We start from the raw sequence: 103,933 nt of genomic DNA on the forward strand, positions 1-103,933 counted from the left end.
TATTCTGGTGTTCCTCAGTGGCCCGACTCTTGGGTACATGAGCATCTACATGGCGTACCTTCACCACCAGGTTCTGCACCCGAGCAGCGATATCTTGCCACAGTGCAGCAGCCCAGATGGGTTTACTTCTGCGTTGCCAGTTGCTCTGCTTCCATTGCTGCAACCACCCCCATAGGGCATTTGCCACCATCCATGAGTCAGTATAGAGATAAAGTACTGGCCATTTTTCTCGTTCAGCAATGTCCAAGGCCAGCTGGATGGCTTTCACCTCTGCAAATTGACTCGATTCACCCTCTCCCTCAGCAGTTTCTGCAACTTGTCGCAGGGGACTCCACACAGCTGCCTTCCATCTCCGATGCTTTCCCACAATACGGCAGGACCCATCAGTAAACAAGGCATATTGCTTTTCACTCTCTGACAGTTCATTATATGGTGGGGCCTCTTATATCGTCGTCTAACCCTAGACCAGATTCGAACCTGATACTGCTGAATTTTTGAGATTAAACGAAATAGGATGTTCCTACGACGGGATGGCCGTGGGTAAAACACACTCCGTATGTTTGCCAACATGCTGATCCCCAGCACAATCAGCAGGCAGGTTTCAGGGGTACTCAAAGGCCATCTAAAACCTTCAGAACTCTCAACTGCTGTTGCAAATAGGCTGGTGGGGGAACGGGGGGTGAAAGAGAATGCTTCCTTCGTAAGTTTACCCCCCGAGGAGAAAAAAAAAGATATGCAATTGCTAAAATATTTCATTATATACCTCCCAATGTATAGTGGTGATGGCCACGCTGGAAGCACAAACCAGACCAGTTTCATGATCAATGAGTCTATTGTATTACAAGTCATTACCATGAAGTACAGTGAAACAAGAACCTTAGCCCAGGCCCCCCAGCCGATAAACACTAAAACAGCAAATAGTGGCTGTAAGTAAGGTACAACATGCTGAAACTCTGAGATCAAGCGCAACAAGTCTGAGAGCCAAATAATCACCATTGTGACGAGTAGTAACAATGAATGCTTATCACAAATATGATTAAACACACTCTGGTCAGATCTGTCGTTATCTCAACCTTTCGAGCCCCACGTTGGGCGCCAAAAAGAACTGTCGTGGTTTGAGCCCAGCCGGTAACTCAGAACCACACAGCCGCTCGCTCAGTCCCCACCCCCCCCTTCCTCCCCCCGCTCCCGGAGGGATGGGGAGGAGAATGGGAAGAATGTAACTCCCACGGGTTGAGATAAGAGCAGTCCCGCAACTAAGGTATAATACAAAACCACTACTGCTACCACCAATGATAATAACGATTAGTGAAATAACAAGGGGAGAGGATACAATTGCTCACCACCCGCCGACCGATACCCAGCCCGACCCGAGCAGTGATCTGGGCCTTCCGGGTAACTCCCCCCGGTTTATATACTGGGCATGACGTGCTGTGGTATGGAATACCCCTTTGGCTAGTTTGGGTCAGGTGTCCTGTCTCTGCTTCCTCCCGGCTTCCCCTCCTCCCTGGCAAAGCATGAGACTGAGAAAGTCCTTGGTTGGAATAAACATTACTTAGCAACAACTAAAAACATCGGTGTTATTAGCGTTGTTCCCAGGCTGAAAGTTAAAAAACACAGCACTGCACCAGCTACTAAGAAGGAGAAAAATGACTGCTATAGCTGAACCCAGGACACCATCTTAAAGGTCTCTTCAGCCCAATTATCTCAGTCTGTAGGCTTGGGAGTGGAGACCAACCTGATGTGTGAAATGCCTCTTTCTCAAAGTGTTTCTAGCTGCATCTTTCCCTTGGACAGTGGCTGCTAAGCCAGGTGCTGCCCACCTCCAACTTACTACACCCTCACCCTACTTATAAAGGTTAGCATCTCCTTGGAGCCTTGGCTCTGCATAGCTCAGCTTTGCCAGCCCTGCAGTGATACCTCCTCTTTACTTTCATTCTTATTCTGGGTCTCATTTCACTCCACAAAAACATTTTCCTTTTTCTTATCCTGCACTGAGGTGGAACAATATGAAACAAACTGAGGCATAATTCACAAGGAATTAATATCCATTATTGTCTTTATCTGTTCAAACACGTGAAGAATAACTTTTCAATTAAATGTCATTAAAAATATCAGTATGTAAGAGTAAAATATATACAAGCTGTGCACATGTATTTGATTTATATACATATGTAGTAAAATCTTTGGTGCAGTCTAAACATAGACTTGAACACACTTAAAATAGAGTGGTAGGGTGGAAAAAAAAGGCTCAGACAAGCCAGTGGAAAGTATCACATTTCTTTGACTAAAGTGGGAAAGAACAATAAATTTTACATAAATAGCTGGCACCTATGAAGATACTACTCCAGGATTTTACTCAGAACCACACAGAGAAGTGAATCCTACAGGATAAACAGGAGACAAAGACAATTCAAGAACTTGCTTCTTCAAGGCATCACAAGTCATTGAGGCAGTGCTCTGAGCTGCCAGAGCAAGAGGAACCTCTCCAACCACTGGGGGAAAAAAGACAGCAAGAGCAAAAAGTGTGTGTTCAGGATCATGCAACAGCCCCAACAACCCAGACTCAAAGCAGCTTTGAGAACAAGCAGTTTCTGTTTTACAATGCTATTTGATGGCAGTACTAATACTTAATAAAAGTCCGTCTAATATTCCAACCCACCAAAGGTTTTCAGCTTTCTTTCCACCCACACTTGAGTGGGCACTAAGACCTCAGGGTGTTTTGTTGCTGTTGTTATTTTTACTCGATGCAGTTACCTTCAGTATTTGAGAAATGGAGATCACAAGGGAGGTGCAACAATTGCCATGAGTCAGCAGCTATCAATTCCTGCCATCTGACAAAGGGATGCCTCTCCACCTATATATATAATTCTGACAGGGAGGAGGAGAATGGCACCAGGATTTGCAGTCTGGCTCCTGTCAACCTCTCCTGTGCCATACAAAGCTTCTGCTGAATCTGAAAGCCCGGAGCAGCCTTGCTGTGTCTCCCTGAACTCAGGTGGTGGGCATCTACATCAGGAGCCTTCCCAAGTTCTGCTCCTTCTCGGCAACCAGACCTCACCCTAGCCACACAGAAAATGTCCTGTGGGACAGAAGGAACAACAGGCTGCAGCAGAAGAGAGGGAACTGTAGGGACAGACTGTTGGGGGAACAATTCAGGGAGGGACTTATACTTTGGTTTTATGTGAATCGCAAATGAAACCAAGATCTTTAATGGAAGGAATTTGAGGAAGAAAGCTGTACTTTATGTAGGGTGGTGTTTGTTTAGAGCTGGAAAGGAAGCTCAGCCTCTTATTACCCATCTAAAAATAATGACATTTTTATTTCAAAGTTTCATTCCTGGTGACTATAAATCCAGCTTCCTATGCACCAAGAGAGAAAAGCTTCAGGAAATCACAGTAGGAATATGGGTTGCCACTTGAATAAAATTCAGTCTGTTCTCAAATACGGAATTGGTTGGTTTTTGGTTTGTTGGTTTGGGTTTTTTTCCAGATAACAGACAAAATTATTAGAATGCATGTTTCCTAATTATTTATCAAGTAGTTATAAATATTAGCATTGAAAGACAATAATAAAAATATGAAGTCCTGATATATATTAAAATCCAGGTACTACAACATGTCACAAATGCATTCTGAGCAATAAATGCTTCCAAAAAACTCATATCTTATTAAACAACTGGACTAATATAGCAATTCTATGTAGAATATACACCTAGTAAAAAAATCACTTTTAAGAATTTTAGAAAAAATTAAGCACTGCCTACAGAATTGGTCCTTATGCTCCACAGCTGAGAAGGCTGAGAAGGGGTGTGGGAATTATCCGGTATTAGATTGAGTTTTAATACTGATTTTTAAATGAATGTTTCTAAGTCGTTTAGACCTGTGGGCTACGGGCTTCACTTCAAGCCCATTTATGTACCCGCATTGAATTCCACTCCTAATGATCTATCTTATTTAAAGTTAATGTGAAGTAAGAGGGCTCATGCCCCTGTGGTCAGATTTCCAAGTCACATCATTGCCTAAAGATGCAAACAGGCATTTACTGACATTGCTAAATGCAATTGAACCAATTGGGCCTCATAGGACTAAGTTTCATATCTGTAAAGTTATTCAAATATTTAATTGCTGTTTATTGGTGATTTCAGTGCAGTCAGGCACTTAGCTGTCTTTCTTTAAGCATAGACTGATAGCACTGAACCAGGTTTGTTGCTTTTGAAAATATTATTAGATATCTGCACTTTAAGCCCTTATGTAATTTTATAAATCTCTCCCTTCAAGGGTTAGAGGGTTAAGGGATTAAGGTCTCTCTCTTGCATTTCTGGACACATTTAATCATAAATACTGGACATTTGATTTTATGACTAGATAAACTAAAACTAAAACACCCCTAAAAATATCCAGCTAACCATGAGACAGAATAAACTGCCTCTGCCAGCTTTGTTTGGACAGGGACAAGTCTGGGACACTGGTACTGATTGTTAGCTGTCTTTTTGCCAGCACTTATCACTGGCATCTTTTTGGGGAGCAGCACCCCATTATGACGGGCTTTCAGTGAAGTTTGGCTGAAGTTAAGGGTATTCAGAACTCCTCCGACAAAAAGTGCTTGGCCACAATTGCCGGCACTCAGCTTCTGATCCAGTGTCATATCCCCCTCCCTCAATCGGCAGTACCAAATCCAACCTATCACACTTATTTTGCTAGGAGGCATCAGCCTGCCTGCTGCTGAATTGCCAACACAACCCACACACGCTAAACCATATATATATATAAACTCTTTTCAGTAGGAGTGTGTAGTGGGTGTGCACAGCTTTAAGGTGAAATAAAGGCCAGACCTGTGAATACCAAGGCAGTTACAAATCAGGCGATGCCAATGTGAAGTTTGGGCTAGTGATCTGCTTTCATCAGGAGAAAGATCAGGTATTTGACATGTTATAAGGAAAGTTTGCAATAAGGTTAGAGATCCTGACCAAGGATCATCTAATGATTCGTCTTAGTATAATGCAAAATACAAGAAATTAAAGATAACCCCCCCTTCACTTTCCTTAGGTTTTCTAAAGAACCTAAAAATCCATTCAAGACGCAACATCTTACAGCAATGCTTCTGTATTCCCATAGATATTTAATTCCGTGGGTAAATGCAAGAAGTGTGCACTTCAGTAACATTCTCTGGATGTATCTGAGTTGGTCCGTCTTAGCTTTTAGGTATTCCTGCAAGGAGCTCCTGAGAATTCACTCAGCATACTAGGCCTTTGCACTTAGATAACTGAGATCTTACTCTAGCAATCATTACGTTTACAACACAAAGATACAACACAAAGATAGAATATGTGTTTAAAGCTCAAAGCCTGCAGCATGTATAAGCTTATCACACTCAGGACACAGTTTTGGAGAGAGAAATGTTTTATTAACAGCTCAGACAAAATCAGACCTGTGGCTCCCCAACTCTTGGTACATAGAAATAGAAAACTCAGGCTGACTCACTGAACATACTTCCTTGAAAATAAGAGTCACTAGGTCTGAAATGCTGTTGTCTGAAGAGCTACTTTACTGAAAGGCCTTCTCCTATATTTTTCTTTTTATGTGATAGTGCCATTATTTTGGCATTCCTTTAGAAAAAATGTGGCTTCATTTTTTCCAGAACATAGATGAATTTGCATTGTCACACCAAAGGGAGTTGGTAATCTCACCATAAAGGAAGAGAATAAGCAACAGACCTCTTTCCTGGTTGAACAGAGGAATGAAGTTATATTTAAAGTGCAAGGAGGAAGAAATGGAATTTATTGTTCAGCTTCATGCAGAGAGGTGGCTGACTCACAGGCCTGTACGGCTGATGGCATTTTCAAGCAACAGCAGGAGATAAATGAATAAGGAGAAAAAAAAGTCAATTTATGTTGACTAAAGAGAAAGCGAGAGAACAGCCATGACTTCCCACATACTTCTGCAAGGCTACTTTCTTCTGTTTCTATTGTATAGGCAGAAAGCAGAAGCTGTACAAGCAGGGCCTGTAGCTAAATCATATCTCCACAACTTTCATAGATTTTTCTCACATGGCATGAAAAAAAGCAGGATTGTAGAAACCCATGAGATCAGATTATTTCTCCATATTGAAGAAGAATATTTTTCACTTCCACAAGAAGTACTTTTGGATGCTAATAAAAAATGATTAGCAGTTGAATAAAACTTTTTGTGGAAAATAAGTCCTTGCTTATCTCTATACATACATATATATACATGTATAATAAAAAAACATATATACAGAAATCACAATCAGAAACCCACTGCTAACAAAATGCACTTCATGCTTGAGACTCACTTTCTAAAGTCTGTGCTGTAAACCATAACTTGGATAAGTAAGCTATGGATAAAACCAGGAGATTTGCTTTTCTGAAGTTTTTTAGCCCTTTTCTCTGCTGAACACTCAGGCTCATGAAATGTTGTCAAGTAGTTGTTTGTCAACTAATGGAAATAGGATAAATATAGATATTTGCAGAAGTGTTTGCCTTGGCCATGCCCCTTGGCCTTTTACAAGCTCTTTGTGCAGGAGAAGTGAAAGAGGAAAGACTAAAGAGTGCTGAAGATGAAACAGGGATGAGGGAACTGTGAACCAGCACCCAGAATCCACTGGCACTGCACCCCTTCGTTACACCATGCTAAAACAAAGAGCAAATAGGTGACATTCATAGCACCCTGTGGCAGCTGTGTCTGCAGGAGTGGCGGTGCTCAGCAGCCCTGGCACCAAAAAGGCAGCAGCAATCAGTTGTACGGATAAAGCCATCTCATGCCTCTGACAGAAGCCTTTTCTAATGAATGAACTTCCTTCTTTTCCTTCTCTGTATTATTTTTTCTCAATCCTTTCTGCTTTCCGTCTGAATGAGAACCCATCTTAGCCAGGCAGATGGCCTTAACCCTGCTACATTTAGCTTACCACAGCCAGCTAAAAAACAGTCTCAAACAATCAGATCTAGTTCTTAAAAAAAAAGTTTCCCATGAATTGTAAAGAGGAAAATAAAAGCAAAAAGGCAAATGTTTTTCCTGGCCTGAAGAACACAGTTTGGATCATGTGCTCCAAAAGCTACCCAGATACAGAAGCTATATTTTCCTGCCTTTGCTATTCCTTCCTCCTTCCTCTTCCTACCAGAGTGCTTTGTTTTGCTTTACAAGGAAATATGATTCAATTTTAACTGTGAAAAACAAAAGCCACTGTCTGAAATCAACACCTTTTTTTAGTTTTTCCAAAGAAGAGGCATTAATTATGACTTAAAAGGCTACCAAATGAAAGGCCTTTTCCGTTAAAAATGTGGTATAAGAAAAAAAAATTATAAAGTGGAACTATTTAGAAATATGGTGTGCTGAGGTTTCTAATAAGATTTAACCAAATTATATCTACTTCTTTGAAAATCTTAGCCTTAATTTTGAAGCTTTTTCTGTTTTCTTTCTCCCTTCTCTCTGTTCAGCTTCCTTTAAAAAAGAAATAAATTAATTAATCTCATTTAAATAAAAATGAAATGTAATTTTGCTTTATACATACCTAGTAAAAACCAAGGGCCTTGCAACATCAACGAAGTTGTACAAAATCAAATCCAGATTTTTGTGTAAATCAAGGAAGTAGTACAGTCATTTTCCGTAAGAGTTTGTGTCTCATCTTTAAACTGATTTTCATTTTTCAAGCACAGGCTGCATATGCCTATGGGCAACTCCCACAAGGCACTGGATTACTTGGGCATTGGAAAAACACCCTGTGTGACTTTAGGCCGGGACACATCCTTAGGCTTGCAGGTTGCCTAAACAAGCAAGGTGTGGCTAGGTTAATGCTTGACTCGATGATCTTAAAAGTCCTTTCCAGCCTAAATGATTCTATGAAGCCATCATGCCACCCTGAGTCATGCAAAATCCCACACTTACACAATGTAAAGGGTGCCTCAGTAACATGCCTCAGGTGGTGAATAACCTGTTCCCTCCAGAATTAGGGGTTACACACAGATGACACCGTATCACCTGGGCCAGGTAGAAGCCAGGGCGCGAGTGGAGGGTTACCTTGAGACAATGACTTACTTCATGGATTGGAGATGAACTGGTGCTTTGTCATCCAGCTATTTGTATTAGGGTTTCTACATTTCAGAAGAGTCCATTGAGAAATAAAAATACTTTAAACTATTTAAGTCATTCACGCTGCTGTTCCCAACCTTGTGAATGGAGGCAGGTTTGGCTTATGCTCTCAAATAAAACTGAGAGACGTAGGAGCTTATGTGTTTTGACTTTCACTAAGAATCAGGCACACAATTCATTTGAATAAAAGGTTGATTTTTTCCACCTTAAATACAGATTAGGATTTGCATGATAAAACACAGAATTACACTTCTATTCTTAGTAAACTAAAACGCATTCTCATCATGTGTTAGACTACTGATGACACACATGGTCAAGTTTGCCCAATGTTTTTGCATCATTAGACACTATTTTTGGGATACTTGAAGCCCAAACAAGAGCAGGGAGATGCTGTTTGGCTCCCCTGCACTTTTTTGGGTGCCTCACAGAGGAAGCAGCTACTAATGAGTGTGAGGGGAAGCAGAGAGGGGAAGCAGCCAGGGAAGCAGGTAGGAGGTGCTGCTGTATGTATGGATGAAGGTCAGGGCAAAGGCCAGAGCATCCAGAGGGACCGAAGTGGATGAGCAAAGGGGAGCCAAGGATGGGCCAGACAGCTGCCAAGAGGCTGCCCCTTTTGCCATCTCCTACTCTTTCAGTATCTGACTTCGAGATAATTTTACAGCTGGAGCGTTATACAAAACCATACATTTGTTTCTTACTCTTTCATGTTTTCACCTGTAATGAGGTGAAAATAACAAACAGCAGTTACCATCCCAAAAAATCTTCCAAAGTGACTATAAGATGACGCTGTGAATGTTCTGGTTTTTTACTCTTTCTATGCATTTAGTTTAAAAGTTAGAAGTGGTGTGTCTTTCTTTTTCTAACTGCCAATTTTGTAAACCCTGCAGTAATGTAAAGTAAAGCTGGGAGCTGGGAGCTTTCCACCCAATTAATCATTCCCGGCAATGAAGGCTCTCAGATGTGTTCTTAGCCACACACTGGCAATCCCACTCTTTTTAAACTGCAGTAATATCTGTGCCGATGACCCATCTTTAATACATTGCCTTAGATATAATGCTTTGACATTTGCTAAATAATTGTTTTTACTGAGCGCAAAAAGAAACAGAAACCCACTCGGAGCAAGCGCTGTGACTGAAGAGCTAGCAGTGCCAGTGTGCACTAAAAGGCTGTTCTATCACACAGATTAGCGAACAAGGCCCTGAATTCATGCAGGATGTATCTTACTCGTGTGCAGAGGGACAGCACCAGGACCACAGGTCATTTAAATCCCATTTAAATACTCTTTCAAAGGCACTAGTAGGACTTTTACACTCCATCACCCTTTTCGTGGGGATTAACTCGGTGTCATTTTTATAATGTTTTCAAGGGAAAATTGTACTTTAACTTGAGGAAGCGGCACCATCTTGTGGGTGAAAACGGAAGTCTTTTTTTTCTTTAGTACATTTTTTAGTAAATTTAGTTGTTTTTTACCGTTCTCATTCCTCTCCTTTCCCCTCCCCCCCTTTTTGGTTCTCATAATTCTACAGAGTAGCCTTTTGAGTCTAAAAAATAATCATTTTTTGAAGACTTTAGAGCAGAGCTGCACTCTATTATGCAAAAAGTGCACAATATTTTGATCATTTACCACACTACAGAGATTTCTGAGACATCAGCTAATATCTGTGAATGATTTTTGAAAAACCCTTTAGAGCTCAGCCCCAGAAAATAAATACCTAAAACAAAGACAAGGTAAAATATGTTTATCAAGAAAATAATGGCTACATTTGCAGTGGCAATGTCTGACTCCCAGAATTTAGTCAAAAGTATTCAAGCCCACATATAGAAAATTTCAATTTGCTTTAAAGCAGAGAGCCATGATTTCACCCTGAGAATTATCAGGATGCAGCCTCATTTTTCTCAGTCTTTCTTTTTTTTAAATACCTCAATTTCTTCTACGTCTAAAGGACAAGTCAGACTTGTCAGCAACCTACTGTGGAGATAGAAGAGAGAAGACCAAGAATATTGTTGATGATAGAATATCACCAGTTTGTTTAATATGCAAACAACTGCAGGGTAAGAGTAAAATGTGTAGTGCTCAAGCTTGTTTATTTCAAGGCATACCCATAATTACTGTCAGTCATCTCAGTGAGATTCACTTCTCTTTAGCTATCACCAGTACAAATGTCTATACCTGAACTGGTCACCAAAGCTCCTTTTCAAATCACTAAGGAGTAATAGTTCCTTTTAAGGTGCAGTTCATCTCACCGTATACCAGATATCTGAAATAGAAGAGCTGACTCATACCCTTAAACTGCTTATTTCTCTTCTTTGGTTATAAAGGGAAAATGATGTGATTAGCATAGATGTAGATAGCTCCTGGAGCGATCTCCACGCAGTCAAACAAATCCCACCTCTTGTGCCTCATTGAAATGACATTATCAAGATTTTTTTAAGGCCTGTGGATGATGTTTAATTCAGCACTCCAAGTGACTATCTTAAATACGGACTTCACGAACAAGCTCTAATAATCAAAACTGAATTAAGAGCCATTGAAATAGCTTAATATAGGGCTGCACACACTGTGTCAGGAGGTTGGCATGATCCTTTGTGGTGAACCTATGAGAGGAACTATACATTATAGCACTGGTTGCTTTATATTCAGAGGCGCTTTCAGTTCTTTTTGCCTTTGGTAAGTGTACACACAAAGTGGCATTAACAAAAGTTAATGTGCAAAGTAACAATAACTGCTCTTTTTAATCACTGAAATACAAGCTAACCCTAAGATATTTGTTGTTAATTACAACTATTTTCCTAAATCAGTGCCAGAGCATGAGCTGGGCTGTAAAGCAAAACCTAGTACAAGAGTATCCTTCCAAACCAAGATACTCATGCAAAGGATATGGTCCTGCACTGGCACTACCCCTTGTGAACAAAGCTCAGAGGCCATTTCCCCATTGCTGAACAGAAGGGTGAAGTTCATAGCACCTGGGTACAGCTCCTTCCTACAACCCCACTGAAGGACTAGCTGCTCCCAGAAGTGTGGAGAGAAAATGGGAAGGCTAGTCAGTTTTGCTGCCCAACAGTTCCCCTACACCTGCAAGGTGTGGAGATCATCTCTGGTGAGAGGAAGAGGTGGGACAGGTCTTGTCCATCCTCCTGGTGTGACACAGGGCAGCAGTTCAGAGCCTTCTGCTGCCCAAAGCTCACACGGGAAAACAGACAATGTCCAAGTGCTTCCACCTTCACACTCCTAGGACTGGGACTGCTCTCTGCCCCTCACCCTTGGCACCACCAGCTCTGTTTCTCTGCCAGGATCAAGGTACAAGCCTGGTTGGACACACCTGACATCCGCATGTTTCTGGACACCGCTCTCAGTTTCCAGTTCTTGAAGGTTAAGCTGCTAGGGGATTATTCATCTGGGCTTTATGCTGCACCTTACCCTCAAGGAGATGAAGGTTTCCATTTTGGAACTGCTGACTCAGGAAATACTTACAGGGATTCCAGAGGGAAATATCCTCTCTAAGACCTACTTACCATGATTTATTCTTCTCTTGAGAAGGGATATTCCGGGGCAATACATGGATGTACATTGTAAAATAATGGCAGCATTTAATTATGAAGAAGCATAAGAATATAAAGACATACATGAAGCTGTAAACGCAAATCATAAGGAAAAGCTTCCCCAAAGTCTTACTTAGCAAGACCATAATTAGCTACCTAATTTTTAGAGATTAAGCAAAACAGATTAAAAGTGCACCATACAGCACACCAGCCTGGTTACTCACCCAAAGACATCAGAACCTTGTGCAATAAACTGAGAACAAATATAAGAAAAAATGAAAAATTACAGAAACACAGTATAGACATAATTTGGGTAAGATACGCTGTCTACAAGTTAAGTGTCCAATGTTTAAGGAAAGGGCACAATTCCTAGCCCAGTACAAAGCCCTTGGCAAATTTAGGAGTTTGCCTATGCTCCGTGGCTCCACTTTTGCAGGAAGCATTTGCACAGATCAAAATCATTATGGAAATAGCACCTTAGGCATGGCAAGAATCTGATTGACCCTTTGGCCAGTTCTTGGACTGAGTGTCTTTTGATGTTAGAAGCAGTCTGGCTCATTTGAATGCTCACCTCTCCACCCACCTTTTCATCTCCTACTGTGTTTCTCCAGTTCAAAGTGCCACTGAGAGCAGAAGCTGCTCCTGCAGCACCTCAGGACCAATGGCGAGCGTGATGCAGCTGGAACCTGTCCCCAGATGTCTTCTCCTGCCATTGGCAGCCCATCATCACAGAAGAAAGAGCAAATCATAATTTCAATGGAAAATCCTCTAAACTTTAAACTTTGCTTCATCAGTTTGAACAAAATTTCTAGTGACACTGAGAGAACCCAGAGCCTGTTTTGTAATTGCAGAAAGCTTGGTCACCATCATTTGTCATACCTATTGCCATGTTAATTTTTATGTTCTCTGCACTTCCTTGATCTGCCTGTATTAGAATGGGCAACACCTTAATGTAGTATCTCTTTTTCAGCATTTGTGATGGGGCAAACTGAGGGATCATCAGAAACACTAGAAATAAATTTATTATTATGAAACAGAAGACATCAAAAGATCTATCCAGATTTATCATTATCAAGATTTATCAATCAAAAAAGATTTATTTAACATCATATAATAAGACCCAAGCAAAGCAGGAGAACTTGCAATTTCTTCATTCAATAACCATATATTGAAAACCTCTTAATACTTAGTATCAGTTCTCTATACCTTCGCTGTGTGCCATTAAGCTCAAGAGGGGCAGAAGTCTTTTCAGCAACACATCAAAAAGGGCTTTGATAGAGAAGTTTAGAATTTTAGTTCTTAAAACAGGCAGTGACTGCAAAGAGATTACGCAAGGGTTGAGCACTGAGCTACGGCTGACTGTCATCCCAGGACTGTTCCCACACCTTTCATTAGTAAAAATCTCATCTACCTCACTGCAGATAAGACTACACACTGGAGAACCAGTCAGGTTCACACTGCATTTACATTCTCATACCTCTATTGAACTCAACTTGCACCCACTACAGATCTCCCTGATTCATTGTAAATGTTTACCATAGGAGGAAGTATACATTTACATGCCAGCTGCTTATAAAATCCCAGAAGCAAATCGGCACTTTGAGAGCAGGAGGTTTTTCATGTGATTTTGGTTTCAAATAATCTTGCATGACCAGCAGTGACTTCAAATTCCATGTGATGAAGCAGAGCTCTTCAAAGCTTTCTAAGAATAAGCTCTACCTTCTTGGAAGTCCTGCCTGTCCTCAGGCCCTGGGCTATAAAACCTCATCCAGACAGCACAGCCACATCAAAACTTCAATTATAGCCTTAGCTGGTGCAAAACTTCCAGTATAGTAACTATTTCAAAAGCCAAAGACAAACAATGCTCTTCAAGATTGTTGAAAGCAAGTAGTTCTTCTCTGGTGAGAGTTTTCCCTTACTAGAGCGGCCAGGACGCATCCCTGTTTGAATAGCAGTGCAGGACAAGAAAAATCAGTGATGATATATGTATTAATACATAGAGATATATATATATAAACATGCATATACACACATGCGCAAATGTTCCCATCTCTGCAATACATAGCAATTTTAATGAAACCAACTGTAAATGAACGTGCTGCTTTCCAGATTGTGGGCTGTCATGAGATGTGATGTGTTACACACTTGTAAAGTGCCTGTTTTGCTGCGGGGAGAGAGGTTATCCCCCACTGCGAAAGCACTGCTGATCTTAAAAGAATATATTACGGCTGATTAGCTTTATGGACTGCATTGGTTAACAGACAATTTTGTCTCCAAATATTTTAAATCTCTGACTGCTGGCTCAGAAGCATGTGCTGAAACACAGTTCACTTGTGTGGACTGTTTACTTGGCTTTGTTTGTTTGTTGTTTAAAACTTTTGGCATAAGTTTAGTTATTCAGTTCCATCAAGAGAAAAACAAGTACAGCAAAGCACAAATGTTGAACTTTTATTAGTAACTGTACTTTTGAGGGAGAAGGGAAAATTAGACCAGCTGATCACTAACAGTAAGCGTTTGCTTTAAATTAACAAAGAAGGAATAACTCAAAGAGGTGGAGATGCTGATCAAAATTATTGCTACCAGACAGGAAGTGTCAATAGTCATACTCCACAACAGCGGCAGGGCCTCGTTGCATTTCTCTTTTGGCACTCCTCTCTTCTAGTAAGCACAGTGCCAAGATGCACCGAGTCTGTGCCTACACATATAGCTTGCAATCACCTTGAGATGCCCTTCCCCAGGAAGCTAATACCAGTGCCATATCTTAAGTGATCTAGAGGTTGTGATAGCCGAAGAGTGAAAACAAGAAATGGCTTGCGCAGCATCATGTGCATGACCAGCCTTCGGCAGAGGAATTATGCTGTAGTGTGTTCTTTATGCTTGCGTAGCTGTGCAGGCTTTCAGAACTGCACTGAGAACTGCCCACCACCATGGAGTGTCTGTGTCCAAAGGTTCACCATGAGCCCAGCCCAGTGACTTGGGGCAGCTTTACAGAAGTGTGATCATGCACTGGCACTTATGAGAGCTGGGATTCAATCAGAACAGCAATCTCATGCACTCCCAGCCTGCTGGTGTCATCTTCTCTGCTGTTCCAGAAAGCTGTCCAACATCTTCATATCTCCTTTTATCAGCATTCTTCCTTTGCATCATTACAACAGGATCTGTGATCTCTCTAGCTTACTTCTTGCTGTGTATGTGCAGCATCCTGAGTTGACTGGCCTTCACATTTGCCAATTATTTTTAATATAGGAAAAATTAATTTCCCTTATGCATATCCTGGATTTCTGTGACTATTGGTGCTTGCATTTTTTAATCATTTTTAGCACATTAACATTTTTCACTTATAGATTATCCAGACGTTATAAGGGCAAAGTCTGCAGTTGCATGAGTATGAACTCAAAATGAAGCCAAACGGATAGCTAAGAAATAGAGCAAATATTGATGAATCCAAAAACTAAGTTTAGAGGAAATAATTTTTCTAAATTTTGTACATTAAAAATACACACCAGGAAGTATTGGGATAGTTTTTCACATTTTATTGACATACTTGTTTCAAAAGCTGCTTGCAAGAACAGTCTCCAGCTCTAATGGGATATTGAAAGAAAACTCTACAATTTTTTTATTTATGTGGCTGTTGCTTTATCCCTGTGGGCAAACACCATTTAGACAACTGCTGCTGGCTGGTGGATCCTGTGCCATTAGATATCCCGTTCTTCTGATGGGATGCTGGAGGTGTTCTAGCCCAGCAGTTCCCAGCTTTATTGCTTTTCATAGCTACACAAATTCTCTACAAGCTGCCCTCCAAGATACTGCAGCTTAGTGCCCCCACACCCAGAGAAAGGATCTATCCTTCAGCATTTATAGAAGTGTATTATTTAATAGGATTGCATTTAAATTTCTACAAAGGTTGTCAATCCAATGCTTATGACTCAGAATGGAAAATTCCTCCCAGAGAGACTTTATTTAACCACTGACTTCTAGATACAGAGAGTGAGCAGCACACTGTAAAGAGAGGATATAAACTTTATTTGCTTTAAACTAACCAGCAACCAGTTCTGGCTTCAGCAGTTTTGTTACTCTTTATTAAACGCAGTACAGATTGTCTACTATTAGAAAGTGCTAAACAGAATGAAAAAGCTTTTTGACAAGACCCATTACACATACTTTATCAGGTATTTTCTACTCAGAACAATTTCACCGCTGCAGACTAAACAGACTTAAATTAGGATCTGACAGATTTGTTTAGAAGCTACTGTTCTCCAAGAGACCCCAAATCATTTATTAGTTTCACACAACTTAAGACAGAAAGATTCTGAATGCCTTCCATAGCAGTGACTGCTTTTATTATTACTTTTTAGAAGATAAAACACTTAACAGACAAATATGAACAGAAAAACTAAAGGGATCTTCTGAGTCCTGTCCTTTGGTGTTAAAAGCAACACTTACAGAATCGCTTTGATAAATGTCTTGAGCTCTAGCTTAAAAGCAGTTCAATTATTTGCCCCCAACTAATCCTGATGGAGACACACTACAGACTATCCTCATAATTAGGAATCTGTAAGTTTCTATCTAAATGTATTCATTATTAATTTCTAAACATTTTTCTTGAACCAATGCTGCCCTTTCCTTAAAAAAAGATTTCTTCTTTGATGTTTTCCTCATAAAGTCTCGCATCATCTGATAAAGAAGGATCAGTCATCGTGAATTGTTTAGAAATTACATGTATGAAGAGAAATTCTATCTATCCAATGGAAACTGCATCTATTCAATGATCAGGAAGGACACTATTTAAAGTTGTATTTTTCTCAAGTCTTCTGTCATTTTGTTTTGCCGTGATACGTCATCTCCTCTTTCCTGTTCTCCCACACATACTATCTTTCCCCTGAACCTGTTCCAATCTAAATTAATCTTCTAGAAAACAGGCAGAATTATACACATTCTTTCCGACACTGTGCATTAGGGCCTTGCACAAAGGCACTGATACCTCCCTGGAATCTCTCCCCTGAAGCTCCTGGGACATGCATCTACCTTTCCAAGGCCACATGGACTGGGCAGCTCCCAACCATCCTCAGGCCTCCCCCACCATCGTTCTCAACCGAGTCATTTAAGCATGGTGCTTTTTAGTGCTGAATTTCGTCTCATTCCTATGACTCACCCTCAAAGCCACTGTGCTCTTTCTGTCTAATATTCTGATCCTCCTCATATTCAAAGACAATAAATAATGGATAAAGACAGCTCATATTGCAAAATTAAGCAGGCTGCAGGTTATGGATTGTATCTTATTTGAAATAAACCACACATGGTTATAGAGACTTTGGCAAACATTCTGTATATTGAAGAACAATATTAAAAATTGAGTGGGTTATTATTTCATCAAAAACATTTTCTCCATGTAAATATGAACCAATCTTTGTCTTCTCTTTTGAAAGTTTAGAGTTCAGGCATTTGTTCCAGTCCATCTGCTTTATACCATTCCTTAGGCAAGCAGCTGACACTGGATTATTTCAGTGTGAGGGAAGTCTCCACATGGCACAGGCCCATGTAATACTCTCTTTCAACCTTGACCTTGCATGCAAAGAGCCAGAGAAAGAGGTATAGATACAGCGCAGCAGTTGAACACACCTAAACCTGCTTTGAAGATTGGAACTATGATTCAGTTATACTTGGTTAGAGATCTGGGGTTTTGGAGCACCACAAAGCTTGTAAGACTACCCATATTTCCACAGAGTTATGCTATGGTTATAATGATAAGCAAACGAGGACGTTATTTCTTATGGTTTATGTTGTCAATCTAGTTGACATTCATAAGCAGGAAAACATAACTAAAGGCCATCTCTTCTTCCACTAAGAACATGTCTTATGTTTTCTTCTTCTGAACTGATCACTATAGCTAGTAGAAATAAAACACCTATCCAAAATAATTGTATCATTATGGGAACAGTCCTATATTGCCTATATATACTGAAATATCACATCTCAGCCTGCTGCAATGTGTAGGTAGCATTATAATAGTATAAAATTTGTACTGAGCCTTATTCAATCTGATTTGAATAAATTACTTTCTACCACAGTTAAAAATGGCTTAGTTTTTAGGAAGTTTAGTGAAAAATTAACCCCCCCCCCTCAAGCAAACACTCTGCAGGCTATGCTTATGGAAAATTATTCTCATGGTAATCAGCAGTACATGCTGACAAACTTGTTCTTTCCTGGTTGCCTAGCTGTCTACCAACCTCCTCTGGCTCCCCGCCATGACCTCTGTGAGAGCTGCTATAGCAAGTATTTTCCCAGAAAGCCTTAATAACTGTGCTGTAGGTTTCTAGTTTTTGAACAGCAATTCATTGTACTGTAATTATTGTGAGAGTATTTTATATGAAGACATTTGGTTTCATCTTTTAAATAGATACAAGAAAAATCAAGGCCAAGAAATCTAACTGGACAAAGGAGGTCAGCACTGGATATTATGCTATTGCAGCAAACACTGCACTAAGTCTAGAGTTCAAATAAAATCAGTTCTGGCTCTTTTAAAATCCACAGAAATATCCTATCGGCTGAAAAATGGTAGGTCTGAAGCTGAAATATTTAACACATGTAATGATAGGCTTGAAGACCATGACTTCTACAAAAAAAAGTTACACATCTTCCAAAATGTATTTGTCACAAAGAAGTACAGAAAAAAAATTGATTAAAGGAGCTTCTCTACTTCAGGTTGTAGCACACAGAATCAATATTTATTCAAGGATGGTTAGTTTTAGGAGGCGGACTTCTGTGAATATTCTCCAAGATTAACATCACCTCCCTCTGGATCAGCCGCTGGGTTCTCGTATGTTTACAAGGCTCGCAGGCACCAAATCTGTACAGGGCTTCAGGCACTGCTGTACTACACATACATCAGTATTTCAGTTAGAAAAAGAAAAAATTCGCCAGATTAGTTCTCACAGGACAACTTCTCCTTCTGGTTGAGTTAGTGAGCATGAGCGAAGTAGATAAAGTACTGATATAATTTGTATGTGCCATATTAACATGCCATGGGAAGAGTCCTTAATTGAAAGTAATACTAGGGTAGCCAGGAAAGTACCAATTAAAATAACTTGGCTGCCTGTGCTAAATTCCAGATATTCCTAAGGTCTTACAGAAATCTGATTATCTTTACTTAGTAGGATGCAATGAAAACCAAAGATTTACTTTTAGACTTACTTATTGCTGAGGTAAAACAACTGGAGAGAACGCAGATTTGCTTGTTGATGCATCATATGTATAAGCCACAGTCAATTGACTGCACATATGGTTTTGAAAAAAAGATGGTTTTCATCCATCTTCCCAAGCCAGTTTGCAGCATGTTCAATTTAATGTTGCTTATATTTGTTAAAACTCCTACAGCATACATTTGCTAAGCTTCTAGATTTGTTAAGGATACTCTCTTTTTCCTATAAAAACATTATAGTTCACTGCACCAGTGGCTCTAGTTGGCCTGAAGCTATTATAAGTGAACTCCCTGCACACAAAATTCAGGCTGATCAAGATATGCACCTTCTCAATCTTGCTTTATGAGGCGGAGCCATACGCTACCAAGAACACTGATGCATAAAGACTGCTCTTTTTTTTTGTTCCCTGCTAAACATCGGAATCAACTAGCAATCCACAGAGAAGCAAGGAGATTAAACAAGTACTAAGGCACCAGGGGCAGTTTGATGCAACAGAGAAGCCCCAGGTCTGGACCCATCTGCCAGATGAAAGCTGACCTTCAATGACATCTTTGGCCTCCTGGAGGGCAGCAGGGGCAGCAGAACAAGACTGGCAGGACACCGCCAGCCCTGACACACCACAGGGCTGCAGTAAGGATCAGTAGCGTGAGCCCCAGCACAACCCCAACAAGAACCAAAGTGTGGTTCATGCCTGTTCCTTAGGGTTGTTACATACCGGATACAGAATTAAAAGAAAAAAAAGAAAAGAAAGAAAACCTACATGAAAGTTATTAAGTCATCCATCAGGATCCAAATTGCAATTGTTGCTGAGTTGCATTACATATTTGCCAGCTGTCCATTGACCTACTGGGAGTAAACTACTGATCTCAAGCCAGCTCTTGGAGGGCAAGTATATAGTTCATACTTGGTGCTTACAGTAAAAAGGGTGGATTTTGAATGCATGTGCTTCCCTCCACTCAGTGAGGACGAGGCTTCCTGGTCAGAGCCATGCTGATCAGGGTGGAAGATCAGTCACACTGCAAACAAGAACTGACGTCTTAAAGCCAGAGCAAGATTTCTGTCGTTAAGGAAATGTGCTTTAACAACGGATTTGCAGATTGCAGCAAGGAAAGAACATGTTTTTCTTTTTTTTTTTTTTTTAACTGGTGAAGTTCTTGAGCTTTATGGTGGCTGATTAATTGCTGAAGGGAGATTTCATTACATTAAATTCAAAAACTTGTCAGGAAACTTAGAAGGAATAAACATTCCTTTTAAAATCTGTGGATAAATCAAAATTAACTTATTTACACTACTCATGGTTATTGCTGGGTGTAAAACTCAGAAGTCACATCTCTGCTGAGGTATAAACTAAGCAAAGAGAATAAAGAGAGTGTTTCAACAAAGCCTGTGCTATGCAATATTGAAGATGAGCTTCGATGCAAGGCTAGACACTAGCTGGGCTGGGGAAAGCAAAATGTTTCCCTCTGATTTGCAGAGCAGCTACAGAACTGTTCCACAGTTACTGCAGGCAATGATCAATAAATATCAAGAGAAGAGAGAAGATGCCTCAAACTCCAGTATGTTGTTTGGTCCATCTTCTCCACAGTCCTGTAAAGGAGAATGATACATCCGACGCTTCAGGCCACAAAGGAATTGTAGATGAGTTCTGGATAAGAGCTAGATCTCCCTGCAACTGATTTCAAAGTTAAAACAGAATTGCTCATATCTTATCCCAGCATATTGAAAGTACAATTCTACACCCAAAGCAAAACCAGTGTTATCCTTGGCTGAGCAAAATAGAAGGGCACAAATTACTTTCCTTCAAGTAAACAGTCAGAGGTTGAAAATGAGGGCTAGAAAAGATACGGCAAACAGAAAGACATGTATAACAGGCACTACAGGGAGAGAAAAAGTTCTAGCTGGCACCCGAGATGGCATTCGTGCAAGAAATGAAAGACCTTATTGTCCCATGGCATTGATTCCCAGCCTCCAGCGTGCTCACTGTCGCGGCGAGGACAATCTGCTGCGCGGCTGGCCCACAAAAGGAGAGGATTCTTCCTACTGACACTACACTTCCACATCCATATGGAATCAACAGAGGTGTTCCTAACTAAAATAAAACTTAATTGTCAACTTCTGTTGCTAATTTAAGTCCTTCTGTATTCGAAATCTGCAGGATATAAATTCAATATAGAGAAGAAAGAAAAACCCACCACCACCAGAGGCTCCAGATCCTCTTTCTTCCAGACTATTACCTGCCAGAAACAGATAATGTAAAATCTCTGTGAGAAAGGAAAGGCAGTGACTGAATCTGAAATGAGCCGTAACTTAACAGATGACTCAGTTACCTTCAGAGCAGGCTGGGAATCCTGAATGCTTAAAGGTTCAGTGCACAGAGAGTAGAAGTGAATGAACCTCTTACCAGTGAAATAACTAATATGTGACTTGCCATAGATTCAGTAACAATGCAAACCCAGTCCTCTTCAATGACATCTCCGTTGAGGAAAACAACGGGATTTACTTAAAAAAAGAGAACTTGTCTCCACAGCTCAAAACCCGCTTCCAACCACCAAGACAGTTCCTTTTTTTCGGTTACCACAAGAGGTTTTGAAGTAAGGGGACTGGTGTTTTCCACAGGCGCAACCAAAAAGGGTGTTGAGGGAAACAAGACTTTCCTGCCTTTCGTCCCTTTTTGGGCTGCCCTGCTGACATTCCCCTCCCGTGTGGTGACAGTAATCATATGCTCTCACTCCTCATCTCCCGAAGCCATGCTTGTGTGGTTGCTGCAGCGAGGTTCGCACTTGTCCCAGGCTGCTCCACGTGTCACTGACAATAATATGGGATGGAAGAGAGATGGTAGGAAATTTTGTGCTATGGAGAGCCGTGTTCTCCTTTAAGCCTGCTTGTTCTTTAGTGTAATCAACCATCTCTTCATCTTACAGAAAATAAGAAAACCAAACTGTGACCTAAATTCAGCACTGGGACAAAATCAAGATGTGGGAAATACAATGACACTACTAAAAAAAAAAAAAAAAAAATCCTTGGAGAACTTCTTGCATTTAGATAATTCAGACTTTGAAAAAAACCTTTAAAATATGATTCACTATATGATTCAATACTAAAAAAATGATTTTCAATAGGAAGTTTTCCTCACCTTCTTACTCAATTTTCAATGGCAGAATGTTACGTCTGAAATCGTATGAACATTTAAACTCTGAAACTCAAAGTGTGAAAGTATGAAAAATCACTCTAAAGGTCCACATTTAAAGACAAAATTCAGAGACGCATATTTTCTATAAAAGATTAAGTCTGACAAGGATAATAAAACCTGTTTATTAAATAAGTATTTATAATATAAATCTTTCAAATCGTTACACTTGCTTATATTGATACACTTGCTATGTCACTTCCAATGTATTTCAGTACCTTGGTGCTACGAGCTGGTATCTTGAAATGGAAAAATACAGAAGAGCAGCCTCCCATAAAGCTTAGACATGAGCGGTGGATAACACAGCTTGAACCCTAAGGACTACAGTGAGAAATTCTGAGGAAAGCCTCAGATAAACAATGACAGCAATTTCCCTATGAGAGATCAGAAAGAACACTGCAATTTCTTCAAAATATACACAGATAATTCCAGCTGGTGGCTTTCCTTGAGAGCTTTGCTTGAAATTGGATGTTTTATGCAGGAATAGCAGCTCTTTGCTGATACTACTGTAAATGTAAATATCAAAGGCAAAAATCTGTTTTTCAGTGGATCGCTTGGACTTATCACCAGATACTGATAGTTCCATTTACCTTCAGGACTCACTGCTTTGCTATGGTACAAAAACAGAAAGAGCTTTTGCATAATTAATGAAATAGAGAGTCTGAAAATAGTCCTTTTTTCTTCCCTTTCCTGCCTACCCCTATTAAAAAAAAGCAAATAAATCCTAACAATAGAGCCTGAAGGTTAAAGGGCCCTTACAAAGAACTACCAGCCAGCTGGTCTGACAAGAACAGTATGAAGCAAAACGTATCACCCGTTATACCCAGAACTCTCTTTGAATGGCAAGATCTACACAAGAAGGAACAAACAGTAAAAGCTAACAGAAATGAGAAAGAAAAAACAAAAAATCAAGGAACACAAGTGCTCAGAGAGGCGAGGACAGTACCAGCATGTACCCACCAAAGGTGTACTGTACTTTTAGCTATTTACATGATTATCACCACAGAGGTATGTAGATATCCTTGAAACAGCTTTGGCTATAAAATAATTGTTTGTTTTGTGTAATAAAAAAAAAACAACTAAGAAATAAAACTCCCACAAAACACAAATATCTTGCAAAGTGCTTACATGTATTTTATCTTTTTACACACATTTTCAGTAAGCAAAATACTGCCAATATTCTTTAGCTAAAATATTTCCTCTTCCACTAAAATATGCATGCACTTGCACAAGAAAGGAATGAAAACTGGAGAACCTAGGATCGCTGAAATGTATTTTGGAAGCATTGGTTCCTACTGTTCTTCCTTTACAGCAAAGGCCCAAGCCACTTCTACGAGATCTGCAGGTTGAGAAGTCCTGTATATGCATGTATTTAAAATTCTTTTTATGCTGGAAGCTCAGGATTTTCCACCATATTCTCCCTTCTTTACACTTCTGGACACAGTTACAGTCTGTTAAGTACAGGGAAAAGGGCCTATAAGCAGAGCAGAAGGGGTTGCCATCTGTTCTTCTTCTGGGAGATATGTAGAGAAGTCGGTACAGCTTTGTACAACTTGTGTTCACAGGTTTTCCTCCTGTGCCTCTCTAGTTCCTTTCTTCCTATGCTTCTTCAGTCCTATCCTACAATATAAAGTAAATCACCATGAGGGGACTGCTAGAGCACCTTCCAGATGGACAATGAATTTGTTGGGGATGTGAAGCCAACAAATTCTTCACCTAGAAGCACTGAGAAAACTAGCAAGGTGCTCACTTTGACATCTGTTTTTCACCTTTGCATGTGAAAGCATGAGCATCTTTTGTGCTGCTGAGAGCCAGGCTGAGCATAAGGCAGCTGTGCTCCAGATCTTCAGGCTTTGAAAAGTCTTCAACCTCCACCCCAGCTGGCTGCTGTCACGTGTAGAGAAGCAGGGGGAAGAGAAATCTAGCTGACAAAGGCTGCTGATTGTGTACGTTTCTCCTCAGCAGCTGATGCCCGGAGGGCCTGAAGTGCTACCACTGTTTGTGGGCATTTCACCTCAGACAGTGGCAGCCCGTGGTGGGAGGGCTGACACCGCGGCCCTGGCTCCCTGTGTGTGTGGCCAGCCAGGCTGCCCCTCGCTGCTAGGGCTGTGCTAGCCGCCTGCCAGACGCAAGCCCCTAGGTCATCTGTCCGGCACACCGTGACGGAACGTTCCCCTCTCTGTCACACGTGGTGATTAGATTCCCGAGTTACAAATCGAACCAGGTTTCACTACAAATACAAGGGCGTCCAACACGTCCTCGCTCCCTCGCCGGAACCCCGCGGGAGGCCTGGCCACCCCGCGCACCCGCTTGGTACTGGGGTTCAGTCCGGGCGATGCTGCCGTTTACCGGATTTCGGGGTCTCTTCCCGCTCCGGGTGACACCCCTCACGGACGCGGCCTCCCCCCGGCCCTCAGTGGCACCCCTGCCGCGCTCCCCCTCACGCCCTGCCCCAGCGGCTCCCACGGCCTCCGGACCGCAGCCCGCCGGGCCCAGGGCAGGGCGCGGAGCAGTGGGGATAGCAGCGACTACTCATTCTTCTTCTCCTATCTTCCTCCTTCTTCCTCCTCCACCCCCTCCGCCCGCCTCCACCGCCCGCCGCCAGCCTGCCCTGGCAGGTACCGCGGGGAGGGCGCGGGCGGGCGGGCGACAGCGGAAGGCGGCTCTCCCCCCCCCCCCCCCCGCCGCGTGGTCGCGGCAGCCGCGCGCTCGCCGGCCTCCCCTCTGGCAGCCGCGCGCTGTGGTCTCGTCCGCCCCCGCTGCCATGTTGGATTGTGCGGCGGCCGGGGCCGGGCCGGAGTTGGAAGTTTAGCGCCGCTCGGAGGGGCGGGCGCGATCGGCCGCCGGCGCGGAGCGGCACCGGCGCGGCTGACCCCCTCCCCGGAGTCCCCCCGCGGGCCGCCGGCAGTGCGGCCGAGGCCCCGCCGTCCCTCTCCATCTCCCTCTTTCCCCGGCCCCGAGAGGGAGGCTCCGCGATGCGGCTGCTGTGAGGCCGCGGCGGCAGCGGAGGAGGAGGGGGCCGCGGGCGCCAACGGTCGCAGGGCGGCGAGAGCAGCGCCGGGCCGGCCCCGGCCATGAGCGGCAACCCGCAGCAGCAGCCCCCGCAGCCGCGGCGGGTCACTAATGTGGGCTCCCTGCTGCTCACCCCGCAGGAGAACGAGAGCCTCTTCAGCTTCCTCGGCAAGAAATGCGTGGTGAGTCCCGGCCCGCGGGGAGCGCAGCGGAGAGCTGGGGATGGGGCGGCCCGTAGTGCTCCCGGCCCAAGGACTCCCAGCGCGAGGGCCCGGGGCGGGCGGGGGGCGTGTGAGGACGGGAAGTTGGGGGCTGCGGAAGTTTGAGCCGGCCCGGCCGCTCCTCTGCTCCGTCCCGCCGCCCGCGAGCGGGGCGGCCTCCGCAGGCCTCGCTGCCCGCCCGCCTCGCCCGCAGCTCGCCGGGCGGTGGGAGTGGAGCGGGATGCTGGGGGCAATGAATGGCGGGGGCCGTGGCCAGCAGCGCGGGTGGAGGGCCCTTTCAGCCGGCGCCGGGCCCGGCCTCGCCCCCTGTGCTGTGGCGGTCCTGGCTGGAGCCGTGCGCACCGGGGCGGCCCCGGGACCGCTGGTGTGAGCTCCGTCCTTCCGCGCTGCCCCGTCCATCGGCATCGAGCTCCCGGGGGGCGGCCGGTGGAGCTCTCCCCCGCCCGGTGGCTGACCCGGGCTCTGCAGGGGGAACCGGTCAGCGAGGGGCAGCCGTGGGGCTCGGTGGCAGAAGTTCAGTTGCTTGACGAGGCTGGGACGAGCCCCAGGTGCACCTGCGGTATAACAAAGCAGTGCTGACGAAGTTGTAGGGAGGCTCCTGTCAGGGCTAGGCCTGCCTTGGATTTAGCTTGTACTTTTCCTGGCCTAAACGAGAGGTTCACATACTCGAATGCAACTCAAATACTGCACCTTTCCCTGTTCATATGCATATATGTAACAGGCGACAAAATGATTAAAAGAAAAAGCCTTGTAGCAAATGTGTTACCCAGCAAGTTCTTCGTTTGCAGAATGCCTTCTTGCATGTTAGTATAGAACTGTATTAAAACTGTACTTCTCTGTATTAAAGAACTACATGAAGGCTTCAAAAGTTAATTGCTTTCTTTAGAAAAGAAGCAGCTTTTAGAAAAACTGTGATTTTGAAAAAATGATAAAGAAAATGCTTCTTAAATAAAAATAAAAATTACTGTTTGGAAGCCATTGAAAATTATGTTACCTGGGTGTCTTCTCATACTTTGTGTCCAGCACCTAGCATACAATGTTAGGCACTGTGCATTTTACTGTAATGCTATGAACAGTATTTAATGAAATTGTGATTTAAAGCAGGATATCCGTGCAGTCATAGTGGTTCTACACAACTCTTTGGACTTTGAAATGGTGTTGTTGATCAAACTGACTGTCACAAGGAAAATATAAGATGTAGTAACTGAACAGGAAGTAGGTGGTATTTACACTGGGATGGGTTAACTAAGATGCTGTCACAGTAACTTAAGTTAAATGGGTCAGAAGGTATGACTGAAAAGCCTGTGTTTTGAAATGTAATCATTTGTAAAAAACCACCTTCAAGTAATTCATCTACTTTCAAGCACACATTTGATATTTTTAGCTCATTTTCCAAAAAAACCCGAAAAGCTTTTCTCTAAATTTAAAAAATATTCCATGAATTTGTATAAGTTCATTTCCAGTTTGTTTTTCTACAACTTAGATTTTCTTGTCAAGTGACCACGGTTGTCGGGTTTGTTACGCTCGGCTGTAACACTCACCTACTCAAGTTCTCAACTTTTCTGCATAAATAGCACGTTGAAAGCAGACTTCGGAGGTAAATATCTTCACAGTATCTGGGTGTCATGCAATCTGTGACAGGTTGATAGCTTCATAGACATGACTTGCTTCGTATTTTTCTTGAAACTACACATTCTTGTGGTTTACACTGAAAGTTGTGCGATTTACCAGTTGAGGTTCTAATTGTGGCCCATTCTCTTCTCCTTTCCTCTCAGCTCTATATGCTCTCTAGGTTAAGCATGAGCTTATCTTAGTGTATTGAGGGTCTCGACTAAATCTTAAGGACTTCAGTTTGAAGCTCTAGGGGTATTTAACCAGACTTTTTTGCCTTATTGTGACATGAGCCAGAAATGGTGACAGTTCAGAAACTAATCCTGAACAGATTGAATATCTCTGTCCCTTGGAGGGCAATGTCTGTCTGAGAAGTGGAATGGGCACCTGGAGATGGGAACAGGTTTGGCTGTCTAATGTGAATTTACAATGTCAGCTTGTCAGAGCCCAGTAGTACTTTACCATCTAGCCTGACTCAGTGTTGGCATGCTATGCTGATAAATGCCTTTTTGCTGTAATGTACGTGATATTTGATCTCTTAATATCTGTTTGAATTATTCATTAGTGAAACTTCGGACTGTAAATGCTACTTTTTAAGAAAGGAAAATCTTGCTAGTTTCGTAGGATGCGCGAGCTTGGTTTCCCATCAGGTGAGTTGTCTGTGCTACCTGGCTGTTACAGGTGGAGTTTCTGCCCAAGTGGGGCATGGATGTGCTGCTGGATGTGATGTGCATCTGCCGTGTCAAAATTATTTTAGGTTATATTTGATTTGGCCTGTTGTTTAGATCACTAGTGAAATGAATGCCAGAAGAACAGTTGAGACATTAAACTATGATCCTGCATACTCCTTTTGTAGTAATAATTTATAGCACTCTTACGGAAGGCATAGTGCTGGTATCAGTCCTAACAGGCTTGGTTGAGAAAGCATGTGGCATTCTGGACCTAATTTATTTCAGCAATCTTTGTCTCTGTTTTTGACTGATAACAAGGCAGCTACTTTGAAATAACGTTGAGAATTCAACTACTCAATTTTCGTTCTATGGAAAAGCAAAGGAATTTATCAAGTAGCTTAATTTTGATTGAGTACTCGCAACCTGTGAACTCCGATACTGACATAATTTCAATGGCATCTTAAGTAATGATGACTGGTAAACACAAAAATTACCTGGGAGGCGGGAAGTGGTGAAGAGCCATTGTGTTTTGCGTGTTGCTGGGACTCTTACCATTTTCTGGACTACTACTGATACTTTGGGAATCTCACTGACTAGTAGACAAATGTACATTCAGAACATACTGAAGGTTACTAGTTCTTTTTTTCACTCTGCCTTTTTTTTTTTTTCCCACTTGCTGAGCCGTGAAATGCTTATCTGAATCTATAAGCAATTAAAATACCTTTGTCCATGACAGATCAGGTTTTCAAAACCAAGCCATTGGCTAATAGTCCAAGCTGCTCCTACAATTAATTTGGTTGAAATGTGAATGCAGATGTAGAACTGCTTGCAGCAGGTGTCCAACATAAGGTGGATTTTCATTGTTGCTTAGGCATGTAACTTAATTTTCATCCAGATCCATAACATTTGTTATCTAGGTCAGGTGTAAAGCTCATGATCTGTAGAGATTTTTCAATAACTATTTTTTATTGTAATGTAGAAATAAAAGTCTGTGTAAACTTCTGCTAAGGTGAACTATGAGGTTACTTCCGTGCATATTAGTGAAATGTTTTTGTGGTCATGCCAAACTTGAAAGGTTTTGCTAGAGTCTGCTTGGTTATAAATGGGTCACTTTAATTTTGTCTGAAAGAATGAGTTTTGTAAGGAAAAGCTAATACTAGGTGTCTCAATATTTTTTACTAAAGAAGGTACTTTTATAATTTGCATGATTACTATTGGTCAGTAATGTCACTGTTGAAAAACTAGTTTATTCTGTAGAAATAATTTTATATGTGTGAGAGGCCTGAGGAAAGAAAACATGAGAAGTGTGTACTTGATAACATTAGAGATAGGTAATGGAGTATGGATGTTTTATACTGCTAGGAAGTGGGACTCAACACTTGGATAAGGTTTAATGAATAAGGCTAGGAATAGGTTGTTATTTGTAAGATCTTGTCATGGTTTATGTGGTAAACAGGAACTAGTAAAGAATGCAAAAAGAGAAGCAAGGCAGCAGTAAACTAAGAAAACTGTTTTGGCTGCTTTTAGAGTGCATGTGACCAGAATAAGCTATGTCAATGACAAAGGACAGATTAGAGTAATAGTTGGGATAAAACAAAATAAAACCCCGAATGGCAGTTATAGCTCTTAATTGATAAGAATTAAAGGTTTTATCAAGAAAGGACTTGTAAGATTACTTGTGTGCATGAAAACAGCATGGACTAAGATTTGAAGGTGGACTACAGGTCTGAGTAATGGTCAGCTTCATGTGGCTGAAAAGTGTCAGTACTCTTCAGTTTGAGTTTGTGCTGCAGGCTGTATTTCCCAGAAAGGTTGAGATTGTAGTTTGAAAAAGAGTTATCCCTTGAACAGCTAGGGAGAACTGACTCATCAGTTCAGTGGTGGTTATCTCATCTTTACATGTATTTTTAAATGACAATCAAATGGAGAAGTGTAAAGGATAGGTCTTGTGGAACAGAACAATATGGAGAGTTAGGCCTAGATTTCTTCTGAGGATCGTCCTGTTCTATCAAAAGACATAGAACGTCTTCAGATGCCTCACTAGTACCCACTGGAGTCACTTCCCTAAACAACATCAGCAATAATCTTCCCTTGTAGAGGGAATTATATTGAGTTTTGACAGTTCTTTGAACTAGACCTGTGCCAACAAAACAGGAATGGGTCAGGTCAGACTCTTCAGAGCAAGTGGCTTTAGCCATCGTCCTCAAATTGTCTCCATGTATCTACAGTAGGGTTACTTATAAAGCATTTCTCTTGATTGTTTTCCTCACAGTTTGCTATTAAGATAAGGCAATTACAGCACAAGCTAAAATATGCTGTAAACAGATTATTTACCCATGGATGAGAAATGTTTTGAGACCTTATGTGAGTGCTCTGCAAAGCATTGCATCTCGTAGCTGTTAGTGTTTGAGACAAAGCACCAATTCATAAAGTGTGGGATTTGGTTCAGGAGTAAGAGACTGAAGTTTAGGTATTAAAATCTCATCACTGTCAGTAGATATCACTGGCTGTTATCAAAATGTATTCAGCTTACTTGAAGATTAACACAATTGTTAGTTGAATTTCTGTCTTTGCTTCAGTGACTGTAGTGGTTACATCTCTCCTGACTGTGCTTGTAGCTCATGTGCTAGGCACATGCATTTGTGTCTTGACATGCAAGGTGAGTCCTACTATACAAATTTCAGTCACTGTATATCTCTCTTATGAAGTGTTGTGTGTTGCTAAGGAGATCGTGATCTAGTAATACAGGTCTGGAACAAGAGCCTCAATCTATTGAGGCTTCAGCACTCGTGCATTCTTTTCTGAGCTGCTTTGTAGATTTTTTTTTTTTTTTTTCCCCTCTGTTTTGGAGTTAGTCAAGTGCCAAAATTCTCTTAGCATCTCTGTGTTTCATCAGCTGGTCAAGTATACCACTTGTGCTCTTGATAAGGTGCTCTGGAATCCTACAGTGTACGGACATAACAGGATGAAAACAATTTGTAGTCACAAGCTGTTGTGTTGTAACTTACTGGCTCTTCACAGCTAAGAATCAGGTGGAGGAATTTAGAAGAGTGCAGTTTTAATGTAGGATTCAGATGAACAGTCATGTTTTGACTACAAGATTTCGACATTGCCATTGACTACAAGATGTCCAGATACCACTTGTCTAGGAGATCACCTAAGGAAGAGGTAGCTTCTTGTTAGAAGATAAAGATTGAGTTTACTATTTCAAGCAAATATGTAAATGGAAAGACATTAGTTTGTTCTTCCTTCAATGGAGAATTGCTGTGATTTCTCTGCACTATCTGATCATAAATATTGATTTGAATCTGTTACCACTAGAATGTTTCCTCCGTGAATATTTATTCTGGGGTTCTCAAGGGTTTAGTATAAGCCTAATTTGAAGCAAGTAGGGTGTTTAAGATCCATTTTATGCCATGCAGTTTCAGGGTAAAAAGGTGATAATGGAGAATGCTGGAACTTTAGATCTCAAATCTCTTCTTTTGGAGGAGTACTGGTATTTCTGCCTGAAAAAAATCTGACCTGACTTTTCTGTAAAACTGCTTATGACCCTTATTGCTCTACTGTTAGTCTCTATAGTAGTACCAGAATTAAGAACTTTTTACTGTTGTCATTGGTGAGCAGTGGCTGTGGGTGCTAGCAATGGCAGCAACTGCCACTGGCAGCTCCTACCTCAGTGCTTCAGTGGGTAGAGCGAAGCACTGAAGTGATCTATATATGATGAGTAAGTGTCATCTAGAAACTTTGCAGTAGTTCATTAACCAGCATGACAAAAGTCTTTATTCTTTCATTGACCTTTTGCAGGCGGAGGTGTCTGCGGTGGAGATGGGGTTTAGTTAGCTTTTAAGTGCTCAGTTTCTCTGAGAAAGTGCTGTTCACTTAAAGCCATGTGGTAAGATTTATGGTGTCCTCTCTTCCAGTGAACACTTCATAGGCTGATCTCTTGAGGAATCTTTGTAGTACAGAAATAAGTATAGTGCAGGAGACTTATGGTTTCATGACCTAATACCTAGATAATAAAATATAGGAAATAGCAAAAGTGTGTCATGGGCACTAGACAGAGTTGCTTATTGTTAGGTTAGGGTACGATTTCCTCAAGAAAGGTTGGTGTTACGCATTACTTGGGCACAGAGATATTTTTTTATTGTCCAGTTTGTTTTCCTTGTAACAGTAAATCATACAAAGTCGGTTTAGTGGAACCAGAAGTGTATCTTCATGGTGGTTTTAAACAGAGTGCTCTACCAGGATGTGACTCGGGTGCAGTATAAGATAGTTTTGTTTCTCAGGGTACTTGCTTGAGTACGCTGCCACACTTAACTTCTGTGGCTTCCAGACATGTTGTTTATGCCTGGATAACCAATAAAATGGGCACAGTAGGTGTGCAGTTACCTTTAGGGTCAGTTGCAGTTAAATTCGAAGATCCTGACGTGTGCTGTAATCTTCATGTGACAGGAGCGGTGTACTAGAAGGGCCAAATGGAAAAAGAAGAGATGTAATGGAAGCAATCATAGGGACACTTTCTTAGACGGCTGCTCAGTTGCTTAGTTCTTCAGATTCAGCAGTGTATTTTAAGTCACCTGTGAGTTGGACAATTTTCCTGACACCTCTTGGTGTTTATGTAGCAAATGACGTGACACATTAGGCATCTCAAATTAAAATGTCTGTGTTGAGAATATGATTCTGGAAGAAGTTCATTACATGGATTACTCTGTTCCTGTGGACTTAATGTTCTGAGGACAAGATCATTGCTGGCAAGGAAACTGTTGCTGCAGAGCACTGCAACATATTGGCAGATCTGCAGATTGCAGCTCACCTTAGGCACTTGTTTTCATACACGTATCCACACCTTGGTGAGACAGTTTTCCCTGTACTGTTTATTTGGCTATCCTTAAAATCCTCACTCTAAGACAGCTTTTTTTTTTCTTTTAAGTTTTCTGAGAAACAGTGTTAATGCATTTTCCAGTTCTCCAGTGTGTCTAGCTTAAAGCTGAAGGATCACATTAAGGTTTGCTCATCAGAGTTGTGTTTCCATTTTTGTAAGATCGTTTCACACACCATTTTCCACTTCAGAACTTTGTGTCATTCAGAATTCCTCTGCATTTATCTAATTTCTATTCAAAGTGAATGCGTTGTTTTGCCTTTATCTACCCTTGTTAATTAGCCCTATGCATCATCAGAGTCTTGTATGGGAATATATCTGTGCTCACCAAGTGTATTTTGTATGTGGGGATACTGTGTCTGCAATTTGAGAAGCACTGACCTAATGGAAGAAAATGTGGCTTTCTCCTCTTTGAAAGGCTAAGAAAACTGTATTTCATTATTTGAACTCTTAAAGGTAACTCTTGCCTTTAAGGTTGTAAGCCCTTTTAAAAAATGTGTTTACTTCAAGCGTTATATGTGATGTGTTTCCCAAAAGTTAGACAGCACTTGGTGGGATTATTTACAAGAAAGGTTTGGTTAAAATATGGATTTCTAAATAACATTATCTGATTATTAAATAACAAGGCCTAGTACTTTTCTTGCTGTCTAAGCTGAAGAACAAGAAGAATATTTGAATATGGGAATTTGGCACTGAATTAGAAATTCTTTCTCACCTCTCAAGGTGATAGCCAAGAGATTTATTTATCTGTATGTGATTTGTGGCTAAGGAAAGAAATTAGTATTAATTTGTTGTGTATTTGTTGTAATATCTTTTATGTTAGGGATAAAAGTAAGAGATAATTTACAACCTTCTTCTGTTATAAAACATACTATGTAGTAATTTACTGACTTAATTTTAGTTTCTGTGTAGAAAATAAAGCTTTAAGATTTTTATACAGCAGATTACTGTTGGTAATGATGTAAAGTTGGTAATGATATTCTAGGAATCAATTTAACCACTGCCCTCAGAGTTTTGTGCCTCAGCTTTCATCAGGGTCTCCTTGTTCTCTTCTTATCACACATGCTTTTTTATTTTTTTGTTTTTTAAAAAAAAAAAAAAAAGTTTTCTGTCCTTCTGTGCCAGCAAAAGTGTTTCCTGCCCTTATTTCCTCTTTTCCCCTTGTACCTCAAGGGCTTATAGGTTCTTCCTTTCTCCCTTCAGCCCCTGCATCCGTAATCTGCACAAAGATCGCCAGGTAGAAGTGTTCCTCCTCCTCACCATTATCCCCTCTGCTTCCTTACTCCCCTACTTCTTAGTTCTACAAGTGCTTTGTTCTTGCTGATGAACTTTGTGTCTCATGGGACATGTAGTCCTATCTGTATCCAGTGCTGGGCTAGACATGATTTGTATTCTTCTAATGCAACAGAGCATTGCACAAGGAGAGGTGAGAGTCTCTATGCTAGCCAGCTGTTTGCTGCTGGATACATAGAGTGCACTTGAGCCTGAGATACAGCCTTTAGACATTTCTCTCGTATTGCATCCTCTCTGGCCTAAAGTCATTGTTAATGTTTCTATAAAAAAGAACTCTTGGTGGATAAGAGAGGGGGAAGCAAAAACCAGAGTTTAATATTCCTCGGGCTTCTCGCCGCCCTCTTCTCCTCCCTCCAGTGCTGCTTCTCATGGGAGGACCAGACTCTCCAGTTTGTAAGCTGCTATATTAAGAAACTGTATACTGGAAGATACGGCTTCAGCGACTCTACAGGCTCAAATTTGAAACCGCAGAATTGCTTAGTCCTGCTTTGAGTGAACTGTAAGTTATTTCCTGCTCCTTTAACCATGTGACAGCTCTTTCTGAGCACAGCTAAGATGTGGTCATTCTTTGTAAGTAGACATTTTTTTTCCTCTACTCCCCCTCAGTCAGCCAAAGCAAATAGAAACATCACTTGGCTTATAACACTAAATAACACACAAAAGCATCCAAATAAGCTCCTCTCTGTAAAACTGTGCTTGATTTTTGTGGTTAACTGAAAAGAGGAAGAAAACTATGAACATCCTGTAGTGGTATGTGTTCTGTGCAATACCACAGGCAAAAGCTTCCCCTTGTGTTTGCAGAGAAGGAAGCAGTAGTGTCTAATGAATAAAATGCAGAGCTGGTTTTTCTTTATTTGCCTTTAGTCTGAGTATCTCAGGTATGAAATACATTTTATAACTGGGCACACAATTATGCATTTATGCATTTTGCATTTGTTTTTAGTAACCTGGCAATTAACAGTTTTTAAAAACTACTGGATTTGGGCTTTAATTCTGTGTGCAGTTTTATTTCAACCAGTATTTTTTAGCCATACAATAGGTGTTGTCATTTTGACCTTTCTTGAACAGTGTTGGCCTCTTTAAGTGTTACACTGCACTGTTAGCACTGTTTTCAGTTTTTGTAGCTGGAACTATAAGACTATACAAGGTTTTAAAGTGCCGTTGCAAGAGAAAATGCTGGTTGCACTTGATCTCTAGAACTTACTAGTGATTCAACAAACCACTTAATTAAAAAAAAAAAAAAAATTTAGTTTTGTCTTTGAGAGATTTGTCCATATCATATTCAGGTGCCAATATTTATATACTTGAGAGACTGCTATTACATCTGTATCTGTGTTCAGAGCATGCCCTTCCCTCCCTTAGTCCACATGTCTACAAGATGCAACACACCTATTTGCATTGTGTTTTTGTTTGATATGATGAAGGGAGGTGGATTTAGTGCTAAATGTTTCTCTAAGAGATGTAGATCTTCCTCCATGTCATGTTTTTCAGTTCATCTTTTTATGTCATTTAGGAGTTCTCTCTCGCTTTCAGTGCTTTGGTTCTTCATTGAGACGTTTCCTTAACAGTCTTTTTGAACATCTCTGGCTTTTGCTGCCTGTAAACAACAAATCCTGTCTATTCCTCTGCCCTCTGTTAGTATTGTTTAGATGAGGGTTGCTCATCGAACAAGTGTTCCTGGTGCTGCTCCAGGCTTCACCCTGTGTAACCAATGGGTCCATCGCTTGCACTGGCCATACGTGTCTGGACTGTACCTTTCTGTCCCTGATAACCAGAACTGACAGGCTCAAAACATGAGGTACACACCCAGAGTATATTGAAGTTTAGTGGCAGAAGGATGTATCTTGTTCTTTCTCTCTCCTCTGATCTGTGCTAATGTGTTGATGCTAACAAACTTAAGTAGGGCAGTAGCATGAACTCAGGCACTGTTCTGTGACTGTCCATGGTGTTTAATTTGTTGGCACACTTCCTGGCTAGCTCATACTTGCCCAACTTAATGAGCGTGGTTTTGGGAATAGAGTGGTGTAAACACAGTTCCTAATAGATGAAATGGGTAGGGCCATCCTTGCCCAATTTGTGTTGTATTGGGAGGAGAGAGAGTGTTCCTCTGTGCAGATGTGCATTCTGCTGCACCACTTGCTATACCACTTGCCATCAGATCCAGACAGTGCCCCTGGACCTAGTTACTGATATTAGCACAGCCAGTGAAAGTTGCCAGAAGACAAAAGGAATTGTGCTGGGGATGGGGAGGCAGAAGTGAACTACCTGTTCTAGCATTGTCAGTGGTACCTCACAGGATAAGGGTCAGCTCTGCTCCTGTTCTCATAACTGTTCTCTTTGACATCAAGCCGGAATCAAACCTGGGTTTCCTGCCAGCAACAAAATTCAATCTTGTTTCTCTGCTCCTAGAAATTGCTTTTGGAAACCTGAGAAAATGCAGGTGACTAGAAGCTTCCAGCAGATGAAAGTGTGCTTGTGCATATAACAACCTACTGCAGTGGACAGATTATCAGGTGCATCTGATACTGATGTTGTGATCACAAGCTCAAAAGGTTCCTGATCCTCTTCTCTGATTTCAAGAGGAAAAAAAAAATTTTGCTTTCTGGTAAGGAAACTTGTGGCTGTGCTTCTACAGACTGCATTACATACAGCAGGGGTGACCTTAAGGGCTGCTGCATTTCACTTACTGTACTTCTTCATTACAGAGCACTGGCCTACCAAGAAAATGAGTTCCTATCTAGAGCTTTCTTTTCTGATGAGTAATTTGTTAGTAATATAAGGAAAGTTTTGTGTGTCTTCAGAGATTCCAGGGATGTGGTGAGGTCTCTTGGAATCTTCCCTGCAGCTGCATTTTGGAGTGGTTTAGCAGTTTTCTGTCAGTTCAGATGCAACAATTGGTTTCCCACGTCAGCTCGAGACAATTCTAGGGTGTGAAGTGGGATAATTAATGATAGTTTAACCACCACATACTCCCTCTGTTCTGGTGTCTCGCCTCAATCATTGGTTCTGTCTGGGATGTAAACATGTGAGCTCAGACACCTTTTCAGTTCTTCTGCATCCACTAGATCTGTTAGTGTTTAGATGCCTCGGTTCTGTAGACACTTCCCTGAAGTTTTTGTTTTAGTGATTTTATTTCCCCCCTCTAATGTCCTGTGATCTCCTCTCCTGCCTCAAGCCATATTTTTTTCCAATATCAGCTTTCATAAGTCAGCACTGGCAGGAGCTGGACCCCTGGTGATGCTTGGCGCTGTACAAACACTTCTCCCACAGCAGGTAGTCTTTGCTTCAGAGCAGAGGCGAGATAGCAATCCATCATGGATTTAGAAGTTGAGTGCTTTTAGCCTTAATTTCAGGATGGTAACTTGAATGCCAATTCTGGCTGCAGTAATTGCTCTAGCAATGAAATGACGCAGTGCCAATATCCGTATCGCTGGAAACAACTTCTTCTCCAAGGTCACCACATACAGGCAGTGTCACTATGATGCAAGTCTGAATTGCCAAAGGGCATTACATAGCTGGCTTATTCCAAATAAACTAGCCATAAATAAGGATATCTGCCATGCACCATCAAGGCTGGTCTTTGACTTCAGATGCTTTGGGCACTTCGTTGAAGAGCAGCATGGAGCCCTGGTTTGTCAGATTATCCTGGTCCTGAAGTGAGCTCACTGATGTCACTTTTTTGACTGGGATTTTTCACAGAACTGTAGAGTTTGTTGTAGAACTGAAGCTTTTATGTGAGGATTAGCAGACTCAGAGATCTTAGTTCCACATCAGCTAATATAAAACTCTCAAGTTCTGAATCATGTTGCACATCACATGGTGGGTGGCAGAGGCCTTCTTCTGAAGGATGTACATTTGAATACAAATATTCTACAGGACACTTTCATTGGTGAAGCTGGCTAGCCTTTCAATCTATTCTGTAGATCTGCTTCACCTTCTGTAAATAGTCCGTGTGTCCAGGAGTGGGTTCTGGACTACCAAGAAATCAAGATTACTTCCTCCCTCACCTCCTCCCTAGGCTTGCTCAAGGTCTTGCTGTGTTACTGGCACACCCAACCTGCACACACCCCCATTTTCCTGTAGGAAGATCATCCCAGTATTGAAGTTTCTGACAAACAATCGCTAGATCTTTTGAGGACCCAGTTATACAGACTTCAATCTGATGTTCATAAAATCTACCTTGCTAACCTCTATCAACCTGTTAATGCATTGCAATTAAGTAGGTCCCACTCCTGTGATTAGTTCTTCCAGGAGACTGGAAGAGATACATATTTCTATACTCGTATAAAGTCTTTTGAGAAGGGTGTTATTTTTCTTGCACTGTGTCTTAATCGGGTAATCAGCCTGTTTTCTCTAAAATGTACACTCCTGGGACTCACATTATCTTTCATATACTCTCAACATCAAGAGCTTTCTGTTTCTGTGCTAACAGACTGAGGCTGTGTAGGTGCTCAGAGCAATTGGTGTAGTTAGCTGATCACAAAGGAAGAAAGTATCCATACAAAACATGGAACCCCAGTGCTTACAGGGGGTACCTTCTTTTAGTCATTGGGGTTTAAGTTACATCAATGCCCTTATGGAGGAATATCTCATTACCAAAGGTGTTACACTTCTGAAAAAATCAGTATATGTCATTAATAACCTTTCGTTTTTCCCTTCTGTTTAATGGTTACAGCCAGTATTAATGAACATTTTAATTCTGTTAGTGTAGTGTAACAATGTATCTGCTGTCTTTGTGCTGTTATAAAAGCACTGTAACTTATCATTGCATAAGTGGAGGTTTTCAGCTAAGTGACAAACACTTGACCTGACAGTAAGGCTGTTGCCAGGTCTACCAAGCCGCAAGAGCCAGTGGCAGTGTCTTAGCCTCACTGTCAGCTCCAGAACAGATTGAGACTTGGAGAAAAGTAGTTCAGGAGCTGAAGCATGTAATGCTTCAAATCTCACTATTGATTAGGGTAATGATACTGGCTGATTGGATTGCCAGTGCAATTGAAATTGATTTGGTTTAGTATTTAATTTTCACTGGGATCAAAAGCAAAGCTTTCTTAGGATCTTTTTCATTAAACGTATTATTTTGGTTCAACTTGCTGTATTTAATTCAGACAATTCTCACCAAAAAGAGTGAAGGTGAGTTTCAGACCCAGTGTTTCTTTGAAACAAGTGTTTTCTGTCCTAAGAGTTTTTAAAATATCTAAACTACTACGTTCATGTTAAAATTATATTGGTGTGGCTCTGGGAATTCTAAACTCCTGTACTGATCTAATAAGTATTGTTTTTTCTTAATTGTAAGCTTTGTTTCTAACCCAAGATCTAGTGCTACTTCAGTACTATTGTAAGTAGGGTGAAGTATTTTTTATATTATCTGTAAATACAGGCTGGTATGCACTTTTAACTTTTCATGTAGCAGATTTGTTACTGCTGTTGCACAATGTTCACAAGTTATGAATAGGAACACAGCAGTACCAGAGAGATAATTATCTTTGGTGGGGATGCTTTTGTTCTGCCCCATCCAAACATATGAATACTTAAGAGTAAAAGATTGCATACAATATCACTGCTCTCTTCCTCAGTTCTGCATGTGGTTCCTCATTAGAACTGCTGGGTGAAGTTGTACTACCAGCTCCGCACTGAAGGAAAAAATAACTGTTGTGGGATTTAAACTGGAAACTGGTGACTGGACATGGATACCAAGTGTTGAGTGTAGAGGAAAAATACATGGTGCTGCCTTCTTCCAAGAATTTTTTTGTTGTATAAACAAACACTTTAAATGAGTAGTTTTTTTACAGTTTTTGCTGTTTTGGTTGTGCCCAGGAGAGCAGGCAACGTTGTGATAAGTAACATTCTGTCTCTTTATGGAGCTACAGAGGAAGAATTTCGGCTTCAAGGAAGGAGCTTTCCCATCAACCCTTTGTAAAAGAACCTTGATGTATGGGGTGACAGTTGCCCTTATTGAAGGGCTGGGTCGGAACTAAGATACAGTGCTAGGGTGATTTTCTTGATCCTCATGTGCTGAGACTTTATGGGGTTTTGTTGCTTAGGGATCAGGGTTATCATGGAAGAGACCACTGAGAAGTGCCAGGTAGGTGGGAAATCACTTTTGATTCATAAAAAATAATTTTCCTTCTGCCATTAAGTTTTGAATCATGTGCCTTGTGCTCTTGATTCTTCCATCTTAAGAATCAAGTATTGAACGTGTGATGATGACTTACAAAAGCATTGGTAAGTTTGCTAAAAAGAGTTTATAGTTGTGTTTGTCTGGAAATAGGTGAATTGGCCATGTCTGACCACCATTCTGTGACACTGCTTCCAAGCTTTTAAAGTTTGTTTACACATGGGTGAATTTAAGTGGCTTTTGGCTTCCACAGTGCATTGGTAAATGCAGTGCTTTGGATCTACAAAGGAGCCTGTACTGACAGTAACAGTTGTAGCTGTTAGCTGTAATGTCAATTTACTCAAGGAACATCCCTCGTGGTAAAAGAATATATCTCCGCTTCCTTATCTATAAAACAGTCAACAGTTACCAGGCTATCAGGTATTATTTAATGTTCATGCATTGGGGAGTGATACAGAAATTAGGCTGTCTTAACCTTTGCTATTAGCAGAGAAGTTAGTATAGACACCCCTTATCCCCCTCCTCCCAAAATAATAGATTTCTATTTGTGGCAGCATAATTTTGTCTTTATTTTTGATTTATCAGTAGTTCTCAAAGCAAATTACAGAGGTAGAGATCTGCATCTCCATATTATAGATGAGGAAGCTGAGGCATGGGAGAGAAATAAATGCCATCCAACAGGCTGTTGCCGGAACTAAATGAAAAATAGCAGTCTCCCAAACATTCAGCTGATGCTTTCACTATTGAGTACATCTGCCCTGAAAGAGCTTTTAGTTTTGTATCCCTGGAATAAACTTTGAATATTGCCAGGGATCATATAACTACTACATCGTCATGCTATTTTTTTCCTGTAGTATATCTGTTTTTTAAGACTTATAACTGGGAATAACTTCATTCATAGCAGACTCAGCTGTTGACATTAAAAACAAATGAATAAAATCTTCCTCACAGTTATGTTTCCTTGTATCTGACTTGAATTATCATAACTGTTCTGGTCAAACATGAACTGCTGAAGGAGGAATTAAAACATTGAGTTGTGGCACAGTGAAAGTGTGAGGTGGGGGAGTTTACATCTCTAAGTACCTTTACATAAGTGGATTGAGTCTACTTTACAGGACAAGGACACAAGTTGTATACACAATTGCGAGACCAGTTGCTGGCTATTATTCAAATAGGGTTTACTTTTAATAGCCTTTTCTCCAATTTTTTGATATTTTGAAGGGGGTTCTTTGTTTTGTGTTGGCATGAAGTTAATGTTTTCTGTTAAAAGAGGTTTTTCTTTTAAAACAATTTAAGCTGTTTTATTTCAGTGTTCTCTAAGTATCTGAAGTCAAAATTCCATATTATTTTTTGTCCTCAAGTATAAAGATCATAAGAAAAATTCACCTAAACCTCACCTTTGCAAAGTTAATACTCTTTTTTTTTTTTTTTTTTTTTTTTTTTAATCTGGACCTGGGAATACGAGTAGATGCTAAATAGCATTTTCAAGGGCTCATTAATGAGTGTTCCAGAGCTGGGGTAATTCAGGAATTCCTGAGGCTTATGCTTCACATCCTTTCTGTAATCAATTTAACTGTTGTTCTGAAGATTTTTACTTGTGAATGTGATACATACACCATTAAGTGTGGCTATAAAGAAGTACTGTGAGTTTCTCTCTTTTAAAAAAAAGAAACAAAACAACCAAACCCACAAAACAAAACTGTTTTGTTTTTTACGGATCATAAGGGTCTGAATTCTAAAATATTTTCTCAAGGCACTCTCATATGTTTGAAGTGGGTGTGAGGATCTGCTTCTAAAAACCTGCCTTAAATATGGAACTGGTATGTGGCATCTGGAAAAACATTATTGCATACGAAGGCTGAAGAAAGAGGACTCTAGTGCATGAAGGCAATGGATTGCTAGTAGAAGGGAAGAGTGTGTTGAGTCAAAGGAGCTGGTTTCCATTATAGCTGAATAGGCAGTGGAACAGGACAAGACAGCTCAAGCTCCAATTTTATCCCATGGGTTGCATGAAATGCCTGATTCTTGCCTTGAATCTGTATGGCTTTAAACACTAATCTACAATTTCTGTGTATGACTGAAGTAGAGTTTTAAGAACTGGTTAATCTACATATCTGTACTGTGCTTTGTTTGTGTAAGGGTCATCCTAGTCTTTGGGCTCTTGCTTAATTTAAAATGGCTCAAAATCAAAACGTAGACTTTAACATTTCATCTGAAAATTCCCTGAGCTTTGGAAATGAAGAGTCTTTGATGCCTTGATTCGTAGTGCCTGGGGAGGCTGGGATGGGGCTGGAACTGCTAGACAAAATGTCTTTCTTCTGTAGTGAGAATTTTGCTCCACGGCAGTAGGACAGTGACAAATTTGTGGACAGCCTGTGCACAGCACACTTTCTGTTGTTCTGAAAGTAGCCAAATGTGTAACTTTAACAACAGAACACAAATAACCAACTGTGTTTTGTCATGTGTCTGCTGCTTTCTGGCCAGCCAAGATTTCAGCAGCCTTCAGCAGTGAGATGCAGCTGAGTAAGCTCCTAATGATGCTGTGCAGGTAAACAGGAAGTGACAGTGTTCAGCCTGTTCATCAGTGGAAACCCCAGGTCATGTATGTCATGTGGTAAATTATCTGCTAAAACGGGATGGCTTAGAATATTGTCATCTGGAGCATGCTTATGGTTATGGTTATGTCATATCTCTGCAAGGCTGAAGTCTTGCATGTGTTGTCTGAACTGAGGTCAGAGGATTAAAAATATCTTTATTCTGTGTCTGACAAAAGCATGTCTCAATTAATCACATGCTGTTTGATTTGGTTTTATATGCTATGCTGTTTACCCGTGTCTTAATTGTTGGTCTTCTGTGATCCACAGTTGAGCAACAAGTGTTTGAAAACAGTTGGCCAGCTCTAGCTGAACTGGGTAGTTCTGGGAGGTACTGGAAGTTTAAATGAGCTGGGGTCCGAAGACATTCACGAGAATGTGAGCTGTCTAACTGGCTGACAGGATTAGGAGTGAAGGATTACTTTGCTAGATAACTGCAGACTTAAGTCTGGACAAGCACTTTTATAGTTTAGATTTGTTAAACTGCAGTCCCTTGTTTCATCCCTTCTTTTGTTGTAACATCAATTAATGATCACTGGTGCCTTCTCCACACTGTATCAGTACAGGATCCTCAGTGAGGATATTGCAGCCGACTTATGTGCTGATCAGAACAAGGCAGGGAATCTGTTCTTGAGTATTGATATTTAGGGGGGGGGTTAATTTTTGGTCTCTTGATCCCTTAAATGTTTTGGGCTGTGTGTTGTGTGGAGCTGTCTTTTAACTTAGATTAAGATCCTTATGTTTCAGAAATGATAGGAAATACCTGAAGTAGCTTTTTGCTATTTTAGAAAGATCTTCCTCTCTTCTTTCTCCCTTCAAATAAGAAAAAGGCAGCATCTCTTACGCAGTGCCTTTATTTTTAGAAGAGCTTAACTTTGCTTATAGGTGGAAACAAATATTAATTTCTTGGCGTCTATACACAGTGCATTTTTTTAAATCAGTGGACAATTGTGGGGAATTAAGATATGAAAAGCAAGCTTTAAGCTTAAAATTGCACACTGTTGGTGATTGTAGCAAATAATTTCATAAGTAGTAGAATTGATGAGGCCTCAGTGTCTTTAGTTGAGTAATTTTCAACTTGCACCAAATAAAACTTTTCTCATGTGATTGAGTATTTACAAAAGGCTCTCCTATGTCAGTTCTGTCAACTAATGTGAGATCTTACTTTAGTTTTCCTGTCTGTGGAGCAATCAGTCTGTCTTCTGAAAATAACGTCCTGTAAATGGCATTAAAATTAGAAGATTATTTCCAGCTGCTTAACTTGTTGATATCTGCCAGCAAACTTCTGAAGTTCTGTATTCTTTCTTTCGATGGGAAATTAGTTTAAAATCCTGTCTGTAGCGTCTGAAGATAACTCTTTGTTACAATACACAATTGTCTTTAAATATAAGATTATTAGTAACTTGTTAAGTGTATCTTTAACAGCTCTTAATGCTTTAAAATTTGAAGTAACCACAGTTTACTCAAGTTGCAAATAAAGAGGCATCCACATCCCCAGTGGATGAACACTGTCACGTCAGACTCATTTGTGAAGATTCTGGAGGCAGCCTGGTAAGAAGACATAAATCATAAGCCAGTCTGAGAGTTGCAAAATCTAACTTAATAAAATCTAATTTCATAGTCAGTATTGTGGAGGCCTTGAAATATTTTTATGTACAGAAAACTCTGCGTGTACTATCAAAACAGTATCATCACACTTTTTTTGGTACAAGATGCAGTAACCATAAATAGCCTTATCTGCTGTTTTTAAGGGGGAAAAGGCTAAAAAGACAGTTGGATGCATCTGTTTTATGAGTTTTGGGACCATAATCCTTGTGGTCTGCTATTTTTAACTATCTCCATCCCTTCCCATCTAAAGCTGCAAAAGTAAGTAATTACAAGTTGGTGCTTGTGAATACTCATTGAGACCTTTAAAATTTGGTGAAAGCGTTGATTTGTGTTAGTATTTCTTGCTGTTATGTCTGAATTGCACCTAAACCATCACTAGACACCCAAACTTAAGAAGGTTGTTTTACTTACTGTCCAGGGCTAATGAATATTGGAGGATTCTTAACCTACTTGGCCTAAAGTTTTCTAAATTTCTGTGAGAGTGCTAGGAGATATTTTTGTCTACTTTAGCAAATGCCTCTGCTACTTAGAATGTGGAAATTGTTAGGGAAACATGCTTGCATGTTGTTTATGTGGCCTCATTAGTTAGGGGTGATCTGAATAGCGTCAGGCTTGTTCGGTTCTTTAAGAGCACTGCGGAGGAGATTGCAGTGCATGCCTTCTGTAGGATTGTGTGGTGATGAGAACATTCACCCTGGAAGTGGGTTATCAGCCCTTCCTAGCAGGAAGGGAGCACACTGTTCCCACATGGCAGGAGACATCCTCAATGCCAAGAAAATAACTACATTTTCTCTTGAAACAGGAGCACTGTGCAGAAGGAACATTAAACTGCCAGAAAAGAGCTTGGTTGTGTAGGCCACTGAAGGCCTTCCCTTCAGAAGGAGAGGAGGTTCAGGGCCTGGTCTCTGCAACAGGTTTTGTTTCTGTATTAAGAGTGATGAGAGAAAATGCAGAGCTGTGTTGAGCACTGCAGAAACGTTTTGGGAAGCTCCATATATATATGAAATGGAGGATAATTGCAGAACAACAGGAAGGTATTATTACTGTCTAACTCCAATTTTCTTTGCTTTGAATAACATGAATTTATTAAAATATTGACATTTAAATGTGTAATTGCTTACACAAGCTTTTATTTGAGATACGCTAAGATTTCAAGCAATATTTCTGCTTGATTCATGAGAGCTACTATTTTGGGGGGTGTTTTTTTTTTCTGCAGGGTACTTGTAATCTAGAGAGAGAAATGTCAGCCACTGGTTTCTGTCTAATTGCCTAATTTTCTGTGGATTAGTTGTTATGTCTTACAGAGTTAGCTACCCTGCATTCTCACTTCTGCTTCTTGTCTTTCTCATTCAGGAGTCTTAATGAGTTTCCGTATCTTCTTCCATGACTCAGATAATGCTAGGTGATTAAAGATTGCTTTGGTACCGAAGCTTTCTGTTCTTCTTACGGTGAAGATTAGAGTTACACCTCACTGTTTCCCACAGTGAAGTGGTACTTGATGTTAGCATATCTCTGTTCCTGAACCCTGATGTCCAAGGAAGACTATTAATCACCGCTGTTTTAATGTCAATGAATAGCAATAGCCCTTGATTCTTGGAACACCACCCTAGAGGCAAACTGTGGGCTATCTTCCTGGGCTTGTATCAAAGAAGTGAGTAACCCAGGAGCACCCAGCATCACCTGGTCAGGCTTCAGCATGTTGGCTTAGCCACAATAAGGATTTCCGCTATAGTATGTCTTAAAAAATGTCTGCCACAGGTACCTTCTCACCAGCTGTAGTACTGAACAGGACATTTTTCCCAGATTCCTACTTTAGGGAAAAGATAATACAAATATTGATTTCTACTTTACAGGGTTTGAATTACACTTGACTATTCACGATAGCTTTTTTTTCACAGAAAAAGTAGCTAATTGTGTTGACTGTGACTTTCAATCCAAAAGTCTTCAGACTGACTTTGTGAAGAAGCTACTGGCATTGTATCAGCATGGGTTTTTTTCCAAGAGGTTACTCTGCTTGGAAACAATTGCTGCTACTTATATTCTTACAGGCAAGATTCTCCCCCTCACCACCACCCGCTCCACCCCAGTTTTATTTGAAAGGTGCTTCAGGGGTCTGGGAAGGATAACTAAGAAAAGCAAGCCTGTCATGTGATTAAATTACATATGCAGGGTTCTGCACCTTTATTGGAAAAAGGGTGACTCTCAAAATTGAAGAATGATTGAAAATCACTGCTAGTGTATCTTCAGTAGTACTGTGAACATGTAACACATAACAATACTGAACCATTAGAAGAATACATTAAACTTAGTTGCATTTTTACAAGCATTAAAAAAGGAGTGATTAGACACTGGAACAGGTTCCCCAGCGGTAATTTGCAGCCTTTAAACTTAACTGGACAGGACCTTGAGCAACTTGAAGTCTAGGCTTTTAATTACCCTTGCTGTGAGCAGGAGGTTGGACTGGAGGACTTAGAGATCACATCCAGCCTAAGTCCTTTCATGAGTCTCTTTATCTTTGCCCCACAAGCAGTTGTCAGCTGCACATGAACATTATGAGACCATCCCAATGGGTCTTGAATTGCTTTCTTGTCTAGTGTGTACTGAGATGGCTGAACATCCTTTTCCAGCCTTAATCTTGCTGCTGCTCTTTGTTGTGACTTTTTGCCCACTATATTTTAATGTCGTTACTTTCCTATAATTATTCAGCTTTTCGCAATCCATGTCAACCATAAGCAGTCTAGTGTGGTAGCTCTTACTTGTAATGAGATATACCACTTTGTATTGGCTTGCTTTTCTGTTTTTGAGAAACACTGAATTACAGCAAGTCAGTATCGTGACAGGCTACTGCAGCAAATGTTCACATCAGAAGCTGATTCAAGTACGCAGCTACCTGCTGCCCAGTTGGAAACTATCAGTGGCTGCTGTGATCACATTCTCCAAATGTGCAATGACTATTTGCGGCTGCCTTTGCAGGCAGAAGGCGTTTTCATGAGCCTTTTGTTGATACCACATATCCTGCAGTATGTGTGCCTAAGGATGAGACCAGCTGACAGCACCAGACTTACGGCTTCATAGCTCATCAGTTTGAGGGGTGTGACAAGTCCGTGGAATCAGTGGTGGCATGTCCTTCAGCTGGAAGTTGACTGTGCCAAAAGATAAAAACAACAGAGGGCTGTTGATTCTCATGTCCATGGCCCATCACTTTTTGGTGGTCTGTCTTATTTCTTTCCCCTATGCGCCTTTTCAAGTACACAGATCCTGAAAAAGGACAAGATCCTTGCTAAATCTGTTAAGCAACGCAATAGTGCCAACTTAAAAATTCTCCTCTTGAAATACAGCAATAACTTTAGGTGTTAAGTACCAAGTCAACTTACTATATCTCAGAAAAAATGCACTAATTATGTTGAATATTTAATGGCAGTCCTGTTTAATTCCATCTGTAAAATCTGTGGTGTGACCTCTTGTGAAGAAATATTTACATATAGTTTAAAGAACCTATACTTCCAAATGCAATGTTCTCTTCAAGAATGCTGTGAGAAACTGAGCTGGATGTAACAGCTGGCTTCAAAAAAGACAGAGTGAGTGTTCATTCAGAAAATGCAGAATACTCGAATTGATACTTGTATAAATGTTCTCAGATGCTGCAAGTCTGCAATGAAAGTTGATTTTTTTTTTTAATGGAATTTATGTGGCTAGGATTCATGATGAGTAGCAGTAGATGAAGTTTATGGCTCGTATATTTCCTCAAGTTTTAAATTTTGATGATAAGTTTGTAAGTTTCCAAAGAGTAAATATTTTTGTCACCTGTCTTCCAGAGGCTGAATAGCATAAAGCATGGCACCACTGCTCTGCATGATGAAAATGAACAGTGGCTGAAGTAAAAGGAGATAGATTTTATTATCCTTTCCTCCACAAAAATACATCTTGTATTTTTTTCCTGCATTGTCTTTTTAATTAAAAAAAAAAAAACAAACAAAACAATCATGTAACAGTGGAATTTGTAATTATATGTTCTAACAGTCTGTCAACACTAGGAATTCACGCAATGCTAATGAGTAAGTTAAAATGTAATTGAACTCTAAGCTTGGTAGGCCTCACAGCACCTTCTTCAGGTTCAGTGGAATTGTTCTCTAACTTGTAAATTAAGCTCTACTCGTAGGGTATCCAAGTGTACATTAAATCTGTTACGATTATGCAGAAAGATGACACACTCTTTTTGTGTAATACTCTTCTGTCTACTCACAGGGAAGGTGGTAGCTCAAGGTTTTATAAGCAATCATCCTCAAGTTACGACAGTTACTGGTTTATCCAGATAATCCAGTTGGTGCTTTTGCAGGTAGATATGGCAGGAAGTAACACATGGAGAGCTCCTTCTTGACACAAATAACTGTCTTCTGTGCCTTCAATTTAAGTTGCATAATTCTTGCCAAGACCACCCATTTCTGTGGGTATTCGTGTTTGAGGGAGGTTAGTTGGGAGCTGAACTTGTTCTGGAGGGTTGAGAAGGCTTCTTGCATGGTCAGTGGGATAGTTGCTGTCGTTCACTTTGTGAATGCCTTTGTTAGTGATGCCTTTGTTAGAACTGTAGAATGGCCTACCTGTGCTCATTTGTGTTGTCTCGTGACTACAAGATTATTGTTTTAACAGTGAGATGATGCTGGAAAAACGAGAGAAAAAGCTCTTAGCAGAAGTTTTGAAGAAAATTTGGCCAGTTGTGCCCCAGATCATCTTTCCCTGTTGCAACATAAGGGGAAAAACAGCATTTCTTATACCTGCAACTTAGTGTCAGTTAACGGCTTCATTGTGGCAGTATGGCTAATTCAGGGGTCTCTTCTTACTCATTTGACAAGTCCAGTTATGATTAAGTTACTCCTATTACTCTTTAGGTTACAGGGAGAGAAGTTTTACTCTACACTCAGTTGTAGAGCATTTGAGGAGGCAACTTCAAAGCCTTCTTTTCATCAATCAGTCATGCTTTAGCTTTTTCTGTAGGTTATCAGAAAAATTAGTAGTCTGACAACTTCTGATGAGGTGGTTGCAACAAGGAACAGAATTATATCTAGATTGTGAAAGTTACATCACAGTCCCTGTGCAAAGGTTGTAAAGCTTCCCCAGGGAGTAGCTGTCAGTCTGGCTGTATTACTTTAGCTCTATTTCAGCAAAATTGGAAGGGGGTTTTTTTGATTAAAAAAAAAACCAAAACCAAACATAGGAAACTTGGGTTATTCTTCTGGTTGTTTTAAACCAGTTGAATTGTGACATGGGTAATATTGATAGTTAGTAGATAAAATGCAACAAGACATGCCTGCATTCTAAATGTCAACTGTTTTGGCAAGTAGTGTTGATGAAGGAAGGCAAAGTAATACTCAGAGCAGGTGGGGAAAACCTGATATGGAGCCCATTAGTCAGACTAGGTATGATCCCTCCAGAAGGATCTTGGAACGGCAACAGATCTATGAAAACATCTGCTTAATGTTCCTTACTGAAAAAAGAAATAAAACTCTTTGATTTACAGGGAAAGAAATAGAGAATGAAACAGAAAACAGTATTATTGTGACCCAGTGTTCAATAGACTGATAAATTGGATTAATACAGCAAAAGTCCTATCCCCAGTCAGAGAAGGATGTAGTAAGACTAGGCAAGATCCATGTGAGAGTAACAAGGCTATTAAACTGTAGAATTATTATTTTTTTTTTTTTTCTTAGTACAGGAATGACTTAAAGCTGGTATCGCTTCCTAAACGGTATAGAAATTACAGGGTAAAGACGTGTGACAAATACCTATGAAAGCGTGTGCAGCACGGAGGGGCAACTGTGAAACCATTAACACTGTCTCCTAGTGTAAGAACAAGGAGGGACAGTCAACTGAAACTAGCAGGTGGCAAACTTTTATCTAAAAGTAGCTAACTATTTGCGCGGTGCGTAAGATGAACTGTGAAATGCAGTGCTGTCCAGTGTTGTAATGCCCAGAAGTTCACATGGGTCTGAAGAGTAATTGGATAAATTCACAAAGTGAAAATCCATCATGTGCTGTAAGACACGTATGCTGGCTCAGAAGAACTTTGAGCTCTAACCTGACAGTTGCTGGAGGTATAGTCCCATAGTGCAATGGTGCATTCCCATATTCTCACCTGAGCATCTGGTGCTGATGGAGAATAGATCCTGGGCTAGGTAGCCTCTGGTCTGTCCCATTACAGAGCCTTTAAGTTTTATATTGTTATGTCTTTATTTACTCAAGGAAAATCATGCTTCATCAACCTGATTGCCTTCTACAATTGGACAACTGGCTGGATAGATGATGGGAGGGCAGTGGATTTTGTGTACCTGGGCTTCAGCAAGGCATTTGACACTGTCTCCCATGACATCCTCATAGGCAAGCTCAGGAAGTGGGGGCTGCATAATGAATGCTGAGGTGGATTGAGAACTGGCTGAAAGGCAGGTTTCAGGGTGTTGTGATCAGTGGCACAGAGTCTAGCTGGAGACCTCTAATTAGTGGTGTCCTCCAGGGGTCAATACTGGGTCCAGTGTTGTTCATCTTATTCATCAATGACTTGGATGAAGGGATAGAGTGCTTCTTCAGCAAGTTTGCTGATGATTTGAGACTGAGTGGCTTATACCACTGAGTGCTGTGCTGTCATTCAGAAGGATCTAGACAGGTGGGGTCATGTGCTCTAGGTGATGCAGCTTGGGGAGGGAGGTTGGGCTAGATGACCTCCAGTGGTCCCTTCCAGTGTCAACCGTCCAGTGATTCTGTGTGACTTGAATCCTAAATAACTATTCTTCAAGGGCTTCAATTTTTGTTCCCTCATAGGATTTCTAAGGTAGAAAGGATATATGCTACAAAATATGCTGAGAAACATTCCCAGTGCCCTATTGAAGCAATCTGGTGTGGAATAATCTTCAACTCTTACTAAAATATCTCAATTTGAAAACAGGACAATTTCAAGTTGCCAGCTGGGAATGAGCCTAGCTCATGTGAATTCTCAAACCGTGCCCAAGAATTTTAGGAGTTTGCTAGTTGGTATAAGCTAAAATTATGCCAGAGATCTTTTGAACAATTAAGCAATGTAGACAGTTGTGTTCCAGTACCCCAGAGTGTTTCCAGGCACAGTGTAATTTACAGTTCTAGCCTGAGTATTGTATTTCTATCCAGTTTGAAGTACTGAACAGAAAGAAATGTAGTTGCACAGTAGGGCTTCTCTGCATGACCACCATAGTTACTGGTCTGCCACTTACAGGCAAAGTCTTTGCAGATTTTTATGAGCAAGAACAAAAAGTTCAATGGAGCTGTCTAAATCTTGTCGTGAACTGAAGATCTGAAGTATAGAAGTGATTTGGGGTCATTTGAACTTACTAGGAAATCATCAAAGTTGCTGCCTAGAACAAGTAATAAAATTAAGAGAAACTTTGATAAAAGATGAAATGTAGAATTTGTGATTTTTACCTTGAAAGTAATAGCTTTTAATACCTTTTCTTTTTAGACGATGTCCTCAGCAGTTGTTCAGATATATGCAGCAGATCGCAATGCCGTGTGGTCAAAGAAATGCTGTGGTGTAGCTTGCCTTGTAAAGGACAATCCGCAGAGGTCATATTTTATCAGAATATTTGACATTAAGGTAAGCAAGCATCTTTTTTTCTTTTTCAGACTCTTTAACCTTGGTTGTATTCATTCTCCATTTTGAACTGAATGAGTGTAGGTTGTAGCTACAAACTCAAAGACATTCTCAAGTAGATGGTTGTGCTTTAAGCGATGTAATTACAGTGCTTATTAATAGACAAGTGCAACTTTCTCAAGTATTCTAAATTTAAAGTGTCCATAGATGTCAGCTTTTATGGATGAAATAAATATCAGATATAATTTTCTTGCAGTTTACAGAAGCTGTCCTCTACAGATCTGATTAGTCACACTAATGAAAGTTAGTATAGTGTCACTGTTACAGACAGTTGTCAGAATTTTAGCAGGGGTCTCTACTTTGGTATTAACAGAGTAGATGCTGTCTTCTGTACAGGTGGAAACAATGTTTTTGATTAGCTTGTTGGTGCATGTGAAAACTTCAAGACAAACAGGTTTGGGGTTTTTTTTTCCCCTCCACAATGTATATGTACATTCATACTGTGGATCTTTGTCCTGTTACAGTATTTCACTTCATATAGTGGGAGCTAAGAGATGAAGTGTCCAAGATAATTTTTTCGTAACAAAAATGATACTGAGAAGCATAAGTCTTACTGATTTGCTGAGACTTTGAAAAGCTTCCTGTTATCTCTACAGCCAGGAACATCTCATTGTCTGTCAGCATTCAGTGCTTGAAGTCTCCCAGATTTGTTCAGGATTGCCAGTTGGCATTTGCATTTGACTTTGTGATTTGGTCACTTGACTGTTAGACTTAGCGAGAAACCTGTTCGTTTGGGTTCTGAACTGTAATGTCATTTAAATATATAAAACTTCCTAAAAAGGTGAGATTTTTGTTCTCCCTAAGTTAACTGTTTTCAAGTCAAGCCTGAGAAAACAACAGAAGACTGCGAGTCTCCTTTAATGCTATTGCTGTTATCACTGTATTCCTATCTATGGTCACTTTTACTGCTCCCAGTAGAACTTGAAGGACGTTTTTCAAAAACACCCAGGAATATGAACAGAACACGGTGACGTGATGGCATAGCCTTCTTTCACAAGTTCCAATATATTTTGGTTTTGATTGAGCTCATTTATTGGGCTAATAGCAAGGTAGATGCTTAACACCGTGCAGCTCGCAACTCTTGATAGGTTCTGTTGTGAAAGAAGTTAAAAACTTAAATGAATTGCAGAGTTTCAAATTATTTTTTTTTTCTTTTCAGGATGGGAAATTATTGTGGGAGCAGGAGCTGTACAATAACTTTGTATATAATAGTCCTAGAGGATATTTTCATACCTTTGCTGGAGATGTGAGTCTCAATATCTTTGAATATCTATTTTAAAATGCCTTTTATTTGAACAGTAGCTGCTTTTTAATGTACCAGAGGTTTTTATTTAATTCTGTATATCATTTATGAAAGTACTTTACCTATGTTCTTGAAGCTTTTTAAGCTTATTTGTAAAAGGATTTTCTAATCTCAACCAGAAAACTTAATCCATAGAACAGAAGCATAAAATGCAGTTCTGTTTTCAACTCCCTTTAATGAAATTACATTTTGATTTGCAGATGGTGTTTGTGAAGTATCATATATTCTTAAAGAATAAATTTTCCTCTCCCCCTTTTGATTTCAAGCTACAAGATTTTGCTCAAATTTGTTAGCTATGGTCTCTAGAAACTTATTGCTTGACAGACATTCCTAAGATAGAATGAATCACTAAGACTTGGTTCCAAATTGGAGTGATGATTTTTTCTCATCATACCTTCAGAAGGTGTAGGAAGACATTTAAGAAAAGCCTTTGAAACATTTTCTTAGTCATGGGTGGGGAAATATTAATGTTTTTCAGACATGTCAAGTTGGTCTTAATTTTGCTAATGAAGAAGAAGCTAAACTATTCCGCAAAACAGTAACAGATTTGCTTGGACGACGGCAGAGAAAATCTGGTAAATATTCAAATTAATCTTAAATTGAGGCTTGTTTGTGTTGGTTTGGGGGGAGGCAGGAAGCTGCTTCAGTGTCTGAAAGCTATTGGAGGCACTACTGCCATATTTATATTTAGAAGTAATTGTGGTGTTAAAGCGTGATTTTTTCCTGCATTGTGCAAAAGTAGTATTTTTCTGAAATAACTTAGTGCTCTTTACTATAAGTTTCCTTGTAAGCTGGGACTCCAAGGTTCTGGTGTTTGAAAATAGGTATCAGGAGGAAGCAAAAATGGTAAGCTGTCAGTGGGAAAATTAGAAATCTTTCTGTAAGCTGTTTTCACATTTGAATAAACCCTCTTTTAGCTCTGGGACGTTTATAACTGATTTGTTTAAATTCAGCCCAAGTGGGTTGTAACAAAGATTTTACCATCTGGTATGTTCAGTAGTTCATGTGAATGAATTTTTGGCATTGGTCCAGTGTTTAGTAGAGAAATAGGTTTTATTCAAAGCTAGTGATCTTGGTGGAGGCCAAGAGCAGAAGACATAATGTGCCTATACTCTCCTTACCAGCACAGAAGCTTTTTTGCCAGCTTCAAGATGCCTTAGGAAATGTGGTCAGGAGTTCAGGCTTCTTACAGGTCTTATGTTGTTCCTTTTCCAGGGAGCCCATAAACAACTTGCCTGTCTGACAGCCATATATCCATGAAGGATAAGGTGATACAAAACATATATTGGGAACACATGGATGTGCTCAGGCACATCTGTAAGCTACTGTAAGCTGTAGCATGGACTTGTGCTCAAGCTACAGAACGTGTTTTTGTAATCCATTCTGGCACTGAATTCCACTAGCAATGCTGTAGACTACTGTAGAGGGAAGAAGCTCTCATCTTAGAGTGCCATCCTTGCAAGTATTCTTGGGAACCTACATGATCTATATGTATCACATGGATTTCATTCAGATATGGTGGCTCGGGTGCAGAGCATTTGTTCCAGAAGCTTAAATAGCTTCTTTAAAATTCCTTCTGCTCAGAATTAGTATAAGCTTATAGGTTCCATGAGAAGAAGCGAGTCATTAAGAAGTGGCATTAATAATGTTGTTTACTCATATTTGTTGTGTAAAAGTAACCTTCCATCTCCTGTTCCTGAAGTTCCACTCTATTACATGTCTAAAACACAGTGGTACAGTTCACAGACTTGAGTTTGGAAGAAATATGTTTGCGTTACTGGCCATAGCAAACTTTGTTGGAAAAGAGTGGTTCAGTTAAACCTCCTGTTCACAGGACAGAGGTTTGCCTCTGTCCTTCCACATAGAGTTGTGGTTTGATTTTTTTCTTTTTTTTTTTTTTTTTTAAACACAGGCCACATAAGTTGCTCTTGTTTACTCTTTGAGCTATTACCTTGGTTTGTGTGATCGAACTCCTGTTGTAGGATGAGCTTACTCCATAGATTCATTGTCTTTTAACAAACAAACAACTCCTGCTCTCCAAACACGTGCAACTTGAAGACAACTTTAATAAAAAAACACAACCAAAAAAACCTACCGAAAAAACTGAGGAGTTTTTTTTTTTTTTTTTGTAATCATAAGAGCTGCAAAACAAGAATTTTAAATGACATGAGATTTCGTAGTCAAGCCACCAGATGGAGTTCTGTATTTCTCGTTGATTCAACTGTATCTAACTGTGCTTCTAAAATAACAGGCGCTTCACTTGCCCAGGTCAAAGCTGATTTGCTTTTGGTGTTAATATATTTATATATAATGGCTTATAAAAAACATACTAATTTATACATAGATTTATATATAATATACATTACATATAGAAGTTGTATATTATTTATAATGTATATATAAATTGTGTGCATTTGAAAGCATTTTAAATTCTCAAACACAGAGGTTATAGTCTGGTAGTTTTGACGCTTTTCTGTTTTAATGGGATTTTACTCCCATGGCTCCTAAAATACATTTATTTTCATAGCAACGCCATCTGACAGGCTTTTCACTGGAATGAGTGCTCCATGTGATCACTTAGCAGCCTGTTACACCATTCAGGGCTTGCTAGGAGACTTTTCCTGGAGTCTTATGGAAGGCTTATGTTGTTGGAAGGTAGCAAGAACAGCAGTTCTGGCTCGCAAATCTATGTCTTCGTGCCGAGACTAGTACACAAAATATTGTCTAACAACTGCAAAAAGAGGCAACAGTATTCTGCTTTTCTTCATTTGGAATGAAATGCACTCTAGTATACAGACAACTTCTAAGTGCATCTGGAATTCCAGAGAGGTGAAAATTTGGCTTCGAATAGAGAATGTATAAAAGCTTGCAAATGAATAGAATGAGGAAGGCAGAGAAAGAATTATTGATGTGTTGTCTTAATCTTTTTTTAATATCAGGCTGGTTTTCATCTAGCTATTATTTTAAAGTAAATTAAATTCTTAACCTTAGGTTAACCTTTAAATTCTTAACCTTAGGTTAACCTAAGGTTCTTCCTTAACCTTAGGAAGAAATTACTGTAATTAGATAATGTCTCTGGTAGACCTCTCCATTTGCTTCTTAAACTTATCCCAAATAGTTCCCCTGGTAAGCAGGGTGAACACACAGTTTCTCTCCTCAGTGCTTGTCGGTGTATTCTCACTTTGGGTAGTCTTGCACATAGATACCATTAGTTTTTACTTTTATTATTTTGCTTCCGAAACATTTACACACACAGGTGTCCTCTCCACATGCCGAGTGCTTAGCCATGAAAGGGCAGCAGAGACTTGTAGAACAGAGCCTTGTTCTAAATGCCTTTCTAAAGTAGCAGGCTTCTTGACTTAATTTTTATGGGCTGCTTGTAGCTCATGGGTGGGAGCTCTGTTAGCCCTCTCTGAAGCTGCCTTTTTCCTCCACAAGCTGTTAGGTCCTGCTGCCCTTCTTAATGCAATTCATAAGCTTCAGGCTGGGTATTAACATCTCTTAATATGGAGAGCATTATTACGGTTTTTTTTATGTCGTTCATCACAGCTTTCGTTACTGCTGCCTGGGAGACAAGGGCATCTGTGAAGTGCTCAGCTTGCTCAGCTTGAGTCTTAGCAGATATCATTCTTGTTTCCAAGAATACTTATTAAAGGGAGGTATGTTTTTCGGACATAGGCAGCTGCTAAAGTTGATCTGGTTTAGGTCAGTAGGCATCTCCATCTTCAGAAAAGGAGAAATCCTCCACTCTCCAGTCAGGTCATCTGCACTTCAGAACAGGAGTTCATATTTTCTAATCAGCAGTGGGAAACACAGAAAACCATATCTAATATCTTTGGGACACAAATTAATCTTTTATATACCCAGCAAAAATTACAGGAAGTGTTTAAATGTCTTGCTTTGTTTTCCACTATCTTTTCTATAGAACTCTTTCTTCTAATGAAAATGGGAATGGATTCCCATGATTCAGCATAAGGCCACTTAACACTTCCTATGAATACCTCCTGCTTTTGCCAGCTTCCCATCCTGTGCCAAGTGACTTGCAGTCAGTCCTGTACTCTCCTTTGCTCTGTCTGAGTTGTTGAATAAAACTCTAATTATGTTCCAAAAGTTGAGTTTGCATTTGGTTTTTTTTTTGGTTTTGGTTATTTTACTTTATTTTTGGCAGTACAACGTCAGTGGTTTCTTAAGTTGGATATTCTAGGAAGAGAAAGCACAGTATTTGACCAAAAGCTTTTTTTTTTTTTTTTACCTTTTCTTTTTCTTTTTTCTTTTTTTCTTTTTTTTCCTTCCTTCTCTCTCTTCCTCAGACCTGATACCTTTCACTGAGGCATCTTGCGGAGGTTCGCCACCTCTGTACATAAAACTAACCTGCCGGGAGCTAAGAGACAACTGTCTGTCTTTAGAAGGCTTGCTCAGCAAAAGCTGATTCTCAAGAGGTTTTACTCATCTTCCTCTGAAGGTTTGATGACCTTGCCAGGTGCTTTATGCCTATCTGAAGATCAGCTGACTGATACAAGGCTGACTTGCCTCACATGCTTAGGATTGTGGATGTTGGGGTTTTTTAGTGTTGTTAGGACAAGGTCAGCACCATCTGTGGAGGCACCTTCTTCCTTCCCTGTATGGTTTTGCGTCTGTAAAAAATACAGTGTGTTAGCTTTTCTGGGACCTGCTGAAAAGTGAAACATCTGTTACAGATTGTTATTACAAAACTCTTGGGAGTCCCTGTTAGATTTCAGATAATCCAGTTCTGAAGGGAATTCCTTAGGGAGCCATGCTTTTCGGTGTAGTGAGATGACAAGCTGCTTGCCCATAAGTGTACTGCCAAATTCAAAATTCTTAAAAGTGTATGTGTAGGTACACGAATAGTGTAACTGTGTACTGGGGGTTTTGAAGGATGGCTGCAGGGTAGGTACATGCCATTTGTGGTGGATGGAAATTAATAGTAAGCGAGGGATATCTCATTTAAAGAAGAATTTACTATTATAGGCTGAGAACACTGAAATGTGAAATGTTTACAACTCCATTTTAAATCATCAAGCCAAATTCTTCATGGTTTATGAAACAGTTTGGCATCGTAAATAGAATATCAGATTAGTACTAAGGAGATTCTGGTTCTGTTCCATATTGTTCAGTTGCCTATTGGATAACAGATGAAGTCTTATCCCGCTGTGTCTTATTTTCTTTGCATAAACCAAAAATAATTATAATGTCTTTTAGGTTCTGTGGGAGAACAATACTGTGTAAAAGTGCCAATTATATTTCAAATAAAAGTGAAGGAACAGTCTCATTTAATGGAAATCAGAAAGCATAATGCTTCAAAAATCTTGCTTTGAGAAGTTGTACCAGAACAGCAGCTTTTTTAATATTTCACCTTACATTGGAGTCAAAAATGTCTGAAACCAGCTCAGTAGTTATTACCTTATCCTCCTACTCAGTTCGCGCATTCAAAATTGGTGCTTATTATCCAAAATTGAGTGGTTATTTTTCTGTAATGCTTTTTTAGTTTTATTTTCAACTGCACAATAGACCTTAAGGATATTAATAGATTCTTAAGTTTGAGTTCAACATCATTGAAAGCTTCACCTGAAATGAAAATTTAGCGTGAATTTTTCCTGTGATACCTATGAATAAATAGCTCTTTTTCTTTTCCAACAGAAAAAAGACGAGACCCACCAAATGGTAAGCTTTTTGCATGAGTCACTACATTTTATTTTTTCCTATTCCTGTAATTTAGTGTTTATGTATAGCTTTGTTTTGGACTTGTTCAGGATAGTCCTGTGGTGGCAAAAGCAGTAACCTCTTATTCTGGAGGTTTGTATATTTGTTTTGTTTCTGTTCTTTGGTATTTGTTTAGTTGTAGCTTGAAAGATCTGTGGCGTAGCTGGCATTTGTAAAGAATGCTTTTGGAGGAGCATGTTTTGTTGCAAATAGGACAGAGGCCTTTCAGTTTAAACTGAGAAGAAAACTTTGTACCTTGTGTTTGCTGCTTGGTCTTCAGAATATGCCTATATAGGATCACTAGGCAGAACCTTGATGATATTTAAAGTTGGCCTATTTGTCTAAAGGCAGGCATAATGATGGCAGATTTCATAAAACATCCATAAAATTTCAATTTCAGTGTATCTGGCGAACTGTAATATAGCTCTTTGATCATATGTCGTGCTTGTCAATATGAAACTTTTTTTTTTTACATGAAGGATTATTTAAATCTGTCTGTGTCTCAGGAATATGTCTCACTGGCGTGAAGATCAGGTTCCTCGGGAGATCCTCTTATTAAATTGATGGAAGGAGTCAAAACTATATATTTTTTTTTTTATCTTCTAGATTCATCTGAAGAAATGCACATCAATGAATATTAAGTTTGGAGTCTTTGTAGTTCTGAATTCACACTGAAATTAAAAAGTGATTTCTCCTGTGATATGTCTGTTGGTGATCCAGGTCATAGGTCGTATCCCTGTATCTGTTCATTTGCTGCTTGAGCAAGGGTATCTGGTCATCTGAGGTCCCCTTATGGCCTGAAGTGGTAGTCTTAAACTTGTACTAACCAAGACACCCAAGCATCTTGGTGTAGGTCTCCAAATAGGTAGTCCTTAGCAAATCCTGAATTATGGGAACTACTTATATCTTTTTTAATCTAAATAAAACATCCCTCATATGGAATACTTCTAAAAATATTACTCTTTCATAGACGTGAAGTTTTGAGGAAGTCCAGGCAATCATCAGTTTGTGCCAGGCATTTTTTAGTATTGATTCCTTCAACTGGGACTGGGTTGTGTAGTTTAGAAACAATCATAGTGATACCATCCAGGATCATCTTACCAGCTTTTCTGAGCTTTCAGAAGGTTTTAACTGTTCTGCCTCTTGAGCGACATTTGCTTCTGCTAATCTGAACAGCGCATCCCTGATAGCAGTGTCTGCAGAGCAGATGGGAATTGAAACAGCAGTGGTGACTGTGTAGTGCCACCTCCCACAAAATGTTTAGCCTTTGTCTCTACTGTAAATGTTACCAACTGTAACACAAGCAATTTGTTTGTCTAGTTCATCTGTGATTGGAATAAGGTTTAAGAAAACTACACCTGTAAAAACTAAGCCCACAAATACTTTTGTTTGCAAAGTAGTCTCCATAATTCATGCTGTAAAACCCCAGGCAAAAACTTTTTTTTTTTTTTTTTTTTTTTTTTTGAGAAAAATGCATACTGAATTTGCAGTTATTGGTCCTATGCCATTATCCTGAGTATTGAAGGCATAGATTTATGCCCATAGATTTTATGTTCCAGGTCTGTAATTACTAGTCAGAACTTTCTGCTTTTTAGTAAACTGTTTCCCTGGGACATCCACGTACTCTTTCACAACCTGTCCGTTTTTCTTTTCTGATTCTGTCAAATTCTATGATTCCTGGCTTCTCTGCTGGCAAAAAGTTAAGTGTGATCACGCCCGCTGTAGTCAGAGGTGAGATATGGTCAGGGTGTGGGTTTATAGCCTCAGGTTGTATTCTATACAGACTTTGCCTTTCAGTGTTTGAAATTCAGGCTAGAGCAGTTACATACTGTCAGCATGTAACTTGGGGGGAATGGGGGAACCCACCAAAAAAGCAACTAAGTTGTTGTAGGATCAGCTGTTTTTTTTTATTTACTCTCCATATGCAGTGAAATTTGGAAAACAACAACAACAAAAAGGAACACCTGTTTTTTTTGTCCTGGGTGTCAATGCATAATTACCTTTAAAACTGAAAAGCAAGAACAGTCGCATTTCTATACTCACATGATCCATGCTTGAAATACTGTGGGGAATTTTGGTTTAGTGGGGCTCGTTTGTCTGGATTTTCTGCGTCCTTTGAAGCTGCATGGAAAAAGCACTCTCTTTTCATATGACATTTTCAATGGTACGGATTTAAGATTTTTTTTTTCTTTCTTTTTTGTAGAATTGCAGGATTAAAATCAAATTGGCATTAACAGTTATGTAAAATGTTTTAGTCTGTAATTTCCTGGGATTTATGTTCTACTCATCTGTAATAGCTAGGTCTCTTTATGCAAATAAAGAGGAGTTATTGTCGTTGAACTGACCTCTTACTGGAGTTCTGGATGAAACAAGGATTTGTCAGAGAATTAGGTTTTGAGGGAATCTTTAAGAACCATGTGGCAGAATTTTGTTTCAGCTATTAACTAGACCAGTTTGCATTTATTGTAGGGCTGTCTGTAGTCTGGGACAGATGTTGAGAGAGATTCTAAATAAAATACAGAGAATTTCCTAGAACTAACATTTCAAAATGTTCTGTACTACATTTTCTGGAGCTCCTTCCGAAGATGTTACAGATATTGATAACAGTGGATGCTTAAGGCCACTGTACTGTCAGGTACTTCGTAACGATGAGCTCTATATGGCTCTTTCGCCTTCATTTGTTGAGCTGTCAGCACCTGATGGGGAAGGTGCATGCCTTATGATGGGAAAAATTTTACTGGATATAAATATGGCAGTTCTAGAAGAGTACAAATCTTTCCAAGGTTCTTTTATCCCTCGTGGACATCTAAGGTCTAAACCTGATGGTAAGAAGAATTTTGATCTTTAAGATTTTACTGTGATACCTTGTATGAATATTATTATAATCCAAGGAATCAGGCTATCAATTCATAATTTGAGCTCAGCTGAATAAGCATTGCAGAGGTACACGTTTCTTTTTGAACGTCAATACACCTGCTAAAACTACAAATACCAGTATAATGGGTGAAAGTAGAGAGAATATAATAGAGAAAATAGGTAATTAAAGTGAAAATGAACTCCTACAGTGGTTTTGTATCTAATGACATTAAGACTGTGATTTTCAATTCATCCTGAAGATTTTACTCAACTCTACTTGTTAAGTTTTGGATTGATAATACTTGGTGATTAATGAATTTAATGCTAACTTGAAGTGAACTTTAACAATGCAAATGGTTTTGCATAGTCGTAGGTGGTCAGTTTATGCTTTAGTATTTTCAAAGGACAGTTGTCTAGATCGTAACATTTCTAGATCAAAACATTTATGCTTAACAGAAAACACTAGAAATTCTTCTTCCTGCAGTTTTAAGTCTTGTCCTGTAAGACTCCTGCAGGAATGTAGGTGTTGTCATATGTTTTTAGATTAGTTTTGTGTAGCCTGGTGTTGCATTTTTGTTCTTGTTTCTTATTCCAGCTAGTACTAGGTGCTTCCCACTAAGGTGTTAAACTACAAATGTCAGCTGTTATCCATTGTATTGTCTGCTGCTTTTTTCTGATTTGGAATTTGGACTGTGAAACTTAATGCTTGTTGGTCCCTTTAGAATGCTTAGATAACACTGAATTAGCCATACAAAATGCAGTTATGAAAAAATAGTGTCAGAATGAGGTTCAGATTTCTCAAACCCTAATTAGACTATTTTTTTTTTATCAGTAAGACTGGATGCATGGGTCTTACTGATTGATTTGCTAACCATTGGGTTATAACTCACAGATAAGTAGAGGATGTTTCTGGCCAAACTGGCCAAAATTGACTGCTTAATCTCATTCTTCCACACCTGAAATCACTTTTTCTTTTTGTAGGTTTCCTTAAAAATATGCATGTATGTGTATACATACATATGTGTGTATATATATATCAAAAATACAGAAATTGCCTCTTAGTAGTTAAATACTACTATCACTTACTTATGTCAGGAGTTATCTTCTAAAACTAAGCTAAAAAAACTGAGTGGAAAACATGCTAGTAATGTTTATTTGCTAGTATCGCACAAGTACCATAATACTAAAATTGGCAGGAATATAATTCAGTTGTGTTTTAAATAACTAGAGTAATAATTCAAAATTGTTTATGATGAAGAATGAGGTTTGAAATTGTCAATTATGTTCTGAGTGTTTAATTTGTATTTCTGGTGCTGTTTTTATGTCACTACTCTTCAAGCTCTGTTTTTGATCTGGGACGTCTGTTATTTTTCAAACCAGTCAAAGAGTAAGGCATAAGAAACCCTAAGTAGTTCCATAGATACTGTCCTGTATTTGAAGACAACAGTGTGTCCAGAGCGGCTTTCTGAAGTTCTGGTGATCATAGAATCATAGAATCAACCAGGTTGGAAAAGACCTATAAGATCATCAAGTCCAACCATTACCCCAAAACTGCCAAGACCACCACTAAACCATATCACTGAGGGCCTCATCTGCATGGTTTCTGAACATGTCCTGTGTCACAGGAAATTACCATGTTTTATCAGTCACATGTTCAGGTTCTGTGTGCAATGGCAGAAAGCATTCCCGCTTCGGGCTCATTAAGTTAAAATTCCTACTTCTTTAAGATCAGGTTGTGCTGCCAGGGTAATTGCATGCTGGTGTTATTGTTTATGGCAGTCACTTCTTTGATCTTGTTTAGGGTAGTAGCTGTGCTCTACCTTAATGTGTCTCATTCCATGTGTTCTGTACCTGACAGCTCTTCAGTTTAATATTGCTTTCTTGCCAAATTGGGAGGGGAGGGAGGTGTGGAAAAAACAACCCCAAACCAAATTCTAGTTTACAAAATTTTTCTGCCATTACTCTTGCAGCATTTTTTTTTCCCTTCAGCAAATAACTTAGTCTGTTGTCTGACATCCAGAACCCAGCTGGATGCACTTGGCATGTAGAGCTATGGTTGCAGAACAAGTATTTTACACTCTAGAAACTAAAAAGTTTGTAGGTTAAATAGAGATTTGTTGAAACACAGCAGTAAAACTCCTGTACTTTATATTCACAGGCCCAAATCTACCAATGGCAACTGTCGATATCAAAAACCCAGAAATTACAACAAACAGATTTTATACTCCACAAGTCAACAATATTTCATATACCAAAGAAAAGAAGAAAGGAAAAACTAAAAAGAGAAGATTGACAAAGGCAGATATCGGAACGCCATCCAATTTCCAGTAAGGACTTTTTTGAGTTTGAGTTTTCTTTTTGGTGGGTGGGGTTTCTTTGGTGGGTTTTGTGTGTGTGTGAGTGAATTACACTTGCAAATGCTGAAGACTTGAATGTGTGACTGTTGTGTGTACCATGAACTACAGTGAATGCTAGCTGGAGTGCTGTGGGATGTAAAAGCAGGTTAGCTTATACACAGGTGAGGAGTTTACTGCAGCTGTAAACAAAAAGTAACTTGCTATCCTAAAAAAAGTTAGAAAAAAAATTAGCTGCATAGAGATATTCCTATTGAAGTAGTCAGCTCAGTGCAGACTCCTATTCAGCCTCAGTGGTCAACTTCTTAACACTGTTATTCTTACAGCAGTGCTGCTCAGTCAACATATGCAGGCCCTGACTTGTCATAACAGTGGAAATGAAATAGCCATGTTTTTATCTCTGGCTTTCTGCTTACAAACTAACTCGTTCTGGTACATGGCGTAGTACCCGTATCTCGTAATGAAAGTACAGCGTGCACGTATACACCTCTTGGGAGTGGGTTGCATTTTCTTTAATACAATTTTTTATGTATCTTTAATCTTTTAGAATAGTTGCGATGATTCATTTTAAGCTTCACTTTCATAAAACTTGGTTTTGGTCACTTTACTGAATTAACTATTGTTTCCCTGAACTATAATTTGGTATTTTAATCTGTTGCCTTTATTTGCTAAAGCAATAAGGAGCTTTAGTTACAGGAAAGATCAGTTTCTGTGAAGCATTAAAAAACCAGTGTGAGGTTTACATGCCAAAAATGAAAGTCTTGTTCTTTTGGACCATTATTTTGCATCACTTCCACTGACATGCTTTCCCAGAATAAAACTCCATAAAAGTAACTCTGGCATTACCTGTTACAGTAATGTTACTGGACAGTGTTTTGAGAGACTGCTCTGTGGAATGAGATAGTGGACAGACAATAAAAGGAGAGAAGGGCTAAAATGCTTCCCTAGGGTCATTCATACGTTCTAGTATCATTAAATGTAACACTAAATTGTAAGTGGTAAACGTTTGCAAAACAAGATTGAAAGTCTATTTTATTTGGCTTAAGGTCTAGTTAAGTTTCCTGTAGGGTGCAGCTGTGTGTCATATTACTATGTAAGAAACTTTAATTGCTTGTTTTGTATAAACGTACAGGAACTGGTGCTTGGTGGTGTTAGGCATCATGTATGTAACATGTATACAGCTTGAGCTGTGATACTGAGGAAGACTAGCACTGTCACTGTTCATGCCAGATCAAAGTTGCAATCAGTAGATAAAATTTTTAATACCTTCTGTTAGACAGATGTGGACTTTCAGTGTTCTGAAGGAAAAAAAAAAATACTGAATGCTACTTAGCATTAACATACCTTAGTGCTGTATACATTCTTTTAAGTAACATGAGAGTTGCATTTACCTGGTAAAGCATTCATTTTCATTGAAAAGACCTCTGAAAACAAGCGTGTTACAGTTAAGTAAGTTACTCGTACACATTTACTCTGAGGGATGAAAAATGAAGGAGAAGCAATGGTAACACTACTTAATTTGAAATTTAATATCAGTTAAGTGCACTAAGTTCTGAATTGTATGCTCACAACCTCTCAATGAGCACCCTGAGTCGCACAAATGTGCAGAAATACATGGGTAAGATTGCACTGTCAATTTACATAGGCCAGTTAATACATTACAGTCAGGTATGAGACTGTGTATTAGGAAATGCATGTCTAATTTATGTGAAGCATAATGTAGTTTAATGTCCAGAATACTGTTATCCATAAATCATCCCATATTTTGGTAATGAAAGGCATTTAAATATTTAGGCAAAACAGGAGCTCTCCTTTTTTGCCTTTTCTATAATGTAATGTTATTTTAAACCAGATATTTTACTTATTGCCTCTCAAACTAATGGGTTAACTGATCGTACTTACACCAAGACCAAAAATGATCATTGAGCTTCAGTATTCTCATTAAGAAAACTTGTGCTGCTGTTGGTACTAACAGACCCAAGCAAGATGACAAAAGTCTGTTGTGCTAGGCACTGAAAAAGACAGCAAAACAATCCTCGTCATTTGACAAGTATAGCCTGAACTGTGTTGGATGCTGACAGCTCACCTGGTGTTTTAAAAACTGAGTGGACTTCCCTGAAAACTGTGTTAAGTTTCTAGAAGTGGCCATTGGCAAAAAGAAACCCAAAACATGGAGTGCTGGTAACATTACGCTTCTGTCTTCTGTAGCCAACAAGCAGTTGCATGAAGTAGCTTGGGGGGGCAAAAACTCTTCTGCCTTTTTTAGCTGATTATAGTATCACATAAAAATAATAATAGCCACATGAAATGGAAGATGGCAACTGAAAACAGTCCTGACTTGACTTTGAAAGAAGTGAATGGGAGGAGGGTGATAAGAGAACAAACAACAGTGATGACAGGGAGGGGAAAGTTTTACAGCTGCATGACATTGAAGGCCTTGGCAGTAGCTTGGGTCCAGTTACTATATAAAGACTAAACTTCTTCCTTGATCTCTGTGCAGTCCTTCCATCACCATCCATATGCACACCAGGGGGGCATGGAACCTTCATGTTTTGCCACAGACTATAACCTAAAGGGGAAAACTCTACTTGGTCTTTTTGACATGACAAAAAGTGGGAGTAAAGGAAGTTTTACTATTCCATTCTCAAGTGGAGCATTGAGGATTAAGAATTGCTTAGTGTCTTAATGAGCCTGGAGGTAGAAGCTGGTAATAATCTCCAGTTATCTTGGTGTCCTATTTTAGTTAACAAGGTCCTTTTTATGTCGATTAAATGGACTTTTTTGCTTTTTTAGGCACATTGGACATGTTGGTTGGGATCCAAACACAGGTTTTGATGTAAGTAATTTAATAAGTTATTCAAGACACTGAATGTTTAAAAGTTGTGGAGGCTTTTTAATGTAAAGTTGTGAAGATTGGCTTTAAATAAACATAGTTATAAATTGTGATTTTTATAGTATGATGCAAACATAGAAGTTAGCATACAAGGGAATAGGAGGGATCTGGGACGGGGGGGAAAAGATGCAAAACTTAAGTTTTTGTGCAAGGTACTTCTCTCTCCTAAATCAGCCTTTTCTGATATATATTTGGCTTTTATATTCTTTTAACTACATGGCTTGGTTTTTTCCCAATGCAAACAATATTTAAAAAAAAATCTTCTATTTCAAGCTACTTAAAACTGAATCTTACTTGCAGGTGAACAACTTAGACCCAGAATTGAAAAACCTGTTTGATCTGTGTGGAATTTCGGAGGCTCAACTAAAAGACAAAGAAACTTCAAAGGTCATATATGATTTCATTGAAAAAACAGGAGGTGTGGAAGCTGTTAAAAATGAACTGCGCAGACAAGGTGGGATTCCTTTTATTTCCACGTAAAAACTATCAGGGCATTTTTTGCCTTAAGGGTTAGAGTAGAAACCCTTGATGATGAACAATTTTTGATTCTCTTTTCTGGACCTCATGTCACTGCAGTTGCACTGGTTTTCATAAGATTTCTGTGCACCATACGCTATGTAAAAATGTTCATGCATGACCCCTGAGAGTACTTGTTCCTTAAAGAATAAGGATCTTACCTATGTCAGTTAAGTAATTTCCAGTTGCATTTAGTCTGACTGCAAAGCTACGCAGTATGTTCAATACAGATTTTCCAGACTCTGCATGTTGCATATTTATTTATAATCTCAATCTTATAAGTAAGTTAAAATCTTAGAAGCCATACTGCTGTTGTCAGTTATGGTAGTAGTACATGGCTGACAGGTATATGCATGGTGCCTGTTTACCCTGGCAGCACTGTGTGATGACCCTTGCAACAGCTAGAGACCTGCAAACTTTACATGAAAATTTTTAGGGCTTTTTTTTCTATTTTAAAGTAAAAAGTGCTAGTTTTGAGCAGGTTTCTGCTGCAAAAGAATTCCCAAACAAGCCATTTCCTTCTTCCTAGCCTTTGAATGTGGTCCCAGCTGATACGTTATCTAGTCAGTCTGAAAATTACACTGCCGATGTGAAACTCTCGGAAATTTGCTCAGAACGCTTCTCAAGAGCAATAGGATATAAATGCCATTAAAATTATAGCAGTTTGAAACTAGTGAATAAATTGTTCGAGTGACTAAAGAGATACAGATTCAGGGAACAATGACTTGTGTACATTTATTCCTTAGGTCCCCCACGGTGGAGCGGTATGTATTTGAGCTGGCATCTAAGCAAATGCTTCAAAGTATTCATGCTGCTGTGTGATTTCTTTCCTAGATGAGAAGCCTTAGTCCACACCTGTTTGACTGCAATACTAAAAATTACAGTCAAACTTCTTCTTTAAATCGCAAGCAAAATTTCAGTTCTGTTTGGGGTTTTTTTCTCAGTGAGAAATCTGCCAGTTTCTTTATATAATCTTAACTCTGTTTAAATGGTTACAGAGTTGTTGATCCTAGACTGCTGACCATAAAATTGGATTGAGAATACTTGCCTTGGATTCTTATGATTAGTTTAAAATACTTAAAAAATGCTTATTTTTCTTTTAAGTATGTGTTAATTTCACACTTGCATGTATAAAATTGAAAGAAAAGCTGCCTCAGCTTTTTTACATGCATGATGATACTTTACCTCTGTGCTTTCTGGTAGAGGCAGATAAAATATTCCAGTATTTCAGTGGGTTTATCCACAATTATGTTGTTTGATGTGTAGGCTTGACTGCTGTTTGAAGTGTTCTTTCTCAGCTGAAACACATTTTTCTGTGTTTATTGCAAGAATTTCTGTGCTTACGTATTGACTCTGCCAGGATGCTGACTTGAGCTTGCAGACACATTGTTCTGCTCAGATAGAAGTTACTTTCCTGTTTTTTCTGCCCTTTCCCTAGTTTTGGTACTGTCGATCAGGGGTTTTTTAGTGACAATACCACCAATAGAAGATTTTTACAGACTTTTTTCTTAAGGGCAATATTCAGATTAATGTGCATTTATAAAAAAAAACTAAATTATTTTCTTGGTTTGTTTGTACTATCTGTCTGGGGGGGGAAGGGAGAGAGGATGAGGTAATGGTGCTCCTTCCTTGCTCCTCCTCATTTCACTCAGTTGAGTGCAGACAAGCCTTATAAAAACTCCTGAATTCTGTTTCCACAGATGGGATGAGGCATATCTCTCTAGATACGGTGCAGATAAAACCACAGGAAAACTTAAACCGTGTGTTCAAAATCTACAGACACTGCAGACTCTAAAGCGTGACCATGTTGTATATCTTTTCAGTAATACAGAAAAACAGTCTGTAGTGCTTGCTGAGTAAGTTATGTTTGAAAATACTGGCCTCCAATGGCCCAAAAGGAAACTGCAGTCATGTCAGCCAGAAAGTGGTGGGATTTTTTAAAATCAAGAATGTTGGCAGTATGTCTCTTGGAAAATCTGTGAAGTTTGAGAGGAGATTCTCCCAGTGTTGTTCTTTTGAAGGGATGGAAAAAGCCCAGAGCAGTTTGTGGAAGTTAAGAACGTAACATGCAATTTTAGGAGGGGTGTGTTTCTCTAGATGAGCAGGGAAGGAGGCACTGAGGCACTTCCTCAAAATCCTTATTTTAGGGATGTTCCCTCTCTACTCCAACGCAGACATCCTGATTTCTCAGCATGTAACAGGAAAGAGATAGTAGAAGTAGTAAAGAAGTATCTTCTTAAGTGTGATACCCTTTTTGTTATCAAAGCATGTGAAATCAATTGTGAATTTTTAGTTGTATGATGGCACCTGGGTTATTAAGTAGTTATGTGCAACAATAACACAACCAAAAGTACCATAAACCATTAGATGGTTAATGGAAGAGGAAATGGCGCTATTTAAAATGCCATTAGCAGAGCAAGTACCTTTCAAGGCCACTTCATATAGAAGTGACCTGTGCGTCGAGATTTTCTTTCTATGGTCCCTACCGTAAACGTATTGTTGAAACTAATTTTCGGTAAAAGGGACTAAGAGCCAGTTTGCGCTGCATTGTAATGCATTAGTAGTTTTTCTTGTAACTGGAAGATGTTACTTCAAAAAATACTTGCCTCTGTAATTCCCTAATAAAATAATGGATAGATTATAAAGTGGAAATTCTGTATTTCATTTTAATGTGTTTTCTAGAACCACTTTCTCTTGCCTTCTGTCCTGGGTCAACAAAATTCTAGAGGATTGTTTTTAATTTTTTTTCTGCATTTTGTCGTGAGAAATTGAAACACTAACAATCACTACCATAGGACCAAACAAAAATTGATGACCAAGCTTGTTTTGTCTTTTCATGTATTGCACCTGCTTCCTGCATGTTGATTCTATTACAAAATATGCAATGGACATAGCGGCTATATTCAGCTTGGTTTGCATTGATCTGAAGCATAGCTTGTTCAGCTATATTCAACTTAATCCAAAATTGGTAACATTTGCACAGGCACAGAGATCCTTGCAAAAGGCGAGGCAGAGCCTTTTTTCTTTTTCTGCTAGTCTCTGGAAGACTTAGGGGTATTGAGTGGCATGTGATTGCAAATTGTCTTCTTTCATTTCAGCTCCACCTCCACCACCACCGTGCAGAGGAGGACCCCCTCCACCACCACCACCCCATAGCTCGGGCCCTCCTCCTCCCCCTGCTAGGGGCCGAGGGGCACCACCTCCACCTCCGTCAAGAGCTCCCACAGCAGCACCTCCACCCCCACCTCCATCTAGACCTGGTGCAGCAGTGCCCCCACCTCCTCCAAACAGGATGTATCCTCCACCACCACCTGTGCATTCATCATCTGCACCATCCGGCCCCCCTCCACCACCACCACCACCAGCAAGTGGGTCATCTGTTCCTCCACCACCTCCTCCTCCTCCACCCCCTCCTGGTCCTCCTCCACCACCAGGCCTTACTTCAGAGGTTGATCACCAGCTTCCAGTTCCTGCGGGAAACAAAGCAGCACTCTTGGATCAAATCAGAGAAGGAGCTCAGTTAAAGAAAGTAGAACAGAACAGTCGACCAGTGTCCTGCTCAGGAAGAGATGCACTGTTAGACCAGATACGGCAGGGTATACAACTGAAATCTGTGAGTAAAAGCTGTTTCTCGTCTAGGTCCCCTTGGGACTTGCAAATGGATGCACCATTGCATTGTGAACATTAAATAGTGGTTCTGTTTTGGGCTGGATCATAACTTTTAAGAGTTTTTTTTGAAGTGATGCCTTAAACAGTAGTGCTGAGAAAATGTTTAGAACATATATTTGCTATAGAGGAGTATTGGTGCATGAAATAACCCTTGTTTCAAACTCATTTCTCACTTCTCAGTAAAGCTTTAAGCATAAATCCTACAATGATGATACCATGGTATCATGACTGTAAAGAACTTTTGCAAGAACTATGAAAGATTGCTGGTCTCCTGAATACTTCAGTAAAATCATCTGAACAACTGCAGAAAATGAGTTGAGCAGTAATGGTAGTGGAAGGCAAACACTAGATCTCCCAGCCCCTCATCTTAAAAGGGACCTATGGTTTGCAAACATTGAGGCTTGTTAGAAGGTGTCTGCCCATGTCTAGAAAAGTGCATCCCATGAGGGATGCCTCTGCTGTTCCTGCTTCAGCTCAGGCTATTTCAGGCTATTACTGTTTCTTCTTGATATCACTGAATATCTTCAAAATGATTTTGCCTGTAGGCCCTTTTTCTGTTGTTGTTGTTGGGGTTTTTTATGCCATGCTACTGCACCTGAGGCTTCTGATACAACAGTAGTGTGAGGGCATGTTCAAGGCCAGGCTGAATGGGGCTTTAAGCAACCTCATCTAGTGTGAGGCATCCCTGCCCATGGCAGGGGGTTGAAACTAGATGATCTTTAAGGTCCTTTCCAACCCAAACCATTCTGTCATCCTGTCTTAGTATTTATGTGCCATTACAGATACGAAGTATCAAAGTCTGTTACTTTCAGAAGGAATTAACAACCCAAAGCAGACCTGGTTAACAAACCCCAACAAGGAAAAATATTTTGGGGCATATACCAAGGATAAAATAAGTAATAATTTTTCAGCCACAGAAGTCATGCCTGTACAGCTTTCCTTTAGCTGAGCCCTCCCTTCATGATGAGTCAGAGCTGAAATATTTAATCCTGAATATGGACCAACTACAGTTGTGTTACATGGCGAAAGAGAAAAAAGAAACACCTTAGCTTGAGCTAAAGAAACAGACTGCAGTTTTGCACTTCCTTCTGTTTGAAGGAATAAACTCATTAATCTTACAGGAAGTTTGTCTTGAAATACACAGGTTCTGTTTTGCTAATTGCATTTTTCTAATATATCCTTTTTCCAAGGTATCTGATGGTCAGGAGAGTGCACCACCTACACCTGCCCCCACCTCAGGAATTGTGGGTGCGTTAATGGAAGTTATGCAGAAAAGGAGCAAAGCCATTCATTCTTCAGGTGAGTCTGAAATTTTCTGGCCTCAGAGTGTCAGGTTTTTAAGAGTTAACATTCCTGTTCAACAAAAATGGTGTTGGGGAAAAAAGCATGGATGTCAGCATAGTCCAATACAGAATTTTGTAGGCAGACCCCTAATGATGAGTTGAATGGTTACTTTGTACTACTTCGAATTACTGGTGTACAGCAGTTTGCAGTAATTCTCAGTTTAAAATTATTAATTAAGGCTAATATTCTTGTAAAGATTTTTATTTTAACTGACATATTTTTATCCACTAGATGTCTGGTGAAATAAGTTGTCAAAATATTTTGGGGAGGAAGGTTTTTCGTGCTATTTCTAGGACCAAAGCTCTTGCAGATCCATTCTCTTAAAACTGTGCCTTCCAGTGGGCTTTGGATGCCACCTGCTGGATAATAATCGGATAACCGGAGTTACTTGACTGGTCCCATAGTAGTACTGAATCAACTTTTCACGCTTCAGTGCTTGGGAAAAATAAGGCTGCAAGAGGATTTGCATTTCTCAAATATCAGCTTGTAATAAATGCAGTTCAGTAGCTGCAGTGCAGCTGTTTGGTTACCTCTCTTCTGTTTAGCCTTTGATACATTTTTCTTCCAGATCTTACATTGATACCAAAGCTCCACTTGCAGTCCGCAGACCATTTGACTAAGTGCAATATAGATTGTTGATTTGCTGCCCTGCTTAGTAATCTCCAGTTTTGGTACTTTACATAAACTAAATACCAGAAGGGTGCTAAATACATCCTTCCTAGGGAAGGAAATGCTCTTGCCTAACAAATAAATAGCTTAATTTTAACAGGCTACAATTTTTAAGTTATGATACATATAAAAAGAGGGGAATGCTGAATGAAGTTAACTGCAAACATTGATGTTGGTGTGCATTACACAGCTTAGAATATTCCAGTAGCCACAACAGTCTTTAGCTCACGATTTTTTCTTATCTGTTTGTAGAGTAAACAGAAATCCCATTACATTGTAAACCTGGGGAAACAGTTCTTACATTTCAGAAATTAATCTGTCCTTGAAGTTTAAAACCCAATCTGGAACAAGCTGTCTCTCACATTTTCTATGAAAGAGTAATAAGTAAAAAGTGTTAAATGAAAACTTCTGATTCTTTTTGTCATAGCAGAAAACAAGATACATTTTTCCTACATGGGGAGAGGAGTGAGAAAATTACGTTTAACTTTCAGCCAGCATCTATCTAAACCAAATGTCACATCTAGCAATCTTAAAATAGACTATTACCAAATGTAGTGTCGTGATGACCTTGAACTGATTGTTCTGTTTTCAGAAAGTTGTGGGAGAAATCGATAACACTTTTGTCATGTTAATTCGGTGCGTGCAAGTGACTTGCTTTTTTTGTCTTACAGATGAAGATGAGGATGAAGATGATGAAGAAGACTTTGAGGATGATGATGAATGGGATGATTGATCATATTATATATATATTTTTTAAGGTGAATGATATACTAAACACTACTTTCTGTCTATGGATTCTGTAAAATTATCATGTAAATGTTCTACCAATTTGCTGTATATTTTTGTTGCCTTTTGCTTTTTTATTAATCTGTGCAATACCTCATTTAATCTGTAAAGGTTTGTCATAATCCTCTACAAAGCTACTCCCTGTTAATGTGTGCAAGTTTACACCTGGATGATCATGTACATGTGAATACTTTCCATTCCATCAATAAGGGAGTTTAAATGTAATATGTGAGACTGACAAAAACCTTAATGTAATTTAGTTATAATGCAAGAAGGAAAACACTATTTTCATACCCTACTTTTTCTGTATCTAAATTTTCTTATTAAAACCTAGTATAGCACTATGTTCTTTAAGTGATGCAGCTCTTAGTTTATTTAGCCCCTTCATTTCAAATGCAATGCTACATGGATGTTGAGGCTGGCTTATACTATTGCATGGTTTCAAATACATCACAACATTTAGTTCAAACCTTAGCAGTATGCTTTACATAAGACAAGATCACTGCAGAAATGCACAGCTAGTTGTGGAGGTTACCTTGCCCTAACTGTAGCAGTACTGACTGCTATTGAACAGCAGAAGTAATTAAATCCTTCAATTAGGGAACTCTCTATCTGAAGTTGAACAGGGTGGCTTTTTACATTGTAATAGTCGTAAAGGCATCTTTGATGCAAGCAAGTTCAGTCTTTTTTTTTCTCTCCTTCCCAGCTCTTACTTCCAGAATGAAGAAGTGTAAATTACCAGGGGCTATGCTGGAGCCTGGCAGTTGCTACAGTTCGATTTATTTTTAAAATCAATTTTAAGTGGTTTTCAGGCTGAAGGGTTTCGTTTAATGCTTGCTTCAATAATGTTTAATTACTTTAAAAATTTGTAGGACATTGGTGTACTAATAAACACAAGTGGTATTACTTTGCAGTCTTTGCGTTATGGTACACAACAAATGCTGAAACACCAATCCTACATCCATAAAGTTGGAAAGCCATTAGCTCAGAATATACACTTTGAATAAGTACTGAACGTTATGGCAATATTCTGTCTTCATATGTTGGCTTTAAGACCGGGGTTGTGATGAAGATCAAGAACCCGAATCGCAAGAATAATATTTGAATAAGTGGACGGAAAGTGGGATTCTCATTTCACAGCTTGCACATTTATATAAGTTGTACTTCGTAGTGCAGTAAACTTTGGCATATCTGCCTATTACAGAATACTAATCTATGCTATGTAGGTATTTAATATCTGCAGCATTAATACTGTACTTACTGTAATTTTCAGGTAGAAAATTTTTTTAAAAACCACATTATCTGACACAGAATGTTTAGTTAAGTCAGTCATACTTGGAGCATAGTTAATGCATAGTGTCCTGGGTCTTTGACTGTAGTCAAGGTATCAAACTAAATTTAAGTTATCGGAATTTTGTTGACTGAAACCCAGTGTTGACCTGATCTTGGCAGGCTGGACCTGCATGATACGGCTTGGATTTCTAACCCAGTTATAACCTAGTCTTTAGTGAATTAATTTAGTCATATGAGAGGAAAGGAAAGTTGCTGAAAAGTAGTGGGAGAGGTAAGGTTGTAGTTAAATTATTCAGAGGATGCTAACTTCCTTCCGAAAGTAATTTAAGCACATAACTTGAGGAAGAAATTTCCAAGTGGTCTCACTTTCTTGCAGTAACTTTCGCGTCGCCCTCTGCTGCTGGGAACACTTCCTACTAGCTTTGCGGCTGTAATGGCGTGAGCATTGGATCGAGTGCAAGTGCAGCCTGGGGTAGCTAATGGCAGGGGAGTTAAGAACTTACGTATAAGGAAAATATTTGTATGGCTTTCATATAACTTCTGGCACTGCTCCCGTATTTTTACTGCATATAGGGCATTTTAAAATTAAGCAGACGAGGCCTAGAGGTTTTCCTAACATGTTACTTACTAGATATGTTTAGCTGTTATGTTCCCAGAATTGGAATTTCTGTAATATAGCTGATAGTTAAGCATCACAGTTCATTAATCCAATTTCTGTTCCAGGTTTTGGGAGCTCTGAAGTTACATTATTGAATAAAACTTTGATTTGTAGATACTGGCCAAAGATAGCTTTTGGTTTTTCTATTTCTCTTTATTCATACAAAAAGTACACTCACATTGTGTGGTGTCCAGGTTAATATTTACTTTAAAGTAGTGTTTGTACATGATAAATTTCAGGCATAAAGACTGCAATGGCAGTTAAGTTACTCATAACTGCATGCTTCAGCACTCCGCCACTTGCACTATGAGCAGAAGATAGCATTTCATGATACTGGTGCACCGTTGCTAAACATTGTAATGAAGGCCTCTTATATATTCTGGTTAAATGGCTGTCCAGATAGCCTTAGCAATTAACAAGCTAGCATGAGGCTTTTGTATCAACACTCTATGTGCATAGACAATATTGGCTAGCCACTTGTACGTATGAAATCCGTAAGAACTTCTCAATCATTCAGTTTTCCATTTATCGAACTGAATTTTTTAGTATGTGAATTTTTGAAATGTACAGTGAATAGGATGTTGCACTGGTGGCAATTCATCATGGAGCATAATAAAATTAATTTGACCCAACTAGCGTAAAACTGTGTGGTTTTTAAGTGCTAATCGTGGCACAGGTTTTAAAATAGATCTGCATATTGATTACACGCTTTAAAAGTAACTTTGGTCCCCTTGCCAAGTTAACAAAGCAGTAAATAGCCGCTGTCTAGTTGCAGTAGTTTTGGTGTCTCTGGAAAGTTGGATTGTGCTGCTGGTGAGTAAACACAATGAATAAGAATGTGACACCCTGTCCAGCCTCCTGGCAGATCTCATGGCTGCTTCTCTGGAAACAGCTACTGCTGCAGGCAAGTGCAGCAATCCAGCAACGTTTCAAGGTCAAACAAACATGGCTTCATCAGTAAACGCTCCAGAAGGAGTACTAAATAGTTAACTCTTGTCAATGAATGTGCTAAATTGCGAGGTTTTTACTTTGTCTTGCATGGAGTAGTGTTTGAGCTCAGGGCACTTAAGTCTGCCTTCCTCCTCCAAAGCATCTGAAGAGTCTAGCATTTCAAGTTTTTATCTGGGGCAGGCGTTCCTTTGAGTACTTCTCTGGGTTTTTTTAGGCCTTCAGTGCAAGGCAAAGTTGGAATTGTTACTTGCAGGATGTGCTGAAGTATATAATTATTTCCTCTCCACTTACTAAACAGAAGCTTAAAATATGCTTTTGAAAGCAGGCTTTTCTTCCAGTTTCTTTTCTTTGACAGTGGTTACTTTCCCAAATAAGATGTATGCAAAGAGAAAAAAGGAGGAGAGAGCCTTTTGTTTAAGACTGTTACCAATCCACTGCAACAGCCTTTATCTAATCATTAGAGGAATTCCTGGTCTAATTAAAGTTCCTGAGGCTTAAGTGCAGTGATAAGCAGCTTTATTTATAGAAAAGTGAAAATGGTTTAGGGAAGCTTAGAAGATACTAAGCCGCTGCCTCTCAAAGGACCCGTGTTGCCCTCTAGCACTGCAGTGAGGATTCCGGTTGCTATGTATTTGTTTACTGCCTGGAGTTTTCTTGTGAGTGAGAATTTGGAAAGGATGGGTTAGTGTGAACTAGAACGTGAGCCATGGGGGTTTAGTATCCATGTTTAAACTCGCTTGTCAGTGACACCAGCTGGACACTTCAGTCTTTGAAAGTTTGAGGATGTTTGTATAGTTGTGGAGGAGACTTGTATTTTTAATCACCAAACTGCTATGGCATGTCTGCTATTTTGTGCTTGTAAAAATAAACCATTAGTTGTTTGAAATCATGGATTTGAAAGTAATGCAGATACGTGTTGAGAAGAGAAGTAGAATCATTTTAATAATGTTCAAAAATAAGTAATGAGTTGTTTTCTGACAAATTTTATTTCATGATGAATTTTGCAGTATTTGCAGGAGTAACCTGCTAAAATGAGCTAGAATAGTAACTTGTCAGCTATTAAAATTTTTCTCGAACAAAGTTTTGGGTGATACCTGCAGGACTTGCCTATCTCTGAACAGCTTAATACAATCCTGAAATTGTAAAGCTTGATATTTACGTTTATTGTGGGTTTTATCTGTTAATACTAACAAACATATGTAAAGGCCTTTTGTTAGTGCTCTAAAGAGGTTTTGGAACCTCTTTGGAGTGAAATTCTTGACCCATTACTTCATGTGTGTGTTTTTTCCCTCCCCCAAGCTTAATCGTCTTTTCTGAGTTTTGCCACTCGAGCAGTATGAATTTTAGACTCATACTTGAGGATTAGATTAAGGGAGGTAGTGTTTTCTGAGGAAGAAAATGTCAAAGAAGCTTTGAAAACAGAACAAGTTTGGAAACAGCCATCACCAGCATTATATTTTTGTATGTGCCACCTGGGGGACACAATACGATCTGGAGTTTAAAGCTGAAGAAATACGATAGTGCTTGTATCATGTGTCAGACACAACATATTTGCTTAAATGACATTGGCAAGCACACAAAATCGGCAATTGGCTCTTCGGGATGTTGATGCCAAAAACCAGGCAACTGCTGGAACAGTTGAGCTGGATTTGGAGCCCTTTGGTAGATGGGGGTTTTCCCTGATCAGAAGGATACAAGGAACACGGACTGACAAACTGTTAAGAAGCTTGCATACTTTTTTTATTTGTGGGTTGTTTTTTGTTGTGGGGTTTTTTTTTTTTTGTTTTGTTTTTTTGGTTTGTTTTTTTTTTTTTTTTGTGGTGTGTTTGTTTTGTATTGGTTGGGTTTTGGGGTTTTTTTTGTTTTGGTTTTTTTGGGTTTGGGTTGTGGGTTTTTTGTTTTGGTTTTTGTTTTTTTATAGATACTAGTATAGATTTTTCTGTTTTTTTTTCTGGTTAGAATAGTCTTTTGGAGCAAAACAGTGCTTATTTCATCACCAAGAGAAGAAATGATCTTCAGCACATAGTCCTTGGTCAGGGTTATGCCTGTTCAGCTGTCAGCAGAGAATGTGTCATTATTTCTAAATTCAAAATGAAATGGAAAAAGCAGTCTAGACCTGGTTAACATGAAACAGGTTTTCTGTGGTTAGTCTCCTGAGAGTTATGTGTGTAAACATGAAAGGCGAGTGGCTAAAGCAGAAATCTGCTGGCTACTAGCGTTCTTTTTGAAGGACCTACATCAAGAATTTAAAGTTTTCACCTGTAGAAGCTTTTAGAACCTAATCCTTAGACAATATGTTACTGAAACCTACCAGCTGTCCCCAAGACAGGTAAGAGTAGTTCTGGAAAGCAAGCAAGCTCCTCTGCTGTCAGTTGTGTTGAGCAGTGCTCAGGCCTGCATTTGATATTTTTGACCACGCTAACAGTGGTTTATCTGGTACAAACCAAACAAGCTCTTTGTATCAAAGTAGGTGCCAACAGCACATGACAGGGAACATATAGTCTGTGGTATTGCTGTTGGCTTTGTTTTTGAAATGGGCATGCTATTGATTAGTTCTGAGCATCCTGTCTGGGTCCTACCTATGTTCTGTGCTGCCCTTTTCGTATGCAGGTGGATGTAATTCCTGGATGAAATGCATAGTGGGATTTTACCTGCACCTTTTTGTTTCTTCACCATGTCTACACTGTGCCAAACAGAAATAATACATACTTAGAAGCATTTATAGATGACTTTCCCTAAACTTCAGTCTGAACGGCATACTGTGATTTGGAGAGAGCAATACTGATTTTCTTGGCAGGAGATCTCCCCACAGACTGTGTTCTTAGAAAAGTATTTGAATATGGCACATTATGTTGCTAACCTGCTTCTCAGCCAGGCAACCTATCACATGGGAGTTACCCCATATGGAGAAAAGAGCTTAAAAACCTGCCGTATGTTCTGTATGAATTATCCTAATTCTAATGCAAGCTATCAGGTAAAGCAGAATTCTTATCAGAGTAGGAAAAAAGGAAAACTACAGAGAAAATTTAAGATCTCAGCCACAAGATGTCTGTGCAGAAGGCACAGCCCTACCGGGGTTTTTTTGGTGGCCAAAATGGAGATAAATACATACAGTGTTCAGAGACCTTAAAAAGAATTAAGAAATCTGATCATATGTCTGCAGAAGGACCAATAGAGTTCAATAAAGCAAGATGAAGAAATGAAAAACTGTATGAATCATTCTGTAATGTTTAAAGGATCCCTTATGTGCTATAACATCCTTCATGCTTCCTGTACAGGAGTTGGGATCCTCTTCTGATTCCTGCTAAACTAATGTCATACCCAGCTAACTGAAGTGTCTCATTCTCGCAGACACATTACCACATCTGAGCCCTTACTACTCTCGGCCATTCTGGTCTTTACTACCAATGTCTTATTCTGGGACAGCTCTCCAAACCGAACAAATACTGTCAGCGGCCTGCAGAATGCAGCTCTTGTGTAACACATGAGCCATTTCAAAGTGAACAGAGGTTTTCCTGATGTGGATTCCTCTTTGGAGATAAAGTGGTCTTACCTACATACTTAGCTAAGGAATACTTAGAGGTATTAAATGACCAGCAGAGAACACTTTGTACTGATTGTCCTAATAATGAGCAACATGAGAGGTGGGTGGCTGGTCAAAGGATCCAGGATGCATTCTCCAAGGAGTCATCCCAACATAGATAACTGATGGCACTGAAAAGAAAAAAATACTGGAATCTTTCTTTGCTGCTGGGCATGTGGCCTGGTTCATTGTGTGGCTATGGGCCTCAGGACATAGCGGACCTAGGCAGCAACCAGCCTTTCTGTTAGTCCTGAAATCCTTCAGAAGCGTGATACAATATGAGATCATTACAGATCTTCATGGTTCCTGACTTATCAATAAAACTAGATTATATATGCTTCCTTATGTCCTTCCCCAAGCCATTTTCAGCACTAATCTGTGGCCCATTCTTCAAATATTCCCTCTCTGCATGGATAGAACTAGTGCCTTCCAGAAGACAGTAAAAAGTCAAACCAGCTGAACATCTGCCATCCTGTCCTGTGCCTCAGTTGTCCAACTGTGTAGTGGTGTAACAATCTTAAAAGTAATGCATATGCATATAAACCATAGTACTGCATCCAGACGTGCCACTTAAAATATTTTTAAATGCCATTTAAAATGTAGTTACCTCAATTCTCTGAACAAAACCATTAGGTAACACTGCCTTATTTCTGTTAGGCCTGTTTTCAGAATCAGCAGCCGTTTTTTAAGCTCTCAAAGGAAAAACAAAACCCAGTTGAATCATGTCTGTAAAGCAGAGTTAATCTGAGCAGTTTGATTATCTGTGTGTGTATATACTGGGTCGTACTCTAGCGCTGCCTTAAACTGTGCTTTTGAATATCTCCTGTGTGATCTGAACACTGGAAACCTAGCCACAGTGTGCAGGTCCCCTTGGATTTAGTTCTAATAAACTGTGTGAAAGACATGAATTTTGGGACTTAAAGTTCTAGAGCAGTTGCTAATCCCTTGATTTACAAGGCACGTTTTATAGAATCATAGAATCAACTGGGTTGGAAAAGACCTTTAGGATCATCAAGTCCAACCATTACTCCAGGACTGCCAAGACCACCATTAAACCATATCACTGAAGGCCTCATCTACATGGTTTTTGAACACTTCCAAGGATGGTGATTCCAGCACTTCCCTGCGAAGCGTGTTCCGATGCCGTTATCTCTTGTCCTACTGCTTGTTAAGCGGGAGAAGAGACCGAACCCTACCTCACTACAAACTCCTTTCAGGTAGCTGTAGAGAGTGATAAGTTCCCCCCTGAGCCTTCTCTTCTCCGGACTAAACAACCCTGGTTCCCTCAGCCTCATCAGACTTGTGCTCCAGACCCTTCAACAGCTTCGTTGCCCTTTTCTGTACTCGCTCCAGTCTCTCATGTCTTTCTTGTAGTGTGGGGCCCAGAACTGAACACAGGATTGAACACAAGATTTGCAGCACGCCTCTCATAGCAGCTCCCATTAGGAGCACTTCACCGTGATTGATGGTGTCAGAAGCTTAACTGATCCTGGACAGGGAGTCCTCTCCGGGGCAAGCCACCTGAGCCCTGGTGCGTGATGACTGCAGGCAGTGTTTGTATGGGCAGCAGCAGCTATGTACAGCCCTATCGTATGGCTGCTCAGGTCTGCCTGCATCAGACTTCACACCTTTCTCCCTAATGATGTAAAGATTAGTTTCATGGGTGCAAGTCATTATAAAATCATCAGAATTGGTGCCCCTTCTGAACCCCTGCAGGTCTGCAAGGCCAAAAGGTGCTGCAGTGCTGCTGCCATGCTTTCAGAAAGCTCGGGGGCTGTGGAAGATTTTAAGTACAGGAGGCATTCTGTTTATGGCCTAGATTTACTGCAGCCCTGCGTGTGCTGGCTCCGGCTGGTTTCGTCTTACTGCCTCGTCTGTCTCTATCATCTGGGTTTGAAAGGGGCCATCCTGTTTTCATCAGGGTGCACGTTAAAGCTCTGACTTTCTTTGAGGAAATGCAGCCAATAGCTTTGAAGTGTGTGATAATATTTTTGCTGCAGGATGCCAGTCACACTCTTATATCCCCCAGCCTCTCGGATCATCATGGGACATAAGGAGAAACTGTGACTAGACACAGCTGAAATAGGATTGATTTACTTTCCTCTATTATATTTCTTTTTTACTATTTGCACTTGATAAATACAACAGCCACAGGGTGAAACGTGTCAGTTATTTCAGCTGAACAATGTGACCCATGGGTTCTTAAAGCTGTTAGGCTTGACATATATTTTAAGATCCTAACTAAGATTTTATGAATCTTTCTGCATAATTTTCAGTGAACAGCTGCACTGTCAACCTAGAGACAGAGAGGTCTTCCAAGAAACACAAGGGCAAGCTCTTTAAATCTGACCTCCTGTTTTATTACTATAAAGACAGTTGGGTTCTAATTTAGCAGCGTCTATTTTGCAGCATTAAAGAAGGAAAAAAGAAACAATAACTTTGTCTTTCCTGTTCCTAATTTAACTGCTAATTTCTGCCCAGCACAGCCTCTTAACATGTTGGTAAACAGAAAGAAGCTCATAGACGTACTAACCCCAAAATTTTTCATTCAGTTTAGATACTCGTTATTCTCTGGACACATGTTCTAGCATTTTGTTCAGGACCTCTAAGCATTTTCCTAACACTAACCAGATCGGACTGCAAGAGGTTCTGTAATGGGTTCAGGCAGTAAAATGTTACTCCTCAAGCTGTAAATGGGGAAGGCTCATTTCGCCAAGGCTTTTTCAGAACCTTGTGATAAAGGTACATGCTCCTTATTTCCTGCAGCATTACATTTTATCCAGTCAAGAAATCTTTCCACCAAGCTGTATTTAGAACTACTAAACTGGAGTGAAGTTACGGTATGGACTCAATCAGCCAAACTGTTGTGGTGGTCTGGAAATAGATGGGGTGGGAGCTCAGCAACAGCAAACAGTGGTGGTACTTAATGGTGGTACTTAACTAGCAATAGCTGCAGGCTTAGAGAAGAGTATGTGTTTAATTGGTGTGATACCTCAACCAGAGGTTTGGTAAGGAATAGTGCTATTTGTAGAGGGTGAGTCCCTATAGGGTTAGTTTTCATGATGTTCATTGAGCAGCTCTCATGTACTATATCTACCGGCTGAGGAATCACGGTATGAGGTTCTCTCTGCATTTTTTCACTGTTTTCTCTTTAATGTATGCTATCTCAGAGAAGCACTTAGCTGATGTACAGAACAGAAGATTACACTGCAGATGGGAACATCTGAAGCAATCTGCACAGTATGTACAATCAAAACCCCCAGATTTCTCTCTCTGGGGCACGTGAGGGTTTGGCAGAACTCATAGGGCAGAAACAAAGACTGGAATTACAGGCTTGAGAAGGGATTTGTTACGCTATCTGAGGCAGTGACCCATCGCACAGAAACACATCAATCTTTATGAGAATATGTTAAGAGATCCACAAGTTCATATTACAGTTTTGGCAATTCTTGCAAGCTGGCAAAACATCTGACCTTTGTAACAGGGGCAGTTGTTTCACTGACCAGAGCCTGGGGCTGCATAAAGGACATACCCCCATGGTGCTGGAGAACACATTTAAATACAAATCAGGCTGATCCTGCACACTGCATTATATTGATCAAATTCTTGTGATAGAGAATTTTAAATACCACTAACTTACTTTCTCCTCTAAGTTGCGCTTCCTCATTTTATATGTGGTGCAGGTGATTATGTCACTGGTTTCCAATAAAATCTGTAAAACAGATTTTTAGAATACAGAAAAGCAGCAAATCAATATTAAAAATGCTTTGTGGATTTTTTGCTTTAGAGCAATTAATGCTGAAGAACATTAATTTACATTCATAGTGGAAGTTTCAGTTTTATCTTTCTCTGTCTACCAGAGAAACCTCTCATTTATGATTACCACATCTCTAACCACCAGGATGGGACCCTTTACCTGAAACACATTCAGGGATTTAAAAGCCTGTGTGGTGTCTGCTAGGAAATGCATTCTTCATCAGTAGCAAGACATAAGATGAAAAGATGCCTTATTCTTTGTTCTGGTTCAGAGCCAGTGGGAAGGAAAAAGCAGCTTGATGGAGCTTTGTTTCAGACTGTCTTCGTGGTTTAGGCTTGGCTTTTCCTCACCTCTTGTACTTACATCTCCCATGACCCGAGCAATGCCAGACAAGGACTAAAGGGTAAAGAAAAGGTTTCAGTGTCTTTTGACATGACAATGTGGAGCCTAGCACAGAGACATGTGAGGGAATGATTGACATTGATGAGAACACACTGAGCCCAAGCTGATAACACTTGGGTCACAATGAGCATGTCTCTGAGAGAGTTATTAAAAAGACAGTGTCCCAAAGCAAACATGTTAGAAAGCAAGCCCCTTCCATGCAAAACACTGAGATGACGGGAAGGGACAGCAGGAGAAAATAGGGGCCATGTTTCCCCCATAATTCTGAAAGCCCTTCCAGTGAGCGGTCTGATCACTGGCAGCACGGTGATCCCACATACCACTTGGTGAAAGAGCAAATAAAGGGGTATAGCATCCTTGCTTCCTCATCTATCTTTATGCAGCCTTCCCCCTGTGCTGCAGTGGGAGTCCTGCTCACCAGCAGCCGTGTGGATATAGCGCACATAATTCTGCCACTGGTTAGCTCAATGTTTGAATTTTGAATCATTACAGACATCGGGTGTAAAAGGCAGGAGATCGGAGCAGAGCTACAGCTTCAACAGCATTTCCAGACTGAATGCCTCATTTCACCTAAAAGCTGACTATAATAAATTATGCAACTCCTTATCTGCCTTCATGCCATTCACAGCTGATTTCAACTCAATCAGTTGTGCTGCTTTTAAAGTATGATGTTCTGTGTCAGAAATAACATACCCAAGTCCATTCCTTGCTTTTAAACACAGCAATGGCCCTGTGGACCTCCCGTGACCTCGTGGCAGCATCCCTTGCTGGCAGAAAGACCAGAACAAGGTAGACATATTTGACTTTTTCTTTCTCCTTTGCACAGAGATCATGGCAGCTCTCCCAGCCCCAGCGGGGGGACTGAATGGCCCTGCAGAGGCTTGTTGAAGAGCTGAATGGTTTCACCATTGGTCCCAGAAAGAAATGAACCCTCCAGACTTCTTCATGAAAAGAAATGAGAGAGAGACACCCTGAGTCTGCCCAAGAGACGCATTAACCTTGAATTTCACATAAGGAAATATTCTGTAACAAAGGTACAGTCAAACAGAACTTCTCTTGAGAAGAATGTCTCATTTGGAGAGGGGAGAAACATCAGCTTGGAAAGCGGCTGATTTGGAAAGCAGGTGTTTAAGCATTCATTGAAACGTGACAGAGTGAAGTTCAGGTCTTCGTTTCAAGCAGCCTTAGGCGTGTGAGTCCCACCACAACAGCAGCACTTGAGACCTGGAGGTTCAGGCTGCATATCTCACTCCGATCAGAAATTCCACCCTGGAAGTGATGAATTGACACCATCCCTGATGAAAGAATTGCCTCTGCACCACTGTATCCCGGGTGGCGCTACTGGAGTCAGCACAATTACAAGACAGTATTGGAACGCTGACAGGCAAAGCAAGCGATGGGAGAGCACGCTTGGGTCATGCAAACCTCTAAATGTGACAATGACCCCGTATGCCCAGGTACTCAGCACCATGTGTCTTCTGATGGGGAATACATCTGAGGAGCTGCAGAGCAGCACACTGCTGACTGCTTCAGGATTAAGCATGCTGTTGGTGGGATCACAGGTAGCTAACATGTGCAATTTGCTGTGGGCCCTATCAGCTTTTGGACGGGTGGCCGTCAGAGGACCTATACACTTAGCACTGAACAGGTCTGGTCACCCTGCATTTAATTATATGCCTAGTGAGAGATCTATTGAACCAAACCAGAAGTCTTCCTTTTGTTTAGTTGGTTTTCTTTTCCTTTTCTTTTTTTGGTGCTGGTTTACCTTCCTCAACTGAGCAATTGCAGGTTTGGTGCAAGAGAGAGGGCAGCAATGCACAGACAGGCAGGCATGAAGGAGGCAACAGGGACCACAGCAGTGCTCATCCAGAGCTGCAAAATTCTCCTGGAGCAGCTCTGACTGGTGTTGCACGTAAAATATAGCTGTTGAGATGTTTGGAGTGATTGGATCTCACTTAGACTATTTTTGGTCACTCTAAGCTATAGCAGAGACCAAAAAGTTTAGCTCATGACTTGCTGGATGGAAGATGAGCCTGACATGGGATGTCAGAAGAGATATAACATAGGCTAGTGACAGACCCTAACCTACGTGCTAAACCGGAATGAAAGGCAGGAATATTTGCCCTGTGTGAATGCTGCCTGTGTAGTCACACACCTGGGTGGATGCAATATGGGCAGAGATTGTGTGTCTCTGCCTGCCACACACAATCACAACTAACGTGCCACGGTCAGGGCAGGCTTGGTAAGGAGGAAAACAAAGAGCCGAGTTTGGTGGAAGGGTTCAAGAGCACATGAAACATGAGCACTGTTGCCTTCCAACTTGTTTGTGAAAAACAGCAACACGTGCATGTAGGGATGATTTAAAGAGCAGTAAGCTGAGACTGAGAGAAAGAGGTGACCTCACTCTGTGTACGCATAAACGCTTCCTGCAGGTGCCTGGGAAATTCGCTGCTTCAACTGAAGCTCATTGAGAGCCCTCAAGAATCTTCATGAGTATGTTAATAAAAAAATAAAGCTCAGGCTCCAAATGTTTCTCAGAAAAAGACCTGGAAAGAAAACCAGGAAATATTTAGTCCTTCATGGGTGGACTGACCTAATGCTCTCAGCAGAAAGGCATAACGGGGTGCAGAAGGGACAAATTTCTTACCTATGGAGTTGAAACTTCAGGTATCTCCCACACAAGAAAACCAGTCTGATGAATAGAGGTTATACCTGATTAGTCTGGAGAAACTGTCTCCCAGGCCGCTCCTGGGAAACAGCCCCCATTTATTCTCCTCAGGGTGCATAAGCATTTCTGACTGTCCTTTCAGCTCCTCACATACTTGTTTCTTAAGTGACTAACGACAGAAATGGCATGTCATCCTTTCACAGGATTCTTGCACAGCCAGGTCAGCCTTTGGGTCCCTGTTCTCATGGCTTGCTTCACCTGCATTTACAAAATTCCCTGCACCGGGTCATAGGCTGCTTCTCTGACTGCTTAGAAACACACTGACACTCATCACAGCCACCTCTATTCAGCCAGGCAAAACATTCTTGTTAGCAAAAATAATAATATAAATAAATAAAATTAATTACAAAAATAAACATAATGCATCTAATAGCTCTTGATGTCTGAGGAATTTGGAGCACACGAGTCTATGTGAACATAGCCTTACAGTACTGTGAGACAGATCATTACTGGTGTCTCCAAGGCAAAGTAGAGGCAACAGAAATGAAGCAATACACCCCAGAGTACAGAAATAGCAGAGGCACAGCTCAGGACATAACCCTCAGACTTAGCTCTAGGATACATGTTCTGGTTCTTACCAGAAACTCACTGAGAATGTTTACTGTGGCAATATTTCAAGCAAAGAGAAGCGCCTTCCCCTGTGTTGCAGTTCTGTAGGACATAACTCATTTTTTGCGAATAAAAAGGCTTCATAAAATTTGTATTCATTTGAAGCAGAGAATAGTCGATGTTACATGTAGAAATAAACACACCTGAGTGTGCTGAGTAGCAGTTCTTAAGCATGAATCTTCTGTTCTTCCAAGAGCAAGAGAACTATCAGATAAAGTAAAATGAGCAAAATAAATACAGCAAAATTCACAGTCCTGTTCAGAAACTTCATTTGGAAGTACCTAACTTGAAACACCATCAGTGGGCTGACGTTTTGCAAGTCTGAAAAGGAAAATATCTCATGCTACTTCTATAAAACCCGCCACTCCAAATCACCAGGTACTCCTAAATATCATCTTGTCAGTGATACAGGCACATGGTATTTTCTGAACAAGGCTTTATCTCTTGGTTTCAGGTTTTCTCCTTGTGAGTGAGGTACAATTACCACCATCCTATTCAAGAACTTAAAAATCAAAATGAAGTCACTAAACCGCAAGCCAAAGTAAACTTGTGTTGTAACTTTTGAGGAATGAAGCTGAAAATGAATTCTTCGTAAGTGCGGGGTTTTGGAAACAGAGATCTGTCAGACCAAGACAGTGTATGTACAGTGCTGGGCTTAACAATATGTAAGCCAAATTCTGCTCTCACTTTTAAGTATTTGGTTCCTGTTGGTAGCAAGCATAGAAGGTATTAAGCCAGCATCTAGCAGAAGACTTTGGCTTCCATGTGATAGCATTTTTCTAAAGTTGCATGAGACTTGCATGGATTTGAAATTAAAGCATCTTACTACAAGCAGTAGGAGATGCTTACAGCCTTCAATACTACTCCAACCTGCAGATCCTGTGGAGTTATCACATCTAAGAGCATTAATAAAATAATGGCAGGAGCTTCTGTGTTACCAGTTTCAGGCTTCTGCTGCTGAAAGCACCATACCATGCTATCCTTTTCATGAGCTTCTTGCATTCTTTTAACAGTACGTTGGTGAACTTGGCCATTCCTTTTTAATGGGAACACTGTTCCAAGAGCCTTCTTGTTCTAGGAGTTAGGAAATTTATTCTGATTTCTGTTCCAAAGGCAGTCATGCACAGTATATGTCCTTTTTTTCCCTACTGCTAGCAGTGTCCTGTAGCTCCTTTCCCTCCACAGTATTTATAGACATGAGCTGAAATCTTTTTGAGCCTTTGTTTGGTTAGCCTGATCCCACCACCTGTTCTCATCTCTCTCATAGGACACCCTCTCCAGATCCCCAGTTTTCCTAGCCATTTTCTGCCCTTCTTCTGATTCAAAACAGTTTTTCCTGGCTGTTAGTTACTGTGTACATACTCTTCCAGATGCTGTTTCACTTGGGCCTACACCAGGAACAGTGCTTGGAGCTACTTCTCCCCTTACATCCGGGCACTGCAGGTACCCCCTTCATGGCAAACTCATGGCAGCTATGCGTCACTCTCTAAATAACCTACAGACAAAGTCCTCTACTTTGGCTGTGGAGGCGCTTTGCCTTAATCGTTGCTTCCATAGATCTGATGAATACTTGAGGAAGCTGTGTGAGTGTTGGTGTGGAAGTCTTGAGCACCCATGGCTTCTCTTCAGTGCTGGGAGGGTTGTGCCTGTGTTGTGCGGGCAAGGGGCAGATCTTGGCCACCACCTCCCACTCCCTTCCCTTGCCCCAGGACATCATCTGCCACCACACCATGCTGCAACTGTGCTGCACCAGCTCCCCCAGCCTTCCTGCAGCACAGCCTCCAGAAGGGATGTGGGTTCACCTGGCAGGAGCGTCATCAGCCACCTGCCCTGGATGGTGGGAAGGAAGCAGCTCCGCAGGGCTGTCTGACCAGCACCAATACCCCCAGTGGCAGAACAACAAGGGCCACTGGCCAGAACATCCAACAGGGGACTCTGCAGGAGGCAGGAAACTTTCAGAAGACATGGAAATAGAATCTCTTGGGCTTGTACAAGCTCCTTTTCTTTCTGTAAGCTCAGGCACTTCACCAGGTGATAAGGCACAAACTAAAGAGCCAAATACTGGAATTACATGTAACAGTCAAGCTCTAGTATTTCTGGAGCTTCAGTAGGTCAGCAATTTTCTACCACGTTATGCAGCATGGATGCTCACACGGATACTCATCATGGGGAGGAGCCAAAGCACAAAGCCACGGTGGAGGCAGTGCCTCCTTGCTGGACTACCTGGAGCGTGGGGCTCCCACCACCACAAGAGGCTGCAGCCCTTGCCCAGTGCGCCCAGATCACTGGAGCGGCCCCGCAGCAGCACACAGGGCAGGGTGGCTGTGGGGCAGTGGGAGGACCTCTGTCAATCTCAACCACAGCATGCAGCTCGATACGCAGCCCTTTCATCCCGCCCCCCAGCTGAATATGGGGGAACACACAGGAGAGGTTTGGCTCAGTGTAAATAGGGGAGGGCAGGTTTTGTTTTTTTATTTCCTCGAGAAGCTACAGTATTTCTGCTCTTCATGGTCTGGATATTTCTGCAACTCATGAGGAGATAATGTTCTAAGGATGTATCATCTGCTCCTGAAGACATTATAACCCATTGTCCTCTCCTGTCCCTTTACTTATTCAGTGACAGCGAGCTCTTGGTTATCCTTTGCAGCTCTTTTGTTGCTGACCGCTTAATTCTGACAGATTTTGGTGTGTTTATTTCTCTGGTCACCCACTGATGGCCACCCACTGCAGGAGCCATGTGGTCCAAACAAGGAGCATACATGCATCCCAGGGCAACCTTGTCCAGACAACACATCCAGTTCTGATGGGGACATAGCACTGGATGTGCAGTAGCTGACCCAGGAGCCACCTTCCTTATAGGTCAGACAAGAGGCAGGCAGGCCTTCAGAGGAGATGATTTGCCCCCCCATGGCTCAAGGCAAGGGTACAGAAAGTGAACTGAGGTGACAGGCAGGACCTGGGCCCCAGGGGAAATGCACAGTTGCAGGGTGTTTGTTCCTCAGGCATGAACACAGCTTGGCACCTGCTAAACCATCTCCCAGTGCAGGAAGGCAGCCCAGTCCCTTCCAGAGGGGCTTTGCATACTTGTGGTATGATGCCCGCTTGCCTATTTGAAAGGAAAACAGATTGCTTCTTGGAAGGATCTGCGAGGGAGCTCAGCGCCGCCAGCAGCAGGGCTGGCACCAACCTGAGGAGGGAAGGGGCTGCCCTTCCCTTCAGTGAGGCATCAAAACCTTAACAACGTGTTTTGGGGGCCTTGCCTCACAGCTCTGCACATAGCAGACAGGTCTGGAAATGCCTCCAAGTGAAACCACTGAGAAATGTATGTAGGCAGAAGGTTAGACTTTGGCTGAGGCACAGGACTGATACCTCCTGAGGAGTGTCCCGCAGGAACTTAAATAACCGCACGTGGACGCTGCTTCCATGACTTTACATTTTAGCTGAAATACTGATCTCCATTGTCAGAGCAGGCCTTGCAAAACAGAGGACTGATGAGCCTCTCGTCAGCAACCACAGTCAGCAGTTCTCACCAAGGGCTGTGCCCATCGCCCTCCACTTCTGCAAAAGAGCAACTCCAACAGCTCAACTTACTGAAAGTCGAATTTTAGCTTCCTTTTTTCCTTTTTCTGTTGTTTTTTTCTTCTGCATTCTCCTCTCATCTGCCACTTTTCAGTATTTATTTTCTTCTATATCATCCTCTTTTTCTCTATCAGTTTTCACCTCCCACACAGATAGTTTCCTCACTTCTCACTCTTTCCTTAAAGGTTTGGTTTCAGTTTTTTAAAACATTTCTTGCCGTCCTCCAAATCTTCTCCACTGTGCTTTCCCTGAGCTGCCTCGCTATCTCATTCTCCCTTGCAATTGCTTAGCTGCTTCTAATGCTTCTGGCATTTCATAGAATCATAGAATGGTTTGGGTTGGAAAGGACCTTAAGATCATCTAGTTCCAACCCTCCTGCCATGGGCAGGGATGCCTCACACTAGACCGTGTCACCCAAGGCTCTGTCCAAGCTGGCCTTGAACACTGTCAGGGATGGAGCATTTACCACTTCCTTGGGCAACCTGTTCCAGTGTCTCACCACCCTCACAGCAAAGAACTTCTTCCTTATATCTAACCTCAACTTCCCCTGATTAAACATTTTGCTGTTTCACATCCCTCACAAAGATACTGGGAACAAGGTCTGAGGTTGTAGGTCTACCCCTAACTGTGGTCTGCAACTCTAGCATTTCTTCCATCCTCAGAAGATCCAAGCTCCAGCTTTCATTTGGTCAGTGTTTCAGTTCACTTTATATAGCTTTTGGTACGTTCTAGTCAGTAAATACAAAAGCAAAAATGTATCTTCACAGTTTTCTTGCTGTAGCATTAACATCCCTGACAATTCACGGGTGAATTCCTTCTTTATTATGCTTCATTTCCCTTCAGTAATTTGTTCCTCTTTCTGGGGAAATCTGTCTCATTAATATTTCTAGGTACAGGCTTACCTGTATTTTTTCAGTACCACTGCAATGTCAGCTAATCTTAAGTAATTGCTTCTCTTTGGTGTGGTGTTATGTATAAGAAAACCTGATTCTGTTATTTATTGTTGTAATGAGCTAACTGATTAATATTTAGTAGTGTTTCTAAACATATATCTCCTCTTGCCTTTCAACATTTTTGGCTGCTGCTCAGTTTTCTTCATCCTAACACTACCTTCACACTAGCTGAAGCACCCAGAACCATAACTAATCTGACAGAGGGAGATGCCTAGTACTACACGAAGAAAGGCTATTCGTGCCATCGCCTGTGATGTGATACCTCCAGCCGTTCATCTACAAATGATACTGGCTCTGCTTCCACCATATCATATTGACAGTTCACACTCCACTTGTTGTTGAGCTGATATCATATGAAAGTCTTTTTCCACCTGAATGCTAGACTGCTTTTCAAGTTTCTCTGTCTGGCTGAATATTTGCACTGGTGTTAGCTCTGCCTAGATACAGCGTGTGCACTTGTACTGAATGGCTTTCAGCTGAATAGTTCTGCTGCATCCTTAAAATATCTACATTAATTTTTAACCTTTGGGTCAACGTGAACTGCAGCTGTACTCATCACCCACTTCCTGTTCTGTTAGAACACATTTTAGGAGCTGGTATGCAACACCAGTGACCTGACACAGCCCACAGCATAATTTTAGTTGTATATAGCCTTATGAACCAGTTTTCCCATGTCAGTATGAAACTTCACTAACATATGGGCTCAGGTACTATGCCCCAAACAGGCTTGATGGGTGCAGCTGAGAAAGATCTCAGGTTCTTTCCCAGAGGACTTCCCTAGTGCTCAAGAACTTGAAGCAAACATCTGTTAGGCTCTCACTCACAGAAACCCAGGACTATGTGTCTTCTTGAAAGCTTCAAACCACATTTATTGTAAATTCATGAAAAAAAAAAAAAAAAGAGAAACCACAGGTTGGTAAACTATTACATCTCAGTGTGAAGAACTTGTCCAGTGATGTGCAATCATATATTGAAAATATTATCTAAATAAGCAGCAATTTCTCAATAGAAATCTCATTAAATAAAAAAAGAAAATTATTTCCATATTTACAGATTACAAGGCAAATGTATCCTTAAAGCACTGTTTCATATTTAGCGGGTTTATTTCTTTGAAATAAAAGAGAAATGGTTTGTATCTAAGGGGGTACTTTGGAAGCAATTTGCTAGACAGTCTATGTTACCACCAGTGAAGGGATGAGCAGCCTCCCCTCGACCACTGCAGTGCTCTGCTTCTTCTGTTGTCCAGCCTTTTATCGAAGGGCTTCTGGTACCTCCACCTGCGAAACGGGGTAGGGTGGAAAGGGTGTTAATTACATTTGCTGTACAGTCTGGATGGCAAAATTCCTACCAGAGACACACTCCCAAGAGCCCTGTGCTGTGCACCATCTCCCGCAACAAGCCTGAACCTGGGAAAGTACCCCACTTGCTGTCAAAATCACAGTCAAACAGAAATCAGTGTGCTAAGAAAAGTCCAAGCAGAAGAAAGTCTCCTCCCAAGTGCTTCCTTATGCTCACATTTCTAAGAATGTTTTTTTTATTAAATGTATATGTACTAAAACTAATTGAGCTTGTGCTTTATCTGGGCCAAGAAATAGGATCTCTTACTTACCCGCCTTAATTGCTTTATGCTGCTTGCCCGAATTGCTTCCATAAGGTTGTCATGGAGAGACCTTTGTGGGGTGGAGGGACGGGTGGAGGGTCGTGAACCTTCCTCCGATTTTCTGTCCGAGACTGATTTTAGAGAATCTTTAATTTCTTTCAATATGCTATTCTCATGTTTTTTGCCTTTTTTGCCTTTTTTCTTTTTCTGTCCATTCTGTAAGGCTTTTTTTGAGCTTTCTTGCTCTTTGATTACTTCAGCTATATTCCTGGTTGGTGCCTTCTTCTCTGGAATAACGGGGGGAGGAGGAGGAGGAGGTGGAGGTGGAGGAGGAGGTGGAGGTGCAGGAACTGTAGGCTGACTTTTCACTGGTGGTGCTTTCTTAGGAAGATTTGGAGAGGACCAAGGTGAGTTCTTAGGTGACACATAAGGTGAGGACCGAGGTGTCCCCTTCTGCAAGGCTTTGGTCTTTGGATTTATGGCTCCATCACAACCAGACTCTTGTTGCCGCTGCTCCTGCATACGCTTTTGCCTTTGTTTATCCATATTTCTTGTCAGGATACTTGTCATGCTCATTCTTGGGCCAGCGAGGTCAAAGTGGTATCCAAGCTTGACCAGAGTGGTGTTCTCTTTCAACAGTTTAACTATGTCCATTTCCACCTGGCTACCCATGATGTGCCTTTGATTGTGGAACCGCAGTTCGGTTAGAACCTTGTTATTCTGCAAAGCCCTCATGATGGCCAGCACTCCTTTGCCTGTGATAAAATTTGACTCAATATTCAGACTAGTTATGTGCTGATTTACCTTTAACATACCCGCAATAGCTATTGCAACGCTGTCGTCAGCATGTGTGTTAGCCAAGCTGAATGACTTAACCACTGTGTTGTCCCTCAGGGCTTGAGAGAAATGTATAAGCATCTGTGAAGTGATGTTTTCAATGTTGTTCAGATTGACCTCTGTGGTGTCAGGGTCATTGCTCCGAACTTTTTCCAAAGCATCCTCAATAACTGTTGGATTCCCACAAGGGTGAATAGCACTGCTCTTTAAGCTCACATTATCGGCGTCTTTTCCATCATGGCCATTGAGTAAGTTTTCATTGTCCTTTGTGCTGTTACACTTTCTGCGTCTGATGTGGTCGGAACTCCTGCCATCCTCAGGTGTTTTACTAGCTGCAGCATTTTGCTTTTCCTCGTCCTCATCATCACTCTCATCTTCTTCTTCCTCCTCATCTTCTTCTTCATCATCCTCTTCAGTATATACCTCCTCAGACACTTCACTATTGCTTTCTGTGAAACACTCTTCTTGAATGTCTTCTGAATTGTCTTCTTCTTGCTCAGAATCCTGAACAGGAATGTAGGGGTGTGTGTTAAACATGACTGCAGTAATGTAGCTACTGCCTTTTTGCACAAAAACAATTATCTTGAAACTATATAAGTTAATGTTGAAGTGAAAAATAAATCTCCAGAAACAGAGACGAGAGAACAGAAAGTAGCACATTTTTAACATTATTTCTTTCATATTCTTTAGGAGAAAATGCTTAAAATAAATTGGAACCATTGTACTGATGTCAATGATTTCTGCCAAGAGAAAAATTGATAGAAGATATTGCAACATAGACATACTTCATGTTTTCTATGTGTTGGCACGTCCATAAGGGATACCATTTGGATCCTTGCCAGCAGAAACACAAGACAGCAATTTCAGAATGGACATGATCTCTGAGCAACAAGTTCCTTCATTTCATAAGGATTAGACACCTGTGCCAATGCTCAGAGTCCCTTGCATGTGTTAGCACATCTGAAAAGGTTAAAGACTGCCATGATTTAGAACACAAAGAGTGTCTGCATATGGAAACATGCATATTGACATGGAAAATAATACAGAATTACAGGAGCGATGTCAAAAAGACGCTGGATGCACTACGTGGGCTATACACACTCAGAACCTATTTGTGAAGAAAAGATTCAGACAATGTTGTCTGAATATTCAGACAGGATGTCAATAATCCCCGAATTTCTTAATGTTTCCCAAGAGCTAAGATTGTTGCAGGTCAGCTGCCATACTGTAACTCCTAGAATTCTAGAATTGTTTAGGTTGGAAGGGACCTTAAAGATCATCTAGTTCAAACTCCCCTGCCATGGGCAGGGATGCCTTCCACTAGACCAGGTTGCTCCAAGTGCCGTCCAGCCTGGCCTTGAACACCGCCAGGGATGGGGCAGCCACAACTTCTCTGGGCAACCTGTGCCAGCGCCTCTGCACCCTCACAGTAAAGAATTTCTTCGTAATGTCCAATCTAAATCTCTCTTTTTCCTTAGGCACCCACTGCTAATGATGCCCATTAATTAACCTTGAGCCAACGTTACAACTCATTGCCTACAGCGTAAACTGATTGTTTATCTAAAATCCAAGGTTGCTTTAGTGTGTTTGGTGGGTGCCAAAAAGGCAAATTTGGAACCACTTCTCAAAGCTCTGTCTGGTGCCCTTACCAATTACGGTGGCAGACGCAATTCTCAGCGCAGAAGCACCAGTAGGTCTGCTCCCCAGGAAAGTCTCACTCTCCACCTGGAAGACTTCAGAAGCATGGCAGTGTTGTATGGACCATGACTGAACCCACATGCTATAACCAGCCTTAAACCTCTTGCCCAAAAAGATATCCCATGTCCTGTTTTGTCTACTAGGCATTTGTAAATGTTTATAAAATTTTGGATGAAATACAACTGTTCTGTATGCACTACTTTACCAACATTCATGTTTTAGTCTTTGTAAAGTACTAGAGAGTATTTTACAAAGTGAGTACACTCTGCCATGACACAGCGACTCTGTTATCTGCTTCTGGAAAACAAAAGTTACTAACACGACAGCCTATTTTTAGAAAACCTGTGCAGATTTAGGTTTGCTGAATTATCTGGCTCTGAAAATGAAGGGAAAAGTTAAAATAATAGTAATGGCAGGTTTCATGGTACTGTTTCACAGTGTTATGTAGAATTCTCTGTTGGGACACACACAAACCAGACATTAATTGTAATGCTTGCAGAAGCATGACTCTAATGGAACAGGGCATTGAGCTGTCCCAGCCTGTCGTTCCAGAGTGTTAAGTGCCTGGAGGGCTTGCAGGGTCCAGCCCTGTTGCTTCTCTAGTGGATCGTGTGTAAGAAGGTCCTTACACTGAGAGATGCTGTGCTACATATAGAAACAGGGCTGTGTTTAAGCCAGGTTTATTATGGGACTAAGATTCATATCTGTAGCTTCTATACATATCTGCAGACTTTCAAAAGCTGAAAATACCAGGTATTCAGGAACCTGTCTTTATGGCTATGTTTTTATCTACCCAGGAATACATATTGCAGCCTTCAACAAAGCTGCAGATGAGCAGAAGTTGGTGCCTCTAAATGGACTGCTGATATGCTTGATGACACTATATTAATAAAAAGTACTTGTTTTTTTTCTGAGTGACATTTCTGGAGTCAAAGGGGGAATTCAGTTTCCTATCACACACATCGTTTGGTGTCATAACAATCTGCACGATTATTTTGAAATCAAGTACTCTTTGCAGAGCCATAGAGGTATACTCTGTTATTGTGGCAGCATTTCAGTACAGCACTGCTGCAGGCTTCATCTTACTTCGTAGTAGTAACTCAATGAAAAGTTAGGACTGAGACAGTTAATGCAGAGAGGTAGATATCTCTGGAAGGCAAGTCATTCACCCTAAAAGGCTATCTGCAGGATGTTTGCCTTCTGGAAGGGCTGATCTCTCACCACTAACTATAGAAGCAACACAAACAACCATCTTAGATAAGGCATCTAACTTTCAGACAGTTTGAGGGCAAGAAAGTTGCTTGCAAGAAACTCAGAAGGAGCTTCCCTACTGCCTTCAGTGGAGAGAGCCCTTGTGCCCTCTGCATCAGTGTGCCAACATTTTCATATTTACAGATGCATTTAGGAACTTTCTTCTCAGATCAAAAACTATAGAGGCTTTTGCTAGCACTTTGAGGTTCAGCCAGTACCCACCATAATGCTGTATAGACATGGAAAACTAAAAAATCCTGCCTTTATGTAAGACACCGAACTAGGCCTGTTCAGAAGGTTTTTTGGAACTGTCCAGGTTTTGAGTTCCAGGCTCCGCTGGAAATAAACATTAATCTTGCCATTGCCTCCCTAGGACTTGACAAACAGGGAGTGAAGTCAATGCCTGCAAGCTGATACTAATGGTCTGATGACAGCTAGTGGTCTGTGTGCTTGTCTGCAAAGACATTACACCACCATTCATGAGCAAGAGAAAACACTTTATTTAATTATTATTATTATCTAATTTAATCCAGGTGATTTTTCTCCAGGAAACTATTTTATCCAATGTACAAACTGCAATTATTTCCTTGCAAATGAACCAAGCTCCTGAATCAAGGCTGTTAGAAGTCGTGAGTTGTTTTGCCATCTTTGCTTTTGTTGTATTCTTTTCTACTTAAACACGGGAAAACGTATCCTTATAAGGAGAGTCAGAGCTTGGTATGGAGCAGTGAGTGCTAAATGTAAAAAAGCTGTTCACAGCCCTCAAGTCCCAGCTTTGCTTTGAAATTACATGGAGCCAAGGTGGAAACAGAACCGCTTTTTGATAGACCTCAGTCTCATAAAATGTTTTAGGAAGAGCCCAGGGGATGCTGACATGGGTATCAGCTTACACTGAGAGCACTCATTGCCTGCTGGGGCTAAGCCCTTCACTCCTGCCCAGCTGCACTGTTCATTTGCAGTTCAGGGATCAGCTATTACTATTAACATTTTTATTTTGCAGGATAAATTGCCAAGCAAGCACTAATGGGTTGTGGGTTGGTTTTTTGGGGGGTGGGGGGAAGAGACAATAGAGATAAATAGTTTGGCTTACCCCAGGCCGCTTTTAAAATAACTGACAGCTACCACCTGACAACAGTTGCCAGAAGACTCCCGAGTCAAGGATCCTCAGCAGGAACAAAGCAACATACACTGCTGTCTGCAATGCAGCTTCTTCTTTCCAGCAAGCATGAAACATGGCAGCCATTTACTTGACTTCTGACATAACACGTATTCAAAATTCTTTTCCTCACCTGCTTCTCAGCAGTCAATGTTGATTTTTTTTTTTTTTGAAGGAAAGGAAGACGCACCTTTTTTAGCTTAAAAAAAATTAAATGTTATTCAAAAGTCCACATCGCTACCTGGCGATAAGTTCTAAGATGCCCTTTCAAATTTTTGCTGTATTAATCACTAATGACAGTTTTTATGGGATTTTCTTCTGTTCTCAACTGAGCATTTAAGATACCTTCAGATAGAGCAAAAACTCTCTGAGCTAATATGCAGTGCTTTATCAGGCACAAAAGTATGACTAACAATGTTCTTAAAAATGCTACAAGAGACTGAAAGAAAACAGCCAGCGAGATCATGCCAGGCAAGAACAAACCCAAATATTTCTAGGAAACAGCAAACGCCTCAACATCTTACCTTGTCACACGCACCCAGTCTCTCTTTTTCTAAGAGTTTCCTGGTCTCCCTCTCCCAATAGGCCATCAGCGCTTCCCTGCTGAAAGTCCCTGTTGGTGTTTTCTCCGTCTGGCTCTTCTGCCGTTGTCCCACCGGCAGGTTACGGTCAGGCTCTATGTCCTCCAGCTCCCGCTCCAGCTCCTTGAGCTCCTCTTCAGTGAGAGAAGCGAGGAGCTCATCTTCATCAATGTCTTCATATTTACTGAGCTCTCTTCTGTAGCCAAAGGTAGACATGGTCCTGCTTGGTCAGGCTGGTACAAACCTGCAGTGACTAGGCATTCAAGAAGGCTGAAGTAAGCAAGCTGTGTCTCGTTTGGTCAGCAACTGTTTCCCTCTGTAGCAGAGACACCCTTTTAAGAGTAGTCATCGGGGGCTTACGACAATGCACGAAGGGATGAAAGCATGCTCCGTTTTAAGCGTCAGACGTCAGCTAGACATCTGAACAGCAAGAATGTCCCAACAGTAGTGTTTGCAGGTCCCTTAAAGAGGGAGATTATTGACACACTGGCTATGGCCATATTTAGAGCAGGCGGCCAGCAGGAGAGTACCAGCCTCACGGACGGGGGGAGGCAGCAAATAAAACCCCGAGTGCATTAACACCGATGTCGTGTCCAAACTGCAGTAGAGAAAGAACAATGAAAATCCATTTAATCCTGAGCTGCCACGGGGGCTGTAAATAGAATACCCTCGCTGCTGTACCACGGACTTCCTCTCATTTTCACGGCTTTCTAGCAGAACCGCAGTGTTATCCCGCCAAGGTGTTTGCAGGAGGCTGGGATCGGTAGGAAGGTTGCTGTATGAAGGCACTTGTGGGGAGCATTGCTCCTGCAATGTCACGCCTTGCCTGTAACAAATCACACAACTGGATTATTTATTAATGGCCCTTTGTTTTTTTCATGGATGATTGGTAAGAATCAGCCTGACATGTCCATTTGGAGCTCCAGAGAGATTTTCTTTCACGCAGAGAATTGTGCTCTGCTGGAGAGTGTGAGCTGATTCCCCCAGAGCTTTAGGGGGAACCAGCCCTGGGTGGGCAGCAGGGCTCTGTCTTCTTCACTTCTGACAGCCCGTGGCAAATGAAGGCCTCTAGTGGCTCTTTTAGTTATGGCTATTACTCGCTGTAGCTGACTAATGTGCAGCTGGAGAGTGTCCTTCAATTCTTTATTTCAAATGTATTTCTACATTCATGTCCGCTAATAAATGATATGTGATTCTGATATTATTTTCGTAGACAGGTATATTCCAATGTAATATATGAACACAGAATGAAATGTTAAACTTCACTTTTTTATTTTCTCTAGAGCAGTGAATGACTGTGAACTAGCAATGTTTTCTGAAACATGCAGCAATATTTGCTAACCTGTGTTGTGAGAGAGGGGCAGAGAGAGGAAGAGAGAAAGTCAGAGAAAAGGTTGGTTTTGGTACAGGGAAGAAGGAGCACATTTATAACAACATGTAGCAACTTTATTAAATGATAACACATGGTGAGTTTACTTTTAGACAGTCAAGGCAGTATTTAGGGGAAGTGTAAGTGAAAATAATTTGAACTATTGCTCTTGTCCAGCATCATCTCTTTTTTGTTAGTACCAATTGGGTACCTGACCTGATGCATGATGTTTAGCCAAATTGCTCATTTAGTTCTACTAAATATTATGCATATTGCTTTACTAGCAATGGAAAGAGGAGATTGAGCATGATTTGCATAAACAGATTTGATAATAAATTTACATTTTTCCTTTGATCATTTTTCTATATGAATTTCATGCAGTTTATCTTGCTCAAGAAGTGGGATGAAAGCTTACAAGCTTAGTCTTCCCTAACACACGAAATACATTAATAAACTTAAGACTACCCAGACTTAAGAAAATTGTGTATCTTAAAATAAAATAAATAATTGCAGGTCATTTACATTAAATAAATTTTTGCATAAAAGAATAAAAGGAGGAAGATGAAAACCCATTTGGCTTATGGAGCTAAGAGTATTGACCTTTACGGTATAAGATAGTGTGATGGGTCACCTGTGCCTAAGTCAGTAGAAATTCTATTCACTCTTTCACTTGTAGAAATGATACTTAGGCCAAATTCTGTAAAATGTGAAACATTATGAAAAAATAGTAAGTACCTTTTTTCTTTTAACTTTGTATTGTGAACTCAGACTTTGGCATTAATTAGAACTCCAAGCAATTTTATTTCTTCAGTATGTCTAGGACAATGGTTCACTCTGTTATCATTGGAATTAGCCAGAGAAGCAGCGAAATAAAATTACCTTTCTTCGGCGTATTTGTGCAGACAACATTTTGCTGCAAATATTTTTAGATGGAGTTGGTTAGAAAATTTGCACTGGACAGATTTTCTGTTGGAAAATGATGATTGAAACTGAAAAGCTTTTAGAAATGTGCTATATTAGTACAGTGTTGACATGTACAACATTGCTATGTACAATATTGAAAGCAAAGACATGCTGTTCGAAATGAAATCTATTCAAATACACTGTTTCCCAGAAAATCCTGAGTTTTTTGCTTTTCCTTTTTTCTTCAGATACAACAAAATTTGTAAGCCTTGGAATTTTCCTGGGCTGAGAGTTCGTAATACAAAATAAAAACTTACAGATACTAGACGTTTTCTATGTATAACTCAAATTTTCCAAACTCAAAGGAACTTCAAAAGCACCATGCATTACTCACTTCTAAAATAATATTCCAAAGGAAGATTTAGTCCAGGCCTTGGCAACAACATGAATATTACTTCAATGCTACTCCTTGCTGAGACATGATACAACTCTGGGCCAGAGTGGATGTTTTCCTATGTATAAAAAGTCAGTGATGTCCATTCCAGACATGAGATAAGATAATTTGAAGGTATTACTAAAGATGGACAAGGTATTTTATTGTAAATGTCTCCCCTAAAGCAGGAGGAAAATTGGCACAGTTGGGTGAGGTTATGAGAGACTTGGGTCCTTTCTTGATCCTGTACATGTTACTCATGGTAATTCAGGAAGCATTCATCACAGGGGGATGGCCAAGGGTGACCCATGAACATCTCTGGAACAATTTTAATAAAAGTAATAAGGCTGTAGCACATGGCAAATTACACACACACAAAGGATGCTTAAAAGCTAAAAGTAAAGCTAAGTACTCACAGGTCAGAAAATGCAGGGATAATATTTGCCCCTGCCTGTTGATGAGCACTAAAACACAGTCCTTAATCCCATAATTCTGTAATCATATACTTTGATCCTGGACCCATGAGTCCCCAGGACCTTTACTCTTGGTTCAGTGTACAGGGTTGATCACACATATTTGAAAAACAGCCTTTCAGCATTTTGTTTTGCCTCTGTTCTTTAGCATATCAGGACCACCAATGGCTTTATACGTCCAGTGGCCCTTTCAGGAGATGTGAAGGTGTTACCGCCTTTGTAAGGAGGAAGAACAGATGTACAGAGACCTTAAGATTGAAAGTACCCATTAATTTGGAATTTAAGATTCCCTTTTGGGGGGCATTTGGCATTATGCAGCACTTCAGCTTTCCAGGGCTCAGTTCCTGTGGGCACCCAGGGCTGAGGCTGCCCACCACTTCAACAGTTCAGACCACAGGTTCCAACTTCTGAGAGGAATTCTGCCGCAAAGACAGGAGTGATTGTGTTCTCTTGTTATTAGCATTCCTGCCTGGAACCTCTTCTTCTCATTCCACAGTTCCATTTCTCAGGCATTATACATGTTGGGACTTCTGTAAAAGCAAGCAAAACAAAAAAAAGCAGTTTGATCATCCTGTTATACATCCCAGGCTATGGGCTCGATCACACAGTTACAAACAGTTTAGGAAGAGACTGTGTGCTCGTGAGGTGCCACAGTGAACTTCCTTCTGTTACAGCAGGCCAGAGAGCAGAGCATGAGCCACACATATTACATGAGGACAGGTTTATACTGGCTGCACTGAGCATGTTTTAGGATGAATCCTTTGAAGTGCTTGGCACATCCAAACAGAAAACCCAAACTCACCTCCTTAAGGCCCTGATGAAATCCAGTATGCAGGGAATAAACCATTTCACATACAGGCTGTGAAAGCCCATCACTCAATCAACAGAATTATCAAAAGATTTGTTCCCTTCAGGACCTCGGCTAAGATGAGAGAAATGATAACTGGGAGAGCCCATTTTATAGGAGCAGGATTCACTCTGTCATTGTAGATATCTGGCACTCAGGTTCCTGGCTTCAAGTGGGATGGACCCCACTCAGCAGCATCTAGATTGAAGACAAGACTTTCAATCTTTCCTAGCCTGGGTGATCTGTTTTCTCAGTTTTAAAAGAGAAAACCTTTCTAAGTGCTTATATTGCCTTAAGCATTTCAAGCAGCAGTCTAGGAAACTTGGTTCTGTTCTCACATGTTTCCACACTTTGGGCACATTGGCCCCGTTGCTGAAAGGACCAAAGCGACACGTGCTGGGTGGTACTCGCCCCCAGCATGGCAGAGCCCACAGCTTAAATTTTACTTCCA

General features: G+C 40.5%; 2 protein-coding genes and 1 long non-coding RNA gene across 6 annotated transcripts; 1 reads left to right on the forward strand and 2 right to left on the reverse strand.

Moving 5' to 3' along the window:
* Positions 1-22,136: 22,136 nt before the first annotated feature.
* LOC115605141 lies at positions 22,137-25,305 on the reverse strand. The gene is made up of 2 exons (XR_003990521.1): positions 25,180-25,305; positions 22,137-23,654 (listed from the first exon to the last, which is right to left on the reverse strand). It is a non-coding gene; the product is annotated as an uncharacterized LOC115605141 (long non-coding RNA).
* Positions 24,748-76,404, forward strand: WASL (WASP like actin nucleation promoting factor). Of its 3 annotated transcripts, XM_030479107.1 has the most exons (12): positions 24,748-25,228; positions 51,519-51,653; positions 52,870-52,956; positions 53,492-53,588; positions 58,672-58,695; positions 63,749-63,917; positions 66,738-66,780; positions 67,138-67,291; positions 70,452-70,966; positions 72,213-72,321; positions 73,707-73,793; positions 74,528-76,404. In XM_030479107.1, exons 1-11 carry the CDS (start codon positions 25,109-25,111, stop codon positions 73,766-73,768), a joined length of 1,515 nt encoding a protein of 504 aa, XP_030334967.1. In that variant the 5' UTR covers positions 24,748-25,108; the 3' UTR covers positions 73,769-73,793; positions 74,528-76,404. The 3 variants fall into 3 exon arrangements, with proteins under 3 accessions (XP_030334967.1, XP_030334966.1, XP_030334968.1); XM_030479106.1 differs by having other exon boundaries at positions 73,707-76,404; XM_030479108.1 differs by lacking the exon at positions 24,748-25,228 and adding an exon at positions 34,880-34,900 and having other exon boundaries at positions 73,707-76,404.
* A 16,773-nt stretch (positions 76,405-93,177) lies between these two features.
* Positions 93,178-100,658, reverse strand: LMOD2 (leiomodin 2). 2 transcript variants are annotated; one of them, XM_030480707.1, is made up of 3 exons: positions 99,401-100,658; positions 93,944-95,275; positions 93,178-93,611 (listed from the first exon to the last, which is right to left on the reverse strand). In XM_030480707.1, the coding sequence occupies exons 1-3, from the start codon at positions 99,671-99,673 to the stop codon at positions 93,585-93,587; spliced, it is 1,632 nt and encodes a 543-aa protein (XP_030336567.1). In that variant the 5' UTR covers positions 99,674-100,658; the 3' UTR covers positions 93,178-93,584. The 2 variants fall into 2 exon arrangements, with proteins under 2 accessions (XP_030336567.1, XP_030336566.1); XM_030480706.1 differs by lacking the exon at positions 99,401-100,658 and having other exon boundaries at positions 93,944-95,616.
* Positions 100,659-103,933: the final 3,275 nt, after the last annotated feature.

This window comes from Strigops habroptila, chromosome 3, assembly GCF_004027225.2.
Source record: "Strigops habroptila isolate Jane chromosome 3, bStrHab1.2.pri, whole genome shotgun sequence".
Taxonomy (NCBI): domain Eukaryota; kingdom Metazoa; phylum Chordata; class Aves; order Psittaciformes; family Psittacidae; genus Strigops; species Strigops habroptila.

What these genes read in the sequence shown, in the direction of transcription:
- WASL (XM_030479106.1), top strand. Translation starts at nt 25,109, where the DNA reads ATGAGCGGCAACCCGCAGCAGCAGCCCCCGCAGCCGCGGCGGGTCACT. An exon ending in ATCCAAACACAGGTTTTGAT is followed by an intron (nt 66,781 to 67,137) that starts GTAAGTAATTTA and finishes TCTTACTTGCAG; the next exon opens with GTGAACAACTTAGACCCAGA. An exon ending in AAATGAACTGCGCAGACAAG is followed by an intron (nt 67,292 to 70,451) that starts GTGGGATTCCTT and finishes CTTTCATTTCAG; the next exon opens with CTCCACCTCCACCACCACCG.
- LMOD2 (XM_030480706.1), bottom strand. Translation starts at nt 95,554, where the DNA reads ATGTCTATGTTGCAATATCTTCTATCAATTTTTCTCTTGGCAGAAATC. An exon ending in GCATAAAGCAATTAAGGCGG is followed by an intron (nt 93,612 to 93,943) that starts GTAAGTAAGAGA and finishes CCCGTTTCGCAG; the next exon opens with GTGGAGGTACCAGAAGCCCT.